Source organism: Glycine max, chromosome 2, assembly GCF_000004515.6.
Source record: "Glycine max cultivar Williams 82 chromosome 2, Glycine_max_v4.0, whole genome shotgun sequence".
Taxonomy (NCBI): domain Eukaryota; kingdom Viridiplantae; phylum Streptophyta; class Magnoliopsida; order Fabales; family Fabaceae; genus Glycine; species Glycine max.
Window position 1 is genome coordinate 5,030,838 of NC_016089.4, and position 108,949 is coordinate 5,139,786.

General features: G+C 31.6%; 12 protein-coding genes, 2 non-coding genes and 2 pseudogenes across 20 annotated transcripts; 6 read left to right on the plus strand and 10 right to left on the minus strand.

Annotated features, from left to right (window-relative positions):
- Positions 1–888: 888 nt before the first annotated feature.
- LOC100813399 (sugar transporter ERD6-like 6) lies at positions 889–5,996 on the plus strand. Its single transcript, XM_003520264.5, has 18 exons — positions 889–1,431; positions 1,881–1,943; positions 2,030–2,119; positions 2,235–2,294; positions 2,376–2,441; positions 2,543–2,608; positions 2,709–2,784; positions 3,352–3,416; positions 3,595–3,687; positions 3,827–3,907; positions 4,020–4,104; positions 4,657–4,703; positions 4,794–4,856; positions 4,951–5,010; positions 5,093–5,158; positions 5,252–5,311; positions 5,456–5,570; positions 5,636–5,996. Exons 1-18 carry the CDS (start codon positions 1,237–1,239, stop codon positions 5,746–5,748), a joined length of 1,464 nt encoding a protein of 487 aa, XP_003520312.1. The 5' UTR covers positions 889–1,236; the 3' UTR covers positions 5,749–5,996.
- Positions 5,997–8,255: 2,259 nt separating this feature from the next.
- LOC100798102 (sugar transporter ERD6-like 4) lies at positions 8,256–15,512 on the plus strand. The gene is made up of 18 exons (XM_003519849.5): positions 8,256–8,405; positions 8,543–8,605; positions 8,698–8,787; positions 9,846–9,905; positions 10,064–10,129; positions 10,598–10,663; positions 10,758–10,833; positions 11,466–11,530; positions 11,731–11,823; positions 11,916–11,996; positions 12,383–12,467; positions 12,604–12,650; positions 12,764–12,826; positions 12,935–12,994; positions 13,093–13,158; positions 13,232–13,291; positions 14,501–14,615; positions 14,734–15,512. Exons 1-18 carry the CDS (start codon positions 8,256–8,258, stop codon positions 14,844–14,846), a joined length of 1,419 nt encoding a protein of 472 aa, XP_003519897.1. The 3' UTR covers positions 14,847–15,512.
- A 224-nt stretch (positions 15,513–15,736) lies between these two features.
- LOC100816070 (epoxide hydrolase 4) lies at positions 15,737–19,752 on the minus strand. The gene is made up of 4 exons (XM_003520265.5): positions 18,991–19,752; positions 16,981–17,070; positions 16,824–16,891; positions 15,737–16,052 (listed from the first exon to the last, which is right to left on the minus strand). Exons 1-4 carry the CDS (start codon positions 19,642–19,644, stop codon positions 15,914–15,916), a joined length of 951 nt encoding a protein of 316 aa, XP_003520313.1. The 5' UTR covers positions 19,645–19,752; the 3' UTR covers positions 15,737–15,913.
- Positions 19,753–27,728: 7,976 nt separating this feature from the next.
- On the minus strand, positions 27,729–28,137 carry LOC113000382 (uncharacterized; annotated as a pseudogene).
- Positions 28,138–35,151: 7,014 nt separating this feature from the next.
- LOC100799154 (GATA transcription factor 18) lies at positions 35,152–37,140 on the plus strand. Its single transcript, XM_003519850.5, has 2 exons — positions 35,152–36,116; positions 36,443–37,140. Exons 1-2 carry the CDS (start codon positions 35,655–35,657, stop codon positions 36,737–36,739), a joined length of 759 nt encoding a protein of 252 aa, XP_003519898.2. The 5' UTR covers positions 35,152–35,654; the 3' UTR covers positions 36,740–37,140.
- Positions 37,141–39,385: 2,245 nt separating this feature from the next.
- Positions 39,386–43,424, minus strand: LOC100820329 (7-methyl-GTP pyrophosphatase). 3 transcript variants are annotated; one of them, XM_003520271.4, is made up of 9 exons: positions 43,222–43,413; positions 42,810–42,881; positions 42,655–42,729; positions 41,627–41,710; positions 40,877–40,946; positions 40,692–40,783; positions 40,253–40,294; positions 40,003–40,083; positions 39,386–39,643 (listed from the first exon to the last, which is right to left on the minus strand). In XM_003520271.4, exons 1-9 carry the CDS (start codon positions 43,246–43,248, stop codon positions 39,572–39,574), a joined length of 615 nt encoding a protein of 204 aa, XP_003520319.1. In that variant the 5' UTR covers positions 43,249–43,413; the 3' UTR covers positions 39,386–39,571. The 3 variants fall into 3 exon arrangements, with proteins under 3 accessions (XP_003520319.1, XP_040867101.1, XP_040867105.1); XM_041011167.1 differs by lacking the exon at positions 39,386–39,643 and having other exon boundaries at positions 40,001–40,141; positions 43,222–43,424; XM_041011171.1 differs by lacking the exon at positions 39,386–39,643 and having other exon boundaries at positions 40,007–40,141; positions 40,268–40,294; positions 43,222–43,424.
- A 2,159-nt stretch (positions 43,425–45,583) lies between these two features.
- LOC100792620 (pyridine nucleotide-disulfide oxidoreductase domain-containing protein 2) lies at positions 45,584–52,150 on the plus strand. Its single transcript, XM_003517972.5, has 15 exons — positions 45,584–46,041; positions 46,996–47,175; positions 47,310–47,367; positions 47,969–48,019; positions 48,244–48,326; positions 48,872–48,959; positions 49,478–49,519; positions 49,616–49,690; positions 49,777–49,845; positions 50,327–50,442; positions 50,605–50,717; positions 50,992–51,071; positions 51,261–51,381; positions 51,581–51,647; positions 51,762–52,150. Exons 1-15 carry the CDS (start codon positions 45,632–45,634, stop codon positions 51,892–51,894), a joined length of 1,686 nt encoding a protein of 561 aa, XP_003518020.1. The 5' UTR covers positions 45,584–45,631; the 3' UTR covers positions 51,895–52,150.
- LOC100306517 (uncharacterized) lies at positions 52,102–56,839 on the minus strand. 3 transcript variants are annotated; one of them, XM_006574279.3, is made up of 8 exons: positions 56,654–56,839; positions 56,398–56,477; positions 56,268–56,310; positions 56,129–56,190; positions 55,560–55,656; positions 54,293–54,363; positions 53,882–53,973; positions 52,102–52,628 (listed from the first exon to the last, which is right to left on the minus strand). In XM_006574279.3, exons 2-8 carry the CDS (start codon positions 56,464–56,466, stop codon positions 52,562–52,564), a joined length of 501 nt encoding a protein of 166 aa, XP_006574342.1. In that variant the 5' UTR covers positions 56,467–56,477; positions 56,654–56,839; the 3' UTR covers positions 52,102–52,561. The 3 variants fall into 3 exon arrangements, with proteins under 3 accessions (XP_006574342.1, XP_006574343.1, NP_001236188.1); XM_006574280.4 differs by having other exon boundaries at positions 56,619–56,839; NM_001249259.2 differs by having other exon boundaries at positions 52,485–52,628; positions 56,673–56,801.
- Positions 56,840–57,614: 775 nt separating this feature from the next.
- LOC100796318 (protein N-lysine methyltransferase METTL21A) lies at positions 57,615–58,499 on the plus strand. The gene has a single exon (XM_003517976.5). The coding sequence runs from the start codon at positions 57,669–57,671 to the stop codon at positions 58,446–58,448; it is 780 nt and encodes a 259-aa protein (XP_003518024.1). The 5' UTR covers positions 57,615–57,668; the 3' UTR covers positions 58,449–58,499.
- A 945-nt stretch (positions 58,500–59,444) lies between these two features.
- On the minus strand, positions 59,445–59,518 carry TRNAI-UAU (transfer RNA isoleucine (anticodon UAU)). The gene has a single exon. It is a non-coding gene; the product is annotated as a tRNA-Ile (tRNA).
- Positions 59,519–60,574: 1,056 nt separating this feature from the next.
- Positions 60,575–60,661, minus strand: TRNAY-GUA (transfer RNA tyrosine (anticodon GUA)). Its single transcript is given in 2 exon segments — positions 60,575–60,610; positions 60,625–60,661. It is a non-coding gene; the product is annotated as a tRNA-Tyr (tRNA).
- A 628-nt stretch (positions 60,662–61,289) lies between these two features.
- Positions 61,290–67,350, minus strand: LOC100799677 (TATA-box-binding protein-like; annotated as a pseudogene).
- A 709-nt stretch (positions 67,351–68,059) lies between these two features.
- On the minus strand, positions 68,060–71,963 carry LOC100800024 (CRAL-TRIO domain-containing protein C23B6.04c-like). Of its 3 annotated transcripts, XM_006574372.4 has the most exons (7): positions 71,741–71,963; positions 71,351–71,559; positions 70,946–71,040; positions 70,358–70,534; positions 69,573–69,671; positions 69,203–69,448; positions 68,060–68,645 (listed from the first exon to the last, which is right to left on the minus strand). In XM_006574372.4, the coding sequence occupies exons 3-7, from the start codon at positions 71,009–71,011 to the stop codon at positions 68,343–68,345; spliced, it is 891 nt and encodes a 296-aa protein (XP_006574435.1). In that variant the 5' UTR covers positions 71,012–71,040; positions 71,351–71,559; positions 71,741–71,963; the 3' UTR covers positions 68,060–68,342.
- Positions 71,964–79,313: 7,350 nt separating this feature from the next.
- On the plus strand, positions 79,314–80,682 carry LOC102669145 (F-box/LRR-repeat protein At3g48880). The gene is made up of 2 exons (XM_006574638.4): positions 79,314–79,678; positions 80,103–80,682. Exons 1-2 carry the CDS (start codon positions 79,314–79,316, stop codon positions 80,680–80,682), a joined length of 945 nt encoding a protein of 314 aa, XP_006574701.1.
- Positions 80,683–86,306: 5,624 nt separating this feature from the next.
- LOC100802169 (succinate dehydrogenase [ubiquinone] flavoprotein subunit 1, mitochondrial) lies at positions 86,307–93,305 on the minus strand. The gene is made up of 16 exons (XM_003517979.5): positions 92,853–93,305; positions 92,583–92,759; positions 91,398–91,485; positions 91,074–91,220; positions 90,859–90,999; positions 89,985–90,070; positions 89,797–89,889; positions 89,639–89,702; positions 89,374–89,517; positions 88,957–89,144; positions 88,297–88,471; positions 88,045–88,215; positions 87,858–87,927; positions 87,640–87,760; positions 87,505–87,542; positions 86,307–86,703 (listed from the first exon to the last, which is right to left on the minus strand). Exons 1-16 carry the CDS (start codon positions 92,949–92,951, stop codon positions 86,601–86,603), a joined length of 1,905 nt encoding a protein of 634 aa, XP_003518027.1. The 5' UTR covers positions 92,952–93,305; the 3' UTR covers positions 86,307–86,600.
- A 1,033-nt stretch (positions 93,306–94,338) lies between these two features.
- Positions 94,339–100,419, minus strand: LOC100800210 (cytochrome P450 90B1). The gene is made up of 8 exons (XM_006574639.4): positions 100,001–100,419; positions 99,436–99,760; positions 99,102–99,257; positions 98,716–98,970; positions 98,478–98,570; positions 97,994–98,072; positions 97,701–97,807; positions 94,339–94,739 (listed from the first exon to the last, which is right to left on the minus strand). The coding sequence occupies exons 1-8, from the start codon at positions 100,210–100,212 to the stop codon at positions 94,479–94,481; spliced, it is 1,488 nt and encodes a 495-aa protein (XP_006574702.1). The 5' UTR covers positions 100,213–100,419; the 3' UTR covers positions 94,339–94,478.
- Positions 100,420–108,949: the final 8,530 nt, after the last annotated feature.

Here is a 108,949-nt window from a genome sequence, read left to right on the forward strand (position 1 = left end):
TCGAAGGAGGAACGAGAGGGAGTAAAAGACATTTATGCAATAGTGTGTTTTTAGCATCCAATATGATAACACGGTGAAACAATTGATTTAATAATAGATTTTTTTTAATTATTTTATCGATACGAAATTATCCTGTTAAAAATTATGATAAATGTTTGTCAGATATCTTAACGTGTACAATAAATATTACTCTCAGGTTATATTCAAGACCAACCAGGATAAATAATAATAATAATAGATTATATTGACCAGAAGATAATGACAATAACAAAGTGGTGGAAAAAAAGAAACATGAAAATAAAAAGTTAAGAAATACAAAAACATTATATATAATTATAATTTAATCCTATACGTGTCACATTTCCTTAATTTAATCATTTTACATAAATATTTATTAAAACTGTTTAAAAGGTCCTCATGCTTTTATTTTTATATACGGACCAGTTAAATAAGAAAAACATAAATAACTTTTTAATAGATATTTAAAACAAAATGATATTTTTGTAATTAAAAATATATAAAACAAATTAAGAATAAAAACTTGATAACATTTGCACTCAGGAAATTTTTATTTTTTTATCTTTAAGAATAAAAACAAATATAAGATAATTAATGATAACTGACTTCATTTTTAACCAATTTAATTAGACCCGTTTAGTAGTTTTTTTTTTTAATAACTACGATACTGAAATTTAAACTTAAATCTCACGCAAATCATCCAAATCTCTAGCTACGTCTTTAAACTTAAATTAGGGTTTGACATAATGATTAATAAAAGAGCAGATAAAAGAGGTACTAGAACAAAATTATTTTCGCATTCTCCTCGTGCAAAATGGAAATGGACAACATGTTAAATCAAACCAACTGTCAATTATTGAACTTCACACTTCACTGTTCGCAAGTCGCTGGAAAAATCCAAAACAACAGTGTCAGTGAGGTCTCCACTTCACTCACCGTCCCAACACCACATGCTAGATATTTATTTTTATTTTAATAACACCAAACCCAACGCTTTTACGTTTAGTTCATAAACCAAATCATAATTCCCTAACCGGTGGACCGAAAAATTAAGCACCGAAACGTGACCCTTCCAATCTCGCAACGCAAGCGACAACACTCATCACAGCTCAGCACAGCAAAATCACAACTCCCCTGTGGGACATTTTTACAAACACCTTCTGCCTACAAATAAAAGTGATTTCAGTTTTCAAGTACTCGTAGTGGTTGGGTTTGAGGATGAGTTTCAGGGAAGAGAGTGGCGATGCGAGGGATCTTCAGAAACCGTTCCTCCACACGGGGAGTTGGTACAAGATGGGTTCCAGGCAGTCCAGCATCATGGGATCCTCCACTCATGTCATCCGCGACGGCGCCGTCTCCGTCCTCTTCTGCGTCCTCATCGTCGCATTGGGTCCCATCCAATTCGGCTTCACGGTACCAAAACACACACAAACAAGATGCAACAATAGTCATTGAGATTTTTTATCTGATGTTTAGAATTAGTTATGCATATACTTGATTTTATCACAATCATCAGATTTATTGGTGTACTTTATCTTGCACAAGACATTTTGTCTTGAGTTCAAAGGAGGTAGACGATTTTCTAGCTTAATTAGTGATCTTGAGTTCGAGCCTGATATGTAACTGCTGTTAAATACTTGAAAGAAACTTTGTGGCTGCCTCTAGTGTATCTACCAAAAAAAGGAGTAGGATAATATCTGAGAATTTAGATTTAATCGAGCACAAATCGTGTGTGTTTCATAGTCCACATCATCTATTGGATAAGATTTTTTGTTGATGTTTGTTATTATTGGTAAAGGAGTTGGATTAAAAAAAAGCGTTTTATGATTAGTTTTTAACTATTTTGAATTTTTTTGGCGCAGTGTGGGTATTCTTCTCCAACCCAAGGGGCTATAGTTCGTGATCTAAACCTCTCTATTTCGGAGGTCTTGCTGTATATAAAAAAAATTATCTGGTTTGTTATTTTTTGTTGTTTAAGGTTTTGGTGCTTAATATGTTGAGTTCGCTGCAGTTTTCTTTCTTTGGATCATTGTCTAACGTGGGAGCGATGGTAGGAGCTATAGCTAGTGGTCAGATAGCTGAATACATCGGGCGCAAAGGGGTATTTTATTGATTTATTTATTTGTAGTGTATGTTTTGAAGTCAGTCTTTCAAAGGACAGTCTATGAATGTGAAGAGTGATTGGTGATTTTTGGCGTGTTTTTTGAATGTTGCAGTCATTGATGATTGCTGCGATTCCCAATATAATAGGGTGGCTTGCTATTTCTTTTGCCAAAGTAAGCATGAGTGGTTTGGTTTCGATACTGTGGCTGGCTCCTTCTATATGTGTAAATCATTGCTTGTTGTTGCTTTTATAGGATTCCTCGTTTTTGTATATGGGGAGGTTGTTGGAAGGTTTTGGCGTTGGGATTATCTCTTATGTGGTAAACTTGATCACCTTTCTTAATCATTTTAATTGCTTGGGCTTATTGGTAAGAATGCTGAATGAAAGTGATCTGTGCACTGGTTCTTTTGTTCTGTTTAGGTGCCTGTTTATATAGCTGAGATTGCACCTCAACACTTGAGAGGTGGCCTTGGATCAGTGAACCAGGTTGAAATCTTATTGTTGCTTCTTGATGAGAGTCTTGCTTTTTTATTTTTGTTGGATTTGAAGTTTATTATTCATTACTTTTGTAATTTTTCTGGCTCAGCTCTCTATTACTATTGGCATTATGCTGGCTTATCTTTTGGGCCTTTTTGTCAACTGGAGAGTGCTTGCAATTCTAGGTAAATTTCTAGTTTTTTAGTTAGTTTCATTAAGTTTTTACAGAAAGGAACAAAAGGAATATGTGTGTGTACAGGAGAGGAGCCATGTTTATAAAATAAATTTGGTTGACCATGATATACAGGAGTGAATTTGATTGTGGATGGAAAGCACGAATATGACCCGGGGTTTTGAAGAAAAATGGCACAGCCACACAACTATAATACAACTTATAAAATTAGCATAAAGTACAAATTTTAAATCAAATGAGGGAATCGGAGTTAAAAAGTGAGCATGAGTTATTGCTGACATTATAAAATGCTATAAATTATCAAATTTCTTGTGATATTCCTATTTACGTTAGTGTAATATTTTTATAAATAAAAGAACAAATTATAACCAGCAGTTCAAAGTATTCTAAGTGTCAGACATGTCCAACATGGTATGGAATGGACATAATGTTCTTAAAAACATACGGAAGGTTTAATTGATAATGGTTTGATATTTTAAAACAATAATGCGTAGAGCATATCATTACTCTGTTTCTGCAACCTAAATAATAACAATAAATATTTTATGTTCTGCTGCAGGAATTTTGCCCTGTACAGTATTAATACCTGGATTATTTTTCATACCTGAATCCCCCAGATGGTTGGTATGGATATGTTATGCATTATATTGATCAAGTTTTGTACTTTTCATCTTTGTTAAAATACTTGTTCCTTTCAGAAAAAGGATGGTAACTCTTTCTACTCTTGGTAATTATCTTTCTGCTTCTCTTTCATTTTATTTTATTTTATTTTCCTGGTTGGTGGGGAATCGGGGAAGTGTAGGCTAAGATGGGGATGACAGATGAGTTTGAGACTTCTTTGCAAGTGTTACGAGGATTTGACACAGATATATCTGTTGAAGTATATGAAATTAAGGTATTTTCCTGGCTCATCATCATGGCTAAAATTTTCCACCCAAATGCACGACAGTATGCATATATGGGGTGCAGTTAAGAGTTTAGCTTTAGAATATGTATTTCAGGAACATTCACTACTAACCATTTTACTTTTCTAGAGATCTGTGGCTTCAACGGGAAAAAGAGCTACAATCCGATTTGCAGATCTCAAGAGGAAAAGATATTGGTTCCCCTTAATGGTATAATATGACACTGTAGTAAGTTTTGATTTTGTAAACCCTCTCTTTCCAAGCACGACTTATTGTCATTTATCCAAAAGGTCAAGCATTATTTGCTAACTGAGGCCTGCAGGTTGGTATTGGATTACTTGTTCTTCAGCAGTTATCTGGTATCAATGGAGTTTTGTTCTATTCAACTACCATCTTTGCAAATGCAGGTGTAGATCTACATATCAGCTGTTAAACTAATTTTCATTATGGTTGATAATTTTATTATTATTTTTTGGTTTAGGGGGTGGGGACGTGGGAGAGTGAGACCGAGGAGGGTGATTGGTGTTAAGTCATCTGTAGAGTGAAGGGAGTTTCAAAATCTTAAACACTCAAAATTTCTGTGCATGAAGTATACAAGTATATGTTGAAATTGTACCTGAATGACATTAAACCACTTCATTAGTTCATTTTAATGACTCATAAAATTTTTGTCCTAATGACGTGTTCTACTGAAAGGAATGTAAAGATGGCTAATTCTGATTCACTTTTTTATTGTGTTAGTTTTCGTTTCAGCACTTGCTTTTTTTTTTATATTGGAAAATGTTAATTGTTAGTTTGTTAGCGGGGGGTTAGAACCCACGACCTATCCCTCCCTCCCTTCACCCTTTACCACCAAGCCAACCTTATATCTTCAAGATTTGTGATATTAGATGATCGATGTAATACCTCCAGGATTTGCACTGCACCTGATCTGGTGTTTGACTTATGTATTGTAACAGGAATTTCGTCCAGCGAAGCTGCTACTGTTGGACTTGGTGCCGTTCAGGTTTGCATAATAAAGCCTAGACTACGTATCATGTTTCATGTGAATATAATGATAGTGAATTCAGTTCTAGTAATCAGCTTTCTTTTTCAGGTCATAGCAACTGGAATTTCCACGTGGTTGGTGGACAAAAGTGGTCGGAGGCTGCTTCTAATGGTAAGTATGAAACAAAATTCATTCATTCATAATAACCATTTTCCACGTGGTTATGAAGTTCAATAAAATTTTAGATCTGTTATCACTTTTGCAGATATCCTCATCTGTAATGACTGTTAGCCTTCTCATTGTTTCAATAGCATTTTATCTGGAGGTTGGTAATAGTAATGGTAATATTTTAATTCAATTTCAGATGATTATCTATGCTTTTAACTAGTTTATTTGATTGATACCAGGGGGTTGTATCTGAGGATTCACATCTATTCAGCATGTTGGGAATAGTTTCTGTTGTTGGACTTGTGGTATGTTACTTGGGCTTGGTTGGGATTTCTTCTTTGTGCAGTTTGCAATTTAAGATTTCTTGCACTCATCCGTTTGATCAACGATTTTTGTAGGTTATGGTCATTGGGTTCTCTCTTGGTCTGGGACCCATCCCTTGGCTTATAATGTCTGAGGTATGAAATACTTCTTAGCATGCAAAAGATCAGAAGGATCTAGTAATTGTTGCATTATCTACTATGAATCTGATGCAAACACACTATTAATTGTGTTCATTGAATATGTGGGTAATTTCTAACTTGTTTGATAATGCTTTTCAGATACTTCCAGTGAATATAAAGGGCCTTGCTGGCAGCATAGCGACAATGGGAAATTGGCTGATTTCGTGGGTGATCACGATGACCGCTAACTTACTTTTGAATTGGAACAGTGGAGGTGAGCGTGTGTATAGTTCATGTCTTGTATCCTTGTCAATATAATGCTGACTTGTCTGTCTACAGGGACATTTACAATCTACACAGTGGTAGCTGCCTTTACTATTGCTTTTATAGCATTATGGGTTCCTGAGACCAAGGGAAGAACATTGGAAGAAATTCAGTTTTCCTTCAGATAGATGTTTTGGGAGAGAGCACACATGTAGTCTACCATGTTTAAATTTAAATGAGGAGTCCACCAACTTCATGTATTTTTGTAGTCCTTTGTATTTTTATCGTGTATCAAATTCTCTGTAACAAATGAAAGGGAGAAAAATCAGTGCATCTTGTTTTTCACTGTACAAGCTATTGGAACAAAAAAAATATAGTAGCAAAAAAAAAAAAAATGAGAGACAGAAAAAGAACAAAAACTTCTAGTCATTGTGTAGCTGTTTAAATCGAGTTTATTTCCATTACAAATTGTATTCTGCCATGGCACAGGGAAGAAAGAAACTTCTGGAGGCATCTATTGTAAACATGGGGTCACCAAATGAACCATTGACTTGGTTACTCCCCTTGATGACTTGAATTACTTCATAATATTCTGGTTGCTTTCCTAGTTTTGGCTTGGGTAATCAAATTAAGAAAAAAAATGATTATGGTGTTCAAACAATAACAGCAACAACCAGAAGTATGGTCATTTCGGGCTATTTTTTACTATATTATTATGGAACAATGATGTGGAAATGTAGAGGCGCAAACCACAAATGAATTCGTTTAAAAGAATAAGATTCCGTCGAAGCTTATATTTTATATGTAAAATTCAAACCAGTTGAAACATTTTTTTTAATAATGAATGTTACTTTTTTTATTTTTTTATTTAAAAATCATATGAAAATAATAAAACCAAATTTTGAGGGACCAATGATGTTACTATTAATAATTAATTATGATTATTGTTCTTATAGATTATTTTTTTCAAAAGAATGCTGTCATTAATAGTAATTAATTTTGATGAAGAAAAATTAGATCAGATTGAAAACATTATTTTCTATTTTTTTTTTTAAATTTGTGACCAGTTTTAATCCTTAGATTTTAATATTTATATTATGGTATCAAAGAAAAATGTTGAATAGAAGATGCAAGGCTCGCACTTCATGGTCTCTCCACACCTTTGGGCATTAGCTCACCATCTATTTATTTCTCTTCCAAGCCTATTCCTTTCATTTCAAACCAATTTTTAAATTTCAAATCAACATCCAAGAAATATTATACTCATCTATTTTTGTTTTAGTAGTTCTTCACAAAAAAAAAAAAAATGGCAAACATTTGAAATGTTTGAGAGCTTATTTTGAGGACAATAAAAAATAGACTTATCATACACGAGAAAAATATTTTGAAGGTTTATACTAAAAAGCATAAAATGTACGGGAACCATAACTGAATCGAATGTGCAGAAGTTTTTTTTTTTTTAAAAAAAAAGTGCAGAAGTTAATAAATATATGTTTTGTTTTCAAAGAATAAAGAATAAGCTTAGGCATAAGTTGCCATAAGGACCTTGCATGTTATTGCTTTATAAGGGATTGGAAAAATTTACAAGAATCAAAGCTTAAAAATGTCTGAACCAGGACATAAAAAAAAAAAAAAAGTTATCTAAGGACCATGATTGTGATTGGGTTATAAGAATTGTTATTTCACAAGACGTAAAATAAGAAAAAAAATCTTTATCTTTTCAAATTAATGATATTACCATTTGTAATATTATTTTTTAATCTAACTATTAATTATAATTGTAAATACATACTTATTTTTATTATACTTAAATTTATTAATTACATCTTATATATATTATTTTGTACATTTTAAAACAAATATATATCCTTTAAACTATACTATTGTATATTATATACTTTCTCAACCCATACATTACCTGTGCGAACTAAAATAGGAAACTAAAAGCGTTACATGTAACCACTCTTTTTTTGTTTGTGTGTGAATTACATGTAGCCACTCTATTTCTATTTCAACATTTCCTTTAAATAATAGATTTTTTTTAAAAGGTTTTAAATATTAGATGTTAAAATAATGATTATACAACTAAAATTATGTGGGAATTAAATTTGCAAATAGAAAAAATGGAAGGATCAAATTCATGTTAGACTCACTTAAATTCAAAAGGACTTGATTCCATCTTTCAGGTTACATATACAATTAAATTTTAGTGTTTTATTAAATATATAATAAAAGCAAAATTTGCTGTGAACATTAATAGATTTTATCTAGTTTTGGATAAACTCAAACATTTAATTCAGAATCCAAAATGACATTTCATCTCAACGTTTTTACAACATATACGACTTAACAAAATATAAAGTAGAACAATATGAGTATTTTCCTTTTCTACGTGGCATTGCAGATTTAATTAATCCCTAACAGGCTACCACATGGCATGATCTTGATCCGTTAATAAGAACAATATATTTGGTGGATCGCCACATTTCTCTCATGTCCAAATGACGCGGACAATTCTGAACGACCTTGTAAAGATACTAATCCATAGTTCCACTTATATAAGCTTATCAGATCTTGTTCATCTTGAATTCTTACAATCACGTATAACTTCTAAAATCAATCAAGTTAGTGTTAGTTTTCTAATTAACGAAACCTTAGAAATTCAAACTCGTTTAAGAAATTTGTGTACAACGCTATGCCTTTGGGGGAGGACTACGAGGATGCTAGGAACCATAGGAAGCCTTTCATCAACATCAACAACAACAACAACGCTGGAAGTGGGAATCTCTTTGTTGTGCTGTGCGTCCTCATTGTGGCTTTGGGTCCTATCCAATTCGGTTTCACGGTGTTTATTTACATTATACATCTATAATTTCACAATTCCCCTTAACTTTTTTATACCCCTATTTTATACTTTGATTATTAATTATTACTTTTCTTCTGATTCTCTTTGCACTTGTTGATTATATATTGTTTATACAGTGTGGCTATTCTTCTCCAACACAAGCTGATATGATTCGAGATCTTAATCTCTCAATTTCAAGGGTATTTATATTAGATTTGATGAGTGCCTTTTAATCATCAAGATATTTTTTTAAAATCAGATTACTAATTTGTTGAATATGTTATTGAGACAGTTTTCACTCTTTGGATCTTTATCCAATGTTGGTGCAATGGTAGGAGCAACAGTCAGTGGTCAACTAGCTGAATACTTTGGACGTAAAGGGGTATTATACTAGCTATTGCTAATACGTTTTCATCGTTTTGTTTCATTCTGTCATTTAACATTTTTGTGCAGTTAAATCTCGTATAACAGAGAGATAATTTAAATAATAAAAAATATGAAATTTTGATGGTGGAGATTTTTATTTAAAAAAAATAGTAAAAGTAAAAATTTCAATTGAGAAAATTCATTCTTCCCAATTTTAAAAACTAAAATTGGAATGAAGTGTAATACCAGGAGGTGGCTCAGATTTCGTTTGAAAGGATTTAATTATCCTCTATCTGGTTGGATATCTAATCCTTTGGAATGTCAGCATTATAAGTTGTGGTAAACGAGGGATAAGGAATATAGAAGTGGTAGTGGGCAGGAACAATGAATGCTATTCTGATGTTAAGTGGGTGGGTTGTGTGGATGGGAAGAGGTTGATGGAACAAAAACTTGGGTGGGTGTTCTGAGAAAACGTAAAAACTGCAAGTTAGGAGAGAATCAACAGGTTTTCGAAGTGATTAGAATGAGGGGGTTGGATGTAAAGGAAATATAATTAACTAAGCATCATGGGAAGTGTGAGTGTTACGTGTGTAATGTATGTGATTGAGTGGTAGTGTTCTCGTGATGCAATTCGTTTCTTGTGTCTGTGATGGATCAATAATAGATTCTGTATGTACCTATTTTTTGGTATTGTCAACGGGGTGGAATGTATGTTGGCCATGGCTCGGGTGTGTTATGCTGGAGCATGTTATGTCTGCATGAATGTTAGTTGTGTAGCATATTGAGAGAGGTAGCTGCTGTAGTAATTCAGTTGTTGCTTTGTTTTGCTGTAGTGGAACTTATGGGGTGATATATGGTAAGCCAAGATCTATTAATTAATATATATATATATATATATATATATATATATTAACTTTTTAAATGATTTTTAGTACGTATCTAGAAAGATTAATTCTTAACTCCGATCAAAATACAAAAGGAAATATAGTCACCTTTAAACTAGGAAAATTTCATTAATATAAAAAGTTGGAATTTTAATTTTTAAATTTATTATTTTGGGATGTTGTGTTGCAGTCACTAATATTCGCAGCAGTTCCAAATATATTCGGATGGCTAGCCATTTCTATAGCGAAAGTAAGTATTAACATGTGTAGTTAATTTGTTACCATGAATTATTGTTTATTGTTGTTGTCATATTTCTTAATTAATTTCTAATTAATTAATGAGACGTTAATTACATTGTTTCCTTTTCTTTTCTTATTTTGAATCGGCTTTATTTACTCCTGTTCTAGGACACATCGCTTCTATTTATGGGAAGATTGTTGGAAGGTTTTGGCGTGGGAATAATCTCTTATGTGGTAATCTTGGCTTCCTGATTGCTTTTTATTAATTCCTTGATTAATAAATATAGGAATAGGCATGGATTATTAAGATATTGGCTAGTTTGTGTTGGAGCTAGTATTAAGGATATATTGTTGGAACATAATACACAGTATTACTTGAATGATAATATTAGGATTTTGATTTTCCAATTAACACCCATTTATTTCTCATTCCTTACATAATTGTTTTTTTAAGGAGCTTTCCTTTTTTATTTATATCTTGTTTTACTCATCAATTCACATTTCACATATATTTTTCTTTTCTTTTACTCCTGTGAAAAGAAAAACATTTATCAGAAAACTAATTTGACTTTTGAGAATATATATTTGGGAAAGGTAGAAATCGTATAATAATATAAAAATGTTTTACAAGTTGGTTCACTTTCTCATGAAACCACCAGGTAATTAATTTATGTATTGGTTTTTCATTTTTTGTTTGTTTAGGTACCTGTTTATATAGCAGAGGTATCACCTAGAACCATGAGAGGTAGTCTTGGATCCGTGAACCAGGTTAGCTACGGAGCCTTACATTTGTTATAAGTTTTTACTCTCCAGTTAATTAATTTTAATTATGGATTCATATATTTATGTTCTTTTCTCGTAGCTTTCAGTTACCATTGGAATCATGTTGGTTTACCTGTTGGGTCTTTTTGTCAACTGGAGAGTTTTAGCAATATTAGGTAAGACTTTCTCGGAAAAAGTAAAATTTATTTCAATAGTTTTTAAGTTTTTAGGATTAATTTTATGACTTTTAATTCTAAAAATATCTTATTTAAAAAAAAAAAAACAACTTCAAAAAATTTCTTTATATATGTATTCAATTTTATAACAATTTTTAAGTATAAAAATTTAAATTAACAATTATAAATGTATTTTATAATCTAAAGTACACCTCCTTATGATACGTAATAAAAAGTTAGTAATTTTTTTCATAAATAAACATAAAGATCGAATGAGATTATAAACGGATGATGGTTTCTTTTATACGCGTCATGCCAATATATTCAGTATAATTTATTATACATTATAAGAAACTATCAAATGCAAACAAACCTTAGACTCTCCACATGACCTGAAAAAACAAGAATCTCCTCATAAATTAAATGAACAACAATATTTTCAGGTCCAAGCATAGTATTTTTACTTTTTTTCTTCAAATAGAGATTGGTTTATATGCGAAGCCTCCATAAATAGAAATGGAAATATGTAATTACTCCTTAAAATTATACAACACTTTTTTTAAGACTAAGCAAAATGAATACGAATTATTTATTAATATAATGAAGCATTCTCTCTCTTCTTTTTTTTCCAGGGGTTATTCCTTGTGCAGTACTAATACCGGGGCTATATTTCATTCCAGAGTCTCCTAGATGGTTGGTATGAATCGTACGAAATTAATATTTTATATAATTATAATAATAATTGGATTCTGTATATGCAGCCACTTTGTTACTTTTAAGTGCAATCTAATTTCTAATATTCAATTTTTTGTAAGAGAGGAAAGACAACCGGATCCAAATACCACTTATTTTGTCACATCTTGAATTCGAATTTCAATTTCCATTTTTAATGTCTAGGCCGAAATGGGGATGCTAGAAAAGTTTGAAGCTTCTTTACAAACTTTACGAGGACCCAACGTTGATATTACTATGGAAGCACAAGAAATCCAGGTACTTCAATTTATCACATACACACATAACTCAAAAGTCAATCTCTCTTCACTTGAAGCAAACTTTTTAATGAGAGATATTTATCATGTCAGGGATCTTTGACGTTGAATAACAAAACAGATACTATAAAGTTTGGAGATCTCACGAGGAGAAGATATTGGTTTCCTTTAATGGTGTATATATACATTATTCTATTTTGGTGTTCTTCTCGTCATTTATCTACTTTCCTCACACCATTGTTTTTCTGTCACTTGTTTAGTTTGATAAATTTAGGATTTGTTTGGATACGTTTTTTCAAAAGAATTTTTAGAAAGAAATATTAAAAATAAAACAATTTTTTATAAGCTAAAATTAATTTTTGTAAAAGTTAATTTACAGGAACTCTCTTATAGAACAAATTTAAAAGATGAGAGTTTTTACAAATTAATTTCTGCATTAATTTTAACTAATAGAGAATTTATTTCATTTTTTTTTCTCATAAAAGTTCTTTGGAATAAGCTAAACCAAACATATCTAAATGGCTGTGACTTCTTGGTAACTGAGTGCATGTGCCATGCAGGTAGGTATTGGACTACTTGTGCTCCAACAACTTACTGGTATCAATGGTGTTTTTTTCTATTCTAGCAAGATATTTGCAAGTGCAGGTAATTAATTAATTAGATAATTCTATTCTATTAATTAATTATCAATTTTTGTATCATGTCAGTCTTTGTAAATTAGTTATTAGTAAGCAGAAACTTTTAATGTCTTTTTGTGTCTTGAATTGTGGTGGTATAATAGGAATTTCATCCAGCGATGCTGCTACATTTGGACTTGGAGCCATGCAGGTCAAAATCTACACACGTTCTAGAATAATAGATATTGCCTTCATGTGAGTATCAAATTGTCAAACTTATAATTGTCATTGTTAAGTAATTTTCTTAATCTTAAATATATGCAGGTTGTAATGACTGGGATTGCTACTTCGTTGGTAGACAGAAGTGGAAGAAGGATGCTTCTAATAGTGAGTATTAAGAGAATTTTGCTTCTCAACAATTAATATCCACCATGCATCTCCTACTTTATCTCTGAAAAAATTGAAAAAGTTTAATTATTATTAATTCTTTTGCAGCTATCCTCCTCTATAATGACACTTAGCCTCCTCCTTGTAGCCACCACATTTTATTTGGAGGTTGGTAATACTAATTATTAATTAATCACTAACATTTGAAGCTGATCTAATCAACATTATCAACTTAATTAATAATGGCGTTGTTTTATTGAATCCAGGGTGTGGCAACAGATGATTCTAACGTTCATGAAATACTGGCAATGCTCTCTGTTATGGGGCTTCTGGTATGATTTTATTGATTCGGCATTTTTTTTGGTGCTCAGTACTTTGTCAATTTGATTAAGTGTTTCTTTTCAGGCTTTGGTCATTGGATTTTCTCTAGGCATCGGACCAATCCCCTGGATTATAATGTCTGAGGTATGCAGAGAGAATTATTTCAGCTTATAGGATTTAAATATGATCTTGGATCCTGTCTTTGTACTAATGATCAATTATACTAGCATAAAGAATAATAAATAAAAAATCCTTTTAAACATATGGCTCATTAGACAAAGATTATGTATGGGACAGACCACCGGTCAATCATTACATGATACATAATATTTGTTTAATTAACCAAAAAAAAAAGTTGATAGCTATCAAATGTTAATTAGTTGGAACAGTGTCAAATCCAAGACTTTGAGACAGAAAGTAATTTATTCAAAAAATAATAAATAATAATTAGACTAAATTTGAATTTTGATATATTTTAATTATTGAACCACAATTTTGGTGTTTTATTTTTTTATTTTGGTTCAATACTTAATTTTACATATATTTACTTCTCTTATTTTTTATTTTTTTATTTTTTTATAATACTTTAAATTAATATGTTAGTTTCAAATTTTAACTCAACTAAAATAAAATATATATAAAATTGAAGATTAGACCAATTTTGCCGTTTTCCTAAAATTAGGGACAAAAATTGTGAAAAAAAATAGAAGGGCAAAATTACATATAAAAAATTAAAGGTGAATTAAAATTACAATTTAACTTAATAATTAATTATTTTTATCATACATGTAAAAGTAAAGACATAATATTAGAAGTGTGGTGAGCTAGCTAAAAAAGAAATAAAATGTGCGGCTGAATAAAACATAAAAGTACCTAATGGTCTGAAAAGGAAATGAAATATAAGAAAAAAATAGTTAATATAAAAGATAAAATTTGATAAAAATTGCAAAATTGAAAGAAGGGAGTCAAATTATAAAATTAAGGGGGGCAAAAAATAATAACTATAGATACATATATTAGTATTTCCTTAGAACCCTCAATTGAATGAGTCGGCCACTGGTTGAAACCACATGCTCTCATACTTAATAATTTCTCATCATTAAGGATCTGTAGTAGCAGCAACATTATTTGAAATTAGCATTAACATTTGTTCATTTTTATCTTTCATTTTAAAAGTTTACAATAATATTAATTATTATTTTATCATCAACTGTATCCTATTATCTTTCATTTTAACTATCATCATCGTTTGATATTTAGAGAACTTCATGTAATTAAGTGATTTCAGAACTTCAAAATAAGTATTTAAGCAACAAGTAGTTCAACTGCTAATGATCATGTACATTTGTTCAGATACTTCCACCAAATATTAAAGGCCTTGCTGGCAGTGCAGCTACCTTTTTGAATTGGTTCACTGCATCTGTAATCACCATGACTGCAAATTTGCTCTTACATTGGAGCAGTTCAGGTCCTCTTCTTCTGTCTTATTTTATTGGATTTCGTGCATGCATGCATGCATGCATAGTACTTGAAAGCCTGCTACTTAATTATTTGTGTAAGGCTAAGTAATTCATGGTTGTGAACAGGAACATTCACAATTTATGCCATTTTTTCCGCCTTCACCGTTGCTTTTTCGATACTTTGGGTTCCCGAGACCAAGGACAGAACACTGGAAGAAATTCAGGCATCCTTTTATTAGATAAATTTAATTATATTGGATTATTATGCTGATTATATCACTTAAGCTAGCATAATTTATTTTTTTTTGAAAGGCAAGCTAGCATGAAGTAGGTTAATTTCTTCGACGGATACACATCCATCTTCGTTTCCTTGCTAATGTATTTTTAAAATCTTTCCAAGATTGGGATAGATAATTATGTTAGAGTAATGTTTAATTTGTGCAGATATTGCTAATGAGGAGAAATGCTAATTAACATTTTTTCTATTGAGTGAAGTTTATGTCACTCTTGCTGGACATGTATAGTGTGTTTGGAAGCGTGTTCACTATATATGTGTTCTTTAGTGCTGATCATGTTTTAGAAAACTGACATTTCTCAAAATAAATCATTTAAAATATATTTCTCCTCTTATGTTGGAAATCATTGCTGGATAATGGTTTTACCAGTACACCTCTTTCGAAATGTGTTGAAATATTATTATTACAATAGAAGAAATGTTTAATTACTATGTGGTCTGTGGTCATTGAACTTATTTTCTTTTCAATTAGGTACCTAAATTTATACTTATTTTTTTAAACAGCTCTTTGCATTAGAGACCTATTTAAAGAAAACAAAGAGAAAGCTAAGGACCTAATTGAAAAGAAAAAAAATTCAAAGATTTAATTAAAAATTATAAAATAGTTTGGGACCTGTGAATTGATTTAACTTATATATAGAAAAATGTTATATTTAATTTATTTTCAATAAAAGAAAAATATTATATTAAATTATTAAAAAAGTTGTGAATTAATTTGTTCCAGTTCAAAAGAGTCTTTAACTAATTAATAATATTTCAAAATTTTAAGAATTTTCTCAAAATTAAAAAAAAAATGAAAAGGAAGGGAAGGAACGAACAGCAAAATTATCATACGAAAAGTAGTCTAACTGTTAATTAGAGAATACTACAATATAATTAATGAATATCAGAGACAATATATATATATATATATATATATATATATATATATATATATATATATATATATATATATATATATATCTTTGATATCTCCTCCATATCTTAGGCCAAAGACCAATCAATAACAGATTATTTTTTGGGTTCATTCGAGTCCAAGAAGGAAGCAATAATGTGCTTGAGGCATCTATTGTAGACACAGGGTCGCTCCAGGTGAACCAGGTGACCAGCTTTCTTTATGCCTTCAAACGTTGCGCCATTCCCTAGTTGCCTGCAGTCATTGATCAGACGTGAGCTCATTACTATCTACAAAATATTATATTGGATATATAAAAGTATTGTCATTGAGTACTATTTCATGAATTTACTAATTCTGTATGATCACTTTTTTAATTTACAAAAATATTTTTTATAATCAAATTTGCTTTTATATAGAAATTGACTAAAATCAGGGACACATCTTAAATTAACACATGAGTGATTTTTTTTGTTTTTCTTGTCTATTCATGTTTGACCGTACTATGGCTCAAATAAAAGTTATTTAAAGCGTCCTTACATCTCCACGCATGCATGTATGAGTAAGTGTATCACTCACATGAGAAGCTATTTACTACAACCATACAATTCAAGAGATTTAATATTGATGGAATAACAGCTTTTGAGTAACCATTACATGTGGATCATTCATCTATAGCTGTATAGTCTAAATATAAAATTGTTTCTTTAAATAATATATTTCTCTCTTTAAATATATTATTTGAAGAGAAAAATAATATTAATTTTTTTAAAAAAATATTTTTATAATTTCATTAATAAATATTTAAATATCTTTAATCAATATTAAATATTGTAATAGAATAGTTGTAAATCATTAATAAATAAAATAAAATTTTATTGATTAGAAAGAAATTTGAAATATTATATATATATATATATATATATAGAGAGAGAGAGAGAGCATTGTGATGGTTACTAATAAAAGTAGTTTTGCTATCGATCATATACATGGTGTTTTCTTTTTTTGGTAAGTTTAGAGCCTTACTCTTTCATACTTTGGGCAAGCTCCAGTTTGAAAATTCGATCATTCTCTCCCCATAAAAGATGTATTCTCTGCAAGTAGCATAAATGTTATGGTATGAAATGCACATCAGAACGTATGAATTTAGCACTTAATTAGAGCTGTGCAAATTATTAATAACCTGTGGAAAATTTGGGATTGTGACATCTCTGTTGGTAATTACTAAGCCCTCCAATAGTTCACTTCGCTCCTTCCTATTCGTGAACATCACCTGTAAATAATTCCTCATGGAAAACCATCGTAAGCAAAATTACTTCAGAAGTCGTTACCCTTCAAATTAATCTAGCTATTTTACTAACTTTCTAACTTCTATGTTTTAGTCACAGAAAATGTTTGAATAATAACAAAGAAAAGAAAAGCTGCATTTCTACTTCATAATTTATGACTGATTGAACTTTATTAGAAACTAAAGTTTGCAATGTTAATTTGTTTAAATAGTGAGTAAGGTTTTAAATTACAGCTTGAATATATTTTTATTTTACAAAATATTTTTTTTCTAATAAATTTTTGTTGTATTGAGTTTTTAATAAACAATAATTTTATTTTTGGTCATTAATATTTTATTTTGATCTATGATAAAATAAAGAATTTTGTGTTTTCTTTTCTAATAAATTAGTGAATTTATAAATGAAATTTTCTTATAAGAAAACAAACACAAAATTCCTCAATTTATTATAAATTAAAAAATATTAAATACTAAAAATAAAATTATTATTTTATTAAAAATTTAAGTAACAAAAATATATTAAAAAATAAATAAATAATCAAATATTTTTATTAGGAATTAAAATATATTTAAACCGTAAATTACAGTTGTGAAATACTTAAAAAAAATCTTGATATGGTGAAAAATTATAAATCATAATACTCATGGTAATATAAATTTAAAAAATCTTAATTAAAACCTTGACAGAAAGTATAGGGCAAAGTAATTAAGATGGATATGATTGACAACAGCTGGGAGGGTTTTAAATCAACCGCAATTGCAATGGGACCGAGAAATTTAAACCTTGACAGAAAGCATGGGGCAAAGTAATTAAGATGGATTGTTCTAAACTAACATTCATTCCGATCAGGCAACATTCTGTGCGAAGTGTGACAGGTTAAGCACCTATAAATCGGGTAAAGTTGCAGTTGCAGGACTACTTAATTAGAATCTATGTATGTACGAAACTCCAAAAAATATTATCCACGTCAAACTAGAAAATAGACTAGTTTAATGACCATCAAAACCCTTATCTTCAAACTAATGATGTTATTGCTTATTAGGTGAAGGTGGTTGAACTAAGCCACAGTCTGCTTTTCCTCTTTGTCTCCATACAATCATGCATGGTCCACCTTTTCTTGTTCACATTTCCATAATGTTATTTACTTTGTCAAAAGAATTCTCGGCCCTCTCCCCTTTATCGTATTTTAATATTGTATACTATATATAATCATAACACGTTCGTGCATAAAATATATTTTTAATTTCTCTAAGATATGGTTAAATATATTTAATTTTTAGTTCTCGTAAATTTTAAAGTTTTTAAAAGGCCATTATTATCAATATATTGATTGATGACACCACATATTATCTTAAAATAGTACTAGTTTTTATGGGAATACATCCTAAAATAATATAGCTGACGTAACATAATTAAATACATATCTCGTCATTCCTAGGTGTAGCTAGTAACGATTAATTATAAGACCAAAAATATATATAATTAAACTTCAAATTTACAATTTATCTTTTTTACTAACATGATCATTCCAAGATATTTAATGGAGAAAAGATTCAAATATACTAAAACCTTATCAATTATAACGTACTTAATTAACAATAACAAAATAAAGACAAAAATGCACAAGAAAAATCAAACAAAGTGTAAAAAAAAAATATAAGGAATTAGCAAGAAATTAAGGAATGGGTGTACAATATCCATCTCCTAAATCGAAAGCAATAACTGTGCTTAATGTAAGACCTAACTAATAGTTAATGTGTTAATCATGGCATATTCGGCATGCATGTCACAATGCATGTCTCAGTCATGTGAATTCAAAGACCTCTCCACAAATTAACAATCAAATAATTAAAAAGTAATAATAAAGGAAGAAGAATCCAAGCAATGATACGTGGCAAACATACCTCAAGATAATCCTTGTGCAAACGATTGGGGAACCATAGTTTTTTGTGAGCAGCGATGGACAAGAGTGCTTTCAAACCCTTAACAGAAGTAGGCAACAAGAGCTCGGAGGAAGAAGAGACCCCAAGCTCCTGCAGGGAGGAGGCGCTGAGGGACTCCGACATGGCCAAAATGGAGCCGGAGATGACTAACCCTTGAACCATCTCAGGGTACATCTCGGCCATCTTAAACGCCACCATCCCCCCATAACTAAACCCTACCACCACGCACTCCTCCACCCCGAGCTTCCTCAATGCCGCCACCAAACACTCCGCTTGGAGCCTCGGCGACCGCTCGGCCTTATCGGTCGTCGACCCTCCAAAGAACAGAAGATCAGGAACATAAACAGCGTACTTTTTTGTAAGTGCGCCTACTTGGAACTGCCACGTCACGATCCCCTCGGCCGCGAAGCCGTGCACCAGAATCACCGCGGGCTTGCTGGGCTTCGCCCTGATTCTGGGCTTCTCGTCCTTTTTCTTAGGCTTTGTTATGGTCTCCGAAGGGACCCAGAAGCTCATGGTAGTCCCGGGCTCTATCTCCACCGTGTAGGGCCTGATCCCCGCCATCTTCATAAGCCCATGTAGCAATGGTCTCTGTGCTACCACTAGGTTCACCATGGTCTCTACTCTCTCTATGTGTGATTACTTCACGAGAATTGGAAGAGGGTTTTATTATATATACCAGGAGGGTTAACTTGGATTAGTGAGGTTTGGTGTTAGGTTGTTATCAATTGCCATACAAATAGGAAACCTATTTATGGAAGACAAATTTCAATACACTGCCGCAAGTGGCTGGCAGCTAATTGTCGCTCGCCAATGCATAGTTTTTTTTTTTTTTTAATGCTAAGTAGTATGAGTATTGATAAAGGAATTTAAAAATATTATTAAGATATAAAAAATTGTGTTATTTATGTTTTTTTTCTTTTATGATTTTTTATTTATTTTCTTATTTTAATTTCTTTAATATAAGTAGAATCAATGAATACAAATCTCTCTATCAGACCTCACTAATGGATAAGTTGGTTGAGTGGAATAGAATAAAATGGGAGAAAAAAATTATCATAATTACAATTTCTTTATTTTTTTTTTTGCAAAGGACAAAAAATGTTGCTGTAACAATGGTACGCTATGATCCCACACTTAATTGTGGCAGTTAATTGTCGCTCACTAACTGCTTTTTTTGTACGGTCTACCACGGCATCGTGTTCACATTAATGAAATCTAATCAAAGGATTTGTACGGTTTTCTTGCACGCAATCTCGAGTATACTATATATTGTTGGTTTAACATAGCTGTCTTGTTTCTTCAAAAAAGAAAACATAGCAGTCTTGTAGAACTAATATAGCTAGTCACTACCACGTACAACGATGTTTAGTTTTGATCAACCACCGCATCGCCTAATATCCTCCAGCGTTTTGCTTTTTGTGGACCCTTTGCCCATCTTTGTTGGTGAGAAATTATTTTGTGGACTTTAAAGCATGCGTGTTCTTTATCTTCTAATTTGACTTTGTCACTTTAAAATGGTGATTGGATCTGTTGAATAATTATTAGTCACACACTCACAGTTGTACCTTGGGATTAGATTGCATATGATATAGCGGCCTTCAACTAATTAAATGCTAAGATAGACCATCCCAATTGAGATTTTCGAATCTAATTGTCAAATGCAGTCTTATTTTCATTAATAATATGAAACTAGCATTTATTAAAAATGTATCTCACGTTTGGGGCTGGAGGGTAATTAATAAAGGTAGTGATGGATACAATTTGAATTATGGCGTGCATAGAATAGATATATACAGATGTGGATGAAGTTAGCTCTAATGATAATAACAATGCTACCATATATTGTGGAAGATTCCTTGCAGATCATACACATTATTTTATTCTATTGATATTGCAGGTAATGGTCCAATCTGTACTCTAGTGGCCCCTGTTAATCACACTACTAATGCATATGACCATGATATGATAACTGTTGGAAGGTTATAGAATGAGGTAGATGATCATGATTAAGAAAATAAGCAAAAAGAAATTGAGATGGAGTCTCCTCCTGACAGATCTGCCCAAGAAAAGCTAGTAATGTACAAATATTTGATTGAGAATGAATCTTTTGGTTTCATAGAGGTTCTCTCTCAAAGTCCAAAAATAAGAGGATAAGGAAGTAGGCTAATCAAATGGTTAGAAATGAGAAGCACATAAATCAGGAAAGGGGTGGTCTTAGCAACTTGGCTTAATGAATATTTTATTTTGGAATGCTAGAGGCATAGCAAGCCTGGATACTACGTTGGTTCTGCAAAAAAATGCTTAATGTTCATAAGCCTGATTTTGTTTTCATCTCAAAACCATGGATTCCTATTGATTGTCTCCCTGCTGGTCTTTGGAGGAAAATACATCTGAAACTTGTTGTAAATAGTAAAGGCTCTTTAATCCCAAACTTGTGTTGTGCTTATGTAGAACATCTTGAACTAAAAGTGATTGATGTCCCAGAGAATAATAGGTTTTTCTCTCAATTTTATTAATAATGAAGTGTTTATTGTAGCTGTGTATGCTTCTACTTTTTACATTTTGAGAAGGAACCTGTGGATGGAATTAACTACATTGCAAAATGATAAAGGCCCCTAGTGCTTTATTGGTGATTACAATGCGATTTAGTGGTTTGCCAACACAAAATTATTGTTGATAAGTTAAGGTCTTGGATTTTTTAGAATAATAACCTGACACATCATGACAAGAAGATCTCAATTTATCTGATCTAATGGAAGAAGAGGGAACGCTTATACTAAGAAGCGACTTAACAAGGTTGTTTACATCGGTGATTGGATCAAGTTTTGGTCTAGTGTCTCTTATTGCACTTTAACTCGTAGTAAATTTGACCATTTTGCATTGTTGTTCATGGTGAAGAAGGAAGTGAGAAGATGCAATTCATCCTTTAAATTTATGAAAATGTGGGCTAGTCATTCGGATTGCCACAGTATTATTGCTTATGTTTGGAAGATGAACTTTACAAGTTGTCCTATGTCTATTCTTTTCAATAATAAAAAGTTGTTAGCTCAAGTTAAAGAAATGGAACAAACAAGTCTTCGGGGATGTGCACTTTAGGGTGGAAAATGCAGCGAATAAGGTCTATTTTATTCGAGCCCAATTTGATTCCATTAGTTTTTCTAAGGATATGATTTTGCAGGAAAAGCGGAATCGCAAATAGAATTGCAACAAGCTCTACTAAACTTTATCACGAAAAGATTTGGATGGAAAAGGCCAAAATTATTTGGAATCTTCATGGAGAAAGGAACACTGAGTACTTCCATAAAATTACTAGAATAAGGAGAGTAACCAAGCTGGTTTCTTCGCTTCTAGTTGATGACAGAACTTTGTCAAATGTTGTGTAGATAATGGTTTAATTGAGGATGTTATTCCTAATCATGTATCTAGTGAGGATAATGACTTCTTAATCAATTTGTCGATCATGGAAGAGATTTAGGCTATTTTGTTCTCCTTGAATAGGAATAGTGCTCCACGATCGGATGGTTTTGGTGGCTTTTTCTTTTAGCATTACTGGGATATAACTGTCGGTGATGTTTTCATGTTTATATGGTTGTTTTGCAAATTTTCATTTCAAGTTGGTTGCTCCCTAATTTAAATTCCAAGGGAGTTGTTCTTATTCCTAAGGAGCAGGGAGCTGATAGGATAGAAAATTTTTGGCCTATAACTTTAGCTAACTTTCAATTTAAAATCATTACTAAGGTAATGGCTGATAGGTTACCTCAAGTGACCAAAAATTTCTCTGAAAACTAAAGGGGATTCATTCAAGGCAGACAAATTTGTATTTGTATTTGTGTTACTTCTGAGGCTATTAATATGCTTGAGAAAAAGTCATTTTCTGGTAATGTTCCAATGAAGATTGATATAAGGAAGGGAATTTGACCCTTTGGACTGGAATTTCCTTCTTAATGTTCTTTGTGGCTTTGGTTTCCATGCCAAATTTTGCAATTGCGTTAAGATGGTTCTTCTATCGGGTAAATTATCTCTTCTCTTCTTTCTTGTTGGGGAAGTTTTCAGAAGAGGGAGGCATTACAAAATTAGTTCATGATGGCAAGCTTCAACTCATGGCAGGGCCAAAAGGTTATCATACTCATGTCATGTGTTATAAGCTGATGGTATTATGAATTTTTGCTGAGGGTCTCAAAAGAATGTGGACATTTTGGTGGGTCTTTTCCAAGCATATATATGGTGAGGCTTCGAGTTAGGTTATTAATCCAATCAAGTTCAAATTCTATATTGGTGCCACATATGAAAAATAGAAAGAGCATAATTGCTTCCATTCTTGGCTTTCCTCTGGGTGCTGCCTTTTGTTTACTTAGGCATTCCTTTATTCAAAGGACAACCAAGAAAGCAATATCTTCAACCGATTGCTGATAGAATAAGAAACAAGCTTGCTAAGTGGAAAGCGTCACTGTTATCTATTATGGCAGAGTGCTACTTGTTAAATCTATCATTCACAACATGCTCACCTATAGTTTTCATGTGTATAGATTAGCCTATGGATAGATGGATGAGGAACTTTATTTGATCAATCAAGCGATGTTAATATACAAAAAAACAGTTACCCGTGATTTGGACCAAAGTTCGCTGTCCTTTTTTAGACAGAAGGTTCAAATTGAGGTCTGCCAAAGCTATCAATAGTGCTTTTCTTTTGAAATTATGTTGGGAGTTGGTGTCTTAACAATCAATCGGCATGCTTATTGCGACGTAGAGTATTAAGAAAAAAACAAGCCTTTTGTCTTATTATATTAATCCATTATTTGGGCTGGTTTAAAAATATTATTCATACAGATCATGCAGAATAGGAGATATAAGGTTGGTTGAATGGTTAAAAAAGAAGAAAAGAAGAAAAAAATCACAAGTTCGATCCCTTCTACTAAAAAAAATTAACAAACTAACAATTAATATTTTTCGATTAAAAAAATATAGTATGGAGAATGTCTTTAGACAAATTGGAAATGAGGTTGATATTAATTTTTGGACTAAACCAATGTTGTCCAAGCCTTAGTTGCTATAATGAGTGATTTTATAAAAGATGGCTCCTGGGATATCCCTATCCTTTTTTAGGGACATCCTAACTTGGAAAACAAATTAAGTCAAATTTTAATTCCTTTACAAGATGCAGCGGATCAGAAAATGTGGAGCACGACAGATTTGGGCTCTGTTTCTCTAAAAGAAGTATACAACTTTCAAAACCCAGCAGGGCAATGAGTTTATTGGGTAAAGGTAATTTGGAGTAATTTCATTTCCCCATCTAAATCTTTCCTAGTGTGGCGGATAATTCATAATCATATGCCAATTGATGAGTGTCTTTGGAGCAAAAGATGCACCGTGGTTTCTATATGCAGTCTTTATAATGCAGTTGCTGAAACAACATGACATTTATTATTTGATTTTGCCTTTGCTAGGGAATTGCTGAAACAACCGATGCAAAAAACAGAATCACCCATACTACACCTTTCACGTAAATAGTTTTTACTCTTACCTATTTTTGTAAGAATTTCATCATTATTGCAACAAAAAACATGGTCATTTCTAATGTTTGCTTGCTTGGGAAGTTAAGCTTTGGAACTATGTATTCAGATATCATTGAGTACAAAATTTTGAAAGCTTTTATTGTTTATGGGCATCTGGGAAGAGCTCCAATGATTAAACAAGTTGACTAGCTTCCCCCAAAATGCAATTAGATTAAATGTAACATTGATTGGCCACTAGAGGTGCTCTAGGTCCAGCAACATATGGCAGTCTTTAGAGTACTGCCACCATAGCATGTGATTGTCTATAATGTTATAAATGATTTCGTTTTGGTGTTCCTCTTGTCATTTTTCCTCTTTCCTCACACCATTTTTTTGTGGTCTTTTGTTCGGTTGACAATTCAAATTAAATACTTCTGACTTCTGGTAACCAACTAACCATGTGCATGCAGCTAGGAATTGGACTACTTCTTGTGCTCCAGCAACTTAACTGGTATCAATGGTGTTTTTTTTTTTTTGTTTCTATTTTGGCAAGATATTTGCAAGTGAAGGTAATTAATTGGATAGTTTTTTCTATTGATTAATTGTCAATTAGGTGTCATGAAATTAGCTATTAGTAAGCACCCCCTTTTAAATGTTTAATGTCTCGTGTCTTGAATTGTGGTGGTATGATAGGAATTTCATCCAGCGATGCTGCTACATTTGGACTTGGAGCTATGCAGGTCAAAATCTACATTCTCTAGAATAGATATTGGCATTGCCTTCATGTGAGTATCAAATTGTCAGACTTATAAATAACCTACATATGCAGGTTGCAGTGACTGGGATTAATTGCTACTTCGTTAGTAGACAGAAATGAAAGAAGGATGCTTCTAATGTATTATGAAAAAAATTGCTTCTCATCAATATACACCATCACCTATTTATTTCTGAAAATTGTTTTTGAAAAGTTTAATTATCATTAATTCTTTTCCAGCTATCCTCCTCTAATTAATGACACTAGCCTCCCCCTTGTAGCCACTGCATTCTATTTGGAGGTTGGTAATACTAATTCACCAACATTGGAGCTCATCAATTCAACTTTAACAGCTCAGTAAGTAATTTAAAATTAAATGTTGTTTCAATGAACCCAGGGAGTGGTATCAAATGATTCTAACCTTTATAAATTATTGGCAATGCTCTCTGTTATGTGGCTTGTGGTATGATTTTATTGATTTGGCACGTTTCTTTCTCTTTTCGTGCTTCAGATTTTCAGTACTTTGTCAATTTGATTAAATGTCAATGTTCAGGCTTTGGTCATTGGATTTTCTCTAGGCAATGAACCAATCCACTGGATTATAAGTATGTCTGGGCTGAGGTATGCAGAAAGACCTATTTCGGCTTAGAATTAGTCATACTAATTGCATAGTGTTTGGTGGGCGTTTGACTGTTTTAGTATGGAAAACTGCATTAAACTGCTTGAGAGATCTATTGTAGAGACGGGGTCGTTCCATGTTAACCATGTCATTGAATCAGAGACTTGTGTTTTAATTACTATCTACAACTACTCTCAGCAACTCTCTAATAAAGAAAGGTATTCGATCGTCAATTAGTCCAGATAAAATATTTACTGCATATGAGTCAAGTCGTGTTATTGCATGTCTCATTAGAAAATGACATGACTTGAGTTTAATTTAATTATAACGAGAAGTGTTAAAAACTTATATATTTTTTTAACGCATTCTTTTAATCAAATTTTTTATAAGAGTTAAACCTTATTGAAAATTATGAAATTAGTTGAAAAAAATATTAAATATTATATGATCGAGTTTTATAAAATTTTATTATTTTTAATAAATTTTAACTAATAAAAAAATATTTCAAAAGAGTGTGTTACTAATTTTTTTCTAGGATATGATAATTTCTCTTTTGTCGGTAAAAGATTAGAGAGAAAGAGAGAAAAGTCTTTAATATATATTGTGTAAAGTCTTACTCTTTCATATTTTGCGCAAGAGAGAGGTTGAAAATTTTATCATTCTCGCCCATAAAAGATGTATTCTCTGCAAACGGAAAATTAGTAGCATGAAGGTTATGATAAGAATGCACATGATGAGAACGTATAATTAAGATGAGTTTAGCACCTAGAGCGATGCAAATTATTACCTGTGGAAAAATTGGGATGGTGATATCTTTGTCGCTAACTACTAAGGCTTAGCTTCCAATAGTTCACCTCATTCCTTCCTATTCGTGATCATCACCTGGAAATAATTTCTGAAAGAAAATTATATCGTAAGCAAAGTTACTTCAAAATTCACCTTTCAAATTAAGCTGTTTTAATTGGCAGCATGCAGTTTTCAATCTTAAATGCTTTAGTGGCAGAAACTGTTTATAACTTCATCCTTTTCTGCCACTCTTTTAGATGTAAAAAAAAGTGTTAATAATAAAATGAAAAAAATCCATCTATTCTTAATAAATTCAAATTAAATATGAATATGTAACCTAGCTACTAGGTTCTAGGGATAGATGTTGGAATAGATGAATGAAAACTTAAGTTCAATCTTTATTATCGTCATTATAAAATAAAATTAAATATAAATATATACTTTTTTATATAAACTTTATTACTTTAAAAAAAATAATTGTCGTCAATATTAGTATTACTTTTTTTATTGTAATAAAGTCATAATTTTGTCCGTATATTTTATATTTATTTAAAGATTTAATTATTTTGCTGGTCATTTCCTATACTTACATCAAATTTTCAATTAGGTCTTTAATTTTTTTTTTAATTAAGTCCCAGAATTTGTATTTTTTTAATTGGATACTCTTATCTAATTGTCTTTAGGAACGAATAGAAGTGCAGAGAGTGGACTGGAATTCTATGAATCCTTAAATTTTTTTCAAATTTTAAAATAAATCCTTGAACTTTTTATTTCAATTTAAACTTTAAATTTGTATTTATTTTTAAATTATACATATTTAACAAGAATCTATTTAAAAACTGACAAATAGTTAAAAAAACCTAATTAATAGATCATCAACCTTTGGAGCTAGTATTCTCATTTGTTCTAAAATCTTTGTAAGAGTGAGAATGACTTTTTTTAATTAGGTCTCTCAAGTATTTATGATTTTTAAATAGGTCCTTGAACTCTTTTGTTTTGTTTGAATTGGATACCTCAATAATGTGTCTTTTTTATTTTTATAATTTTAATTTAGACTTGATATATATAAGGAGGACCACTGCTTCCCTGTGATAACCAACGCTTCAACCATTTCAGGGTACATCCCAGCCATCTTAAACGCCACCATTCCCCCATAGATGTACCACACACTGCGCTTGAAACACCTCCGAAGAAGACAAGATCAGGAACGTAGACGGCGTATTTTTTTGTTAAGGCACCAACTTTGTATTGCCATGCACCAGAACCACCGCGGGCTTGTTGGGGCTCGTGGTGATTCTGGGCTTCTCGTACTTTTTCTTCGGCTTCGTTATGGTGTCGGAGGGTACCCAGAAACTCATCACGGTGTAGGGCTTCACCCCAGCTGCCATCTTCATGAGGCAATGTAGCAATGGCCTCTGTGCTGCCACCAGCTTCACGGGTTCTATATGGGTCATTGTCATTGTTCATGGCCGCCCCAATCCAAGATGCCATCACCCAATCTATTATAAACATCTACATTGTCATTGTTCACAGCCAGTACTCCTGTTCATGCTCTATTTATTAAAGTTCAGTATTTCATATTCTAACTAAATGAATCGCATCCTAATTGTCCTGTTCATGCTCAATTAAGTATTTTAACACGCAATGTTCATTTTAATATCACATTTTTCCAACACACTTTGTTTATTGAATTATTTATAGTTTAATTATAATATGTGAATTTTGATTTTTGCATGTAATTTCTAATTATAGAAATTGTTCAACTCTGTACAAAACCTGTCTAGTATAATGACCACGATACTTCTAGTAATTGTACAATACGAGAAATTGAAGCCATGGTGATGCTTTTTATACGTTTCTAGGGGTGCATTATTTATCTATCTCTATTCTACTAAGCCGTTTATCCAATCTTGCAATTGATGTTCGATCTCAAAGAAAGGGAAGAGATTTTCGGAAAGTAAGTTTTTATGATCCAATAAAGAATCAAACATATTTAAATATTTTTGTTATTCTATATTTTCTTGAACGAGACGCTCAACCTAAAGAAACTGTTTAGGATATTTCAAAAAGGCTTATGTTTTTATGAAACTTAGCTCGAATCAACAAACAAAATTCCATTAATGAAATAAAAAAAAGGATGTGGATGACTTGTATATAAATTTCTAAAAATCTTTTCCATGCCCATGGATAATACAACTTCCGTTGAAGAAGTTGTACCACAAGATGCTTCAAATAATGGTGAGTAATTGAATATATATACAACCTCTTGTTCGATTAGAGATTTTTATAGTTCATTTGCCAATATAAGATTGGTTATGGAAAACATTCAATCAAGTAAACCAAAAATAGCAGTCTTGGTATGTTGTAAACTTGTAATGAAGGTCAACACAGAAAATATTTGTAGAAGAAAGGGGTAAAAATGGATTAAGACAAAAAATGAAAGATTAATGCCACAATTCTTAATGATTGATAAGTTGAGAAGAATTGACCATAAAAAAATAAAAAATTATTTGATAAAAATTTAGAATTCCAAAGAAGAATCAAAGAAAAACTCATTCTCTATTAGCAAAAGCTAAATTTCAATTGATCAAAAAGTCCCTACAAAATATTTAAGAGTCCTTTTATATATACCACTAAATAATAAAACTAAGAAGCCAATTACAAGGCCCAATAAAACGCCAAATTAAACCAACAAAAATTACACAAACATAAGTCCTAAAAGGGCCCAATTATATAGACTCCTATTCTAAGGTTTTGCTCCACTTTAAGCTTTTCTTTTAGCTTCCTAATCCTCTATGATTCACTCATTGAAGGAAATTTGACCTCTCGAATTTTGGAGACATGTAACTACAAAATGTTTAAAAGTCTTATTTATATCACTAACAACCAAGAAGTCAATAGTAATCCTCTATCGTACCGACTACTTGATCACCAAAAATCAAGTCCTGTATCTAGTTTATATTTCCATAGACTACCTCGACGCACAACTAAAAACTGGGTATTGAGGTAGGTTTTCTTCTGCAGTTTTCGACCACTGAGGCATATTTGGTCGACAAAAATAAACTTCACAGGGTCATTGTGGCTTAATTTAGACACCTAGTTTGTTTTGGGGCTAACTCTCCAGATAATTTAAAGGATATTATGGTAACTTCTGCATTATTCATTATCGTAGTATTATACAACACAAAAATTGTTTGAGCAATCCGTTAACACCAAATAGTCAAATATTCAAAGTTGTAATGATATCCATCAATGTGAATCAACGCACCTTAAGTTATCGATACTCTCAACTAATTAATTATTTAATTAAGTACTATATGGTTATCATGTTAATATTAGTCTTGAATTTTAAAAGATAAATTTCGTGAAATTTTTGTAATCTTTTTTACAATTTGTCAGTTTTCATATTCTCACAATTCATTGTATTGCAAAATTAGTATGAATAATAATATGCACGATTTTTTTCTCTGATTAAATCCATCCATTTAATTCTCACTGTATTCTTTTTTAAATGTTTCAATTTATTTCTTGTCTATATAGGCAAATACACATCATGGATCGCATTATCTTAATTCCATCCACATTGTTTTTTTGGGAAAAACAATAAATAAAAAATGTGGTGTATGTATGCCATAAAAAAAGAAAAAGTGGATAGTACGCAAGGGATCGCTTAATCAATTAGGTAGTCACCCAAAGTACTTGAGGCTTAATTAAAAATTAACAAAGTTGATGGAAATACTTTTAGCATAATTAGTCCACATAATCGACATTCCCCGTACAGTAGTATAATTAATAATAATAAATGAAAAGATAAAGACATGCTCTTTTAAGGCGCATAGTATATGCACAGTGGTTTAAGACCACCTTTGACCAAAAGGTTAGACCTCCTGAGAGGAGACAACTAGAGCTTACAGTTTGTTGCCTGAGATGTTATGATACTGACAAGAACTCAACTTTCTTAGGGAAGCATGACTTATTAGGGGTTTCTCTTACAATACAATCCCCTTTTCTAAACCTTGGTCCACAGCCTCCACCCTCGTTAGTATACTACTTTATTTTTTCTTCGAATCCCCCCTCCTTTTTTTCCTTGTTCTCCATATTCTTATTCCATTTCTTCAATGTTGGTACTTTGAGGCCTTACCTGGCACTGCCAAAGAAGATCCCGTCAACAACAAGATCACTAGACCAATCCCAATCCCCCTAGCCACTGAAAGTGTAGCTCTCTCTCTCTCTCTCTCTCGTCTCAATGGATATCACGTTTGAACCAAAAATATAAGAAAGTGAGTTGTCCCTAACACCAAGTGAGAGAAAGACAGACATTCCAGTTGTATCTTGTTGCTTTTGAGGAATGTAATTTTATGTGTTCCCAAAGTTTATCATAGTAATTATTGTGTTATTTATTTAATGTTGCTCGATATACGTACTTCTATAATAGTAATACTCCATTGTAGTAGTATTATATTAAAAAAAATGTGGCTACCGGCGATGTTTAACACATTTGCATGCATGCATGCAAGCAAATCCCTCCATGATACCCACGTGGCATCTTGATTGACGATATTATTTACTATTCTTGTTAATTATTTTAAATCAATTTTACTAGGATTTTCGTCGAATTAGGCGTTAGATACGATTTGGGTAATTATATTTTTATTTCTTTTTTCTTCTCCTTTACATTGGGAAAGTGAAACACTGTGACATATGGGTCCCATGAAATCCAACAAGCCACGTAACATCATGATTAGGGAGAGCATTACATGTAAGACCGTGTAGAACTGCGGTCGTGAGGCGGTGACCATTTCTTGCACCACTCGCATGCACGTACGCTCTCGTTCTCAAGACATTGGATTACAACAAGAAAAACATACTATATCGGATAAATATCATTGATTTATAATTAAATTTCAACAGTTACTAATATCTAGCGAGTATTTAAAAATAAATTTCTCAAAATATATAAATATTTCCACTCGTTCTAGGTTCTCGCAGATAATGATTAATAGGAACTTTATTTATGGATAAACAATGGAATAGACACATACATTCCTTCACACGTCACACGCTAACTAGAAAGAGCAGAAGAGGAATGGCTCAAATTTCGAAGTGAAAAAAAAAAATCTTAGTTGTACATATGTTCAAGATAGTGTGCTAAATCGATTAAAAATACCGTTAAAGAATTTAATCTTGTAAAAGTTAAGTGGATAAAAGTATAAGAATCAGATTAAAAATTTTAAATTAAAGACTTATTTAAATTTTGATAAAACTATTAATTAAATCGGCCCACAGACGACAATTAATTTAAAGAATTTTTTTATGAAGCATTATTGTTTATTAATATTAAAAGTTAATCTGAAAGAGAGTGTGGTGGCTAGAGTATGATCCACGTTAGATGAGGTTGCGTGAGGATGTAGAAAATGTGTGTAAATGAAAACATAAGGGTTTGTCTTGGGCTAATCGTAGTTTACAAAGCGAATAGAGAGAGAGAGAGAGAGAGAGAGAGCATCTTTTGGAAAGCGGTGGTCGTCCCCGTTTGTCGAACTATCATACGGTTCATTCATCAATCTCTAGAAGATCTGATTCTCTCTCTCTATCCGCGATGAATGTTTTTGAATCTTTTGATCGAATGGGGTCGATATTCCAGAGGAGGGTGTATTGGGTTTGGCCATGATGAATGTGGGGTCCCTTTTTTTGCGTTTTTTTATTCATTCACCTTGAAAACATTTTTGGTATTAGTAATTTAATTTTTAATGTTGTTTGTTGCGACCCTTTTCTTTGTTTCTTTTTGGTATAGTAGTTTCTATCTTTGACCCATAGAAATGTGTTGTTGTCTAGTGGACTAGACACATAAGAAGCCAAGTGAGAAGCCAGTGCACAGTTGCTTTGATGATTGCAGGGTATCTCATTTGGGGAGACCTTTATCTCATTCTCTCTCTTTGGCCACTTTTTTTATTTTTTATTTTCTCTAAATGTGATCCAATCCAAATCTCAGGATCTTCTCTTGTTGTTGTTCAATATATTCAGTTGTTTTGTTCTTTCTTCGCTTCTTAAGCTTCTTTCTACGGCTACTACTAATACTGTTGCCCCCATCAGCAACTGGTCCTCCTAAAAGGCAATGTTGGTGTGATGGGGTTTGGATTCGGGGCAGGAGGTTACTATCATGACAATTGACGAACTTGCCTTTGTTTTGATTCACGTGATTCCCTTGGTACGGTCCAGCAGCTACTGAATCATCTACAAAAAAAAAAAAAAAAAACTGGTCGTTGTGGTTTTTTGCTGCACATTTCACGGATTGGACGGCCTATAACAACAACTAAGGGAGCAGTGGATATGTTCTGTTGTCTTAGCAACAAGAGTGGTGGTCATTGTTCTGTTCAACTTCAAAATAATAATAATAAGGTCTTATTAGCCACATAACCAGTATCCTTAACTTAAGACACTCTTTAAGAAATTAAAAATATATATATTTATTATATAAATTAAAAGGGAATAAAAAAAATAATAAACAATATGATTTTTTTAATAGTTGTTCTAAGAACACAACCGATTAAGATTTGCATAATAATAATAATAAGTCTTCGCATGTGTGTACACTCACTATACTAACCCCACCAATTGGACCTATCCCACCACTCATCAAAGTGCGTGACAAGCAAATGAAACGTTTATTCACATCTTGTGTGAAGTATTTTTATAACTTTAGTCCATCAATATATAATATGCATCTCACATGACAATTCAAACTGACAACTATTGCAACTTTAGTTTCACTTACGTACGTACACAGATGATATAATTACGATTCTCTCCCGTCAAAATTTCAAGTGATTTTGTTATATGATAATTTTGTGTTTATTTTTATGACGCAAGCTAGCCTGGGGACCTCAACATGTCCCCCATCATGAGAAACAAAGGAGATCTGTTAGATGTACAAAAAAATTTGAGATTATTGTAGGACTGCCACACTGGATAAATTTTTTAAAAAAATATTGTTTTATTTTCTTTAATTTCTTTCTGTCTCTATTGCAATTTCTTGGGGTTTCTCTGGATGGGAGAAAGAAAACGTTCAGCACGCAATTGCCGGGGATGCAGTGACGTCGATGTTCTTGATGTCGGAGTTGCAGTTTTGGCAAAGGGAGTGTATGAGATTTTCTCCTCCACGCGCTCATTGTCTTGCACTTGTGAGCTGGTTCCATGTGTCCCTGCGCAAAGGGAGAAGAAGCAGAGACCGGAAGAGGGGACATGTTTTTTTTTTCATTAGAAATTAATCCAATGTAGGCAAATCTATGGTGAAACTACACTTATCTCGAAAAAATCCCTATCCTGCGGACTACCTTTGTTTCTCACCGTGGAGGACTTGAGAAGGTTCCCCACGCTAGCCTGCGTCTTATTTTTTATAAGCATTCGTATATTTTGATAATATAATACTATTTGTTTAATATTTATGAATAAAACTTTTAAAACATTTGAATTTGACTCAGTCAAAGTACGAATATTGCACAATAAGAAAAAGTAAGAATATATTTATCATTAATTTTAATTAAAATATTTTATTAATTTAATTGACATTCAATTATCAACAAATATATTTAACTTTAATTTATATAGTTCGTCAATATAAAATATTTTTATACAAATATTTAATAAAATTTGATCATTTTAATACATTATCTTATTTAGTTTTTAGTAATTAAGATTATTTTTTCATAGTATAGACTAAATATATTTCATGAGAATAATTTTGATCAAATTGAGTAAGACTATGTTGTTGAGTATTTAAAACATTTATATATTTATGACTCAAATTTAACATTATTAATTTAACTAAAACAGTCTTATATTAATTAATTCACATGCTTAAAACAGTTATATATTGTTAGTTTTAATACAATATAAAGATAAAGTAAATTTTTATTGGGTGTTTAAATGTTTATAAATTAAACTATTATTGCTTCCAAGGTATATTTTTTATTTTATAATAATTAAATTTTAATATTAACATTAAAATATATGATATGAGGTTATAGTTATAAATTTTATACCTCAGTTGATAACACATGTTAAAATTATAAAAAAATAATTATTGATTATTGCAAAATACTTTATCATTAAAAAAATTAAATATGATTAAGCTTCATAAAAAAAATCACATATGCAAAATACCTTAGAATTCTTCTAAAGAGCCACATGTTCTGATTATAATAAATATATTATTGGGAGGAGGGGGAAGACTAAGCTTCAAAAGCTAATTCCATAGCCGATCAAGAAATTAAAATTTGTCAGCATATCTTAGGAAATAAAACGGGGTATATGCTTAATTAGCAGCATTGGGATTAGAGCGGGTGTTTATGAAGGGAGCGTGAGAGAGAGTAGGGAAGTACTATTCCATTTTCCTTGGGGGATGGCAGTGATACGGATACAGACAGAGGTTTTTTTTATGGGTATCGGGTTTGAGACACTAATAAAGCCTCGTGATCGGAGAATACTGTTTCCCACTGTCACGTGCCCACTTTTGACTACCCAATGACCAAACCCATTGCACTCTTTCTCTTCCTATAAATTTGACATCATGCATCAGAAAATCTTATGCAGACTCACCAACAGTGCCACAGATACAAACTCAAAAACCCTTCCCTTTCCCTTTCCTTCCACTACTACCCTACCACCTCACTCTTTCCCACTCTACTGGCTCTGGGTCCCTCCAATTCATTTGTGCATACCTCCATTCGCAGTTAACGACAACGTGGACTGCAGCTGCTGACTGGTATTTCGCCATTTTCTTAGCTTATAAAGCTACCTGACAACACCCACTTCTCACTTCTCCCCCCCTCTCCCGTACCATTTTAACTCTTTCTTCCCATTTCAAACCTTCTATCATTGCATTTCCAATCTCTCTCTCTTTAAAATTTGACACAAAGGAGGAGGAGGAGGAGCAGCCGGTGAAAACAAGAGGAGATCGATCAAAATCGGGGAAATGATGCATCATTGTTGTGGAAGCTCACAGGGGCACGTGATGGGCACTTGCACATGCGGCATGTATCACAATCACAATAGCAGCGAAGCCAGCTCTTATGGGTCGATGCTGTTTTCTATGCCCAACAACAACGAATATTACCAAGAACACGACATCTATTCTTCCTTCACGCCCTCTCATTCCTCCGTCGACTGCACGCTCTCCCTCGGAACCCCCTCCACGCGTTTAACCCAAGACGAGGACGACAACAAACGACACCGTCACCAACGTCGTTCTGGTGTCACCAGTTTTTGCTGGGATCTGCTCCATTCCAATCACAACAACAACAACATCACGCAATCTCAAAGCAAGTCTAGCAGCAGAGGAAGCAACAACAACAACGACTCTCTCCTCGCTCGTCGTTGCGCTAACTGCGACACCACTTCCACTCCCCTCTGGAGGAACGGTCCTCGTGGCCCAAAGGTATATCACCATATTCAATCCAGTTATCTCTAATTCATGAGTAACTTTTGTAAAATGCTTCTAATTGCTAAACTTGGTGAAAATTTCATTAAAATCACACTATGTTCGTTATAAAATTAGTATTTAATAAAATAATTTTCAAAATTCTTTTTTTTATTAATAATGATGAAACATTGGTGAGCCGTTTATTTGATAATACTTATCAAGTAAGACAGCCATAAAAACTAAGGAAACGTTCATTGATCCCTGAAATACATACTTTTCATTTTTTATTATTTTATTGGATTTGTTTTGTAATGTTGTGTTGCCTTTGAATTGAAACGCAGTCACTATGCAACGCTTGCGGGATCAGATTCAAGAAGGAACAGAGAAGAGCGAGCGCCGCGGGGGCCACGTCAGCGTCAGCGGCGGTTCCCGGCGGCGCAATGGAATCGGCGCGCGTGTACGGCCACCACCACAACAATTCATGGTACGCACACTCTCAGAGCCAGAAGATGATGGGTAACGAGTTACGCTTCATGGATGATTCCGATGACAGAGACTCGGATAATAATGGCATTCCGTTCCTCTCTTGGAAACTCAACATTCCAGATCGAACGAGCCTGGTTGATGAACGATGGTGATATCCTTAATCCTTAATACGTTAACAATAACGAGAAAGGGAGAGAGAAGAAAAAAAAAATGACAAAAGTTGGAATCCAAGTAGCTATAAATTAATTACAACCTTGACGTTCAAGACCACGCAGGTGTACGTCGACGTTTTACGATGGTGATGTAGATGTTTTTGATAGCGATGGTTGCATCGCATTATGGTCTCGTCAATGTGATGTTTTTTTTTTATTATTTATATATTTTATTTGACCTTTTCCTTTTTGTTTGGTTCCTTTTTCTCCGTCTTGTGAAAGATGATGGATGGAGTGAGAACAGGATAATTCTATGTTCTTAGTTTGCTTTTTCTTTGGTCTTCCTTCTTTAACTTTCTCTTTCAGTTACTTGTTAATCCTACTACCTTTCTGTTCCTTCACTTTCCCTCTCTGTTATACTATATATTATTCTGTTCTGTATTCATGACCATGACCGTGACCGTGATATGCATTTGGTGCTAGGCTTTATGGTCCATTTTGTTGTGTTCTATCCCCTCCATTGCCTTCTCTTTTTTTAGATCTCTATAACGGGCATGGAAATTAATTGCTTAATTAACTCCTAAAATGAAAGAAATATAAATATGCACTAGTGACTTAAAAAAGAGAGATAAAATACTAAAGAGAGATGAGAAAAAAAGTTAAGTATTATAATAATGTAATACTAAAAAGAGAGATATAAAAAAGTACTAACAAAATACAACCGTTATACTTTTTTTATAATTATGTTGATATACAATATTCATCAATTTCTCAATGACTAATGTTCAAACTTAATCATATTCTATACATATAATTATATTTTTTTTCATCTAAAAAAATTAAATTAAAAATCAATCAAATTCAATCTCACTTGAATGAATGACTTATTTATATATTAAATAATAAAGTGATAATAGTCCTTCGCATTAAACATTAATATTTTTATTATACTACTCCACTACATCATTTCTTATATTTATTTGTCAAAAAAAATCATATATTATATTTAGGCATATGTATTTTATTTTTTAATTTCAAATATCGTTTGGATATACGTACACGAGTTATTTTCCTTATCCAATTAGTAACATTTTTCAACAGCCATTCATTGATAGGTTGATTTGGTACACATTGGGAAAGAGAGAGAGAGGTTGATGTTATTCTGACGGTTGGATATGTATGTTGGATCACTGTTCTCTCTGAACCGGACACCGTGCGGTTCAGAATAGTAAAACTGAAATGTCTTTTTATCGAATCCGTCGGGTTAGATCGAGTTGCACTGCCTGCCAACTAAGACTACTTTTTTCATCATCAAATCTACCATCATTAGAGGTACTATTTCCAATTGGTATGTGTGACTTGACTCATGAAAATTATCTATTCATATTAATCATCAACAAAATGATTAATTTGGTTCAGCATAAATGGTGAAGAAATAAAATGGAGAGAGAATAAATAAATTAATAGATGTGTTTATTTATTTAATAGAAGAAAATTAAGGAGAGAAGCCAAATAAAAAGGTGTAGGTCTCACCTCTTTATTTCTCTGCAAAATCCTTTAAAATAAAAATCTCTGGAAAATAATATGAAAATGAACAACCTTAAGCAAAGAGAGTTACATTTTATGGCAATTTTACGTAGAAAAAACAATCAATTATTAATCATGTTTTTTATATTCCAACTATATCTGTTACTGATTAGCTTTATAGCTACTTTTGTCAAGTTCAGTTAATGTTTCAACAGCTTTGAACTGATTTTAGAAATTTAGGATTCCAATTAGTTGGAAGTGCACAAGAAATTGATCATGCAAAACTTGAATTATACTTTTTTTCAAGAACACGGGGAACAAAGTTTAAGAATATTAAATAAAATCAGTAATTAAATGGCTTAGGTTGAATCCTGAAAATCCTGATTCCTGAATGACAAGGGATCAAGGTAGTTATCCCAAGTTGAATATATAATTATTTCTCTGAACTTATTTTTAATATGCTCAATTGTGTAGGTGCTGAACTTGGAAGCCATGAATAAATCTCGGCACTGGAAGATATATGGTTGGCTGTAGTGGATACACTGGTGAGGGTCTGCTTGAGGGATTTGATTGGTTGGTCCAAGATATAGCCTCTAGAATCTACATCTTGATTAATGATTGTTATGCCATTATTCATGAAATGGTTCAAACTTTAAAGAGCATTCTTAAACCTAATATGCTATCTTTGGATGACAGTATCCACTGCATCAATGAGATGATCCAGACGGGATTTTTCTTTTCTTTTTCTTTCAAGTTTATCAAATGATCCCAAGATCCTCGCCATGCTCACAAGGTAATTAACACTTATTATCATGAAACCCTAAGGGCCAAAATGAGCATTTCAAAGCCACAAATTTCTTGGTCTTTGTTATGTTATGTGACTGCAACAAGAATTTTTGTACTGAATTCTGAGAGAATCTTTGTAATTTCTTAACTGTACTGTTGTAGAAAGAAATGGCCACCCTACCCGGAACTGATATTCAACCTTGGACTGGAAAGTGCAATTCACAGCCTCAGAGGAATCACCACTTATGCGTCTGATTGGTGTGATAAATTTGTAATCCAAGAGTGGATTGCTGATACAATCAATCATGTTATGCAAGACTGGGAAATGAATCATTGAAGTTAAATAACAAACTTTTTCAGCTTGTGATAAAATATTCAGTGAAGTCTCGGGCATTCTTGTTTGCATTTTGCATTACATGAATCGGTCAAACCAAAAAAATTGAATTTAATGGCAGTAATTTTTGCGGTTAACCAGCACTTGGTATCTCTCAGAATTTAATTTTACTATCGTTGCAACGGCTATAGTGCTTCCAATAAGAGTTTCTCTGTAAGAGCTTTGGAAAGTCCCATCACTGTATCAGTCGATCCAACCTACCACAAGCATCACACAGCTTATTTTGTTAAGAAAAAGAAGAGGAATGAATCCACATTTACATCTGACTAATGACAAACATTTTAAATATTGGTCATCTAGGAAAATATAACATTGGCATAGATGTGTGAGCAATGAGTGAAGACTAAAGCTGCAAAGATTTTATTCCTGCATATATATATAAGAAAGTCCCAAAATAATGGCAACAAAAGATTACAAAGTTTCAATTATGAAGCCCAGGAAAAAAGGTATTGAAATTAGTGCTTATCATGATGCCCAACTGTTCCATAAGAATCTTGTTTTAATGTGCAGCATATGCTTCTTGAGAGTGTGTTTTTGGGAAAGCAAGATAACTTACTACTGCATCCACAAAGGGTAATGTCAATGGATGTTCCAGCATCAAACCTCCAGCAACGTTGAATGTAATCCCCTCGTCAATCTGAGAAGCTCCCATCAAATAAGAAAACTCATATAGTATTCAGGTTGACAAGAATTTCCTGAAAGAAAGTTTCAAAAGATCATATGTTTTGAGAAACTGGTAAAGTACCCTTTTCACCTTCATACTTAATTCAGTGCAAGGGTGAAAAGTGTACTTCTAAAAAGTTTACCAGACTATCAATGACCTCATCTGGAATTTCAAGGAAGTAAACCTGTCATAATAATCACAAATGTTAGCCAAGTTATCTGCGAAGAGAAACATTCAATTAATAAAAAGTAACAATGAAAACAATGCAGCCTGGATGGTAACTAAAAAGACTTGAGCCTGATGGGGAAGGATTAAGGGTTAATTAATCTAAGATGGTAACACTTCGTATGAAGAAGGAAATTTATTTCCCTGCTAGTGAACTTTCTTATACTGAGCAACAAACCAATAATCTCAAAAGAGCATTTCCCACATCTAATCATAAGTCACAAGGTAATTCTTTAAATCTAGGAACCAATGAATTTTTTTATGCACCCAAAGACCCAAATAGAATAAAATAATTTGATTTTTTATTGTCACAGAAGAAAATAGATAACACAAGCTCAAGCAGAAGCAACTTGTACCTCTGCACTGTCCCAGCCCCCACATCGTTTTCCAGTTGCAAGGTTAGTTACTACAATAGATCCTACCACTGCTGCATGACTACCAGAATATCCTGCAAATATTCAAATTTGTGGATGTGGCTTTTATATCTACCAAGTACCAATAACCACAATAAAAGAAGGGAACTGAAATCCATTATGCAAACCTTTGATGAATTCATGTGCTTCTTTTTCACTAGTTGGTTTTTCCCTTATTACTCCTCGATACACCACAACCTGCAAAACATTTGCAACACATACAGTTTTACAAAAGTCTTAGACTTTTAGCAAAAATAAAATCAGTATAAGGTGACTGACTATATAGGAATCAGATTGTAACTTGAAGTTTAAGCAAGAACATATAGAATGTGAGACACATAAAATATGGTGACCCCAGACACAAAAAGGTGCAAATAAAAAAGCAGTCTCTAAGACAAATCTTTAGCTTGACTTATAAAATGGAATTTGCATGTGTAGGTTTATACACATTAAAGCACAAGTGCACAACTGAGTGTGATTTATTTTCTGGAGGCTAATCTGCTTTAATTTGTGTATCTTCTCTAAATAACTAGTCTGTTTCATATATGAAAGTGAAGTGAAGCCCCTGGCTTGGGAACATATTCTATTATGCTTCTGCTATGTTGAATTCCCTTTCCTTTCTTTCCACTAACATATTCTTGTATAAAAATGAAATTGATTTATATGATTGCAGATAGCAACTAGAATGTGAGCTGGGATGGGCAACTGTATCAATAAGGTTATGTTTGTAACCAGAACAGAGATAGAGTAGTGCAGATATTATCTGCAAAAGAATGCCTTTCTGCTTTATGCATATGCAGATAAGATAGCTGTAATTTCTTATCATTGATACATAGTTGAAACAAACAACAGTGAGAGACAGAAAGAATATGGCATACCGTGTCTGCAGTAATTAACAGTGTTGTAGAAGCATCTTCCTCCAATGGACCCCCAACAGGGAGCCTTTGCACAATAGCATCAGCCTAATAAGAATATCAAGGTTAGAGCACTAAATGTACCTTGAAATAATCAATAGATGAGGAGGATTTCAAATTGCTCGTTGGTACAACCTCTCAACTTTATGATATGTTTTTCTACTATTTTATTTATTTAGCTTTTAGAGAAATTTCTGGAAAGGCCCGTGACAACCTGAAATCATTCTGCATATTCAATCACAACAATCTGATGCAGAGACCTTAAATAAGTTTTGTATTCTTCAGAAATAAATATTGTTACAAATCAAGCAAAAGAGTAAAGACACGATCTTGTGTTAACTGCCTCTCATGCTCAACGGTGAGCTTGTTTAAGGATATATTAAAATTCAGAACGAACTTGTGACAGAAGAAGTTTAGGAAGATAGAAACTGCAGTGTAACATGAAATGAGCTAAAATAGATTTTCCACCCACTAAGAAGAGACTATTAGAGAAAATCAAAATCATTTCATCCCACCCCATCTCCACTCCTCACCCTACTTTTCAACTTCTCATTTTTTCATCTCAAATAAGCAAACCCTGAGTGTTTACACAAAATACCAGCATTCTTAAATCTTTTAGTATCATGGAGATAATGCACAATGAATTACCGTGCATAGGATACCTATAACTGTCAAATGCAAAACATTTACTATAGAGATAAAGACTCCAATGAAGACTAATTTATCAATAAAAGAAACCAGTTTAATTGTTTTTAAAAGGAAAAGGGACAACACAACAGTACCCCAAGGATTTCACAAAGTCAAATAAGAACTCTGAGAAGATTGATGGAGTCAATCATGTCAAGAACAACCAACACAAATCATAACTATTCTTGGGGTGTAATTCTTAATTTCTTAACCAGTTATCCCACAGCATCCCAAGAGGAAGTGATTGTAAGATTTGTATCCACATAATTAAAATAAATAATAATAGGAAACCGAGGAATCCATACCTTTGCCTCAGCTAATGCCATTACCAAATCTTCTGGCTTTTCTCTCCTAATACCTTTCTCATCAATGTCTGCAGTCTAAATTACAGGCCAAGCCAAGCTCTTTCAAAATTATGGTAACAAAACAGAAGCAATTGCATTATAACACTAACGCATACCATTATTGCGAACTCATATCCCATCTCAGCAAGAATCTCTCTACGAGCCTTCGAAGAAGAGCCCAGAATTATCTATTGAAAGATAACAAACTCAGAGATTGCATTAATTGCTTTATCTTTTTCAGTTACTAAAAAAAAAAAAAAAAAAAAAGACAAGGCAAAACAAAACAAAACAGGGTAGTCGTCGATTACATGGAAGGACATTGCAATGTGAAATTATTATAAGAATGTAATAAAGCATCCATTAAGGAGTTGCAAGATATGAAAATAGAGTTCATACAGTTTATTCGGTTATTTATTTATGAATAATAACAACAATTATAAGGTATGGCTGAAGTGAAATAAATTCTACACCGTTTATGGGTAGGTAGATACATGATTTGAAATGTATTAAAGAGAAAATGCCCCAAACCTTGAAGGGTGGATTTTTTGTAGCCATTTCCGCGAACGCGTGATTTTCAAGCTCTTATGAGTTATGCAGCTGCAGAAGAGTCCAGAGCTGCTTCCGAAAGAATAGGAGGCTACAAGAACTGAAGATAAATAAACTTACTTTGACCGTCCGATTGCTTCACATCATGGATTAGATTTGAATGGATTTCAGGGGAAAAAAATCTTTTGGCTAAAATATGATCTGGTACACTAAAATTTTCAAGTTTTACAAATATTTTATAACATTTAATGTTGATAAAAGAAACTGAAATATTAATTTATGAAATAATGAAAAATAAAAGTTATAATCTTCTCACTGAAAAATGTTCACCCAATATCCATCTGTCATGTTAACCACTTTTAAGGCATAGTTAACTACTATAGAATATTTCAACATTATGACATATTAATCACTTATGACGAGGCATATTTAATTATTAATATCATAAGTATAGATTGATAACTGTATGTACAAATTCATTTACTTTTAACTAGTTGTGACACTACTAATTATTCTCTTCACTCTTGAATATACACAATAAAATATCTTATTTTTTATTTTAAATGTAAATAAATCTTAACTAATTTTATTTTATTTAATGAGATTATACCTTTTTATTTAACAGTAACAAGATTTTTCTTATGTTTATGTTTGATATCAAATTTTAATAAATGATAGTCTAAGAAAAGTTTTTTTATATATATTTGAAATTGACACAATTTAATGGTTAATTAATTCCTTAGTGAGATCAGTTTTTTCTTCTTATATACCAAAAAAGTACTTGTGAGACATAATTGATAATTAATGTCACAAGTAAAAATTGATATTCATTTATTTTTAATGACTTATGAGACAAACATAAATAATGTTATTTTAATAACACAACCGGATTCATTTATTCTTAATCTCTAACCATATTTACAGATGGCACTACAACAAACGCGTTTATAGCATCTGAAGCCCAGTGTCAAGCTTACACCAATACTAATAGTGTTGGCCTAGCTGACACAATTCAATGCCACTATTTTTATACCAATGCAAAATTAAGTTTAGCATCAACTAAAAAGAAACATTCAAATATTTTTTATGGGTTAAACGGATGAATTTATCGGATTCAACTTATTTTATCATTCCTACTAAACACACATTTGTAATGCAAAAATGTTTTGTCAAACATGAAAATTAAATTACATTTATATATAGTTTTTGTCTATATACAAAACAAACCATGCCAAACATGCAATTAAAGTATTCAACACTTAACCCAACATGTTGTTAGTTAGAGGGTGCGTTGTGAGTTGACAATCTCAAATGCGAAAAATCTCGTCAAACAAAAAGGAAACATAGAAGCTACCATGATAATGTATGTCTAGGTATAGGAATCCAAGGAACAATTCACATGAGATAAACATAATATGATATTGTTTATATTGAGTTCACTTATTAAAAAAAGACGAGCAAAAGAATGTGAATTACTCAAGAAGAGTAATCAGAAGATGGAAAAGATGGATAAAAATGATCAATGATTTGAATTTAAAACAAAAATGAGTTAAATTAAAAATAAAAAAAAGTGTTTTAGAATTATACATTATACTACTAGATAAAAAAAAGTGTTGTTATGTTGTATAAAATAAAATAAATACTATAATAGAATCCATAAAAATAAAACTAATTTTAACAGGTTTCTTTATTAAATTTACTTAGAGCAAAATATACTTATAACACAGTTTATTTTTTTACTAAATTGTACATTTTATCACTCCATTATTATTATTTTGTAAATTTCATTATTTAAGTTTTTTAATATTTGCTCAATCAAATTTTTTTAATATTTACGTATTTTATATAACAAAATGACGTCATTTTATAAAAAAATATTTTTTTACTTTTTTCTTGTTAACAAGTCAGCATTGATAAAATAAAAAAATGAAAAATTTAAATGAAAAATTTTACAAAATAATAAAAGTTGAATGATAAAATGTATAATTTATTATTTTATGACTAATTAAGTTTTTAATTTTTTTAATTATACACCATATCACTCTTTTTATTTATTCTTATACTACCCCTTTACTTTTGTTTCACTTTTAATGGCAGTGGAATAATTTTATTTCACTTTTAACACTTTTAAAAATTAAATTTTACTTTTTCATTTTTTAGAGATGAATTTGTTAACCTTACATATTTTGGTTGACAAAAATAATTATTTACTGTATATTTTATTAACTCCTTTAAGAGTGAATTAATGTAATTTGCTAATTAGTCTCAAACATTACTCTGTTAAAAAAGCATAATCCATGAACCCAGTCCTGCAGCACTGAACAATAATATTAAAAGCATTGCACCATCATTATTAACACCAAAGACACCACAAACTCCACAAATTAACAAAATGTGGCGAAGAAGCTTCAGTAGCAGCACCGCCGCTCTGAAGGGCAAGAAATGGGACGCGCTGGTAATCGGCGGCGGCCACAACGGCCTGACGGCGGCGGCATACCTCGCGCGCGGAGGCCTCTCGGTGGCGATACTGGAGCGGCGCCACGTGATCGGCGGCGCCGCCGTGACGGAGGAGCTGGTTCCGGGGTTCAAGTTTTCGAGGTGCAGCTACCTCCAGAGCCTGCTGAGACCGTCGGTCATAAAGGAGCTGGAGTTGGGGAAGCACGGCTTGAAGCTTCTGAAAAGCAATCCGTCGTCGTTTACGCCCTGCCTCGACGGACGCTACCTTCTCTTAGGTCCCGATAAGGATCTCAATCACTCTGAGATCTCCAAATTCTCACTCAAAGATGCTCAGGCTTATCCAAGGTCTCTCAGTGTTTTCTTGCGGCAATCTAATGTGTCTTTGGATTGAAGTTCGATGATAAGACGAAAGCTAAAAATATGATTTTAGTGCATGTACTTTCCGTAAAAATTCATATTAATTTCGGTACTTTAACTTTGATCGATTTGGTCTCTCAACTTTAGAATAACGGTAGTTTTCGTCCCTCATCAGAGACATTGTCCATGGTCAGGAGGGACGAAAATTGCTGTTTATCATAAAACTAATCAAAGTTGAAGTTTGGGGACTAAAACCAAGTCTCAACAAAAATATAGAAACTAAAAACATATTTTATCCTTGAATGAATAACACCGGTGCTTGCTTTTGTGAAAAAAGATGGAAAATAAGAGTTGGAAAAAAGTTGGATGCATTTTTTTTAGGTATTTTTGTTACTGTTCTTCAATCAAAATTATAGTTTGACTTTGAGGTAGGCAATGTAAGCATAAGTTATCAAGGTGAAACTTCAATTATGATTTTGAAACAACACCAAATATCAATTAGAATTTAAGTTTGACTTTTGTAATCCAAGTCAACATAGGTTATCGATTTGAAATTTCAATTGTGAATTTAAAATAGCACCAAAAGCATGTAAGAAATTGTATCTAATTTAGTCCATAAGATTTAGGGTTGTTATGCCTGATATAGAGTAGAATAGTGCCGTTGAGTAGAAATCACGCTTTAAATGGTCCAAAAGCTTTGAATAGATAATTAGAAAAGTTTAAAATGTTCTGTGTATAGTAAAAAGTAAATTTACTTAAGCAAATTGCTTAAATATGTGTTGGTATTCTTTGTTCAATTTGTTCATTGACCTCTTCAAAGATGTGTATTTGACCACCTTATGTTCAATGTACATGATTTGACAAGATTATTGTCTGTCCTTTCACCTCTCTTTTCATTTCATTTTCTTCTTACTTTTTTTTTTTTTTTTTTTTATCTTTCAGATATCAGACTCAGCTTGAGAGTTTCTGTAAGTTCATGGATCTAGTGCTGGATTCGCCGCCACCTGAATCTGTGCACCATAAATCGTCTATTAATGAAAAATTGAAGAATAAATTACAGAATTCTGTATTTTGGGCAAGTTGTCTGCGACAGGTGTCTTCCTTGGGGCAAAAGGATATGGTGTAAGTGTGTTTGTTTATACAATAGGATTTTGTTTTTATGAGCAATGAATTGGCGTTCCTTTGAATAGCAAAGCAGTAAGGAGTGCATGATAGCAACTACTTTGAAATTGTGAAACTGTTTATTTATTTGGCAGGGACTTTATGGACCTTCTGTTGTCCCCAGCTTCTAAGGTTTTGAACAACTGGTTTGAGGTAATCTTATGGTTTTAAATTTTAATTGCTTTTCATTTAGTTCTTCAACTTCAAAGTTCAAACTCTCTGACTGTATCTCATAAAACTGAACACATCTTAATGCTCTGATGTTGTAGCTTTTGTTTGCGTTCATATCTCATGTCTCAGAAGTTTTCTGAACTTCCTTTTATTATTTATTTATTTTTTATATATTCTATCTCATAGCAATTCTTTCTCAATTTACTAATATGATGACATCTATTTCCTTGTTTCACTGTGTTAAGATCCCATGTCAACTCAATATGAGCAAAGTACCCCTTATAATGACTTGGGAAATTCTTTGTCCTATAGTATGGTATTAGAGTCTATCTTAGTTCTAATGTTTAACCACTTGTAAATGTCCAATCTGGCAAACTTCATACTCTAGATGTCTACTCTTGAGTGTGAAGAGGGTTGACTTGGGCAAGGGCAACCTCTCTGTATGAGATAGATTTTAAGGTTGAGTTAAGCCCAATTAGCTCTCAATTCTAATACATTGTTTAATAAGTCTTATAAATAAGTTTTTAATTTCTACATATTCTCTCTTAATGGGGTAATATTTTGTCTGACATTATTTGTGCAGGCAGATGTTCTGAAGGCAACCCTTGCAACTGATGCTGTGATAGGCAGTACAGTAAGACAGTTATCTTAACTGCACCATTATATTTTAACCCAAAAAAATGCACCATAATAGAAAACATTTTCAAGATATATACATGAAGTTCTTAATCCTTCTTTAAGATACAGAGACTAACAATTACAGTACAACCATTTTACTCAGTTTTATCTGATAAAAAATAGCATAGTCAATGTTTCGTCTTTTACAGCATATATAGTATTTCTAAATCCTTAATGCAGGCCAGTGTCCACACCCCAGGAAGTGGCTATGTGCTGCTACATCATGTGATGGGAGAAACTGACGGGGAACGTGGAATTTGGTCGTATGTATTTCTCTTGGTAGCTTGATATCTTTTTAGTGCATAATCAGAATAAATTCTCTATGTCAAAAATATTTTTCTTTTGCTAGACAGCTAGAGTGATTTGAAATTAAGTTTACTTCTACTGTTTGGTTCATATCACCCAAATGACAACCATGACTAAACAAAAGGGCACTGTAGATTTTTTTGACAATTTTATTCTAGAAAGGCATTGTTTGTCTGTTTCTTAAAAACTTTTGCACTGTATTTGAGAACTGTTGTATTTTATATTGCAAATATTTTAATAGGTGTCCTTGACTCTCACTCATAACTAGTTGTTGAAACTTGAAAATATAGGTTTTAGGTTTAGAGGGAGGAAAAGGAAATGGTAGAGACAAAATACCATGGAATTCTTGAGTAGATAAATTTGTTAAAAGAAAGATGTCACTGCCAATTTTATCTCAATAATATTCTGAAGTTACATTTCTGAATAATTACTTAATTATATTGTTATAGTTTTGTACTGTTCATACAAAGAGTGTGAATATCATGCTATTTATTCCATGTAGATATGTTGAAGGTGGAATGGGCTCAATATCCAAGGCTATTGGTAATGCTGCTATTGAAGCTGGAGCACATGTTGTAACCAATGCTGAGGTATCTTATCAAGAATCTCTATTAACTTTCAAATTACTTCCTCCATAGTCAGCAGCGCATCAATTGTCACATTCTAAGCAGATTCTGATAGGCTTGTGTCCTCCTTTTTTGTGATCAAAATCTTTCTAATGAAGGCAAGCTTGGAATTAATTCAAACATTTTTTACATCCTAAGGCATGATTGCTGGTGTGCACTGGTCTTAATCATGTAGTTTTCAACATTAACTCCAATGAAGTTTTCAAAGTTCAAATTCCTTAATGGAAGCCAGTGCATTCTTTGTCTCTATTTGTTTTAATCTTCATGCTGATTTTTGAAAGGACCTTATTCACTAAAATTTCTGCTGATCCAAATGGAAAATCAACTTGTGTTATCATAAAAAATATTTTTCGTTTCATTGAGAAAAAAAGGGATAGGAGAATAAATGTTTTTATTTCTAACCTCCGCATCCCTCCCTTTTTCTTTCTTTTTATTCCATCTAGGCTCTATCTAATCAGATGTGATATTCTGTATTCTTATAGGTGTCTCGGTTGTTGATTGAAAACTCTAGCACTGTCTGTGGGGTTAGTGTTGTTCGTGACTCGTGAATTTGCTCAATCAAGTGGATTTATAAAGGTGGATCTTAGCAATTAAATTTTGTAGATATGACTTACATATAGGTGGCTTTGGCTGATGGTACTGAAGTGCATTCTTCAATTGTTTTGTCTAATGCAACTCCATATAAAACTTTCATGGTAAAATTCTAAAATTGGCTGCAAATTCTAACTTCTTTGGCACCTACACTTGATATTAATTTATAGCATCTGCTTATATGAACCAGGAATTAGTGTCCAACGATGTCCTTCCTGATGATTTTGTTCGTGCCATTAAGCACACTGACTACAGTTCTGTAAGTTAATTACTTTCTCAGTTTTTTTTTTTTAAATACCCTCAATCTCTACTGTGTTATACTGAACTAGAATAATAGGTAAGATTGAAATCTTATGTAGATAGTATTTAATTGCTAATGAAGAATGCCTGGAATTCGTGAATGGGAAAAATCACACATTTCCTGGAGAAAAGTCAGATGACAAACTGGGGGGGGATTATGACCGAAAAATAAAGAAAACAAAGCTGGGATAGTTATAAAAATGAACCTGTGAGAAAATTTTCTCCCTCTTGTTAAATATGATTACATTCTATGCTGTTGACATTTGATAGACTGCAACGGTTAAGTAGACCTGGCACGGACGGATTTTGAATTGGTGTTATAGGGGTTTTCTTTTCTTGATCCAGAAATTTTTGGAACAAAGGACAGAATTTGGGGAAGTCTCCGTAAATTTTCTTCATTAATTGCCATTCTTTTATTTGGTAAATATCTACTGAAACAGGCTACTACAAAAATAAATGTAGCAGTTGATAAATTGCCCGAATTTCATTGTTGCAAGTTAGAACACCCTCATGCTGGCCCACAGCATGTCGCCACAATTCATATAGGTTCAGAAAGGTATGTTAAATTTGAATCTTATTTCATCTTTTGTGGATTTATGTCATGTCTAATCGATATCTATATTTGCTTTAATATTATTCAATATGGACTGTTGCAACTTGCAACTTATTTTTTCTTGGAACATGACAGTTTTCTTTGCCCCTGTTTATTTCCATTTAGCATGGAGGAGATTCACTCTGCATGTCAAGATGCAGTAAATGGAGTACCGTCGAGAAGACCGGTTATTGAGATGTCAATTCCCTCCATACTGGACAAAACTATTTCTCCACCTGGTACTTGAAACTTCGTTTAGGAATGTCCTCATATGTTGTTCAGTCACTGGAGCTAGTTTCATTACTTTGCTTTTAATGCATTTGCCACATTTATGATGATGATTATTTCTTGGCATTGTTGAAGTGACTTTGTTTTCCCTTTAGCTTTCCTTTGAATTTCTGACTATTGGACCAGAATTGGAACATTGGAGTTCTGTTTCAGCACTCATCTTAATTTATCTGTATTTGATGCCTTCGTATAACCTCTAGTTTATGAAATGTGCTTTCTTCACAGGTAAGCATGTGATCAACCTGTTTGTGCAGTATACACCCTACAAACCATTGGATGGTGACTGGCAAGATCATGACTACAGAGTTAGTTTGTTTTGGTTGTTCTAGTTGCATTTTTTCTTATGTTCTGTTATGCATTGCAGTGGTTGGATTTGTTTTGTTCCACCATGGTCATGCACTTGTGTGTGCTGGCAGCCACTTAATGCTAAAATTACTCGTTGATTATTTTATATTGAAGGTGCTTCATTATATCTTATCTATCCTCCTATTCAGGAATCGTTTGCACAAAAATGTTTCACATTGATTGATGAATATGCTCCTGGCTTCAGCACATCAGTCATTGGTTATGATATGCTGACTCCACCAGATCTTGAAAGGGAAATCGGTTTGACGGGTAACTTTGCCATATTCACCCAAACAAAAACATGTGCAGTTGATATCTTTTTAAATCAAGTGCAAGTAAAATAGCTTTTTCTAAGAGTGGTACCTTAGAGAAATCATAAATGAAACCAAACTTCCCAATCACTCAATGTTCTACTAGAAAGCACATTTACATTGTGACCATTAACATTTTGAACTGTTCTTTTGGGCAGGAGGGAATATATTCCATGGTGCTATGGGGTTGGATTCCCTTTTCCTCATGCGACCTGCAAAGGGATGGTAAGCTAAATTGAACTGGCTTGAAATATAATCTTGGTTTATTTTTTGACATATAACTGATCATAACCATGCTGTTCCCGTTACTGATAATTACGTGAATGTTTTGGAACGTAGGTCAAACTACAAGACTCCGCTTAAAGGGTTATACTTATGCGGAAGTGGGGCACATCCTGGTGGTGGTGTTATGGGAGCACCTGGACGTAATGCTGCTCGTTTAGTTCTTCAAGAGGTTGGAGAAAGAACTTAAGTGGTGATATACTGAGTTATGATTCTCGCCCAAATTATTACTGCTTGCAAACTGGCTTGGAAAGATGGCTCTTTCATTGGAATTTTATGCAGTAACTAATGTAAATTTGCAATGCGTAAGATAGAAGAATGAAGAATCGTGACAATGATTCATCAAATTGGATGAGCTTCATAACAAAGATACAGAAGCTGTAATGTGGATTTCAGAAAACTAGAACTTGTAATCCTTTTTTATAATTTAACAGCTGTTCAATGCATTGATTCCAGTACTTACTGGTCGACACAGGACATCCACGGTTGATCATGAATTATAATGTGTAGTGTAGGAAAGTATTTATACGAGGACAACATTTCAAGTAAATTGAATCAAACAGATTAACTGAAATTGGGATCAGCTGGGAACAATGAGTGCTCAGTAAAGTTGTACACAACATTTTTTTTATCAACAAGGTAGGGAATCGATCACAAATACAAACTCACCAGTAGAAACCATGGTCAACTCAAAACTGTAATTCAGGGTGTCAATCGTTGTTTCAATTAGGAGCACTTACACTAGGGTTTTGGACAAAGACATCTTATGGACTTCCCTGAATATAGATAGTTCTTCACCTGTCTGAACCCTAGGATGCGTAGACGCAGATCCTTCCGGAACTTCAATTGAAATTATATTACTGCGACCTCCAACCAGAAACTGATTTTGGAACAAGATTGATTGCTTTGGATGCTGATTCGAGCCTGCTTTCACGTATAAACCACGTTCAGATATAGGGGTATGCACACACAAAAATACATATAACTATTTCTCACAAATGTCAAATTAAAATGGACATTATGTAAAAAAAAATAATTCATCTGTTTAAAATACAAATAAGCTTTTTATAAAAAAAAACTAAATTAATTATTAGGTTTTTAAACTATTTGAATTTTTAATTAGGTTCCTAAACTAAAATTTTGTAATTGGGTCTTTGATCTTGTAATTTTTTGGTAGTCTCTTTTAGGGGGTATTTGGTTTGGTTGTTTTCTGTTTTCATTTTCACTGGAGATAGAAAATGGTGATGGAAATATGTTTGGTTAGATTTCTGTTTTCATTTTTTGTGAAAATATTTTCCCAAACGAACCAAAAACTGAAAACAATAAAATCTCGTTTTCAGTTGCAACCAAGAATCTCATTTTGGATAAAATGAAAACACGGTGACAAGGAATGTAATTTTAAGCAAATCTAAAAATACATTTTCTTTTGAAAACGTATTTTCAGTGTTTTTATTTCTTGAAAGCAGAAAACAAGAAGTCAAACTAAACATGTTTTCAGAATTCTAATTTTTTGAAAATGAAAATAATTTTCAGAAAATGAAAACAGAAAATAAAAATATAAACCAAACATACCCTTAAGATTTTTAAAATTGCCACATTGTCATTTTCTGATGGTATTTAGCCGCTATATACTAATTTTAGATTTTTAGGGATTGAATACAACAATTTTACAAGAAGGACCAAATGACATTTGTTAGTTTAGAGACAATCATTCATTAGCATAGCCTAAGGTTACTGCCACATTCATTTTATATCTTCTAAGCCTAGCCTACGGTTACTGCCACATTGACATAATAATTGGGATTTAGTGTTCATCAATAAAAAATCATTTTTTCATTTTATAGATTCTGAAGTAGTCCTACTAATTGGTATCTGAGCTCCAATCTTGGAACAATGGATATCAAATCTTGAAGATGATTCCAACATTTGTTGGAGATTGGTCCAAGTAGAGCAGTTGGGAGAGTTCTAGTCTCTTGAATATCCAGGGAAATCATTCACTTTACATCTTATAATCCTAGCCGAAGGCTGCCACCACATTAGCTAAACAATTGGGATTTATGGTTCATCAATAAAAGTTCGTTCTTTGCTTTAGATACTGAACCGGTTCTATCACACTAATTGACTAAAATGTAAAAAAAGAAAGACCATGTTAAAACCAGATGGGAAAGAGAGAACACCTTGATATTTCTTCAATAGCCTTCATAACCTCGTTTGAACTTGTCTCCAACACCTGGCCTCCGAGAATGATCTCATCTAGTATAGTATGCATCTGCAGATGAACTAAATTTTTAGGATCGAATTTGTGGAAATTTAAGATGCAAATTTGCTTGGGTTGAACTATTGACAGCTACTAAGCAAAAGAGTGAAATGGTTTCCCAAAATTGAAGGGCATTCCAAGAACAGCCCAGAATTAGAGAAAATATAAAATTCAGACTGCAGCAAACTCCAGCAATTATATAGGCAGCATAAAATGTTTCCCTAAATCATAACACAGTTTCAAATTCATTTCTTGCTACAGAGGTACATTATAATGGAGTCAACTTGAAATAAATATAAGATTCATAATCGGGGGGCACAAAGCATACAACCTTACTATAGTTGAACACGATATCAAGCTCACATACATTTCTGAAGCATTTGTCCAATGTTTCCACAAGCACTGAAGGCAGAAAGGGACAAAGTAAGCAAATCAAACCACAAAATTAACAACAATGTAAGAGGCAGTAATAAACAACTGTTAGCACATTTGCACAATAGCCATGCAGAATGTAATGGATAATACATAGTGATAATGCAAATAATTATTCCACTAGGATCCTTGGCATAATAAGCAATAAAATTGAAATGGCTAAAGAAAATGACTAATTTGAAGGTTGAATATACTGTTAAAGCTTAACACTATTTCCTCCAATCCAATTCTCTGAGGAAAAGAGTCCAGAATGTGAAAAAAGCAAAATGACCTCAAAAACATAAAGCTCAAATAAGAATTCAAATTAAGATTTCTTGAAAAGAGTTGTTTGTACCAATTTGTAATTAGGTTCCATAGCTTTTTCCTAGAACTTGGATAAAATTTCTTTTCTTTCCCTTCAAAAATCTAGAATGTAAATGCATTTGCAGAGGAATATTCTTTCACTTGCTTATGGTGTAAGACAACAACTAAATCATATCCCATAATGCAAGGTTGGCTACATTCATGGATTGAATGAAATCATTAAAGGGAACCGACACTAAATGTATTACTATCTTTTAATCAGATAAAAAAAGTACACCTGTCATGCTCTTTGTCAGTTTGATTAATGCTAAAAAAATTGGTTAATACCTACCATTCACATTTTTCATCAGAATGCTGTAGACAGTTCTCAACCTCGTAAACTTGCAGGTTATTAGATGGTGCATAGCAGATTTTCACCTTTTTGTGCTTTTCAAAAGTTATACATTATTCTGTGAACACAGATTTGACTCAAGATAGGGGGTGTCAACCACAAAAAGGGAAGCCTATTGGTATAAAGCTCATGCTGTGAGTGGGTCCAATGAAGGGTCAAACCTCTGTGTGGGTCTATTTTAGGCACTAGGCAGTTTTACCTTGCATCTGGAGGCACACCAAATTTCTATCCAGTCGTTAAAAAATCTGTCATTTCGTGCTGTTCAAATTTCCCCATTCTTGATAATATAAAAAAAAAAAAAAATCAAAACATTTTTACATCCAGTTTGCTACCAAAAGTTCATAGCTTCTTGAGACACTCAAGACAAACTAACTGATACCCAAGCACACCAATAAGTTGCCATGACTATGCAACATTATTGATTTTGACATTTAAACAATGCAGTAAATAGTTACATAATACCATAATCTACCTTGTATCAAGTCAAGCATAGCAAGCTCGTTTTCAGAACTATCAAATATGAACACAAAATATAAAGTTGCAAAGTGCTTGTAGACCAGGCGGGAGTCCTGCAGGAGAATACAACAAATGAATTCACACTTACTTTCCTCGGATAAGAAAAGATGAGATAACAGTATTACAACGAACAAGCCAAAGAATTGCTCAAAAGAGCACACTACAACACAAGTTGGCTATCAAGTTAAAAACACTTTACACTAGCTTACTTGAAATATGAAATTAACAGAGAGTCTTCAGTTCTAAACTAAAAGCACACTCACAATTATGATCAAGGCAGTCCTTCAAACTTTATAGTAATTCAGTTCTAGCTCCAGCACTTGCCACCACCGTATGCCAATACAAATTCATACTTACCACAATCTTTTTTAAGTAATACCATTCCGACAAAAAATGCAAAGAAAAAGCCCTAATCTCAATTTATTTTTTTAATTTCAACATATAACTAATGATAATTAGGATAAACAAATCATGACTTCAACATAACAAAATTACAGGAAGTAGAAAAACGGAAGGACGAAATACCGGGCCAAAGAAGGACTCGGCATCCACAAAATTGCTGACATGTTCAGGTCTACTGCATAAGACTGCAAAAGACACAATACTGAGAAAAAAAGAAAGCAAAATTGAAAGAAAAAAAAAAATCAATGAGAGTGAGATAAACCTGAAAACACATTGCGAATAGCATCATGCTGCTTCTCCACAGACTGATCTACCACACCACCACAAAAAAAAAAAACTGTGTGAAAATTGCGTCAATAGAACGATAAATGGAAATGTGGACGGCAAGGGACCTGAAATTCGTAGAATTTGGCGAGACGAGGCTTCCCCTGCGTGTTCAACACCAGCACTGCTTTTATCATCTTGCTTCTTTCTGGAACCAATAAAGCCGATAAATAAATGAATAATGGAGTTCCTTTTCCTTATCATAACTCAAATTCAACTTCGTACTTCACAAACTTGCATCGTTGACTTATGAAATTGAAGCAATTGCAAGATAAATACGATCAATTACACGAAACGAGATTTGGAGAAGAAAGAGAACGATACAGTGAAATAGAAAACGAGCCTGAAATTGAATTGGCCACACCAGTTGAGTCTCCGATCAAATCGATCGCCGATGGGATGGACAGTGTTTTCCTCCGGGGGCTAACTGCAGAGTGTGAAGAACGAAATACTTAAAACGCACCGTTTCAACGAAAAAGCCAGCTTATTAAAATTACGAACAAATAGTCCATTTCGTCCTAAAAGTATGAAAAACCAATCAATTTATGATAAAAATATTTAAATTTAATTATTGAATGTGAGAAGTACCGCACACTAGTCAATGAAAAAAAATTGTCAGTATTTTTTCACATTTAAGTATTAAATTTATAATTTTTTTATCAATTTATCATCCGATATCCATTACTAAAAACATACAAAACATATTTAATAAGTTTTTATAATATTTGATAATTTTTAATTATAAAAAGTTTCTTAAAAAAAAACTTATAATAGAGAGTGGTAATAAGTGTGATAGTGACATTTTTTATTTCTTCAAAAAATGAGGTAAAATGTGTTTTAATTTTATCATTTTTTTAAATTGATATTAATTTCTATGTTTTAAAATCTTTTTTTTTAATAACTCTCTTTATAAAACTTAAAAATTGAGAGACTTTTTTTCTGTTGCAAGAAACTTGAGAGGCTTAAAATTTAGTTATTTTACTATGTTATCAAATTCTTTAGTATGATAGGATAAGAATGCAATTTTTTATCGAATAATTGCATAAATCTAATTTATACTAATGTATATATATATAAATTAATTTTTAAAAATAGTAATACAATAAATATTTTTTATTAAAACACATAATTTGTATTTTTGAGTTTATAAGCAAATATTCATTAATTATTTTATGAGCTACTAATTCTTAAATTAATATCGTATTTTTTTATTAAAATAAATAAAGACAGGGACAGAAAAGTAAATGACAGCACAAGACTGGGAATATAAATCCGGAGGCAAACAAGACCTAACGTGGCGCCCGCGACGGCGCATTCTCAGGGTCAAAGAAGAAGAAAAATGGCCACTCAAGAAGACGAAGAAGACGAGATAATTAACCCCTTCACAATGCTCCTAATCCACGAAGAAGACAAACCAAGCGTCTCCGCTACCCTCCCCGCGGCTGCACCGAACCACCACCTGCTCCAGCACCACCCCCTCCGTTCGATCCAATCAACGGTCGCCATTCGCCAGCTCCCTTCCGAGGGCCTCTCCTTCCAGCTCTGGCCCGCCGCCACCTCCCTCGTCTCCCTCCTCGACCTCCACCGCGAAAACCCTCCCTCCGCCAGCCCCCTCTCAGCCGCGCTCCACGGCCGCCGCCGCATCATCGAGCTCGGCTCCGGCACCGGCCTCGTCGGAATCGCCGCCGCCGCCACCCTCGGCGCCCACGTGACTCTCACGGACCTTCCTCACGTGGTTCCCAATCTCCGATTCAATGCGGACGCCAACGCCGCGGTTGTGGGGCCCACCGGAGGGGTAATAACCGTCGCGCCGCTCCGTTGGGGCCACGCTGCTGACGTGGAAGCGATTGGGCGGGAGTTTGATCTCGTTCTGGCGTCGGATGTGGTGTATCACGATCACCTGTACGAGCCACTGCTCGAAACGCTGCGTTTAATGATGCTAAGTGAAAGGAATGGGAAGATGGTGTTTGTGATGGCTCACATGAGGAGGTGGAAGAAGGAGTCTGCGTTTTTTAAGAAGGCGAGGAAGCACTTCAACGTCGACGTTTTGCACACTGACACGCCTTGTGATGGGTCTAGGGTTGGTGTTGTTGTTTACCGTTTTGTTGCCAAGGGATAATAGGGTTTGCTGAGAGACATCAATTCATATAGAATTATTCTAACTTTTTAATTTAATGTATCTTGCAAAGAATATCAAATCATTTCCATTTCAACAGTATGATAAATACAACCAGGAATATATTAGAGAAAGCATGAGCTATAGATGCTCTAGCTAACTTAGGTGGTTTTCTCTTGACATGATGAAGTTTAAAACCTGAATTAGTTGTAAGGATGTCCCCAGTATGATGTAGCAAAATTCATATATCATGACACATTTTGCATCTCCTTTATGCAATCAACTATAAGTTTGCAATCTGTCTTGTCTCAAAAATATCACAGCTTGAAAACCAACATGTATCAACCACAGACGAATTTTTTATAAGATAAACGAACCGGAATCATTCGTTAGGAAGCAACCAAAACATGATTTTCTTATCTGCAGAAGAAAAAAGGCAGCATCAGAGTTATATTTAAAAACTTTAACAGGTGGCTTAGACCATGAACCTGACGGGATACTACTAGCAGATAAATCAAAAGCTCCGATCAAGATTCAAGAGCACGACCCAAATTCCATCTCCTCAAGAACATGATTTGCTCTATTAATAACTCCAAGATCTTCTTGCTCTTTCATTGGATACCATAGCTTAGAATTTCTTCTTCTCCATAAAGTCCAAAGTGTCATGACAAAACCTGCAAAAAAAAATTTCTCATCCAAGAGTTTGGCTCAATTTAAAAACCAAATCTTTAAATACTACCGACAAGTGAAAAAAAGATATGGCAAGAGTTTTCTAAGGTAAGGCAGCTTCACCATTGTGAGTCCAAACTTAAATACATACCATTATTAATTTAAAGCGGTTCTTCTATTTTTAAGACTTTTTAACGATGCAGCAAATTAATTCAATATGCATTATGCAGCCCGTCAGTTACAAGTGAAATTCGAGGGTAAGTACTACAATTTTCAACTCCTGAAGGGCACGCAGAATAATTAGAAATTGAGGTAAAAACAAATAAATTATGGTCCCGGCGGGGCTCGAACCCGCGACCTTCGGCTCATAAGACCAACGCTCTAACCAACTGAGCTACGGGACCATTTTATTAAAATTTACACTGATGTTTATCTTCGAACAAGAGCAAACTAATTGAATCCAATTTAGATTAGTATTCGTAAGATTTGCATCCCACAGGTGGTTTCACTCACCTATTAATGTAATGATTTTATTTATGGCAAATGAATAGAGCACTATGAATGATAAATTGAACTAGGCAATTGCAGACATGTAAACAAATTAAGCGAAGGTGAGCATTTGAAAGATGAATTATGAACTTGCAATGTGAATTAAAAATGTGTAAATTTGATTTTTTTTAATATTTAAATTATATATATATATATATATATATATATATATATATATATATATATATATATATATATATATATATATATATATATATTGAACAAAAAGTAAATGCATTTAATCATTTTAATATTTTGGAAATATAAAACACATTCGTTGCTTTCCATAAAAGACTAGTAGGAGGATTGCCTAGACATACAAGGTTATTATTTTCTTAACTTTTTACAATGCATATAATATATAAATAGAATGATGATAATTGACATAATGCTGTGACAAGTGATTCTAGGGTCCCATTAACAAGGACTATTTTTGTGTATAGTGTCTTTATTTTGTGGTGAGAACATTTATAATGTATGGTTACTTTAATGAGTTTTTATTTTATTTTATTTTGTGGGTCTTAATAACCTAAAATGAAAAATAAAAGTGAGTGAACTTAAATCGTAAAAGATGAGTATTCTTTTTTACAACGAGTGAAGAAAATTTGCAATTTATGGTCACTTAAATGAGCTCTTAATTTTTACGATTTTTACATTAAAGTAAGTTAATTTATAAACACCACTATTGCATGCATGCATGGTTTTTACATTAAAGTAATTTAATTTTTACGATTCTTACGTTTTTGTTTAATTTTATAACATTTATGTAAATTGGTACAGCTTGTAAAGACAATAACGATTTAAGATTTCTCAGATTCGTTTCGTAACCATTTTGAGAAATACAAATAAGCAAAACCCTCTGATTCCTATTTATTTCGTTAATTACTAAAAATAAAAATTGAATAAAAAAGTCCGACCTGCCGGATTCGAACCAGCGACCTAAGGATGTCTGTTTAAACAACTACAGTCCTCCGCTCTACCAACTGAGCTAAGGTCGGTTTGCTGTCTCGTTTCCCAAAATTCTATTTCTCTCTTAAATATTATTCAATTATCAAAGCCAAAAGCAGTTATATAGACAAACTATTACGCCTCCATCATTTTTCCTTGGTGATGAATAAGGTGCATGCCTTTTTTTTTTTTAAAAGCAAAAGGTGTCTGCCTTTTTGTTACTATAAACAAATTCTGTTATATATATGCTAACTAGTAAACTTTTCATAACAGTCTAGGGGAATTTTAAGCGCTGTAAAGCTTCATCATTATGATTTTTAACATTTAAAGGCAATTAAATCACAATAAGAAAAATTAACAGTATTCTACACATTTTATATAAAATATATTATGTCAAAGAAAACTAACTTAAATAAAATATATAAGTTAATACAAATCTCCTATTCGATTCCCACATATCAAATAAAATATATAGTGTGTACTACGATAGGTTCAATCAGATATAACTCTTTTAAGTCTGAAGTGAATGCACTTAAAGATTAAAAAGTAAATCAATGATTTTGTTATATAATTTAATTTTATTATAGTTCTTAACCATTGATTTTCTAATCAACAACTTTAAATTCCCTTTATTCTCTGAAGTCTACATCTCATTTAGAACCAAGTCCAGGTCCAAAATACTAAATAAGTAGTCCCATCTATCAATTGAAACCAAATTCTAAAAACGATTACAAATTCAGCAGGCTCAAGTTTTCTATTAGTTTATCAATATTCAAAACTACTCAGTAATCAGATCACACTACGGTCAATTAGCAGTTATCAAAACATTTTCAAACTACTGTCAGGACTCAATGTGCTACTTTTCCAGTTAGCACTTTTTTTTTTTCTCATTTCTGACTCCTCAAAATCCTCTTTTTTTCTTTTTTTTTTTTAAATGTCAATTCAATAGAACAAGAACAATGCCTGCCACTTTACTAAATCAAGACCAATCAAAAAACAAAGACAAGGCAACACAAACGGCTGTCTTTAATCTATATCAAATCTAGATTGTATCCTTTGTCTTAATATTTACAGTTCCACGAACTTCTCTGCCAGACCAATGCTCCTGCTCTTTCTTGACAACAATCTGTCATCATAACCATATCAAATATTGAATTAGAGTTTGATACCCAGAAACAGTGGTAATCACATGAAAAAGTTCGATTTTATGAATACATGTAACATCAACACTTGTACAAAAAATACAACAGAGAAAAGTATCTGCATCTGCATTGTGAACATCCGGGATCTAAATGTAATGCTTTTATAATTATGATGGTTATACAAAATCGTTGAAATTACATCTGTACGTACTGAAAAAGTTAAATATGTAAAGACAAATTCATACCATTGTTGGTTTTTCCTGAACTCAGTAAGCACGGGATATATGTTTTCAAAGACAGTGCAAGTCTCATCTGTCCCCTAAAAAATGGAAATAAAAACAGAAAAAAAAATCCAGTGAACCAAAGGGGGGGGGGGGATTATAAGCAAAAATATTACCTTGGCTCCTGTTAGGACAATTTTTCCAGAGACAAATATAAGCAAAGACCATTTTAGGTTGCTTCATACGGTAGATTAGCCCTGGAAACAGCTCTGTATCATACTGCCACCACAAATAAGCAAGACTCAGTGAATCCATCATTTTCCTCTACTTCTAGAATTTATAGACAAAGCACAAGCACATACATAATAGAAGATGGCCCTTTGATAATTTATACTTTCTTCATCACACAAGCATCATGATTATAATACTATTAGTAAGTTTAACCATTTCACAAGCATATACATAATAGAAGATGGCCCTTTGATAATTTATACTTCATCACACAAGCATCATGATTATAATACTATTAGTAAGTTTAACCATTTCACTCCACTTAAATTTTTAAAACTCTAAAAGCCCTTCCATCTAGAAGTATCTACAACATTGGGCAATGCATTAAAACAGCCTTGTTGATTTTTGGCTGCCATGGAAATTAGTTTCAGTTTTCATCTGCAATTCAGTACCAGTCAATGTTTTCCATACTTTGCAGCATACTGCTTTAAACAATACATTTTTTCTGTAGGTTACTTCATATCAAGTTATATAATTCTAAAAAAACACCCTTAAAATTATAAGTGACCACTAAACATCAAGATAGCCAAACATCGATTGTGAAAACAAAAAATATTTTGATATAAAAGTCACCAGGGACCAATCCAATCCTATGAATTATTTTCCCAAAAAATAAAAAATAAAAACTTACACTTGAGAAAGCACCATGGGAATATGCAAGACCCTCCAGCATATGGGGAACTTGACATCACAAGAGCCGACAATGATCTGAATTTTGAAATCCTAAAGCATAATACCCAAGGAACCAATTAGTAATCAAACACTACATAGTTACAGTGAGAAAAGAACAGCAAACATGGATTAAACAGTTCCAGCAAAGATTGAGAAAGAGCAGAATGCAGTACCTTAAATTTGGCTGGGAAGCCAAGCTTTTGGATAATACAAGCATACCGAAAGGGGGAAAATAGAAAATTTTAAAAAATAATGTAAATTTTTCAGAATGAGCTGCACAACACTAACTGAAGAAAATAATTTGAGGATGGATATTAAACACATGTAAAGAGTTAAAACCATCCAGCCAAATGATTTAAGAGCTCTACTCCAAAAACAGGAATAATAGTTTCAAAACCAAGCTACCACAAATGGTTTGGTTCACCAGAGCCTCCATTTGAGAAAAAAAACATTAATAAGAACAGGATGATGGAGAAATAAATGACAAAAACAAAGAACAGTATCATACCTTCCTTGCTGCCAATTTAGACTGTTGTTCACTCTTAGCTCCAGTACAAACCTAGTCAATAGTCATAAAAAATTAAATTTAAAGTTCATAAGAGAAGCACTTTACAAGAAGGGTACCGTATTAATTTGGTTTTGTAATAGAAAAATTAGGGCCATAACAGAAAGCAGAAAAGACAAATTTCTACTTTTGCAACCATGGTTGGCAAACTGTGAATCATAGACCAGAATCTAATTCATGAATGGGAAAGATATTATAAATTGCAAGGTTCATGCTCAATTATTAAAACAAGAGAAAATATATAGTTTTCCACTAAATAAAACTGTAAAAATATGTTTAGAAAGAGAATATCTTCCTTATTTTAATTTTACATAAATTACTGATTGGGCAATTGAGGTTGCTCCATGATTTGTCTCTCATCAGCTATATAGAATCAAATGATTCATGGAATTCTGACAAGTGACAACTATGTTGGCAACCTCATTACTAGCACCTACAATGATATACTAAAGGTAAAGACAAGCCTGACTTTTATAGAGTTTCTAATTAACACCAGTTTGTCAATTGATTTGATAAACATAGTTAATTAAAATAGAAGAGAAGAGATACCAAACAGAATTCAACAAGAGAATCACACAACTACAAATTTGAGGACAGCATTAAAAATAACAAAATGCACTACTATCATCTAAAAGATAGCCATAGCAGTGCAGCAAAGGAGCATACCATCTTGCCAGAAGCAAAAATAAGTGCTGTTGTTTTGGGATCTCTTATCCTCATAATGACAGCAGCAAAACGCTGCAAACAAACAGTATACCACCAACCATTAGAACTAGCATAAATAATACATCTGCAAATTAATGATAATAACAGAACCATAGTAACAAGTAGAAGATAATGTGGAATATTAATATAAAATAGTAGTCTTAGATTTAACCACACTTCTCAGGTCATAGGAACAAAAAAAAAATTAGAAAGCAGGATACGTGACAGCACAACAAACCAGTTAACCTTTATTGTATACATGCACCATTGTGAAGATAGCATATTTGAGTGAAATTCACTACAAGCAAATGAAACTTGCCTTGGGATTGTACTCTGCATTACGAGCTTGAAGTACAATTGTTTTGAGGTCCAACTTACAGTCTAAATTGATGAAAATTGAAGCAAAATCCTTAATATTCCAATGTGAATAGAGGGAAAATTATTATACATTCCAACATAGTGATAGAAGCAAATGTTATCAATCAACAGTAGCAAATGCCAGAAGGTAGATCACAACATAAACAGCCACCTCTTAAAAGTTAAAACCCAATTACTACAGAGGCATAGCAGGACACAGTGCGATCACTAACCCTAAAAAGTGGATCCAATCTAAAATTTTCACGAATATGTAATGCACACACAATTTTACAGTCATGATTGAAACTTGAAGGTATTCAGCAAAAAATAAAAGAGTAAAGTACTCAATAATCAATAGCACTCAACAAGCATGTTTAAGTGCCAAATAGACAAAAGTGACAAAACTTAAATAAAGAGTGTAAAATCCCAACACAATTGAGAACTTGCAACAGCGTGATCAGTGGGTAGGCTCTACAACTACAAACATGGGTATTGACTTATTTCTAACAAAAGGGGGTAACCCCACAACTTAAGATTCAACCAACTGAAGCTCGCAATTGAAACCAAACAAAAGAGAAAGTGAAAATTTGTTCATCAAAACACAGATACTCGCTGAAGGGTAAGCACGATCCCAGAAGGATGCTTCTGTAGATCCACCTGTTGGCTCCCTTCCAATCCTTGGTCAGCCATCAAACTCTATTTTTTTTTTTACTAACCCAAAAATCAACTTCGCTTCTCTTTTTTTCAACTCAAAAACACAAAAAGATAAAACCTTTATTATCCAAATAAATAAATTAAAAAAGAACCCAGATCTCGAAAGTTAAAAAAAAAAAAAAAAACAGTTTCACCCAATTAAACGAAACCCTCTTTTGTTTTAAATATGGTTTAAGAAAAACACGAATTGGGTGTTTGGGGTGTGAAGATCAGACCTCGGAGAGAGGGATCTGCTTGGGAATTGAATCGGAGAGGGGAAAGAGTGGAGAGAGCGGGAAGGATTCGAAAGAAGGGTTCTTTTATATGAGAAGAGAACGGAGGATTTGGGATTTGTATGCTGTTGTGAATTTGTGATGGGTTTTGATTTGGAGAGAGAGAGGGTATTTTTATTTTAGTTGCGTGTGTGGAGGCAATAGCCAGAGAAGGGGTGAATTTTTTTTCCTAAACATACATAAAAAAATTAATTAAATATAAAAACATGCATATTCTTCATTATTTATCAATATATCAATATATATATATATATATATATATATATATATATATATATATATATATATATATATATATATATATATATGGTGTAAATTCGGATTTAGAGGACCAAATTTAGATGCATGTGGAAGGGGAATGCCTGGCTCAAGCATGATCCAATAGCGTAGTGACAGGTAAGACTGTGTGGGTTGACTTGGTAGGCTTTTGGCAAATTAGATTGTTGTAGTTTTATGATTTTGGGTGAGGTTGTTTAAATTTAGAAGAATTAATTTTAAAATAAGTATTTTTTTTAAATATTTCTTTAAGAAGTAGATGTTTTTGTTTTTTAAAATAAGTAAAAAATTATTTATTTTATATAAAAACAGTTTAGACAAATATATCATAAAAACATAAAATTGTTTATTTTATCAAAAAACAATTATTTTAAAAAAACAATTTAACACTTTATCTAATCTAATTATGGGAATTTAATTGTTGAAAGTAAAAAAGTGTGTGAATCTTATATGGATATAGATTAAAGATATTAAAACTGTGATATTATCTCCAATGAAAAAAATTAGCTTTAGACTGTTTAAGATTTTTTTTTACAGTATCAAATTGTTTAAGATTAAAGATAAAGTGAATTTGGTGTAAAAGAATTTAGTTATCATTCTTTAGAGATTTAAAAACAAAACTTAATCTAATTTATGTTTGTTATAGAAAATATTATTTCTTTTAAAAGAAGCTGATCACTTTATGACAAGCTATTTGAACCAACTTCTTGTTTTAATTAGATTTTAGATTTTTTCTCTCAACTTCTGATTATTTTGAGAAATTGAGATAAACACCTGAAAAGCTTAAAAAAAACATTATTTTTAAAATAAGCTATTCTTTTGAAAAATAAGTTGTAACAAATAGATTTTTAACTTCGATTTTTAATCTTTTTTAGTAGTTTTCTTATTGTTATATATGATTAGAAACTATTTAATTTTCATATCATTGTATTCAAATTGAGTTGTTAACTTATTTATAGTGAGTCTCATTTTCTCTTCACTCATAAAAACTCTCTTTTTAATTGAATTTTTTTAATGATTAAATAATCTTGTTGTAGTTACTTATATAAGTAACTTTTATAAGAAATCTATTACACCTCATTTACTCTAATTGTATTAAGTTGTTTAACTTTAAAAACCAATAAAAGTGTGTTTGAAAACACTTCAAATCATGTTCAACAAAGAATTTTGGATTTTCAAGACAAAAACACCAAACTACTTGAAAAGCTTTCTCGTGAACAAATCTTGACTGGACTTGTTGCATAATGAACCTCTCACTATGCCCGATTAACCTACTTAGCCAAACATAACACCTTAAGCATAGATCATGAAATACATGAATGCTTAGTATGTTTGATCGATCTACCTGATGAAGAGTTCCACAACCTTCAAGCACAAAACCTGAGAAGTGTGAGTGCTTATTATGCTCGATCAACCTACATAGCAAGATAATCCATAATTCCTAAGGGCAGAGCTTAAAAGGTATATTTGTTTGTTATGTTCAATTTACCTACTTGGCCAAATGATCCACAACCTTTCAAGCATTAAACCAAAAAAACAGCTTGTTATGCTTGACAACCTATCAACTTACTTCAAAAGTAACTTTTTTATAGTTTCTCCTCATTTTCACCATTCCTTTTTTATTGTTTTTTTTTAAATCTAATGATTATAATAACTAGTTAATTTTAACTATTACATTTCAAAAAAATCAATGATTCCGATGAGGAGTAACTTTTTAAAAGTTACTCATTGAGTAAATTGACTCCTCCCTCCCTCCTCCCCCCCCCCCCCCCCCCCCTTCTCTCTCTCTCTCTCTCTCTCTCTCTCTATATATATATATATATATATATATATTTGATAAGAAATTCTTATTATTTATTATGAATGTATTCTACACCATTGATATATTTTAAGAGAATCTCTTGTTATAACTTGTTAACACTCTAGTACTAAAAAAAGTGTGTTAACAAGGTACACTATTGATGTATTTTTAGATAATATTTAGTTATAATTTGCTAATACATTCGTGCTAAAAAAAAATGTGTACAACATCATTCTCATTATTCATTTTTTTTTATAAATTAAAAATTAACTATAAAAGAAATACTTTTGGAGTAAGGAAATCCTTCCTTGTGTGTGTATATATATATATTCCAATACTAATTAATAAGAGAAATCAATTTCAATTATTTTTCATTCTTTTCGATCTTCTATATAGTTTGTATTATAGATTGAATAGGCGCAGGGATCCCTCTAACCACAAGCAAGAACTTCATTTTGCAGTCTAGGGGAATCGACAAATATATATAGTCGGAACATCAAATCAGAATTGAAGTCCGCTCACCTAAAAGGAGAGGACTGTAGCAGCGATTGTGATAAAGATGCTTCGGCTACATGACATGGTTAAAAGTTGAACGATACAAAATACCACTTATTCGGCTCCTTAAATTAGCCACTACTACATTGTTTGTTCCTTCATGATTCGGTTATGTAGTCACTTCAGTTTATAAGTGGCTACAACATGCAAACTTGCTCAACTAACTAACTACTGCCTCAACAGGCACTGGTTCCGGTGCCACCTCTGCTCCCGAATGCCCCTTCTTAGGAGGGTTGAAGGGCTTCTCATCAAGTCCCCAGAACTTGGCAGTTTTCACATCATCCTCGGTCATCAATCGCGAGAACTCTTCATGGTCATAGTTTAGACTTGTTTTCCCCCCAAATTCACTTGGAAGGTTTTCCGTGGGGAAGAGTGATTTTATCAGCTCCACACTGTCCTTATTGTTAGGATAAACAAACTTCACCTTCTGGACTGTCTTGGGATCCAGGAAGAATCTGATGGCCTATCAGAATGAGGGAAACTTCAAATTTGTGAAATGGAAGAGGTGAGTGTCGAAAGCTCATAATTCGAACCACAAATTGAGCACAATCATAAAAATTGACCAACATCCAAATTTTCAAATACGACAAGGTAGAAGAAGATAAATAGAAAAGGAAAAGGAGGGGGGGGGGGGGGGGACCAAATTCACACATGTTTCTACATAATTCCAGACCCCATCCCCAAATGAACTCGAGAAGAAAAACAGATTAAAGAGCAAAATTAGTTACACGGCTGATTTTCAGGTATAACTACAGTGTAAAATTTTAATTGAGTTTATTTTGCTGAAAGGCAACTAAATTTTCCCTAACTGACTGACATGATATGATTTGAATATTCAATTACACAAAAGATTATGAAATGTTCGAAAAGTTAAAAGTGATACAGAATATAATAACATTTACATAAGCAAGAAATATTAGGCAAGTATTGCTTGATCTTTAAATGTAGAACAAATATTAAAATATAAATAAAGCTAAGCAAAAGCAGAACAAATATAACTTGCAGGGCAGGAGAACAAACCTTCCAGAAAGCCTGGAATATTCTTGGTGGATTGTACATAAAAGCAATAGCAAGCCTTTCTGGATAGTGGTTTTGTAAAATGTGAATAATATCACGAGATGTTTTAACAGACATATTTGTACTAAGTGATAATCCTGTGAAGTCTATCAACCATGACATTTGTTCTTGACCTTCAGAAAGATTTAGGATAGCATTTTCCAACAGATAGACTAAATGCCTGATATTATCTTCAGCCGATGTTGTGTTCTAACAAAAGGAAACAGATTAGACAGATTAAGTTAACCAGTCATCTCTTTGGCTGACCATAAAAAAAAAAGTTAACCAGTCATGTACAGAGAAGCCTTATTGAAAGTACATCCTAAGTCCAAACCTGCATCCCTGGCCTCATAATAAGCACAGTCCTCCCAAGTCGATCATGGAAGTTAGCTCTGGAGACTTTGCCTGTTTCACCCTCATGTGCTATTTCAGCCTGGATGTAAGATGTTATTTAATTGTAAATACAGGTTTATAATACATGAAAGAGCAATATCCATAAATAGGCTATCACTTGATGACGGTTTCATTTAGTCCTTGCAGGCTATACAGATATTAAACACATGTAGAAGGTAGCATATCATAATTTTGAAACCAAATGTATTCTGATGCTAATGTATGATCTTAATTGATTTCAAAAGTACAGCTCCACAACTCAATTGCAGCTTAAAATTTATATATATATATATATATATATATATATATATATATATATATGTTATTGACATTATATTGAGTAATCTAATACTAAACTATTGATTTATAATCTGAGAATTATGTTGCTCCAAGAAAAAAACTAGATATGTTTGCAGTATAGACTACAGAGAGGTATCTTGCAACAGATCATAAAGTAAATGGACAATATAGAAAAGACAAACAAATTGCATCTGCCACATGAAAGAACAAAACAACACAGACCATTATGTCAGCTCAAGACAAGTTATAACAGGATGATAAACATCAATATTCAAGACCATGTACTGATATGTTGATCCATCATCTATTTGTCAAATTGTTTGTGACATGGATCAAGGTTACAAGTATGTCATGTTCATTATCAATTTCATTTTTGGCATCACCAATTGAGTGTGTAGGGATCAAAGCCAGTTAAATCAAACTAACCCAACGGATTTCCTCTGGCTTATAAGTTGCCCTCCACTTGAGTGTTTCCTCCAGCATTTTCTTAGCTTTATCAACATTCCAGTTTCTTGCTTCTAAATATCTCCTTAGACATGCATCTGTGCAATACTTTAATCGACGACCAGAGAGGGGCCCAAGACCTGTCTTGAGTTCAGCCACCTGTTTGTAGATGTGTTACACTTCATCCTCATAAAAGCTAGCATTCCATGAATGTGTTTTCTTAATTCTTATAGACAAACAATTTTTTTTTTTGCATCATCCTTACAGGATGCCAATTGCATTGCAGAGAAGGTGTAATGCACTCAAAATTACTTTTTTATTTGAGATTTGAGAAATGCTATCAACACACTCTCTCTATTATTAGATGGAAGTTGTTGAAAATCACAAATTGAGTGGAACCCACTTCTTATTTGATGAACCCCACCTATTTAATAAATTTTAACCAAGAAGAGAGTGTCCAATAGAAGGAGTGTATTAGAGATTGTGTTGCTAATACTCCTCTTTGAAATTTTTTCAAGATCTGATATAGAACTTGCGAGTTAACAAAAGACGTCAAACAAAGAAGTTTACCTTTGTATCTTGATATGAGGAATCATTCTCCTGGTTATTCTGGGTTTGCCTTCTAAGAAGGAACATGATGATCACCAAAGGCACTAATTCCCAACCTGCAGCACAAAACTTCAAGTAAGATCAATTTTCCTCTTCAAACCTAACATCCACACCATCACAAAATCATAAAAGTCGAAACATGAGAAGAGAATAATAAGAATTTTGCAACAATTCCATAAGTTGAACGAACAATTCCACCTGTACTGTACTCAATCACATGCACATCACCCTATTTGGAATCAAACCAAAACACAGTAACATAAAGAAACACCTAACAATTTTTTATGCACAAAACTGTCTCAACAGCATAAAATATAAGTAAAGGACTTATCTATTCCAACAAAGACAAAATTGAAAAACAGACACCTATTATTCACCGAGTCCAACACGTTTTTAGGTACATAGACGAAGAATGTCAACGTTTTGAATCTCAATTTTGTTTTTTTTCTCTTCTGAAACGGATCCGTTTACAGAACTAAACGTGAGAACTGGGATCAAACACCCTATTCTGACCGTACACTCTGCGGAATCAGCAATAACGCGAAGTAGTTTCACGCTTCTCTTGGCAGCGTTGACTTTACGAAACGAATAGGAACAAAATGAAAATGAAAATGAAAAAAGAAATCAATTGAAGCACATATAAAATAAACAAACAATTCTTAATTTTTGAACATAGGGGAAATTAAAATTAATATTCCAGAATCAGATCCAGGGAATGAGAGAAGAGAGAAATGAGGGAACGCAAACATTACAAACCTGGAGAGAGAATGTAGGAGCTTGTAAGCAAAAGCAGCTAAAAGGTTAGTAGTACCAAACTTATGGCATGAGATTTTTGAGAAGAGAGAAGAGAGAATATGGAAGAGGACGTTTGTGTGAGTGTGCCTTTTTCACTACTACTCACAATCACGTTTCACGCACACTCCCACGCGAGTGTCATTTCTGACTATAGAGAGAGGAAGCAAGCAAAGGACAAAGGAAAGAAAGATAGTAACTTGACACATGATTTTTAATGGAATTTGTTTTTTTCGCTTTCCCTTTCACTTCTTTAATGACTTTTTAATTTATTTTTCCAACGAAATTAAAGTCAGGTCACATTGAAATTAATACCATTTAAAGCAAAATTACAAGGACAACGTGCTTTCTTTCCCAAAAAGAAAAAAAAAATTAATTGCTGATTGGAAAAAAATTATCTGTTATTTAGGTCCGTGTAATATTTTCCTTCAAGAAAGGTGTCTGTAATAATTTATTTGGATGGTTCGTTTGTTTATAAGCTTCTTTTTTGTTTTTTAAAAAAGAAATACTTTTTTAGTAAAATAAATAAGTTTTTGTTCTTTATGTATTTTTTAAAATTATTTTTATTTAAAATAAGTAGTTTTTTAAGAAACAAATTTCATTTATTTCTTAAAAAAACATATTTTTGAAAAGCTTCTTTTATTTTACTTTTTAAAATTTTAACAAACTCACTCATGATCTTTTATGTACTTAGATTATTGAACATACTCAACTACTGAAATCCAAATTCATATATACGATTAAAAAGCCCACGGTTATTATTAGACACCCTCCAAAATAAAAAATTATTAAATAGTTTGAAATTATTATGTTAGATATAACCCTGATCAACCAATAATCATGCGACACAAGTTAATAGATACATTCATTAATTGAAAAAATTGACAGTGTTAGTAGAAATCAGATGTTTTGAGAATTAAAAAATCAAACTAATCCATTTAACAACCACAAAAGGTGAAAATCACGATTAATCATATCGGTACATCAACTTTAAAAAATAAGTACAAATTGTTTATGCAAATCAATCTTCCAAATCAGTTTTAAAAAACAAACTAAGGTTGCTTTCTCTGCGATGGTTGTTGCTGCTGCTGCAGGCCTTAGTGCTTCACTGCTTCTCGGTGCTTCATACCAGTTTTACATGTTTATTGTTTCCTTACATATGTGTTAGTTTTCAAATTCAATTTAATCACGATAGTCATCAACTCATCATGAATTTGAAAATATAATTTACACATGCATAAATTATCTTCTTTGCAGATAAACTCATTTGATTAAATTAGAGCAAATTGTTTGATGCTTTTGAAGGTTGATGTGATAAAAGAACATGCAACACAATTTACATTGCCGTAATTTAAGATGTATAACTCTTGCTCTCTTCGTTGGAGATAAACTCATTTGATCAAATTAAAGCAAATTGTTTTTAAAGTAAAATTGCATTAAAAGCAACGTGTGCACCTTATTTTTTATCAGTAAAAAAAGGATCCATGATCTTTTGCAGATAGAGGGCGTTAACGTTTCCAGCAGTGGAAGATCTTATTTGGGTATATGATTCACACTTATTTTTTGAAATTAATTTTATTATTATTCCTTTCAAATCATCTATCATGAAATGTGAAGTTCAAAAAATCTGATTTCTTTCAAATCGAAGAGTGAAAACCTAGTTGATTTGGTGAAAACCAAGGAACATGTCAACCATGCTAGCTCTATGCGTAAACCTAGTTGATTTGGTGAAAACCAAGGAACATGTCAACCATGCTCTATGCGTGGAGGAGGCAAAGAGTGATGTGGTGGACGTCAAGGAATCTAAGAGACAAGTGAAGAATAAAGATTTAATGGTTATTGATTGTGAAGAGAAATACAATAGTAATAAACTTAAGAGCTTTATAGGGAATGAAACTACAAGGCTAATCTTAAGCTCATCACTATTGTGCTCCTCTTCACAAACAACAACCCTTGTAGCTTCATTCACCACTTGGTTCTAGATTCTTCAATGTCCACCACATCCCTCTTTGCATCCTCCACGCTTAGAGCATCATTGATATCTTCCTTGATTTTTACCAAACCAACTAGGTTTTCACTCTTCGATTTGAATGAATTAGATTTTTTTGGACTTCACATAGCATGACAAACAATTGGTATCTTCTTAGGTGTCAATCTAGTTGAGATCTTCCATGTTTAAGCAATCCTTGTCTTTTATAAAAAAAATTAAAGATGTAAAAAATATTAGAGCATGTTATTGTTGTTGGCCCTAGTTATCTGATAATTATATTGATACTTATTGAAATTAATATCATTATAGATAGAATAATGTTAGTAATATATATTAATGTGGTTGGCCTTGTTTGTTGGATTACTATGATGGGTAAGTAATTCCATATCAGTTTAACATAGGGAGAAACCCTTATTTCTTTTCACGTTGCAATGTAGTTGCCCAATTGAGACTTCACAAAAATTTAAGGCACCATGAAGTAGAAATATAGTTTCTCCCCTCACTCGTAAACATTAAGTAGATCAAATGTCATTTGTGTACCCAGGTAATTCTAAATCTCCTGTGCCTATATTTCTTTCCGCTTTGCAGTGTAGTTGCACTTTTGATACTCCACAGAAAATTAAGGCGCCATGGAATAGAAATAGTTTCTCTCCTCACTCTTGACACTAAATAGATCAAATATGTCTATCGAAGTAATTCTAAATCTCTTTTGTTATACATATTGCAATTTTGGGATTGATTTGGTGCTTTTGATTTCCTTATATATCAGACTAAAATTTATCAATTGGTATCAAACCAAGGTTCAAATCCAATTTTGATTGTATAAAATTGTTAAATCTTTGTTTATTGATTTTACATATATATGGAGGTTGATTTTCCATTTTTATCCCGTCTTTTTGTTTTCCTACATATCTAGGATAAATTAAGAATTTAAAGCGGTAATTGATCACTTTTTTTAAAATCTATTGGATTGATATGAGAAGTTTTCAATGCTTCAAACTGGAATATGTTCAAAATTGCAACATGTACAACATGAGCTTTAGAAATACCTAGATATATAGGCAGACAACATTGATATCCATTCAATATTGTCTGTGTGAGGAGAAAAACTATTTATATTCCATGATGCCTTAATTTTTTGTGAAGTCTCAATGGAGCAACACACTTGAAAGTGTAAAGAAATAGGACCTCTTCCTATGTTAAATTGATATGGACTCACTTCAAACTTAATACATTTCATCCTTTCATCGGGATGAAGCAGAAAGTAAGCAGAGTAATTGCCAATTCATCCAACTTTGTTGCATATTCTCCTACAGTCATATTTCCCTATTTCAACTGCATAATTTTATTTCCTTGGCTCTTTTTACATCATCAGGGAAATATTTTACTACAAATTTGTTCTTAAACACTTCCTAAGTTACTTCCACTCCTACTACTTCTAAAAGTCTCCTTGTACTATCCCACCAATTAATACTTGGCCTCATCGACCAACATATAGGTCGCAAAAGTAACCTTTTGCCTATTTGTGCATGTCATTGCACAAAATATTTTCTCCATTTCTTGAATCCACAAATCAGCTTTCTCCGGACCATATCCTCCTACAAATTCTGAAGGATTGTTCCTTTTGAATTCAGATAAACCTTGAAATTCGGCTACTTCTTCATTCCTTTGATTAGTTTGTTGCAACATAACTGCAACCATCTCCCTAATAGCCTGAATAGCTTCCACCATTAAAACATGTCTTCTTCTTGCCATTTGTTAACTATCACACCAATATGGTAGACACAACGTACACTTAGTCCCTACCCAACACTCACTAGAACGAGACTCTAATACCTCTAAATATAACACCCATATTTTATAAGACTTATTTATATAATTTAATATATATGTATATATTACATAGTTTCACTAATTTATTATCATATTTGAGTACTAACATTATTTCATATGTGTACATTCCTTCCAAATACCAGTCAAACTACTCTCTCACTCTCACTCTCTCTCTCTCTATATATATTCAATTATAGAGGAGAATGTTCTATGTTTGGTGGGGTAAATTACCAGATTCTGGAAAAAGAGAAAGTTATCATTATATAGCCTCTTAAATTTATTGGCCACAATAAATAGGGAGATCATATTAGGATTCAAATTCTCCCTTTATAAATGTCATTAAAACCTTGACGATCTACTTTCTCATTTCCACAAATGTAGCATATATAGGAGGAACATTTGATTTCACTTCCATCTTTTGCCATGTACATGAAGAGAAAGAAATAACACAAAATGAAGGGGGTTAGCATATTTTATCTTGCCATCAACTTAAGAATAATGAAATATAACTATGACGCTCAATTTATTTAACAGACGTAATGTTAATGCAGTATAAATGATGTGCGATATGCATGGGGCTCATAATCATACTACTCCATGAAGAAATATATTTATTTATTTTTATATGGGGGAGCTATTGGGAGACACTACTTTCTTTCGGCAATAATAAAAGAAGAACGATATTTCTTACGAAATAATTTTGTGAAAATTGCACGATGACCTATTTCCTCAGTACTTATTAAACAGCAAAATATTCAATTCATTATTTAGTTAAAATAAAACAATTTACATGAATATCATGAACTAACAAGCCATAGTGCTAATTTGGATTGTAAACATTTCAATCTCTTTGCGTATCTTTCATACGAACAAATTTTATATGTTACTATATACAAAAATACCAAAACTTGAATAATCACTTATGCATTTCTAATTAAAAAAACTAAACATAATTTAATTATTGTCAAAAGCATTATTTTTGAGTTACTTTTTATATGAATTTAAAAGAAAACGTTAATATTAAAAAAATATGAAAGGCATTACAGAAATACTCTCATACTGTTAACCAAATGCACTTAATATTCCTCCATTATTTGACCGATAAAAAACCACCTAATTGTTTTTTTACGTATAAAGCTGAGTACCTTTCCTCACAAACATTGTTGAAACTTTTACATTTGCACCGTTGCAAGCCTATGTTTAATTTCTTACCATCCGTTAATTTTATATATAGTATTGTATTTATATAAATATATATGTATATTTATTTTTTTCTTATATAGTATTAATTATTATATTTACTAAATATAATTATTTATTAAATTTAATAAATGTAATGATAATATTATTAAAAGTATAAGTTTTGAATTGAATTTATACTATAATTTATTTCATGATTTCCATTTGACTGACTTAATTTTAATAAAAAAAATATAATAACCATATATTCATTATGAAAAATGATAGCGCAAAATTATAATTATAAGTTGAATTCCAATTTTTATAAAATTTGTGATGACACGAGTATTAATGTAATATTTAATTAATTTTATTAATATATTATTTATATAAATATTCTATGTATAATTTATGGAGAAATTACATTTGCACCTATGTTTTCTACTAATTGTTTATGATATCTTTAAGTTAAGCGTACGAACTTTAATATTTTTTTATGAATTGTGTCTAATATATTTTAGTTAAGGATATGATTTTAATGATGTATAATATGTGTTAAAGTAATGTCAGATAACTCATAGGTATATATAATTTGAATAAAATATTGGTAACATGGGTGTAATTTACTAAAAAAAATATTTTGAGATTGGATGAATAATGTTACTAGGAAGCCTTGTGGTCTTGTAAAATATAGTTTTTTACAACTTCAAAAATGTTTAATAAAAATATAATAATATATTAATTAAATATGAGTTTATAAAATAAAAAATAGTAATGAAATTATTAAAAGCATTTATCATATTAAAATATTAAATCAATTAATACTTTTTAAATTATTTTAAATAATTAATTAAATATAGTAGATATTCCTAAATAATAGTTTTTTATTCAGAGCATTTATTATATTAAAAGTATAGATTTTTTATTATATTAAATGCATTAATTAATATTTTTATTTTATTAAAAGCAATTATTAAAAGAATTTAATATTTTTCAAAAAAATATATTAAATAATTAATAAATTATTTTAAATATTCCTTAACTAATACTCAATCGGACTAATCATGGATTGGATTGACCATAGAGTACCTTTTAGAGAAATTGATAGCAAAATCTTACTTGAAATATATTAGGGGTGAATATGGATTAGACTTATCCAAAAAAATCTTAAAAAATTTACTTGATTCAATTGATATTGACTTAGTTTGATCAAGTTCATGAATCAAGTGGGATTAAAGAATGAGAAAGCCAATCAAGTCAAGTATGGTTAAGAGTTTATTGGTTATACAAATTAACTTGAGACTCAACCCGACTTGGCCCAACTTGATTAGTTAATATATTAAAATAATTATATATTTTTATTTTAGTAGATGAGAATTGAATTGAGACAAAGAAAGTGAGTTGAGAATCTCATTTTTCTTTTTTCCTTTTTTGTGTTGAGCACTTTTTCCTAACAAAGTAAACAACATCCTTTACGTCACATCTTCACTATCTGGTCATCAGTTCTACCGCTTTCTAGACAATATCGTTGGATTGCATAGTGAGTTCTCTCTTCTTTTCTTTTCTCTTGTCATTTCTCTCTTTTATTCTCAACTTCAAGTCCTAACTTGGTATTTTGTTTCTTCAAGTTTCAAGTGTCTCTCTTTCCCTCTCCAAATCCTATTCATCCTTTCCTTCACCACTCACAAATACTCATATTTTCACAAATCATTCAAAGGTTTGTTGAAGGTTTGTAATCTTTATGATTTTCATTTTCTGTATTTTTTTCTTTTTCTAGTTTTCTTGTTTATTATTTAATTTTATTTGGTCTGTTTGTTCAAATTTAGGGAAATTAATAACCCTAACCCTAAATGATCCTTTTTGTCCAATTTCCCCTCAATTTGTTCAAATTTAGGGAAATTAATAACCCTAACCCTAAATGATCCTTTTTGTCCAATTTCCCCTCAATTTTCCCAATTTTATCCTATTTTATAATTTTTTCCTCTTTTGTCGGGTTACTCAAAAATCAATTCAATTTGACCCAAATAAAAGAAAGTCTAGTTTGAATTGAAGAAAATCTACTAAATCTGACCGAGTCTGTTTACCCAATTTGATTTCAATTTTTGCTTAAAGTAGACCCAAATTGATTTATGTAATTCATCCCTACATATTATGTTGTGTGGAACAAAAATATGGAAATAAGATAAAGATAAGTCAGAGGATATTTCATACATATAATATAGTGCAAAAAAAAATGTTAGGTTGCCAATGACACACCTAATTGATACGAATTGCAACTGCAAACATTGGGCTAAAAAGGATGTGAAATGGTATTTGTCAATGAGATTCATATCAAATAGTGATAATTTCTTGAATGAAGCATAAGTATTTCTTTAGAATCTTTAAATTTCTGGCTTCATTAATTCCTAGCACATGCAGTCAAATGCATGGTGATTTCCTTTTAAGGGTTTTGTGATTTGCGTTTTTCCGATTCATGAGAAAGTTGAAATGATGATGTGAAACATTTAATGTATTTGCAGGAAGCATCAATAAGAAATGGATAATAGCAATTCAGCTGCAACGACCGGTGTCTGGAATGATTTTCGGTCAATTGATATAATAATAACAATACTTATGAGCCTCAATGTTGTGGACCTTGCAGTTGCCTCGCTGGTCTGCAAAATGTGGAACAAAGCTTGTCGTGACCCGTCTCTTTGGCGCAAAATTGATCTGTCCGAACTCAATAACTCATACCTTTTCAACATACAAAATAATAAGCCGGGAGCTTACAAGCATTCGAGGGGGAAAATTACTCAATTCTTAAAGTATGTTTTGAGTCTGAGTAATGGAAATACAAATTGCTTAATATTTAACTACAATGTTGACTTAACGGATGAGCAGTTCATCATAGCTGCTGAAAGGTAACATATTCTCTTATTCTTAATTACCCTTTAATTTGTGCATGCATTTGGACTATTATTTATACAACCTTCTAAAACAAAACACCCATCAGTATTAATTAAGAAGTCTAAATTAAATATTGCATATATATAAAAGTTGTTTGGTATTACATGTTGCAAAAAAGAAGAGGAGACTATAAAAAATCAAGGAGATTCTCTTCATTTGACATACTTAGTTACATAATTTGATTCTCTATTTATAATAATGCAACTCATAGGCATTAATACACAACTCTTCAATTAAGACACTAAACAAACATAATATCATGACCCTTTAGATACATAATGGTTATACAGAAATAATGCCCGTTAATGCTTAGTATCCCACACCCATATTCATCTTCTATCGTCTAATACATAATGGTGCTTTTGTCTTGTTTTGTAGGACCCCAAATCTGAAACGACTAGTTCTACCAAATACATGTGTCTTTTCAAGAAAAGCAGTGCATACGGCAATGAAGTCATGGGGGGGCCTAGAGTCCATTACCATTTCCTTCGATGACCCCAATAAATACATATTTTCTGCAATTGCCGAATACTGCAAGAACATAACAGAGATGAAATTTAGTCACGGTTGCCTCCTCTTTGAAGAAAATTATGTTGAAGCGCTGCTTAAATGTGCCCCTAACTTGAAGGCTTTGAGCATTCGGTGCATAATGACAAGCATGGGTGCTTTGTGCGGTGTGTTCACTTCCTTCCAACATTTGGAGGCGGTGAATATATGCCATAGCTCCATTATAGATGCACCATATTCTGATTTCGGTGTTGTGGATATTACTTATGTACAAAAGCATTTGCCGCCATCGAATTACGGAAAGCTTATATATTGTAAAGAAGGATCATGCCTTAGGTGCAAGAATGACAGGAGCATTATTCCTGCCGGAATTTTCCAAATTACAAGCTTTCTTATCCATGCCTCAGAGGATTTGTGGCGGGAGGACGAGATAACTTCTCTTGCACATTAATCTATCTGAATATGTTTTGTTTGTGCTGCATCAAACCTTGTTAATTATTTGGGTCTCACTCATTTTGTGCTTCAAGTAATTAACTTTCATAGACATTTAATTACCTTTTGTTGATTCCTGTCTAAACATGTTTTCTTGTGCTGTTAGCCTATCCATTTACTTGGATAAAACTTTGATTGTTAAGTGTTGATTTGCTATAAGGATGTATAAGCTAGTACTTTTGCTGGGAAAATACTTCAATGCAATGGTTATGCTGGAAATACATATATATCACAAATTTCTGGGTGCATGATTTTGTAGAGAAGCTAGAACATTTGTACATTCTGGTAGTAAATGGCAAAACTTGTTGTGTAATAATAATATATCTCTAAAAACATTAATAAGTTGTTGGTGGTAAAATTATATAAAACCATGCAAGGGAAAATATAAACCAAATTCTGAAAATGTATTTTAAACCTTTATTAAAGTCGGATAAGATAATTCACTAATCAAAGGTAGCACCCATAAAATATCTACTTTTTATCAGTTTGCAAGCTTTTCTGAAGACAAATTAAGATTTAAAGATTTCTAACTCTCACTTGTCAGTAGCCTCAAAGTATGAGTGTTCATTGTGAATGTTGCATGTATATTTGATAATATAATAGTAATACAAGGTGAGTTTTCTATTTCCGTTGCTACGTATTTCTTTCATTATACACGTGAGAAACAAAATCTTTCTTATTACGAGTTATTGATATATCATGTTTCTTTAACTAATTATTTTTCTCGATATGAAGGGTTTAAGTTGCTTCACTTAATTATAAGGTGTTGGGTAATAAACACGTGACATGGGGGGAGCTAGATGGTGCAAAGGGAAATGATTCTACATGGTGCAGAGACATTTGCTCTCTAGATAAAGCCCTAAGTTGACGGGCACACTAATTGAGGGAGTCTTTTAAGAAAGATTAGCATCTGCACAAGAAACCTCTTTCTGAAATAATCCATTGATTGCTGCAACCAAAACCAAATCTTCGAAGCAAAATTGCATTGGAAAAAACGATGCTCACTCAATTCGTATTCTTTTGTTTTTCATTTCATTCAACCACATCCTCAATTGCACTACCTTTCACCAACTGTTTGAGCAACTTTGTTTAATTGCATGTTTTGAAAACTAAAAATACTTTTTGAAAATAGAAATCAAACAATTGATTTAATAGTGGGTACATTTTCCATGCTTTGGTATCGGACTTTCCATTTGAACTAACTAATGATAAATATAGAAATTATTTAGTTTTAGGATAAATATATTTAATTTGATTATGAAATTGAAAATACATGTATAACCCAATTGTGGTAACATATATAATATCGCATCAACCATAGTAAGTATATAAAAATATAATTACTGAAATACCTCACGTTATTTGTTGGTCTCTCCTTCATGGCGCTGCTTGTGAGCCAAATGATTCAGACATGCCATTTGTTTGGTTAACCCACAAGCTTGATGTCTTGACACAGTCTTATGAAAAAAGCTCAAAACCCGCAACTAAATTTTTTTGGTTATTCTTACATTGTGTGAGTCATATTTGATATCACATTGACCATAACTTTCCATCCCCCACATTGATCCATCCGGTGTAATTAGTGTATATATAAATTTAACTATACCTTTTGCTACATGTTTTGAATTATTCAAACACATAAAAAGATGATGCTTCACACCATGATGAAATTTCTAACCTATCCAATATTTACTCCGTTTCCAAGATCTCTCTCTTCCAATCTAGGTAGGGGATCAACTTCGACACTGACATTCAGCACCCACCCTGATAGTATTATGGATAAGACTCAAAACCTGACTGAGAAAGCGACAGAGTAAGTAAAAAATAACTTATTGTGGAAATCATGAAAGGGAGATATTGTTAATCGTGAACCAATATTCTTTTTTAAGAAGCATAGATCATCGATGCAAACTCTAAATTAATTAAACATATAGTATATGTTAAGAGTTTAATGTATAAATTAATTTTATTATAATCCAATCATAATTTATTATTGATATATAATTTTATAGATAATTATTGTAAAAATCAATAAACTTATTATACATAATAATTTATGATTAGATAATAGTATAAAATTATTTTATATTATTGGTTTATAACTTCTTTTTTTTCATATGCTAAATCTCATTATTTTATTTTATGTGTTTTTGTTATTAACTAAGTAATAGTTGTGTTAACTATATCCATCCCGTAACAATACTTATCAAGAAAATATAATACATATGTATTTCAAGCATTATTTTATTTAATTAATTTAAGGTCTTCGAGGATTTAATTCGATTTAATGTAGTTAATAATAAAATAAAATATAATTAACAATTGCAGGAATGTGATGTCTAAATATGAAAAAAGGATTTGAAGGGGCTAGTGGTGGAAAACAATCCACAACAAAAGTTGAGAAAGATAAGTTCATCCATGAAAATCACCCAGGTTTGCTTTTCATAAATATGAAAAAAAATCATGCCGCCATTTCCCCCTTCAATAATTCAACTTGTTTGGAGTGAATTAATGGATAATGATTTAATTTGTCTAATAATTAAGATCCAGTACTGATAATTTTTGTCTCTTTGGAATGTTTATGAAGCTTATAATGAGGCGCGGAGAAATGAGGTGAAGGAAAAAAACAAAACAAGGCACTAAACATACACCAACGCCTAGTTATTGATTTATATGAAGACTGAAGAGGTTGAATATGTAAAGCCGTTCATGGTGATATATATTCTGAAAGAATATATGATTTCGAGCTTGGCGTCATTTCCATCATATAAACTTTGGTATCCATATACTGATTCCTATCATGTACACCCATCATATCCATTACATAATTACATAATTCTAAGGGATATTCTTTGTGTTTACTATATGAAGAATGCTTTTCTTCCATACTCGTTGAGTGTTTTTTCTATTATTAATATGAAGATGAAATTGCAAATAGGATATTTATTCTCCCTTAAAATCAGGGTCCAAAACTTCATCCATTCATAGCCATGTCGTTAAAATTATACTTAATCCTTTAAATGGTTTTGATATTCTTTCAATATTTCTCTAAGGTTACTATGAACCTGCAATTCAGCCAAACACATCAATAGAACAGTCATAAGAATTTCAACAAACAATTACTAAAAATGACTTTAAAAGGATTCAAATTTGTAGAATTATGAAAAAGGGTGAACAAACCTTGAAATCTTAATTTCTACCGCCTTTTGTGCGTTTGTTTTTCCCTTAGAGAATGTCGAACTGTATAATCAAGGAGAAGTAATAATTTGTTATTTTTCTCACAAAACATTGCATTTGAATGCATGTAAACGGAATTCAACGATAAACCAAACACATCCAAAAAAGCTGGCAGCCATTGTGCTTAACTTCACTGTAAAGTACACAGATAGTTAAATTTAACAAGCATGGGGAAGGAATGGATATGAAAACCTTTAAATGATAATATTGTTGTATATCTTAGGTATATTTATTTTCTTGAACGTTGCAATTTCATAGTAAGTACTTGAAAAACAACAGATGGTTTTGAAATGTTTAACCTTACCACAAACAACCATGAATAGGTTCAGATACATGGACAATTTGAGCTCCATGCACATAACCTAATAATGCCTATAAAATCGTAAGGTTAACCGATTAAACATAAACATAATGCAAACAATACAGTTATATAAAAGGCAGAAGTAAGACATCTGATATTATACAAAACAGGATTAAGTTTAATATAATACTTGATAGTAGCCAAGACATGACAACATAAGATTATGAGAGGCATTTGTGAATAATTTGATATATTCAATATCAGGCATTTCTGAACATGACTTCCTCCACTATATTAACGACCCATAGACCAACAACAAGCATAATATCATATTTACTGCTTTACTGCCTAGAGTCCCTTCTTAATAATATCATATATATTATATGGGGTAAATTGCACTTAACTAAATACCTACATAATAATAAATACTACTGTATATATTAATTAGAAAAGAACATAGTCAGTCCTCATTTTTTTATGTCATTAAAATCATGAAAGTGAAATACTGTTAATCGTGCTCCAATGTTCATAAATATTTAGTTTTATCTAGCTATTAACATTTAAAATTATGAAATCACATATTTTTCAAATTAAAATAATATGTTAATACTAAGAGACTGAGAGAATGAGAAAAAATATTTTTTTACACAGATGGTAAAAATATATTTAAGAGATTCATGTTAAAAAATATCAACACACACGTCATGATTTAAATCAATCATATAATTAAACTCTTTTTTTGGAAGGCAAAAGTTATATTAGCATTAATAGTTAAGAAGGTACATAAATAAGAAATGGGAAGTATAGTAAGGCACTATACATATATACCACTATCCCATATACCCCTATGTTAACATATAAACCCAAAAGAGTTAGCAAAAACCTGCAGCTATACCAAGTATATGCAGAACAAAAAATGCCCTCATTAACACCCAAACGGATTCAAACACCACGAGGAAAAAAGGATCCCCGCTGTGAAACCCCTTTTATATGCAATCCATTGCCAAGTGACATGCTTGATAGAATTCAGAATGGCCCCAGGTTCCAAATCAGCATTATCGAAAATCACCCTATTCCGTTTAAACTCTTTTAAATGTTAATGGTCATAACAATTAATATGTTCGTTGTTATTAATCTCAACCATTTTTTGGGATGGAGCATGTCATGTTAGCTGCGTTGTTAAGTTAAGATACTCATTTAATATAATCAATCTGCATTTCGTTTTAAATAACATTAATGGTTGAATACTTGAAGAGAAAAAAAAATATTGATGTTTGAGTAAAATCTAATATAATCAATCTAATTTAATAAATATTTTGTGTTAAAGAATATACTAAATATATACTCTTAAATGATATAAAATTTAAAGGATATTAAATATATAATATTAAATAATTTTAATTACTTAAAAATAAATTCAAAAGAATTTTGACATCAATCACCTTTTTACATCAATTTGATTACAACAATGTTAAAAGTTATTTTTTTATGTCAAAAATAAAAATCATTTATCTTTGACAAATAATTTTCAGAACCATTTAGTATGAGATATATAATTTTACAAAACTACCTAATTTAATAAAAAAAATCATTTATCATTATGACATAAATGATAAATGATGTACAAAAGAAAGATTATACATGATGTTGTATAAATTGTTTTACATATAACATTTTTCTAATATAAACCATTTTTTTGCTAATTTTTTAATTTATATAATGAAAGAATGTCATTTAATTTTAAGAAAATAAGTCCTCCAGGCGTAAGTTTTATACGTACCTAATTATGTAAACCAGATATTGGATACTGCATATACACGTTAGCTAAACCGAACAGCAGAAGAGCTGGAACAAAACTTAAATCCGAAATTTCTGATTAAACTTAAATAACTACGTGCGAATTGATTAACAAACTCAATTTAAAATAATGCTTCAATTATTTTCCACAATTTACTTCCCATAAGCCACTTTAGCAGCTGGCTTCCATTTGCTACTTTGGTTAGAAAAATAAAAATGAATATAAAACAGACTAAAACTACTAGGGAGCAGAAAATAAACCCTTAGCACATTGTACACTGGTCAAAGTTGATCAACAAAGTGAACACTTATTGGGATTTTATGGCTATTATTTTCAGCTTTAAATACAGACATCGTACATCATTGAGGATTGCCTGGAATAGATCATGTTCAGCATTGATGATGAATAAAACGATTATCATCAAAGTCATGCATCTACGACACTTTATTGAATCCTTTTTCACCTGCACTTGCCATTCCATACTTCATACTTCGTGAACCAATCCGTATAAATCATCCATAGTAATAATTCAGTAAGTATCCTAATAAACACGAGCTTTAGGAGGGAATGATTCCACCTCATCATCCAACGTATTCATGTGCACCGGCCTGTAATCTAACCGCACCTTCTCATTATCCCAATATCTGCAAATCAATACACAAAAACTCGGTTAACAGAAAGAAAGCAACTCGTAGACATAAGTATTTTAAAAACGGAAGTGTTACTGTAACAAATCCTGCAAACTAAAGTCAATTTTGTTTTAGGCTATATGATCCAACAAGCCCTGCAACGATATTACAAGTGTGCCTTGACAAATCAAAAAGCTAATGGCTCACTAACCAAAATATATACCATGCTCATGGTTAGCAACACAAACAAAATACCTCACTCCCCACATGACTGTTACAAGCTTTTCAACTTCTCTAGTTGGTTGCAAAATAACCAAGTCATTGTTCTTTAGTCTTACAACTGTAAACTGTAGTGAATATGGAATTTTCAACTAAAAATACGATATTCAACAGAAACATTTATAATTTGCCACCAAAAATCAATGCAAGCTCAATATTGTATCATGCCATCACTTCAAATTTGATGGCGTTTACTTAAAGATGGCAAAGACCCTGAATTGCATAAAGGCTCATCTCTTTCTGTAATGAAAACAACCCAGTGACAGAGGTTCTTCAATCAAGGATCACTTGATTTAAAGATAATACAAATACCAGATAATGCAATAGAAAATACCATTTCACTTGCGTCACTGGTTTATTTACTGTTTGGTTTCTCTACCAATACAAGAGAATCAAGACTCAAACTCTGATGCACTTAAGAAAAAAAAAAAGCTTGTATACACTAAAAGGGTCAGGATTCCCACTAGAAATGAAGAGAACCGGCTAAATCCAAATGTCTACTGATGTAAATAACAATTTAAATGAAACATGACTTACCCCAAAGTATGTTTCATCCATTTCTCATCATCTCTTTTCTGTAAATTAAAAGCAAGCAACACATTCAATTAGACAGACTTCATATTAATGGGTGAAATTTACACAGTAGATAACAAATTGGTTCATAGTACTGACTGTGAAGTCCTCACGGGCATGAGCACCTCTACTCTCTTTTCTTGCTTCAGCAGAGTGCATGGTGATGCAGGCATTTATCAGAAGATTTTCCAACTCAATGGTCTCAATCAAGTCAGAGTTCCTGAGAATATTGAGCCAATAAACTTTTAAAATGAACAAGTAGATTCGATTCCTAGAAATAATAGGAATCCAAGTGGCATTGGACAAAGAAGTCTTACCATATCAAACTTCGATCCTTCAACTTGACATCATGAAAGCTCTCCCATGCTTTATCAATTAATTGACAACCTGCCACAGGGAAGATGAAATTCAGAGAAGATAAATTAAAGGAGCAGTAAAGATGTACCATGGGAAAAGGATAGTAGGGATAAGAGGACCAAGCACTATTGATCAACAAAGTACTACCTTCTTCTAACGTTTCTTGTGTACGGAACACAGCAGCATTGTTTTGCATTATTCGTTGCATATTTAACCGAATTTTTGAAGTTGGCAACGACCCGTTTGAATTTCTCAATTTGTCCAGCCAAGCAATTGTTTTCATACCAGCATCCTTCTCTAAAGGCTTTTGTTTCTCTCCTGCAAAACGAGAAACAGGTGCATTTTTATCACCTCATTTCAGCATACACAATCCATTTAATAACTGCAAAAGAATCTTGCCTGGCCTTTGGATTTCTGAAACTCTATTTGCACAAGCTCTACCAAAAACAACAATGTCAAGAAGTGAATTTGCACCAAGCCTATTTGCACCATGGACTGAAGCACAGGCTGTTTCCCCGGCAGCCATTAATCCAGGAACTACTGCATCGGGATCATCACCTTTAATAGTAATCACCTGAATAAGAAAAAAGCCATATTAGACTAAATTTTTTTTTTCATTTCCTTTTTTCATTTAAAGAAAAATGAAATGAAATATAACAAATCCAAAGAACAAGATTGCTTTTCTTATACTAACTTCACACATAACAGTATAAGATTGACTTTATTAAATCCATACAAGTAATCAAGTATGCCAACAACAAAAATTAATAAAAAAAAAAGATATCACTATTTGCAATGTGACAGTTGCAAGGGTACAGAGAGCACCAAATGCTATTCATACATATTCAAATTGAAGGAGAAGCATATCATGTATTAAATAAGCAAAGAACACTAATTTATGACAACCATAAACAGTTGCTGTAGAAAAAAACTATATACAGGCATGACAGTGACTAATTATGTTATGTTTTGAATTTATTTTCTACTCTGTTTCTTAAATTTTTCTTTTGTTTATTTTTTTTTTAATTGGAGGTTAAAAGATTAGTTTTAAGATCGTACCTCTCCATGATGATTTGTGGGAATACCACCCATGTTATAATGCACTGTTGGCAAAACAGGAATAGGTTCCTTAGTAACATCCACACCAGCAAAAATAGCAGCTGTTTCAGAGATACCAGGTAGCCTCTCCTTAAGAACATCTGGGGGTAAGTGATTCAAGTGGAGATAGATGTGATCTTTCAGGGGTCCTGCAAACAATTTCCACTGTCAATATTGACAAGATATCCAGCTTAACTGGAAGATCAAATATTTTCCAATACAGAGAATATAGAGGTCATGACATGCTTCAAGAAAATAATGTGTATTTCTAGTTTCTAGAAGACACAGCTGAATATATTCAAACACTGGTTTCCACAAAAGTAATATTGTAACAATTATGTTAATAAGGACTTATTATCAAACTTAAAAACAGCATACCTACACCACGGCCTTCCCGGATTTCCATAGTCATTGACCTAGAAACTACATCTCTTGATGCAAGATCCTTTGCAGTAGGTGCGTATCGTTCCATAAATCTCTCACCTTCACTATTCCTAAGAATTCCACCTTCACCACGAGAACCTACATGGTCCAAGAAAGAAAATGAGAAGCAATATATATTTCAACTTAATTAGCCCAGAGTACATTACAGTATACAACCAAATGTGAACCTATATGAAAATAAGAACTTTAAAACACCAACCTTCTGTGATAAGGCAGCCAGCTCCATATATGCCAGTTGGGTGAAATTGTACAAACTCTAAATCCTACCAAATTTATGAAAAGAAAACATGAGTAATAAAATACTTGCTATATAAGATTTCAGCTTAATAATGAAAATTGCAAAGCCCAAAAAGAGACCTCAAGTGGTATCCCAGCACGTGCAACCATGGCATTGCCATCTCCAGTGCATGTATGTGCTGAAGTTGCAGAAAAGTATGCTCTGCCATAGCCCTGGTGTGAAAGTGAAACAAAAGATTAGCACACACATATCCACAACAAGTATAATTAAAAACTTCAATGTCAAACAAGCAAAGAAAATCATGTACCCCTGTGGCCAAAATTGTTGAAGAAGCTTGGAAATGATGTAATGTTCCGTCCTCCATATTCAAGGCAATCACTCCTTGGCAAGTACCTGTATTTCCAATATGGAGAATTAGTTAACTTTATCATCAACTCCAACACACAGGCAGCATCGTCTTCACAACAAGTAACAGCATATTTATAAATATTAAGGACTAATATGATAGACATGAGAAAAATAAGTGAAAAGAAAATATAGCCATCGTAATCTCACATCTTAAATCTTAAATACAGATAAAAAGGAAGACAAGTTAGTTTTTGGTGTACCATTCATAAAAATGGTCTACAACAGTAACATGTGACAATGAACTTTTAACCATTTTTCTCATTACTTTTTTTCTTCTGTCACCTCCATTGCTGCTAGCAGTCTGGTCATGATATGATCATGACCAAATGAGTCAGCAGGCAAGGAGAGAAGGAAATCCAAATTCTTTATATTTTAAAGATATGCATAAAAGACAATTTTCAGTTTTTACTTTCTACTATAACATTGTATTGGCTAACTCTATTTTCCAGATTGGCTGGGAAAAACACGTGATAAATCCCCCTTGTTGTAAACTTAACTTTTGAAATTGCTTGCAAACCATTCTGGACATACCAAAAAAAGAGAGGTATTATTCCTATAAATACACGAGAATTTGAAAAATTGAAAAAAAAAAATCAGACTCAAAAATGCAAATGAGGGTAGTATACTACTGTATAATTTTCCAGCGGAGTTGTGCAGGAAATTTCCAGTCACTGTATGCTCATTAAATCACTCCCTATGAATGCTGACCCCTTGTTCAATTAATTGATCGCACATTGTTCATTGAAAACAAACTACTTTCTGCAGCAACTCACCATCACTGTTCATTAATAGATCTAATGCAAAATATTCCACAAAAAACTGGGTATTATGCCTCATAGCTTGGCCATAGAGAGTGTGCAATAAAGCATGCCCAGTTCGATCAGCAGCACATGCACAACGATATGCCTGACCACCTATAGCAAAGGAACATAAGTCAGAACTCTCAGTGGAAAAAGGCTAATATCCCTCTTCCAAAATCTGCATTTACCTTTTCCGAAGTTCAAGCTCTGACCACCAAATGCACGCTGGTATATTCTTCCATCTTCAGTTCGTGAAAATGGCAATCCATAATTCTCAAGCTCAATGACTGCTTTTGGTGCCTCCCTACACATATATTGGATGGCATCTTGGTCCCCTGTAAACACAGAGCTTGCCTTTTCACATCCACTAAAGAAATAAAAGAAAGAGCAAATACTAAAAGAATCTCTACCACCACAATATTCACAAAGGCAAACTACTCAACTTCTAGTTATATGAAAATTTTGCAAGACAAAATGTAAAGTAAAGTTTTTAAGATTGAGTGAGTTCATACCAAGCCAATCACTTCCCTTAACAGTGTCATACATGTGCCACCTCCAATCATCTTCAGTCATATTTCCCAATGCAGCATTTATACCACCCTATACACAAAGTTATTCCCATGATGAAAACTTAATACACTTTTGTGCATCATCCAATACTTTTTAATTCACAAACGAATTATACAAACAGATAAAACATAATGATAGGGTATTAAAAGGCAATCAAAATCCCAATTCATCAATGAAAAGCTATAATCAACATAACTGAGCTTAAAGCGTCTTTCATCCCCTAAAGAAAGTGTCAAACAAGGATGAAGTTGTAGCATTTAAGTGACCATAAGACAATCATAATGGGGATACATTACATCACCAAACCTACTATAACCAATGAGTAACATCAACTTTATTACATTCCTAAAATATCTCATTTTTTTCGATACTTCATGCCTAAAATATCTCTAAGCGTGTATGATCATCAGAGAGATAATAAATCAAAAGTTAGCAGGTTACCACTGCTATATTCATCTAGTTAAAACCATTACCAATAGCCCTCATTCGGTGGTCCGTAAATAGATTTATTTAGAACAAATAGTCAAATTAGCCCCTTTAAGCTATAGCGTCATCTTACTAGTTCCAAAAAAGAATAAAAAATAAGTCCTAAATATGTTTTTAAGCTCTTAAATTTGAGACACTTTTGGTTTTGGTCTCCCAATTAAAAAAAAAAATTAGTCCCTCAAATTTGTAAATTGTTGTTTTTAATCCCTCAACTTCACTTTGAGGAACTAAAGAAAGACAAGAATTTTGTTCTTGTAAGTCTTTTAAATTCACTTTGGGGGGCTAAAAAGTAAAAACAATATTCTACGAATTAGATTTCTAAACCAAAAGTGCTTTAAATTTGAGAGATTAGAAATATATTTTAGCCAAAAAAAAGTAAAAACGAACTTACATTTATTGTCTTGAATGTGTATTTCGTCTTAACCAAATAAAATCACCCCTCAGGGACTAATTTGGTCAACAAAATAGAAACCTTGGTCCACCATTAAGGGATTAATTTAACATGATCGACGAACTAATTTGATTATTAACCCTCACTAAATGAATAACAAGTTGTGTCACAGTATAAGCAACCGAAATACACAACAACAAAAAATCGTAAATTACGACAAACAAGTAACGTGCATATGAAGATCTGGTACCTGAGCTGCAACAGTGTGTGAACGAGTTGGGAACAGCTTTGTAATGCAAGCAGTGTTGAAGCCATGCTCCGAAAGTCCAATGGCGGCTCTCAACCCTGCGCCGCCAGCGCCCACAACGACCGCATCGTACTTGTGATCCACCACGTTGTACGAGGAGCTCCCACCACCACCACCACCCTGCACAACAACCAAAACGACACCATTTCATTAATCAGCGAAATCAGAAACGAATAATTGAGAGAGAGTTGAAGTTGATGCATTGATTCGCACAGAGAAAAATCTTGAAATGTGAGATCTAAGTGGTTGGTGATTAGGTATGGATCTCTCCGAAGCTGGTACGCGAATAGCACGAGCCACGCACCGCCACATTTCTGAAGCGCAGACACAGACACACTCACGCTCTCCTTCTCTCTAATTTTATATGTAGTGTTTTATTTTATTTTTCTAGTACTCTTGGTCTCGGGTTCTTAAATTTGATACTACTAGTATTTTCTGTGTTCGCGTTTGTTGTTTTGACAAGTAGGAGTAGCAAATTGGATGGTCGGAATAAATGGAAAAAATGCCACGCAAACTCTGCTGTTACAAGATTGTAATTATTGGACCACATCAATCACATTTATCAACAAATGAAACGAAGTCACAACATGACTAACCCTACTATATTTAAAACCTTGGATGTGAAACAAAAATATTAGATGTATTCTGATTTTTACTACTATGGTTGTTTGGGAAATTAAATTTTAATCAAGTGGAATATTATTAGGAATGCAGGAAAATACTAGAATAAATCTATAATCATGCAAGAAGCTGTGGATATTTTTGAACCTAGATGGTATTTTGGCCGACGTAAGATGATTCAGAAAGACACGTTTGCATCGTAAAAAAGCGAGGGGTGGCTGGTGTGCTTTTGGCCACGACTGATATGATTTAGACAGTCCACGTAGCCTTCAAACGCACCGCAACTGCCAAAAAGTGTAGATATGATCATATGAATAGTCTGCATGACAGTTTCTGCTGACTGTTTGGTTGAGGAACAAACGTATGGGAGAAGGAAAATATTTTACCAGCATATCTGTTGTAAATTTACCCCAAATTTAAGTGTAATTATTAATTTTAGAAGAATTCAAAAACAATGCAAAGTTGACTTTGGGTTCCGAAAGTATTTTGACTTAAAAATTAATAGTAAGTTTAATTAAAATTATTTGTTGAAAAAGATATTTATTTTAATCAAATAAATATTTTTTTACTGTATTTCTCTAAACTGATTTTCTTAAAAAAAACATTTATTTTTGTTTATTTTCTATAAATAAGTGTTTTTTTAAAAAAACATTTATTTTAAGTTTAAACAAATTGATCCTAAGAGTAAGAAGAAAAATAAAGAAGTGTTTTTTTTTTTAACTTTTCTTCTAATAATGGAAGTTTTAGAAGAACAAAAATTTAGACCGGCGATCGATAATTCTGGGGGTTCATCGTGTAGTTTGATTTAATTTTAAAAGAATAGCTCTTGAAACCAAAGAATTAACATGTGATTCAAATCAAATCAAATCATTTTTTATGGTTTGATTTAATTTCATGATTTTTTTAATTTTTAATTTATTCATACAATGTAAAACTTAATAACTAAATTTACATCATTACTATTATGTTATATTCATCTTAAAAAATATATTTTTTTCCTATTTATCTCTATTTAAAATATTTTAGCAGAAAATTATTTGATATATTGTTTGATAAAGTTGCAATTTATGAAAATTAATAAACTAAACACATTTTCATTATTTTCACTTTCTACACATTGGAAAGAAGGCACCTAAACAAGCATGGTTTTTTTTTTCCAAAAGCATGAAGAAAAAAAAACTAGAAACTACATTAATAATCTTTCTTCTCCTCCTTCTTCTAGCTACTAAATGAGGAGTGTTTGGAAGAGTGGGTTTGGACTTTGATGGGTAAAGCTTTGGGGAAATCAACGTAAGGGTATGCAATAGGTTGATCCTCTCCAACAAGTTCCCAGTTGTAGTTGAGGATGAGATGGTGGATGAACACAGCCATTTCAAGTTTCCCTAACTCTGATCCCGCACACATCCTTGGTCCTCCTCCAAACGCCATCAAGTTCATGTTAACATTCGCGTTTTCGCAACTTCCACTCTTATTCTTGTCCTGCATCTCCAACCACATTGCCAAAGCAAAATTATTTAATCAATCAATTTTTTAATATTAGTTCTATTTGGATAGATTTCTTTATAAATAGGTATAAACAAATAGTCTTCTAGGCTTCTATATTGGGCCTAAGTTGACAAATTAAAAGGCCTCGATGTTTTTATTTTGGGCCACAAAATGATTGACTTTGAATGGACCTGCATAGAATCAGAATCTCTTAACCCTTAAGAGGATTTAGACAAAATTAAACCTATGTAAACTAAACTAATACCTTTTGCTTCAATTGGTTAGGGTTCATAATTTCTCTTAAACTCGTCGAATCCAGGAAAAATAAAAAGATGGATCCACTTCTAGTGAAAAAAATATATTACTTTTTCAAAAGTGTTAAGTTGTAATTGTTGGTAACAAAATTCAATGAATCAATGATAAAATAAATACTTCTGCATAATAAATTATAATTTAAATTATTTTTTTATACAATAACATTGTATTTTCATTTGAAGTGGAATTTATTTCCCAATCACCTATCATTATTCCCTTTTCTACTTGTCACCTACATTTTTTTATGTATAATGAGAGCAACGAAGTATACACATCACTCACATGTTTGATAATTCACTGAGTTAAGACTTTGGTTCTCTTTCAATAAAGTTATCTATAAACACCTATAAGAGAGAAGAAAAAAAATATTACCTTATACTTTATAAAAAAAAATACAACCTTATACATAAGTTTAAATCACTTTTTTTTTGGAAAAGCTAAATAATGTTTGCTTCTCTAAAAAACTGATTTTAACCTAAAAAAAGATTTAATTATTTATTTTTAAGTATTTATGGAGAAACTTATTTAAACAAGGTATCTAATTATTAAAATATGTTTATAACTGCATCACATATTATCTTAATGTAATTGTTGACATGTATAAATATATATATATATATATATATATATATATATATATATAATATTACTATTAAATACTAATATTAAGATTCATTTTCAAAAAAAAAATTCAAACAAGACTAACAATTTTTGAAGGGCATGTCTACAAAATCTAGAAATACTACTTCGATCATTATTACAAGGCCCAAATTAAAAATATGATTTCATTTTTTTAGTAAGATTAAATAAAAAAATCTTTACATTAATTATTTTTTCATAAAAAAATATTTACATTAATTATTTTTTCATTAAAGTAATTTTAAATAAAAAAATATTTTAGAGTGAGAAATATAATTCATTAATATTTAATAATTTTTTTCACAATGTAATTTTTTAAATAAATTTAATATTTTGAACAAAATTAATTATTTTTTAAAACTTTCTTATATTAGTTATTTTCTTTCAAAAAAAAATAAATAAGTAGAGCTTATAATTAGAACGAAAAGGTAGTAGTATAATTAAATAGTCCTAGCGGGCTAGCAGTATTGATTTGCTGAAAAAGAGTAGGGGCATTAGAGGATAGATAAGAGAAGAGGCTGATAAAAGAAAAGGCACACATGCACGTGCATGTGAGAGGGGCCACTTGCACACGGGCATTTATTATCTGCTACTGCTGCAACCACAGGGCCCGCCCCCACACGTGCACACCATCATCATTCATCGCATCCAGTGGGTCCCCCTTCTGTTCCCAAGATCCTTCTCCCGCTGATTACGACACTTCATCTGTAGCTACTATACTATTCTCCTTACCAATGTTCCAACTCAACCATTTTCTTTTTTCATTATCTAATGCTCCCTTTCAACAATTTTTAAATTTTATTTGAAAATAAAATAAAATAAAGAAAATTTTTAAATTTTTATTTCTAGAAATCATTTTGTTTTTATATTTTCTTTTCAACCAAACAAAAGAAAACATTTTGCAAATCATATTTTTTCTCTTATTTCCTCTCCTATCAAACCAACCATAAGTTTCATCCATTATACTATTATTATGATTGCTTATAATCCATAAAATATATTAGGTAATAGTGATTCTGCCAACGAACATGACATTGGTACTAATAGTCACTTCTCTATGAAATAGTTCATTTTTTTTTATTTTAATGTGTAAGTTAATTATTTTCATACCACAAAGTATGGATATTTTTTAATGTGACTCTATCTAGTTAGGACTAAGTCAACAACAAGGATCAAAGGATCATGCATTCTTTTCAGCTTCGTCAAAGCTGTACGGCGTGTCTACCTCGTGGGGGAGGGGGGGCTGATTCTGAAGCGCCGAATGTAAAGTGTTTTTATGTACTAAAACTACAAAGGAAGCTACAATACCAAGCTAAAGGGACCTAACACCTATAAACTTAGGCGACGAACATTAACGTACATATGACTTTAATAAGTTTTAAAATTATAAAATACCATAATGCACAAAACATAAAATCAGCAATATATTATAATAATTACATTTGTATTAATATAAAAGTTAAAAAATACCAACAAAGATTTGTCTAATTAATAAGATATGAATCATATTCTATAAGGATGTAAGTGAGTGTCTGATACACAACTCACTTATAATTTTTGAGTAGCAAGAGAAAAAATTAAAAAATTAAATCAAAGCATCCAAAATGTCATTGTTGTGAATTATCCGTGCTGTCTTGGCCAAGACTATGACTATAGTCTATAGGCAACTAATAATATATACCCTTTGCTAGTTTTGGCAAAATCTCAACCCCCCATCATCAATTGAATTTTGTTCATTCACGGGCCACACTTCCCAGTAATGGGAGTGATTGCATGTGGGAATCCACAGTCGCAAGCTAACACCAATTGAATTCAAGTGCTAGGGGATGATGGGGACCTCTGCTTAGTGCTTAATAATATTTTCCCCCTTTTTCTAAAATTCTCTTAAAACCTTGGCTTTAGAAAAGAAGAAAAGAAGGGGAAGGGTAATAATAATAATAATAATACTCGTGCAAGGCGTGCAAATGTGCAATGAGTCTATAAGTTATAAATGGAACTGACCTGCCATCTCCAAGGATTAAATTGGTGAGGTTGGTCAAAAAGTGCAGGATCGAGATGCACAGCTGAAACCACCGGAAGGACTTTCCACCCACATGGAATATCATAACCTTTTTCAAACACAAACACAAACACAAACAAAAACACATTTTCAATACACATAAAAAAAGCCCTTCTACTATAACACTTTAAGCCTATCTTTCCTCTTTGGTTTTCCTTTTCTTTCGACCAAAAATGTAAATAAACACTTAAAGAGTGATACCATCTATATATATCTTCCTATATTAATTTCTTACCTTTGTAGTGAACATCCTTAATAGCCTTCCTGTGAATAAACCTCACAACATTTCCTAATCGAAGTGTTTCGTTCACAACCTTCACAAAGACAAAGAAAGAGCAATATTTATTATTAACATATGCAAACACGTTAATGTTGGGCTTCATCCCCCATATGATAGTACTTTTAAAATGTTAACTTTATAAAATAGAAAAATTACTGTTATTAGAAATAGGGTTTCAACAACCAATATCTCAGAGTCCAAAGTCCTAAAGGCAATAAGTCATTGGTTAAAGAATTGAAAAAATAAAATTTTAATATTAAAAAATATTTAAAACACAATTTTATGTATTTTAATAAAAAAAATTATATTCTTAATTTCTTACCCAGTATCCGAAATACACTGATTATCATCTATCATATAGAAGTATTATAGAAAAAGAGACACAAAAGGACAGAAAGATAAATCCCAATTTATTATCATATATTCATATGTGACTTACACAGTGAGTAAACTCCATTCTTTTGTAATCATCCCAAGTCAATTCAACTTCCCCTGTCTGCTTCTTTGAAGTGACTATTTCCACGTGTTCTTCCTATTATTATTTCCAAAAACAAAATAATTCCTATTGGTTAGAACTTAGGAGTAAAGTTAATCTTTTTTTTTTTTTTTGTGTATGTCGTTGTAATTAATTGTCCTAAGAAAACATTCCACGTAGCATCGTGGTACTACATGCTTACCCTTAATTGTTGTATGGCTCGAGGACAACCCGGCAAGAAGTAAATAGCTAGAGCTATGGCTACCGATGAGGTTTCGTGGCCAGCAAAGAGCAAGCTCAATACCAAGTCAAGTATTTGCTCATTTGAAAGATTTGTGTGCGTCATAACCCAACTTAGAAGATCATGGTCTTCCTCCAAACTTGCGTTACCCTTTTGGATCCTCTTGTTCCTTTCTTCCATTTTCCCCTCTATAATCTTCTTTACGGCACCCCTAGACTGTAAAAGGAAACTTACAATATTAAAAATTAAAAATTCAGTAGCACTATTAATTAATTATTTATGGGGAAAAAAGGGTTCTCTAAAGTCTAAAGTAGTAGTAGTATTAAATATTAATTGACTATTGCTACCTTTAATGCTTTCCTGTATGCTGTTCCGGGCAAATTCAAAGGCGCAGTAGATACAACACCCTTCATGAAAGACACATATTCTCTCCTCAATTGTCCTGTTTCGGGATTCCCAGGCTCCAAGCTCATTATACGTTTCGCCATAAAATTGAAGGTGAACTGCAATTTTATTAATCAACCAAACTAACTTTTAACTAGTAATTCATTGATGTTTGTACTTGTAACACTAGTAGCAGTGCATACTAAATAAACATTAACTAGATTTTAAAATTCTAAAACATCAACATAGGAGGTAGTAGTAATGAAATTTTGACAAGAGAAGTGGTTAGTTAGATACCTTTTTGGCTTCTTGTAGAGCGGAGAATGTAGAATTATTGTTCCATGAGTTAATAACGAGAAGGGCATGCCTCTCGACCTCTTTGACAAGATGTGTTCGGAGCTTAGCATTGCTGAGAAAGTTGAGTGAAATGTTCCTCATTTCCTTGTGCATGTCCCCTACTAAGACCAACATAGACCATTTCCCGAGTATATCACGAATGCTCTTAGGATAGCTGATCTCAAACAACTTCCCATCGTTCTGCAATATGAACCTATTCAGCCCTGCATCTGCTGACACTATGGCTGGCCCCCCAAACAAGTTTGACTTGTAAATTTTACCATACCTGCACATATTATTGAACAATTAAGCTAGTGAGTGTTTGAATTGCAGTTAGAAGTATGTCAAACGGAAAAACACACATTCCAATGTACCAAACCGAGAAACGAGTATTTTGTCTCATTCGGATGAAAACAAGTTAAGTTGAACATAACTTTTATCCAAAAAAATACACCCTTTAGGGCCTATTTTTCTTTTTCTTTTTCTTTTAATTTTTCATGGTGTATTGGGGGGTGATTGATTTTACCTTGCTATGTGGTTCTCCATAAATTCTCCAAGTGTAACAGCAGGGTAAGGGTTCAAATACCCTATGGTTTCCCCAAGAAGGGGCCACCCCATTTGGCCAGGGGGAAGATTAAACTTTGGTTTCTTTCTTCTGGTGAAAATGAAGGTGATGAGAATAAGAGCAAGGATGGAACAAGAAAGAAAACAGAAAGTGATCAGGTGTGAGTCTGACATGGGAGCTAAACCTGTCTGATTCTCTCTCTCTCTCTCTCTATGAAGCAAAAAAGAAAAAAGAAACAAATGAAACTTGCATGTGCAGTGTGCAACAGGATGAGGAAAAAGGTCTCACACTTGATGAAAAGGAGCTTCTATTTTTTGGCTTAGTGAAATTACAAAAGCAGGTGTTTCAATGGAATCGGGCCTAATGAAAGTGTGAAGCCAAGGAAGGGGCCTTTTATAAGCTTCTCTTCTGTCTTTAAGAAGAAAAGGAACAGCGGAAAGTAGCGAAGAAGTAGGCTTTACACTTGGAAAACATGCACTTTACCAATCAGTTTTTTAATTTATTATGTTTGAATCCATGTCGATTAACTTGTCACTCAATTTTAAGAGGAGTAATGGCGTATAGACTTTCAAATTTTTTAAGCACCTCATTAATACTGCCTTGGTCTCGTTACAAATTGTTGCATAAGAAAAAAAATTATCATTCAATAATTATCATTTTAGTTTTCAACCTAACATTAATAACTTTTTGAGTTATGCTAATAATTAGTTATAGATAGTATAATTTTATTCATCATAAGGACCCATGTTACATTTGTTTTACTATTTTTTTTCTTTTATGTTTTTAATATTAACCGAGAACAACAATTATAATCCATAAATAAATTAATAATAATATAAGATTAATTTTGTAAAATTATTATTCTCTTTTATTTATTTATTATTTTTTCTTGATTTATATAACATAATATACGACGGCTAATATTTTGGGAGGGAGTGAGTATTTTTTTTTTTTTGTCTATCTTCCTATTAATTAATTATAGTACTCTCTTCGTTTTTATTTAAAATATCCAAGTTTTAAATTATGCCTATTCCTTTTTGAAAGATTCAATTTATAATATTTTTTGGATTAATTATTTTAGACTAAAAATATTCCCTAATAAAAGAAAAAGATAATGTGTTGACAAACTATTAAAAAAGGAAAGTATTAATGATAAGAATAATTTTAAAAAAAATTATAAATTTAAAAAAATTTATTGGTATCAATTAAATTAATTACTTTTCTTAATCTTAATAAAATAGTTAATTAGATCTTATATATAGGAATATAAGGAGTAGTACTCTCTATCTAAATACTGGTATAAACAAATTTCACTAACTTACACAAGAATTAACAAAATTGATTAATGTCATTTAAAATATGATATTACTAAATAGTGTCCTTAGAATATTAGTTAAGGAACTAAAAGGAAAAAAATATTTATCATGAAAATCATAAAAGAGTGTAAAAAGAGTTATGAAAAACATAATTTTATACATCTTAATATAAATATTTCTTCTTTTAGTTCCTTAAACAATACCCTAAGGACATTCGCTAGCATTTGCCAAAATATAATAAGAAAAAGTTGCTACTCATATTGTCTGTTTTTTTTATATTTCTCTTATTAAATTATAAGAAAAAATTTAGTATACACCAAATAGGCAACCTGGAAATTTCAATAAACAAGAAAGATAAAAAAATTATAAATATAATATTTGATACTTTCTTGTCCTGAGATCTTTGAACATCAATCACGCAAATAAAGTAATTAATTCAATTGATTTTTTAAAAAAAGTATTACTAATGTAAGAGTTATAATCTTATTAATATCATTAATTTTTTATTATGATGTTAAAACATTAATGCTTAAGAGTATTATATATCACTATCAATAAATAAACACAAATACATCGAATATTTAATAAGGACCACTAACAAAAAAAAAATAAAATACTTCATACAAATTCTAAAATGTCTTATAAAAAGTACTATTAATTTCTTCTAAATCATGTCTTGTAATAAAGACAAAGGAAGTATACGATACAATAAAGGGAGAAAAATAAGAAAAACAGTAATAAATATTATTAATATTTAATAGCCTTAGATATGCTTTTTGTTTTTGTAAGTTAACAGTTTTTTAATATTGGTTCTTGTAAGTTTATTTTTCTAATTTTAGTAATATAAGTTTATGTTTTTTTTAATTTTGGTTCCTATAATTTTTTTTGCTCATTTTTAATTCTTATAAATTTCTGTTTTTTTTTTTAATTTTGATTCTTGTAAACATGACTTATGGAAATTATAAATAAAAAATTAAAATCTTAAAAAGACTAAAATTGCAAAAAATTTACAGGAATTAAACATGAATGAAAAAATTACAGGAATCAAAATTAAAAATATAAACTTACAAAAACTAAAATTAAACAAAAATGAACTAACAGGAATCAAAATTAAAAAAAAAATTACAGAGATCAAAATAATATTTAAACGTATTTAGTATATAAAAATGTCTATATATCATGTACTGTTTAACATTAATAGTTTAGGTTAAATAGCGTGTTAACACCGTATCTATTCTAAAATCCATGTCCCCGGTATGTTTGGATATGCGTTTGTCATCGAATGACATGCATAACGTGGAAACAATAACACATAATTTCGAAATATAAAATTATATAAAATTAGGATCTAAATGAAACTAGGAATACTAGTAAAAAAAATACGATGATTACAATCCAAAGACAACCCAAACTTGGCCGAATGAGTCAGTCATTTTATTAACTACCTATAAACATGAGAAAAACATACTTGCAATAACCTTTTACTAATACGGTGCACTTCTTCAACAATTGCAAACAAGGATGTTCCTTTGCACATAAACTATTAATGATAGAAATATATACCAAAGTCCAACTCAGCAATATGTTCTAATATGGGCGGGTGCAAGCTTAACGCAAACCATGCACAATTGCCTATAAGTCTTTCACTCTTTCATTTCAAGAATAATATCTATTGTGGAGTCTATAAGCTTGTTTATTCTTTGAACACGGGAGTTCTTCAAAAATTTAGTTTGCATATCGTTGTTAATCCTCTATAACATATTTTGAGCAGTGTCGTTAAATAGCGGTCATGACGCCACCATGATAAGATGGTGTGAGATTTTTTTTTCCACCCATCCACCATACGTAATTTATTAAGGGAAGCCGGATATGGCGGCGCCACCATAAGGCACAACGGTGTGTTTATATGGTAAAATTTTGACCTTCAATCACATGCCAATAATTATTAACAAAACTAATAATAATAATAACAACATAAAATATCACCAATTTGGGATTTATTTAGATAAATAAATACTTAGATATAAACACTTACACACATAACATAAATTACATGTTAATATATATATATAAAGAGAGAGAGAGAGAGAGAAGTTGTTTCTTCTAAATAGATCAAAGAGGAAATATGATTAAACGCATTTCATATAAGTTTTAACACTAATTTCATAAATTATCTTAGGTAACTCATTTAAACAAGTTAAATCAGTTTATGAATATATCATAAATTTTTCAATATATTTGCACGAAGGAATGAATCTAGAAATATATTAAAGAGAGATTAAAATTTTTATAATTTTCCACCAGTTAATCATTACAATAATAACAAGAAATATATCTAGTTTTACACAATTTTTTTATTAGTTAATCTTAATCAATATTATAATAACAACATACATAAATTCATAAAAAAAAAACATATATAAATTGTGTTTTACACATTTTATACTAAACCATTTAAAAGTATGCATGTATATACATGAGAAATTTCAATGGAGGAGAGGAAAGGAAGCTAAGACCCTTACTTGTCCCCCAGCATCCGTCTCTTTGCACAAGTACGTACCTATGTCATAAGTAAAATTTATGATATAAATAAATTATTCCAAACACACGTCTAAAATAGTAGTCATCATTTTTAATAGAAGGGGTTACTTTTAATCCTTTCACAAGTATATAAAACTTAGTTAACAAACAACCATTATAAAGATTTTAAAATTTAAAACAAACAAGTTAGTATCAATGTTTTAAAGATTAATGTGATAATCATCGACTGTGTAATATCCAGTTGTAAGGAGTTGTTCTAATTTACTCAATAATTTTGAATTCAGATTCTAAAAATGCATCTATATTAAACCTTGTAAGGAATGTTTTGTCACCTTTATTGATCACCAGGAGGGGTCCGTCAAATAAAATAAACTAAATTGATAAATATTTGGACAATCAAATTGGTTGTTAGTATAACAATAACGAACAATTCTTCTGAGAATGGATTCCCGGCCTGCAAATAATTTAGTCTTCCATACGTGGATCAAATATTTAAAGAGTTTAATTTGTTTAAATATGGTGGACGTCCACCTGTTGCATGCTTTGTTTTTTTTAGTAGATACTGGCTTTAATTCGATGTTGCTTATAAGATCTGTCGGTTTAGTTATATATGGCAATGAACACAAATGTACAAAAATGCTTTAATCATCACCAGGAATACTTGCAGTCATTGCAAGTTCATACACCAATTAAACATCATTTTGTAATAAAAAACTTTCAAGGCTTCAAGCTTAACATCCAATTTACAAATTGGATACTCAATCATTTATCTCTATCTCTCTTGTTTATACTATTAGGTTTTCAAAAATACAACTATTTAAAGAGTTGTGCTATTTGTTTTTTTTTCATGGTGTGTTCAAACGTGGCTGCATGTAATAAAATAGAAGAAAAATAGAAATTAGCTAGGATGGGTAAAAAGAATAAAGAACAATCGTAAATCATCATTATCCAATAATTCAGCTATCTCATGTGACATATTATTATATTTCATGTATATATGTTTGATGCATGCATGGGAAGGATTATTGATCCTCTAATATGCATATATAGTTTAACTCGTCACTTTTAATTTTAATAGTATCTTTCAAATTAATCTTATTTTCATTTTGTAAAAAAAATTAATTTTTTTTTAAATATAAAGCAGAACTTAAGAACGTATGATTTATATTATAATATACGAAAGCACATAAATGCTCCTAACTTTTATCTTTGAAATATATATATATTTTTTTGAATAATTGAAATAGAAAAGTTACATACTTACATATATATAATACTAATTAGGTTAAATTAATTCGTATGTCGATCTCTAAAATTGTGAATGAATTAGTAATGTGTTACATAGTCAGAAAAAAAATAGTAATTAATGTGTTACATGTGTAGTTACATCATGTGTCTTCATTTTTTATGGAAGTTACATCTCTTAATAAGATGTTTATATAACTGCTCACATAAAATTGTTTTGAAATAACTAAGTTTCTCATATATTCTAAAAAAAACTGAGTTTCTCATAAATTAGTTTCGTCCAAAATAATACATGTTTAAAACATCCAAAATATCATTGTACACAAAAAACGTACGTCTAAAAATATTTTTTTATAACTGGTCGTCCAACACTTGCTTTTCAATAGAAACATCCAACACTCCTATTGGACAATACCTTTTCAATTTGACCTTGTTATAAGTTATCTATGTTGGATGAAAGGATCTTCAAATCAAGTAATAAGAATGCTTTGGAAAATTTGGCTAAGTGTCTTCAATGTGCTTCAACGTCTAAACACTGCCACGTCTTTTAAAGAGTTCGTTCATTAATTTAAAAACTTAAAATAAGCTCTAATCATAGTACTCTTGAGTTTTGTAGGGTATTCAAATTCAAACAGATTCAACAAATAAACAAATTAAATAAAAATTTTGAGTTAATTTAAATAAATATTAAATATTTTTTATTATAAATTTAATTGTATACGATTTAGGTATTAAAATATTTATTTATTATAAATTTGAGTTGCATAAAAGTAAGTATTAATTTATTTGATGCATAGCAAAGTTAAAATGTTAGTTGTAATGAAAATCCATAATAAATAAATACCTTTTAATATACAAATAATACTTTAATTAGATTTACATTAAATAATTTAAATTGTAAAATAAAGTTATTTTAAATTGTAAATAACTTCTTTTAAAAAATATAAATTAAAATATTTATTTTCATGAATAAAAGGATGATATCTTAAAAGAATAGTATTATATAAAATATGCATAAAAAGGAAAAAAAGAATTTAAAATTTTAACTGAAAGATTAAAAAGAGTGAGACTGTGATAGTTTTAACTTTCCAAATTATATATTATGACTTAAATATATTTTTAATATCTATAATGTATGCATTTTTTTATTTTAACTCTTCTAATTTTTTTAGAAGGTTTCCATATTTTTTCCATTAGTTTTTGTCATTATAAATGGTTAATATGACTAATGATTATTGATGTCAGCAAGTGCCCACATCAACACACGATGGCACTAATTAGTCTCACGTCCACAAAAAATGTCATATCATTAAGAGAGTAATAGAAAAAAAAAGTTACAAAAATTAAAAACAAAATGATATAATTTATATGAACTAAAAATAAAAATAATATAATTAATAATTATAAAAATAAAAAATTGACTAAAGGATAAAAAAATATATTTAAATCTTACATTATATAATGTCTGCCCTAATCTATTTAAAGGTCTGGTTAGTCTAAAAGCCTAATTATTCCTTATATTATTTATATTCTTAATCTATGTAAATTATTTTTTTATTTTTAATTCTTATTCACATGGCACTATGAAAGTATTTTTGTTAACATTGATAATATTATTATTATTAAGATTAAATAAGTCTTTGCAAATTTGTATTTTTTTTAATTTTGGTATGTGTAATTTTTTTTATTTTTAGTACATGATAGTGTGTTTTTTATTTTTGTAATTTGTTTTGTTTATTTTTAATTCATATAAGTTTATATTTTTCCAATTTTTCAATTCTTGCAAATGAAAACTAACGTATAGGAACTAAAAATAAAAAATTATTTTTTATAAAAAATTAAAATTAAAACAACATAAATTTATAACAACTAAAAATAAACAAAACAAATTACAAAGATTAAAATAAAAATAACGCAAACTTACATTAACTTAAAAAAAAACATAGAAAAACTAAAACTGAAAAAACGGTAAAGTTACATAAACTTAAAATATATTTAAGTTTATTTACTAACGTGACATTTATTATTTTTTAAAAAAAAGTTACAAGAATTAAAATAAATACTGTTATTTTGGTATATTTATTTATGTGTTTTGTGTAGTGCTATTGTTGCTGTGTATTTCTATGCTTGCAGTTGCAGAGGATAGACACTTGCTGGTGCTGGCGATGACGCGAAACGAAAAGGACGCAGAGGAGCCGTAAGGCACTCGTGCGGGTGAGAAACACTGCTAATCCTGCCACCACAAAGCCTATGATGAATGTGATCAAACGCGTGCCTCATAATTTATTGCACACAAACAATTAATAATGTACTTCTTCAATGTTCAGCCTTTTTATAGCAGACTCCACTCAACAAGTCTTCAAATCAAATTCTTAATTAAAATGTATAGCTACTTACCGCTTTTAATTCACTTCATTCTTTTTTTTAGGCAAAAGGGGCTAAGCTGATGCCAAGTGTTTGTTATAATCCCAATTAGATTGTTATAATTCACGTGATTCAATAAGATATATGAAGTATTTTAAATTTTTCGGTACTTGTTTTTTATTTTTATGAATAAAAAAATTGTTGATTAAAATTAAGGACTATTTCACTTGTTTAGTAGGATCCGCGTTATTATAGTTTTTATATATAATTGGATAAAAACACGATCAAATATGTTTAAAATATTTATATAAGAACTTTTTTTGGTTTTTAATCGAGTTTAATTTTTATACGTAATTGATAAAATAATTTTTGGATTAATTATATTTTGGTCCTAATTTTTTTGTCAATTCCACTTTTGTTCTTCAACCAGTTTTTGACCATAAATAAAAGGTTTGTCTATTTAGTTGAGAGAGAAAAAATTAGAAAATATAAATAATGATATAATTTTTTTTTCTATCTGATTGGAGAAAAAATAAAAATTCAAAATTTTCCATCTGCTACTTTCTATTCAACATAAATTTCAGTATTTTTCTTTCGATCATACCAAACACATTGTAGGAATATTTGTAAGAGAAATGCACGCAGAGCACGTGTGTGACATAGGATCAAGGTCAAACAGAGAATGCACTTCAAGGAAATTGTTGTCCGTGACATTTATATTCGATTGCAGGGAAACGACATACGCGCACGCCATGACAATACAAGTACGGTTTTGCTAAGCATGGTCTAGTTCCTAGACTAGTAGTAATTAGCAGAAGAACCTCCACAGAGGGAAAATGAGAGTGATGCAAATTTGCAACTAATTAACCTTGTTCATAGTTCATATTTTAAATAACGAAAACTATTAATAAAACAGTTTAATACACTAATAATATAAAAAGTTTTAGGTCATAATCCAATCAGAATCCATTAGTTAAACTCTCCAATAATCACACCAATATCATACTGGTTAAAAAAGACAAATTGTTAGTAGTTCTCGTTGAATAACACGTTAGTTACTCGTCAAATTAATTAGTCTTTTGCTTCATTATTTCAAGTAAAAGATATTGTAATGTTAGTAATATAACAAATTTATATAAAAATTATTGACAAGACAGAGAAATTAAAACAAACAAATCAGTCAAAAAGAAAAATAAAGAAAAGGCATGTGATAAAAAAATATAATTTAATATATATATATATATATATATATATATATATATATATATATATATATATATATATATATATATATATATATATATATATATATATATATATATATATATATATATATATATATATATATCTATAACTCTCTCATGTGTGCTTGTGTCTCTCTCTCTCTCTTTATATGTATATATATATATGTGTACACTCAATTAACAAAAGAGATATATTTCTT

Excerpts from the sequence above, each read along its gene's own strand:
- LOC100813399 (XM_003520264.5), top strand. The coding sequence starts at position 1,237 with ATGAGTTTCAGGGAAGAGAGTGGCGATGCGAGGGATCTTCAGAAACCG. Across the intron at positions 3,908-4,019 it reads GATATTGGTTCCCCTTAATG|GTTGGTATTGGATTACTTGT; the intron begins GTATAATATGAC and ends TGAGGCCTGCAG. Across the intron at positions 4,704-4,793 it reads TTGGACTTGGTGCCGTTCAG|GTCATAGCAACTGGAATTTC; the intron begins GTTTGCATAATA and ends TTTCTTTTTCAG.
- LOC100798102 (XM_003519849.5), top strand. The coding sequence starts at position 8,256 with ATGCCTTTGGGGGAGGACTACGAGGATGCTAGGAACCATAGGAAGCCT. Across the intron at positions 11,824-11,915 it reads TGGAAGCACAAGAAATCCAG|GGATCTTTGACGTTGAATAA; the intron begins GTACTTCAATTT and ends TTATCATGTCAG. Across the intron at positions 12,468-12,603 it reads CAAGATATTTGCAAGTGCAG|GAATTTCATCCAGCGATGCT; the intron begins GTAATTAATTAA and ends GTGGTATAATAG.
- LOC100816070 (XM_003520265.5), bottom strand. The coding sequence starts at position 19,644 with ATGGTGAACCTAGTGGTAGCACAGAGACCATTGCTACATGGGCTTATG. Across the intron at positions 17,071-18,990 it reads TGCACAAGGATTATCTTGAG|GTGATGTTCACGAATAGGAA; the intron begins GTATGTTTGCCA and ends AATTATTTACAG. Across the intron at positions 16,892-16,980 it reads CAATCCCAAATTTTCCACAG|AGAATACATCTTTTATGGGG; the intron begins GTTATTAATAAT and ends TGCTACTTGCAG.
- LOC100799154 (XM_003519850.5), top strand. The coding sequence starts at position 35,655 with ATGATGCATCATTGTTGTGGAAGCTCACAGGGGCACGTGATGGGCACT. Across the intron at positions 36,117-36,442 it reads ACGGTCCTCGTGGCCCAAAG|TCACTATGCAACGCTTGCGG; the intron begins GTATATCACCAT and ends ATTGAAACGCAG.
- LOC100820329 (XM_003520271.4), bottom strand. The coding sequence starts at position 43,248 with ATGGCTACAAAAAATCCACCCTTCAAG. Across the intron at positions 41,711-42,654 it reads TGGCATTAGCTGAGGCAAAG|GCTGATGCTATTGTGCAAAG; the intron begins GTATGGATTCCT and ends TATTCTTATTAG. Across the intron at positions 40,784-40,876 it reads AGCACATGAATTCATCAAAG|GATATTCTGGTAGTCATGCA; the intron begins GTTTGCATAATG and ends GAATATTTGCAG.
- LOC100792620 (XM_003517972.5), top strand. The coding sequence starts at position 45,632 with ATGTGGCGAAGAAGCTTCAGTAGCAGCACCGCCGCTCTGAAGGGCAAG. Across the intron at positions 49,691-49,776 it reads CTCCATATAAAACTTTCATG|GAATTAGTGTCCAACGATGT; the intron begins GTAAAATTCTAA and ends TATATGAACCAG. Across the intron at positions 51,648-51,761 it reads ATGCGACCTGCAAAGGGATG|GTCAAACTACAAGACTCCGC; the intron begins GTAAGCTAAATT and ends TTTGGAACGTAG.
- LOC100306517 (XM_006574279.3), bottom strand. The coding sequence starts at position 56,466 with ATGATAAAAGCAGTGCTGGTGTTGAACACGCAGGGGAAGCCTCGTCTC. Across the intron at positions 56,311-56,397 it reads CCAAATTCTACGAATTTCAG|TCTGTGGAGAAGCAGCATGA; the intron begins GTCCCTTGCCGT and ends GTGGTAGATCAG. Across the intron at positions 53,974-54,292 it reads TCGTGTTCAACTATAGTAAG|ATGCATACTATACTAGATGA; the intron begins GTTGTATGCTTT and ends GTTCATCTGCAG.
- LOC100796318 (XM_003517976.5), top strand. The coding sequence starts at position 57,669 with ATGGCCACTCAAGAAGACGAAGAAGACGAGATAATTAACCCCTTCACA.
- LOC100800024 (XM_006574372.4), bottom strand. The coding sequence starts at position 71,011 with ATGTTCCTTCTTAGAAGGCAAACCCAGAATAACCAGGAGAATGATTCC. Across the intron at positions 69,449-69,572 it reads TTATGAGGCCAGGGATGCAG|AACACAACATCGGCTGAAGA; the intron begins GTTTGGACTTAG and ends TCCTTTTGTTAG. Across the intron at positions 68,646-69,202 it reads TATTCCAGGCTTTCTGGAAG|GCCATCAGATTCTTCCTGGA; the intron begins GTTTGTTCTCCT and ends TCATTCTGATAG.
- LOC102669145 (XM_006574638.4), top strand. The coding sequence starts at position 79,314 with ATGGATAATAGCAATTCAGCTGCAACGACCGGTGTCTGGAATGATTTT. Across the intron at positions 79,679-80,102 it reads TTCATCATAGCTGCTGAAAG|GACCCCAAATCTGAAACGAC; the intron begins GTAACATATTCT and ends CTTGTTTTGTAG.
- LOC100802169 (XM_003517979.5), bottom strand. The coding sequence starts at position 92,951 with ATGTGGCGGTGCGTGGCTCGTGCTATTCGCGTACCAGCTTCGGAGAGA. Across the intron at positions 89,890-89,984 it reads CAACAATTTTGGCCACAGGG|GGCTATGGCAGAGCATACTT; the intron begins GTACATGATTTT and ends CTTTCACACCAG. Across the intron at positions 89,145-89,373 it reads CCGGGAAGGCCGTGGTGTAG|GACCCCTGAAAGATCACATC; the intron begins GTATGCTGTTTT and ends AATTGTTTGCAG.
- LOC100800210 (XM_006574639.4), bottom strand. The coding sequence starts at position 100,212 with ATGTCAGACTCACACCTGATCACTTTCTGTTTTCTTTCTTGTTCCATC. Across the intron at positions 99,258-99,435 it reads CTCTACAAGAAGCCAAAAAG|TTCACCTTCAATTTTATGGC; the intron begins GTATCTAACTAA and ends ATAAAATTGCAG. Across the intron at positions 97,808-97,993 it reads TAAGGATGTTCACTACAAAG|GTTATGATATTCCATGTGGG; the intron begins GTAAGAAATTAA and ends TGTTTGAAAAAG.